The sequence below is a fragment of the Dromiciops gliroides genome, chromosome 5 (genome assembly GCF_019393635.1).
Source record: "Dromiciops gliroides isolate mDroGli1 chromosome 5, mDroGli1.pri, whole genome shotgun sequence".
In the NCBI taxonomy this organism is placed as follows: domain Eukaryota; kingdom Metazoa; phylum Chordata; class Mammalia; order Microbiotheria; family Microbiotheriidae; genus Dromiciops; species Dromiciops gliroides.
In genome coordinates this window covers 272914829-273018383 of record NC_057865.1, presented here as the reverse complement: position 1 = coordinate 273018383, position 103555 = coordinate 272914829, and the positions used below count along the sequence as shown (strand labels likewise).

At 43.3% G+C, this 103555-nt stretch overlaps 1 protein-coding gene across 2 annotated transcripts; it reads right to left on the bottom strand.

The window, feature by feature from the left end:
- Positions 1-998: 998 nt before the first annotated feature.
- ELK3 (ETS transcription factor ELK3) lies at positions 999-95469 on the bottom strand. Of its 2 annotated transcripts, XR_006353204.1 has the most exons (6): positions 95002-95469; positions 45191-45399; positions 25401-26207; positions 10583-10705; positions 3841-5272; positions 999-2840 (listed from the first exon to the last, which is right to left on the bottom strand). XR_006353204.1 is itself a non-coding variant. In XM_043965662.1 (5 exons), exons 2-5 carry the CDS (start codon positions 45395-45397, stop codon positions 5174-5176), a joined length of 1236 nt encoding a protein of 411 aa, XP_043821597.1. In that variant the 5' UTR covers positions 45398-45399; positions 95002-95469; the 3' UTR covers positions 999-5173. The 2 variants fall into 2 exon arrangements, 1 of the variants encoding a protein (XP_043821597.1); XM_043965662.1 differs by having other exon boundaries at positions 999-5272.
- Between the last annotated feature and the right edge of the window lie 8086 nt (positions 95470-103555).

Sequence of the window (103555 nt, the reverse complement as noted above, 5' to 3'; positions counted from 1 at the left end):
ATGAGACAATTTCTTATTTAACATTGGCAATGTGGTAGTTCCGAGATTTATAAGCACATTATGTTTAGAAAAGCACGTGACGCACAAGGTGATTGGAGCAAGTGAATGCCTGCCTGCCCACCTGCCCAGAGGGAAGGCGGAGGAAAGAAAGGAGGCAGGAAGGATTTCCTCTTAGAAGCCCAGGACTTGAGCCCGCGTGGATTATTTATTTGTCACCTCTAGTTTAGCAACGTTTGCATGCTCCTGAACGTTGGGATACACCCTTAATTTATATTGTGTTTTAATCCAGTAAGGACTGACTGACCCAAATCCATTCAGATGACCCTCTCGTCCTATTATTCTTCTGAAATATCCTCCTCATATTTGATGAGAAGCAGAATGATTTTCTTTATTGAGGAACAGATTTCATTTCCTACCTTCCCTCTCCCCACCCTCCACCCCCCACCCCATGATATTCACTTGGAGTCAGCTGGAAGCTGTGATAGATACGTAACATGAGCCATGATTAACGACGTCCTCTTCCCACATTGAGAACATGGAGGCTTTTAAAAGATTGTCGCCAGCCTCTGTTTACCAGAGACGACAGACACTACTCCGGCTGTGCCTGTGCATCTCACTGGGCGTCAGGGCACCTTGGTGGATGATGGGCACAGTGTTTTTAGGCATTTGTGTTCACCTTTAATAATTAGTTGTGTAGTGCATCTTACAGACTGTAAATCTTTATTGGGATATTTTGAAATGGTCATGTAAATCTCTGGCTGATATATCATGAAAATAGTCATAGACAACTTAAATTTTTTCCTGACATTCACTGTAAAACATTCAGGGGTCCTACCATTTCTGTTCAGGAAATCTTGTAGTTTATTGTTATTTAACAGTATTAAGTGAATTTTTGTATATTTCCTTTTAACTTTATTTGTGAATAATGATTGTGGCATGTTTGGGGGGGTGTTTTATTAATAGTTCATGATACTGGTAAATTTAATTATTTTGGGGGGTTTTTGTTTTTTTGTTTTTTAATTTTCTGGAAGAAACAGATTCATGTATACTGGTGAATATTGGACCACTACTGCTTTCCAGCATTTGTAAACTGGTTTTACGTAAAATCCTGTAGACCTAACAAACTGCTGTTATTTCTAACTGACAAACACGTATTAATATTGTACTTTTGAAAGTATAAATATTATGTGGAATTCCTTGGTTTTGTTTTGAAGTTTATAATAACAAAATCTCCATGTTGTTAAAATACCGTTTTGTTGAATTGTGATTCTTCCACAGAAAAGGGATCAATGGGGCACAGTAGAGTCACTTTCTGTTACCCCTTACATCTCATTCCCCTTGATGGGAGTAACAAGGGTCTGTCACCTTTGGAGAAGGTCCTTTCTGCTGCCAAGCTTGTGTTAGGGGCCAGTTTTCATTTTATATGGATCAGTGGGAGAGAAGTTGTGCTTTGTGGGGCAAATGGTCACAGCTTTCACCTGCTTAGCTTCATCCCCAAAGCCTGATTCTCGCAAGAAAGTTCAAAAAATGTTTCCAGTGATTGCCATCCAAACTCATGTTTGCTGGGGATACCTGGAGAGGCTCTCTATTTTGTTTCTCTGTCGGGGAAGCAAGTCTGCTGCTCCAGTTTCACCTGGCCGACACTCGGGACCGAAAACAAGTGAAGGACCCTGGACCTCGGTAATGGGTTACTGTTGAAAAGTTCTCTCTCATCCAAAACCAGCAAGGTTCTCAGAGGTAAGAAGGAAAGAACGTACATCTTTTCTACCCTTTTTTTTTAACCCTATTGTTTTTTTGTTTTTTTAAAGAGGGACAATACAAATGCCCCTGTGATGAAAAAAACAAAAACAAAAGTGGGGTGGGGGGGGAAGATGTCAGTGACTGGTGGTTTAGCATCCTGAACCACATTAGTAACCACAGCAAATTAAGAATTATTGGTACAGATGTTGCCCATTCATAAGGAAATGAAAACTTTGCCTGGCTGGCGCTGTAGCATCTCTCTACTGATCCTCACCCCTTATTCCATAGTTAATTCTTAGCTCTTACGCTTTTTGCCACATTTAGAATATTTCCAATTAGGAATGTCCCTGTACTGTGGGCAGACTGTAAACACACACTAGTCCCATCCCCCGTCCCCCCCAAAAAAGCATGAGACCATGGAAAGGGAAGACACTTTCCTTCCCACAGACTCATAGCTTTGACCCTTCTGTTTTTTACAAAAAGGTTAGGGGGGGATTAATTTCCCTCAAAAGAACTGGCCAGCTAGATTTATTTCTTTTTAATGTCTGCCTGCCACAGACATTATGTGATACAAAGTTGGACAAGTTAATGCTCTTACAGGTATGTGGAAGAGGAGACAGTATGTTTTCTAAATGAGGTGACTTCCTGAAGTCTGATTCATTTCCCAACTTAGAGTCAGTCCCCAGGTGTATGGCTTTGCTCATTCCTCATGCTGCTTTTCCCACCTAAGTTCTCAGGTGGGTTCTCCTCCAGCTTGAGGCAATCTGAAACTCACAACTGTTGGGTCGTGTTTCTTCTTTCAAGTGTCACTCTTCTGCTGACCAAAGTCTCTATTACAAAATGCTAGTGTAAGATTTTTTTTTTAAAAAAAATTGTTTATTGAACAAAAAAATGTAACAGTAAAAATGATACATACATAAATGCAAATGAATGAGGATTTTCAGTTCTGTCCATTTGGTGAGATGTGTATGTAAAGAATCCAACATACAGCTTAATGGTTGCGCAGCATTTTCACCATCGCATAGAATCCGCAGGCGTGGGGCTGAAGAACTCTTTAATAGGTGGTTGTTGTTTTTAAATGCTATTGCAAATGTCATCTTCTAAAGGGAAAAAATATGTCTGTGTGAAAAATAGAATGGGGCAGGGCCAGTGACAGCTTATCTCCAAATACTTCCAGCTATCATTCATTTTGCTCAATTAGCAGAGTTCTTAACCCAGCATAAGTATGGTATTTTTCCAACTGTAGCAACCCACTATAGATTTGGCTGATTTAGGAGACAATTGGGGGGGGGGGCAGCAGGGATGGGACCAAACCAAGTCAGATTTAGGTATTTGCCAACTATTGACAGAGGGTGCTTAGATCTGATTCAACACCTTGATCATTATTGTAGGAACTGTGTTGAGGGAATGACTTCTTATCATAGCTATGCAATTTTAGAGACTACTTTGGTTATATTTCAAGCCTCTTTTTTCTGTGTGACTCAAGCAATGAAAAAGGTTTCTACCCTTTCGTTTTTTTCCAACCGTGGGAATAGTGGCATGCGACAAGATGGCACAGTGGAAGACATACTCAATCGGGAGTCAGATCTTGACTCATTAACATGTGTGGGGCTTCAGATAAGTCACCTAACCTCCTTAGGTTTTTGTTACTCCATTCTTAAGGAAAAGGAAGAAATGGATGGAATCCCAGCGTCTGCCCATGTGCCACTTCTGGTCAGATACTTTGGAAAAAAATGAGATATGCCTATAATCTGGTAGCATAACAGTAATAAGACTGATGCCATAAGCTACCAAGGCTGGCCTTGCTACTTTGTAGTCGGCATCTGTATATTTGATTCCTTCTACCCTCCAATATCCCAAATGATCCAAAAATTTGGAATCCCTGAACATTTTTTAAAAAAGGGTATCTGAATATTTGACTTGAAAAATATTTAAGTACAAGTTGTCAGAACTTTATATATAGGTTAATATTTATGGTTGTCCCATAGTAGTGCATTTAATGGATGGTCCAGACCAATTAGCTGTACAGTAATCGTTCAAGATTGTTTTCATGATTAGTAAAGTAATTAGGGATTGTAATTAACAGAATCTTGAATTTACCGGTAACTAGACACTTTTCCTGGGGTCTTTTCTTCCATCCTGTATTAGGATGCCCATAATCTCTTCAAAGAACAGAAAATAGAATTAGAAGGAAAGTTCATTTATGCTTTGTCCCCCAGGACACATTGGTAATCACTGCTCTAAATTGCAAATGCACATTGACTATATAGCTTGTTCCACATTACTTGAAACGGTTAGAGTCAGCTCCACAAGAATAGTGCTTCCAGAAAATGATGAATTTGAACTCATATTAGGTTTGCTTCACCTCGACCATACATTTGAGATAAGTCAAGTAAGTAGAGCATTCCATCCAAATTTCCAAAACCGAGAACCCCCTTTCAAAACACTAAGTTTGAAATATTCTACCTATGATCCTAAGGGCTTCAAGACACCCTGAACACATATTGACAGAGTCAATCTATTCGGATGAGTCATTCTCTGTGGAAAATGGAAGCCCTAGTCATCCTCGTTTGTTAAGAGAACACGTAAGGACTGGAAGCAATCCAAGACAGGTCCCAAGGGGGAGGCGGACAGAGGGTCTCTTTCTGTAGCTTTTGCATCTTCAGTCCCTGTTTGCAAAGAATCGGAAAGGTCCTGTCAGCAGCTAGAAGGCTTGTCTTTTGAAATGATGCTTTTTAATATGCCCTCAAGAACATGTCAGTCTATGAATATTCATTGTCTAAATATGGCTTGGTTTATTCTTTAAAAAAAAAAAACAACGCATTACCTTGGACAGTAGATTTACTATTGTCTTTCAGTTCAAAACATTATAAGGCAACTTTGTATACAATTTGAAAGCACAAAGTAAAAAGTTATATGAATGTGCTTCCATATTGCCTACTTGTGAAAAATAATGCAACACTACCATAGCGCCGTTGGATACTAATTTTTTGTCTTTCAACCATTTTCTCTTAATGCTAGAAAATATATAAATCATTTTACATAACATTAAACATTATGCAAAGGAAGGCACAGCCGGTTATAGTGTACATAAGCACAGTGCAGAATTAAAGGGGGGAGGGGAAGCTTCACATCCTTATTAGATACAATGAAATCCATTAAGAAAAGTTCTTCACTGTCAACAGTGTTCAACACTTGAGAGCTAAGAGAATATAAAAACATGAAAAAAATCATTTAATGCAAAACAGGATTTTATATATGCTGAGACATATATATATAAAAAACTGTTTTAAAAAAATGCTAATGCAACAAACTAGACTATCCACGTAATGGAAAGTGCAAACCAAAGTAACAGGGTTTCACAATGTCTTTGTCACGACATAGGAAAACTAGCCCGTCGTCGGGGGAGTCCTTAATTCGGAGAGAGAGATCATCAGGATTTCTGAGCACTTGAAGAAAGCAGTCCTGGGGAAGAGGCTCTATCCAGGCTGGGGATTGGCACTGGTATGTGGCCGTTGAGCAGAGTTGGGAACTGGGCAGGGGAAGAAAAGCACAATGTCACCATCACAAGCCAGAAAGAAAGGCAGTCACAAGACAGAGGTCCCAAGCACAGCCCCTGAAGCCACTTTGATTGGCTTTTAAATATTGACAGGAAATTTCACATGGAGAGACCAACCCTATTGTAGGTGCTCTAAATGTACAAGTCAATAATTGGCCGTTAATACTGTACCAACGTTCCACAAAACTTGCTGCCAGCTTTCCAGAGAGTGTTCCAGGCAACCGTTGGCCACAATGGAGAAATATTTTATCTTCCTATGAGATTTCAAGAGCTACTGTCTCATCGTGAAAGATAGGTAACCTTGGGCTCTTGAGAGAAGGGTTTGTGTACTGGCACTAACCAGTTTTAGATCTAATGGTCTTGATTTAGCCATCGAGACTCCCAAATTACTTGAGAACAATTAGGGAGCAGGTAGGTGGTGCTAGGCCTGAAGTCAGGGAGTACCTGAGTTCATATCCAACCCCATATCCTCAGCTGTCAAAATGGAGATGATGCTATTGACCTCACCAGCTTGGTGTGAGATCAAACAAGGTAATGTTTGTAAAGAACCTTAGCACAGTGCCTGGCACATAGTAGGCACTTAAGGAATGCTTGTTCCCTTCCCCTTTAAGGCATCTTGGTCAGTCTAATCCAGGGGTTCGACATTTTGTTGTTGTTCTTGGCCCTTGGGCAGCATCCGGTGGAACCTACAGCTCCCTTCTCATCATAATGGTTTTAAATAATTGATGGAAATGCTAACTTCCCACCGGAGGTTGATGAAAATAATGGCGTCACTTCCTGCCCTTCCCCCATCCCACATCCTGGACTTGCATGGACACAATGTGTATTAATTAGCACCTGTGTGCCAGTGATGTGCCCGGCCTCCCTCCTGTCTACAGAGAGCTTATGTTCCACTGGGGAGAAACAAGATGTTTATGTCAGTTACGGGCATACTCTGTGTCAGACCCCAAAACTAGGATCGTAATCCTGGCTCAAGGAGCTGCCTTCCTCATGAAAGACAGAAGTGTAGATGGGTAGATAACACAAATGGAATATGAATAAAGGCAGGTATCGACTGGGTAGTTTGGGAGGGTGGGGACTAGCAGTGGGGGGAGAGAGCAGCAAAGGTGAGGCTGGATCTGCCACCTTCAAGTGCATTCCCACAGTCAGGTGCCCAGTCACAGATGGCAGATGAGGAAGAGGAATTATGTCCAAGGAGGCTTAAATAACAACAGGAGTAGAGAAAGCACGTGTCAGATCACTGCGTAAGGAAAATCCCTTTGTCAGCCATTGGAATGGAGATGTGGATACCAATTAGAATCATCCAGGGGAGTGGAGAGAAGTGGGGAAGGGATGGATGACAAGATTTGGGAAGTGGATACTTGGGCAAAGGCAGGGAGGAGCTGAGGATAATACTCTGCTTTAGGAACCTAGGATCTAACTGGGGGCAGGGGGGAGGATCAACCAAGGCATTTACAGTCCTAATGTTATAGGAGAGAAGCTGGACCAAGCCTGGGAAGCAACTGGTGTAGGGGCTTTCCAGGTGAGGAAGCTCCTTCTAATTCAGGCTGGCACTTCCTTGGCAAGCTATAGTCCATAGAGCGGTGTCAGACTTGGATAGAAACGGGCCACGAGGCCACACACAGAGGTGCCTGTACACGCCCTCTGTTTCCAAATGTGATATCACCCATGCTTTAGTGGCTGCATTTGGGAGTGTTGTGGATTGCATGTTTGGCACAGACAAGTGAGCTGCCCAAGGTCACAGCCTCCGTGCATCAAGGGCCTGATTGAAGACCCAATCCTCCATCCACACCAACAGAAAGAAATGTGGCTACAGGCAGGGTGTCTCAAGTCTTGAAGGCTCTGAATTCTAGAACGCCCTTGCATCTTATCTAAGGACCTATGGCTTTTCTGCAGCAGGAAAAGGGTAAGAAAAGTCTCAAATTTCCTTCTATGCTGGTTTTGGGGGATTTAGCTCTAGATTCTGATGAGCTTTTCAAGTTTAAAACAGCCCTAAGACTTTAGGGACAGAGAAGGAGGGTGTGCATGTGTGTGTCTGTGTTTCTGTCAGTGTCTGTGTGTGCACACGCACGCATACACACACCCCACACAGAGCGAATAGCAATTTTCAGTCCTCCATTGCCTACAGCCCGTCTGTCCCTAAGATTGTCTTAATTGCAAAGTGCTCTTGGGAAAGGATGATTTGTTCTTTTCATCTTTCCTCATGTCCTCTGATGTTCCCCACTAATTTGCCATAACTGTCTTCTCAGATTTCTTCCCCCCCCACCCCCACCCCCAACTCAGGCAACAGCTTTTTCACGATCTGGCTGCAGCATCTGAGATCTGTCAGCTTTAACCTTAAAGAATCAGAACCAGTTTTTTCTTCTAATTATCACCACAGGAAAGTTGCCAGTCTTGTTGAAAATTCATTACAGGCCAAGTTTGTGGGCTTGTTTTCTGATTCTAGGACATTTATGGCAGAGACAGAATCTATGGAAAAATAATTTGAAGGAAATCATTTTCAGACATGATGATTTTTTTAAAATGGCCTTCCCTGTACTGCCCATTTTGAAAATCTCCAAACTAACTTCCCTGCCCATTTCCTGCTGCATTTTTTCAGAACACTCACTTTTCTCTCCCCTTTCATAGGAAATACCCTTTTGCAAAAGGGGAGGAGGCGTGGCATTGCTTCTCCATTTCCCTGACTGGCTTAGCCCCCAAATATGCTTTTGTTTAACCCCATCCTCTTGGTAGGAGTTCTTTCCCACCTAGGGTCCATGAATTTAATATTTTGACAACTATATTTCATTAAAGTGGGCTTCCTTTGTAATCACCTAGATTTTCATTTATGTAGTTAAGAACATTATTCTAAGAAGGGGTCCGTGACCTACCTATCTACAGTTAGCTGGAGAATTTCTGTTAACTTACTGAAATACTAAATAAGAATCTTCCACATATACCTTCTGCCTACTTCCAAAAAATTTAAGTGGTAAGTTAAGAAATAAAGAATAAATAATGTATTAAACACCTACTGTGCACCAGACCCTGAGTGTACAAATAGAAAGCATGAGACAGTCTCTGCTTATATTCTATTACAATCAGCTCTGAGATGAGGCTAGGCTTAAGATTCAGCCAAGTCAAATTACCAGAGGTTTAGAATTAGATTGGTAAGTAAATTCACAGTCAGCCCCTCCCCCCCCCAAAAAAAACAGCAAAGAGAAATTTGACATGCTGCAATAAGCCCCCTTACCTTTTTTTTTTTTTAGTGAGGCATTTGGGGTTAAGTGACTTGCCCAGGGTCACACAGCTAGTAAATGTTAAGTGTCTGAGGCCGGATTTGAACTCAGGTACTCCTGACTCCAGGACTGGTACTCTGTCCACTGCGCCACCTAGCTTCCCCCCTTACCTTTATTTTTAAGGGGATGGGGCAAAAACATCCCAGATAGATATCTAAATGTCATAATGAATTACAGAAGGGACCCCAGAGGCCTGCTAGTCTGATCCCTTCATTTTACAGATAATGGTTTGCCTACCTTATGCATCAGAGGCAAGAGTTGAACCCAGTTCCTCCCTCCAACATATCGCTGCTGACTGGCTTACAGGCAAGATGCCAGTCTGCATAGTGATGAGACTACAGGTATAAGTAAAATTTTAAAATAAGTAAATAAAGGGGTCCTGGGGTCTCACTCCTGGGACCACTCTGTTGTGACTTGGAAAGACAGGCAGCCAGGAGCTGTGGGGGAGGACCCTTGTGCCCTCTTTAGGGAGTTCCACGGACAGCGCCCCAACATCACCCACCCCTAGTGATCACCGGTCTTTACCAAAGTGAAAAGTACTCTCCCGGGGCAGCTAGATGGCGCAGAGCACCAGCCCTGGATTCAGGAGGACCTGAGTTCAAATCTCACCGCAGACACTTAACACTTACTAGCTGTGTGACTCTGAGCAAGTCACTTAACCGCAATTGCCTCACCAGAAAAAAAATAATAAATAACCATAGAAAAGTACTCTCTCCCCATAAAGAATGTACACATCTTGCCTTTGCCTGAATAGGGACTAGACCTGCAATTGGCATCCAAGAGACTCTTTCCCAGTGCAGGTTAGTAACTTCTCAACAAGAGTTAGGGCCTAAATAAGATTCCTAGTTCTTAGACCTCCGCTGTGTCTCATGACAGGAGAGAGCAGATGGCAGATGCTCAATCCACCTGAGCCTAAGCACGCTGCTGAGAACACACAGCGACACCCCCACTTCTCCTGGCAAAGGTGGTCAGATCCCATCAGCCAGGATAGGATGGCTGGCTTCAGGCCATCTGGCACTTAAACAAAAGACCCTTAACCCTTCCTGGTTGTGGCCTTAAAACAGCCTTTCCGGGGCAGCTAGGTGGCACAGTGGATAGGACACCGGCCCTGGAGTCAGGAGTACCTGGGTTCAAATCCGGCCTCAGACACTTAACACTTACTAGCTGTGTGACCCTGGGCAAGTCACTTAACCAATTGCCTCATCCAAAAAAAAAAAAAATCAACAACAACAACAAAACAGCCTTTCCTCCAAACCTGGTCTTGAGAGCTACATGCAAGGAACGGCATCGTCCTGCAACTTAGGCAGGATCCAAAACAAATCCACAGTAACCCTGAATCCCCCACTATGGGGTGGTAATAGAGTTAGCACATCCATCACTGGAGACGCAGCCAAAGCAGATGCGATGGAATGTTTGAAAGCAGAATGCCATATGCCCATTAACATTCTAAAGAAATGACAAGTCCTACACAGGAGACATGGGGGATAAACAAGCCTGAGAAGCTAGGAGTTCAAATCTCACCTCTGAGACCTTGGAACTGGCATCTTGCCTGTAAGCCACAGTCCTAGAGGTTGAGATTTTATAGCAGGGATGTGTTAGAGGGAGAACTGGGTTCAAATCTTGCCTCTGATGCTTACGGTGGGCAAACCATTATCTGTAAAATGAAGGGATCAGACTAGCAGGCCTCTGGGGTCCCTTCTGTAATTCATTATGACATTTATCTAGGTAGAGCCCCAGACTTGGAGGCAGGACCTGGGTCCAACTGTCACCATCTAAAACCACACCCAAGATGAAATTCATTTTCTTTCCCCTTGAACCATCCTCTCACGCTCATTTTCTACCACTCCACCTCTCCTAGTCACCAAGGCTTGCAAACATTTTCTCATCCTCCACTTCTCAGCCTCACCTCCTGTCCTGATGTAGAGGGAAAAACCTCACTGTTCCTGAACTGCCCCTAGCAACAGGTACCCAGAGTGGCGGCGGCAGCACATTCATGTCGGAAACTCACCTGAAACAAAGTGTTGGGTCCTTGCAGCTGGGCTGAACTCAGCGGGGCCACCGGGCTCAGGCTGCTCCAGAAGTGAATGCTAGACAGCAGCGGGCTGGGCGTCAGCAGCAATCCACTTGGACTCTACAATGCAAACACAGCACATTCACCTATGTTGTTTTCTGCAGAAATGACCTCGTGTCATCTTTAAAGCAGAATACCAGGGTATCCCTTTCAATCCCATTGTGCCTGAGACAGAGAAGACATTTTATTTTATTCATTAGTTCATTTACGGCTTTTCCATTCATTCATAGAATGTGCTTAAATGCTCATTCGTTCATTCACTCAGAAGGCATTTAGGAAATCCTAGTTGGATTGAGTTGAATTGCCCCTGACTTCAAAAGGCTTCTATTCTTTGTTTTGTTTGGGAGGTATTTTTTGTTTTTGTTTTTGTCTTTTGCAGGGTAATGAGGGTTAAGTGACTGGCCCAGGGTCACACAGCTAATAAGTGTCAAGTGTCTGAATCTGGATTTGAACTCAGGTCCTCGTGAATCCAAGACCCATGCTGTATCCACTGTGCCACCCAGCTGCCCCCAAGGGCTTCCATTCTTTTAGGGAAACCAAACAGTTAACCTTCCTGAGAAACATTTTACCAAATTGATCTTTCCCAAAAGTGCAATAGTCCCTCTGTACAAGATTTTATATTCTATTGGAAGCAATAGAGCATGGGCCCAGATACTTAAATACAAAATAAAAACAATATAACTATGAAGTCATTTCAAAGGAATGGGGGGGGTAGAAGGGAAAGGTCTGTGGGTCACAACCTTGTACTTTTTCAAAGGAGGTATGCTCTAGGGGCAGCTAGGTGGCTCAGTGGATAGAGCACTGGCCCTGGAGTCAGGAGGACCTGAGTTCAAATCTGACCTCAGACACTTAACACTTACTAGCTGTGTGACCCTGGGCAAGTCACTTAACCTCAATTGCCTCACCCCCCCCCCAAAAAAAGTATGATCTGACTATTGAAACAAACATGTTCCTTTAGAAAAGGAAAATTTTAAATCCCTCATGCCTGACTCTTCATGACCCCAGTTGGGGGTTTTCTTGGCAAAGATCTTTGAGTGGTTTGCCACTTCCTTCTCCAGCTCAGCTTACAAATGAGGAAGCTGAGGCAAATGGTGAAATGACTTGCCCAGGGTCACCCAGCTAGTAAATGTCTGAGGCTACATTTGAACTCAAGTTCTCCTGACTCCAGGCCTGGGGCTCTATCCACTGTACCACCTACTTGCTTTTATACTGCCCCATTTTTAAGGCTCTTTTACATCTCTCTTCGGATCCTCATATCCACACAGTATGGAAAGGAAGGAAGGTTATTACAAGTCTGTTTTACAAATGAGGATACTGAGGTCCAGAGAAGTTACAGTGACTAACCCAAGGCCACAAAGAATAGTAAAGTAATGAAGTAGAGGCTTGAACCCAGCTTGAGAAATGGAAGGTACTTTTAGGGATTGCATATTTAGGCCAATATTGTCACTTCACAAATATGGAAAGTGATTCCCAACCCCGTGCAATTTCCACAGGTTCCCATCTGCTGCCCCTTCCCCCAAGCAAGAGGAGGTTCTAGGAAAGAGGTTTTTAACCTCAGGTCCACAGACAGCTTTCAGGAGGACAATGAACATGAACAGGAAAAAATTTTCACTAACATTGAACTGAATTGAACGTTTCCTTCAATTATTTAAAACCATGTTTCTGAGCAAGGGTCCGTAGACTTCATGAGACTGACAGAGGGGTCCATGACCCAGGAAAGACTGTTTCAAGTCCCTGCTCTAAGAAGATGCCTTGCCAGGCCTGTCTACCCTTTGGGAATTCACCTTGTTCCCAGATTGCCTCCTACCATGTTGGTCAACAAAGAAATCAAACACATGAACCAAACGAAATTAAAATTTTTAACCCCCATTATCATTATCAAGGTCTTTTCAGCAATGAGCCTTCAAATGCTAATGGGGGGGGGCAGAGCAATGAGGGTTAAGTGACTTGCCAAGGGTCACATAGCTAGTAAGTATCAAGTGTCTGAGGTCAAATTTGAACTCAGGTCCTCCTGTAACCAAGGCCGGTGCTTTATCCACTCTACCACCTAGCTGCGCCGTAAATTGTTTTTTTTTTAAGTGATGTCATCTTTTCTTTTGACATCACCTCCATGTTGAAGTCTAATGCCTTCCCACCACTTGCCAGAAAGCCCTCCCCAGGCTTTAATAAAAGGGAAGGGGGGATTCAGGTCAGCAAAACTGATCAGCCCATCAGTTGACAGTGTAAACAGTGCTCCACACTATAGTCAGCTACCTCTTTGGAAGCTTATTCTCTGGTTCCAGATTTCATCCCAGCCAGGCAGGGGGAGGGAAGAGACAACATAGATGATCATTTCTGGCCATGGCCAGCAATCCATCTCATGCCAGATTCTGTTTGAGGCCAAAACGCAGGATTTCCCAGGGGACTGAGCCCAGAGTGAATAAGAAATCCCTGATCTTTGAGCCAGCCAGAGGTTGGCTAGAAACACTGACCCGGGGCCTCTGGCAACATTCCTGTCCTCTGCAGGGAAAGCTCAGCTCTAGCAGCTCAGGAGCTGCTCCTGACAAGGCAGCCTCCCCTTGAGAGGCTCGTGATGTCAGCGGAGGCCTTTGTCTGAGAGGGATGGCAGCAGATGCCAAGAGTGTCCCAGACTGCAAAATGCTAGATGCTCCTTCAGTTGTGAGGGAAGTCTGCCTTGAGTTAAATCAGGACAAACATCCTGAGTTCTGTGGCTCTCTGGGAGTTGCCAGGAGGGAAGAAGGCTCACGCTCTTGCTTGGCTCAGCTCAGACATGGAGTCAAAAAGAAAGGAGTTTGAGGGACAGCTAGGCGGCACAGTGGATAAAGCACCGGCCCTGGATTCAGGAGGACCTGAGTTCAAATCCAACCTCAGACACCTGACACTTACTAGTTGTGTGACCCTGGGCAAGTAACTTAACCCTCATTGCCCTACCAAAATAAAATAAAATAAAATAAAAATATCAGAAAGAAAGGAGTTGAAGCCTGCCCCCATATCGCTACTAGCTGTGTGACCCCGGGCAATTCACTTAACCTGGCAAATGCTCCCTCATTCTCAGTTTCCTCATCTGCAAAATGGGAATAGCACCTCCTTCACCAGACTAGTGTGGATTAAATGCTTTGTAATCCTTAAAGTCCTAGCTGTTAATTAATAGATGTAATCACTAAAATGAGTTTATATTTCCTTGATAGATCTTTGTCATTCAATGAGCATTTATTAAGCATAAGTGCCAGGGACTAGGCTATTTTGTTTTGACCCATCAGACACACCGATCAATACCCCATCATGTATATCTCTCCCCCCTCCCCCAAAAGAGTTCGGCAAAAGTAGCTACAAGATGAATAGAGCACTGGCCCTGGAGCCATAAGGACCTGACACATAGTAGCTTTGTGACCCTGGGCAAGTCACTTAACCCTCATTGTCTCCAAACAACAACTAAAAAATTAAAGGATGAAAGGGGGAAAAAAATAGCCACAAAAGTGACAGTCCAAAGACCATATGTGAGACCTACCACTTCCATAGACCACCATTTTTTAAGGACGATGATGTGACTTTAGCTTTAATCATTTGGTCACAATTTGGCTCAACCTCAGCTTTGTTTATTAAACCTACAAATATGTGCCAGGCACAGGGCACATACTTAAGTTTATTTGTTGTGCCCAACACCAGGTATCTTGTTCTTTTGGCTTTGCTTCCTTCACTCTCCATGTCATTTCTCTAAAGTGCACTTTGACCCAACACTATGAAATTATAATGACCAAGCTCCACTCTCCCTTCCCTTCCCTTCTCCAGGGAACAAGAAAACATACATTCCCTTCCTTCTCTGGGGGGAGGGGAGGTGTTGGAATGTGCATACAATTAATCAGTCGATAAGCATTTATTTAAGTATCTACTACAATGCCAGACAGTGTGCAAGACCTTGGGGATAGAGATAGAAAAATGAATTATTAAAATGAATGCCTTATTCATCTTATATATTGCTGAGCCTCTATGTGGAGATAGTCCTGGGCTAAGAATGAGCAAGACCTGGTTATGGGGCAGCTAGGTGACACAGTGGATAAAGCACCAGCCCTGGATTAAGGAGGACCCGAGTTCAAATCCAGCCTCAGACACTTGACACTTACTAGCTGTGTGACCCTGGGTAAGTCACTTAACCCTTATTGCCCCACCCAAAAAAGAGAGAGAGAAATTAAGTGTGCATCACTGCCAGGGAGGCAGCGTAGTCCAGTGGAAGGAGAGGGAGGGCCTGGGTTCATGCCACTTCCTACCTGTGAGATCCTGAGTTTAACCACTTGGGGCCTCAGTTTACTCATCTGTAACAAGAGCAGGTTGGCCCGGATGCTCTCTAACATCAAACTCTGACCCTCTCCCAGGGTCTTGCACTATCTGTGTGTGAGGGAGAATGGACCATAATTCTTGACCATTACTGAGATCAGCATTGAAGGCATGGAAAAGACAGCTCATTCCGGGCAATCAATAACCTTAGGCGCCAATAGCCACACTCAGCTGAAGACTCCAGCCTTTACATGTTCCCATGTCCAACCACAAGAGGGCCCCTCATCAATTTTTCATGGAGGAAGTATTCCAAGGTCCCAGTGCCCATATGCATGAAGGGCTCCAACCCAGCTGGGGGGAGGACACTCCCTCCAGCCCCAGAGATGGCAGCTGCCCTTTCTAAGCCTGAACGGGTGGCCACGAAGGCCACTGCCCAGTGGCTGGCATTCCACTTAGAGAGCAAGGCTTCAAAAAACAGATGTGCCGGCTAAATAAAAAAGTCCCAAAAACCAAGCAAGACCATCTGGAGGAGACGACTAAAATGAGCTTGTGGATAGAAATTTGGCCTCAGGGTCAGAAAGACCTGGGTTCAAGTCCTACTTCTGACCCGTTCTGTCTGGGTGGCCCTGGGCAAGTCGCCTTACCTCTCAGTAACGGACAACTCTGCTAGGCTATGAACAGAAGAATGGGAGCCAATGGGCATTGGCAGCGGGAGGGTCTCCAGTAGGGATTTCCCTATATCAGGCAAACCAAAGGTCTAGCCCAAAAAAAGTAATTAATCCTTTGAATAATATATAGATAGATAATCAATTACCAAGTATTCATTAAGTGCTCATCTGTGTGCTAGCCTATAGGCATGTGAAAAGAAATGCTCCACTGGCTTGCCTTATGGGGCACATCCATGCAGCATCTTGGATAAAGCTTAGAGACAGGAAGGCTTGAATTCAAATGCTACTTCAACTTAAAAGCTATTAGTCGGGTGCAGCTAGGTGGCATAGTGGATAAAAGCTCTGGCCCTGAATTCTGGAGGACCTGAGCTCAAATCTGGCCTCAGGCATTTGACACTTACTAGCTGTGTGACCCTGAACAAGTCACTTAACCCTCAAAAACAAACAAACAATCAAAAAAAAAAAAACAGGAGAGTGCATTCTGGGCATGGTACAGGAGCAAAAGAGAGAATGCCCACCTCACCTATGGAGAATGGAGAACGGGCCAGTCTGACTGAACATCAGGCACATGAGGGGCACTCAGGCAGGCTGCGCCTGGCAGGGTATGGCCCTCAGGCAGAGTCGGCATTCCAAAATCTGCATCCATGGGGGGATTTGAGATTTTTGCACATTTCAATCACAAGGGAAGACACCAGATTGTACCCTAAAGATCCAGTAGCTTGAAGAGAATGTTTTGAATGCTTTTTAGCTTTAAAATGTTATCTGACATATATGCCAATAAATACAGTGATACCGACTCTTCTTCTCGCCTGCCCTTTCCATCCCTCTTCTCCGTGAAGATCATATCATCTTAAAGGAGAAAACATTTGGTGAGGGATGGTGATAGAGTCCCAAAGAACACAGCAATGGAGTCGGAGGACCTGGGTTCACATCTTCTCTCCGATGCTTAGTACCTTTAGCAAGTCACCTCCCTAAGTTTCGGTTTCCCTCATCTTGAAAATGAGGGAGTTGAATTGGATAACCACTGGGTCCCTTCCAGCTGTAAGATTATGATACCATGACCCCTTTACAAGTCGCTGGGCCTCAGTTTCCCCACCTGTAAAATAAGGGAATTAGAACAGATAACCCCTCATCATACACCAACTCTACATCAGCCTCAGTTTCCTCATCTCTCAAAACAAGGACGTTAGAATAGATGATCCCTGAAGCCCCAACTCTAAAACCTTCTGGTCTTAGAATTCTCTCAGCCTCAGTTTCCTCATGTGCAAAATGACAGCCGGCCCTAGATTTACAATCTTTTATCGCTTTGGGAAGGTTCAGGGGAAGCCTGATCTCAAGCTTCTGCTAACTCTGACTTCTGTCAGCTTTCCTTAGCCTTTTCCTCTAGTGAAGGACAACATCTTGGGGCCGGTGAGCGGGAAGGGGCCGCCTGTGAAAGAACTGAGGCCTCGGCCAGGACTGGTGAGAATGGTGGGTCGTTCAGAATGGAGGAGAGAAGGAAAAGGAGAATTCCCATCAGAGGGCTGCCACTGCACCAACCACTCCCTCCTACTTCTAGCAATCCCTAAGCCCCAGGACTACAGGCATTTGTTTTATCCAGGGGAAGGAGGGAGGTATGTGAGTGATCTTCTTCCCCCCATTGGGGGCTGCTCTCCCCTAGGGGAAACCTAATGAGAAAGGGGGAGGGAGGGTAAAGACAGCTGCTGCCTCCTCCTCCTCCCATGAGAGTGGGTGGGGTATGGTTTGGAAACCTGAGAATGGCAGGGCTGCAGACTTTAGATGCATCATGGGCCATATTCCCAATACAATCGACTGCCAATGATTTTTAATTTGCCGGGAAGTATGTTATCCTTATTACCAGAGCAGAATGTTACAGTGAAATGTTAGGAGACTTGAGCCTTCATTAGGGAAGGGAGCTGTCCAGCGAGCAACTGAGCACCCACCCTTCACCTTAGCAGTGATTAGGGCACCAGGTGACTCGCCCAGAGTCGCACAGCCAGCAGGTGTCAGAAGTGAGGCTTGGATCTCACCCACTTATAAAGACAGCTCACTATCCACCATGGCTCACTGCCTTTTCTCTAGTGACAGAATTAAGGAGTGAAAAAATAAAGCATATTCTAAGGAAGACTGAAGAACACTGGTGCAGCAGATAAAGCACTGGGCCTGAGTTCAAGGGCCAGTCACTTAACTTCACTGCCTCAGTTTCCTCAACTATAAAATGGGGGTCATAATAACATCTACCTCGGGACTGTCGCAAGGATCCAATGAGGTGACATTTGTAAAGGGCTCAGCACAGAGCCTGGCATAGAGGGGGCACCTAATAAGTGCTTGTTCTTTCCTCTTTCCTTCCCATCACTTCCAGGCATTTGCCTCTGACAGCGTACACAAGGTTTCCAATTAAGAGTGGAAAGAAATCAGTTGAAATATGGATGATTCCTAAATCAAGTCTTGGCCTCTTTCCTAAGACCCAATCCTGGATTCCTTCTGTCCTGTGGGCATGGATGGTCCTCCATCACTTTATTTTTTGTTTTTGTTTTGTTTTTTCAGGGCAATGAGGCTGAAGTAATTTGGCCAGGGTCACACAGCTAGTAAGTGTCAAGTGTCTGAGGCCGGATTTGAACTCAGGTCCTCCTGAATCCAGGGCCAGTGCTTATCCACTGCTCCACCTAGCTGCCCCTGACTGCCTCTCTTAAAGAGAGTGACTGCATGCCCCTTAAGTCTTCAATTCTCAAGGCCCATCATCCCCAAGTCCTTTAGCCAGTTCACAGATGGCATGAACTCAAGGCCGGCCACCATCTTGCCTTCCCTTCCTCTGACTACTCTCTAGCATATCAATGTCTTTCCTAAAATATCAGTCCCAGAACAAAACGCAGTACTCCCAGTGTTGTCTGAGGCAGGCAGAGGGCAGGAGAACTCCAGTGGGCAGCCAGTCTGATGAAGCCTATGGACCCCTTCTCAGAATCTGATTTTTAAATGCATAAAACAAAACACAAAAAACAACAAAAGAAACCAACTATGTTCAAGTTCTCAGACCCTAAGTTAAGAAATGATATGAAATGGGCTAAGGCTTGTAAAGCATTTAGCACAATACCAGGGGCACAATACTTATCCTTTCCCTCCCTCTTCCCATTCTGTCTAGTAATGACTTTTTTTTTTGGTTGCCATATCATACCACTGACTCATATCCGAATCTGCAGTCCATGAAAATCCCCAAATCTTTTTCAGAAGAACCACTGCTCAGCCATGTCTCTCCAGTTTCTAACTGTGTTGAACCCAAGCATGAGACACGCCATTAATCCCCATTAAAATTTCATCTTGCTCCTGTCCTCCCCATGTTCTAGCCTGTCTAAAATCTCTTCCAATCCTGTTTCTCCAGTCATTTGGCTCCAACAGGTTCGTTTTCTCTTTGCTTTATGTCATCTGCTGATTTGATAAGCATGACTTCCAGGCCTTTATCCAAGACACTGATAAAAATGTTAAACCATGTAAGGCCAGGAATAGCTCCCTGGAGCACTACTCACTCAGAGCAGGGATTTTCTTAACCTTTTCTGAGTCACGGAGCCCATTAGCCATCTGATGAAGCCTTCACAGAATGATGGTTTTAAATGTGTAAAATAAGATACATGGGATTACAGAGGAAATCAATTCCATTTACATAGTTATGGATTTTTTTTTTAGTTCATATAGTCCAAGTTAAGAACTCTTGCTCAAGAGATCTCCTTCCAAGTTAACATTTAACGATCAGTGACTACTCTTTGGGTTACAGCCACTCAACCTGTCCCAAATCCAAACGACTACGCTATTGTCTAGCCTGAATTGCTGCTTGTCCACAAGAAAGTATGAAGTTTTATTCAAATGCTGTACTAAAATCTAACTGTTGTTACAGCCCCCCCCCATCTACCAACTCTAGAAATTATGTCAGAGAAGAAAACAAGGTAAGTCTGGCATGACCTATCCTTACTGAAACCATGGTGGCTCTTTGCAATGGCTGCTTCCTTCTTTAGATGTGCACTAACCATCCCTTTAAATAATGTGTTGTGTTGCCCAGAGTTGAAGCCAAACTCACTGAGGCTACAGGGTGCGGCCATCCTCACCCCTACTTGGGAAATCATCATTTGCACCTCTGCAGTCATCCTCTTGAAGGCATTTTATAATGGCTCAGCCTTAAAGCAATACCATGATTCTAAGAAAAACAATGGCAGTGGGTGCAAGCAGGAGACCTCGAGGGGCAGTTGAAGGGCAAACCCAGCCTGCCTTGTGGGAGTTCTTCTGCCCCGGGGCCAAAAGGAAAATTAAGAGTACTGGGGGGGGGGGCAGCTAGGTGGTACAGTGGATAAAGCACCAGCCCTGGATTCAGGAGGACCTAAGTTCAAATCTGGATTCAGACTCTTGACACTAGCTGTGTGACCCTGGGCAAGTCACTTAACCCCCATTGCCCCACAAAAAAAAAATAAAAGTACTAGCAGGGCAGCTAGGTGGCACTGGGGATGGAGCACTAGCCCTGGAGCCAAGAGGATGTGAGTTCAAATCCAGCCTCAGATGGCTACGAGCTGAATGACTCTGGGTAAGTGACTTAAGTGGGAGTGCTGAGAGAGAAAGAGAGAGAGAGAGAGAGAGAGAGAGAGAGAGAGAGAGAGAGAGAGAGAGAGAGAGAGAGAGAGAGAGAGAGAGAGAGAGAGGGAGGAGGGAGGGGAGGTCACTTCATCTCAAAACCCCTGGGGAGCTCTCCAGTGTATGAGCAATTCTGGGTCTCCATTTGGTAGAGAGGGTCTTTGTACCAATACTTCCTCTGCACTGATAGAGACACAAGTCCAGTTCCTATCCCCTCCTTACACAGCCAGATGATAGAGAATGAGGGTAGTTACCACCACGTTTTCCATCCTTTTAAGGGAGGACAACTCAATAAGACAAAATCTAATTTCTACATTGGCCCTGAGCCAATCACTTAACCTCTAGATGCCCCAAGAGAGTCCCTGAGACTACAATTTGCAGAGTAGGCACCCATCTACATTGATAGAGGGAGTTTCCTCAGACATTCTCTACAGCAATGAGATCTCAGTTTGGGACCAAAACAATCTGAACTCAGAGGGCTGAACAGCTTCCTGCTCTGAATCTATATCGGACCGCACAAATGCCAGGTTCCAACTGGATGGTTTTGGCATTCTTGGGATGCATGAGTTAGGCTTGGGAAGGATCTGGAGACATCATTCAGTCTGGCCTCCTTGCCCTGATCAGCTGTGAATTAAACCCATCTGGGAGTCCTGCACTGGAGAAGTCACTGGCAGGTAAAGAGATGGAGGGCTGGGTGTGTTCTTTTGACAAGCCAAAGCCCTCCCATCTTGCCCCTACCTGGCAAACCGCCTCCCCCCCAACACACATCCACACCCAACTGTATCTCATACCTAGCATATGACTATAGCCTCAAGTCATCACATCAACTTAGGAAATGAAAGAAGGATGCCAACTTTAAGGTTACAAAGCCCAGTACAACGTCAGTGCTGAATCATCCATGTTTGCTTGTTGCTGCTTATAAAAAAAACATCTCGGGACTTGAATATCCCTACTCTGCTGGTGAATCTACCTGCTTTGTGACCAAGTTCAGGATTCTGAATATGGCGAATGAGACAGATGAATCACAGGGCTGCACCTGGGGAGGGACGTTCCTTAGCGGGAATGCTCTACCCTGATGATATAAATCCAGACCACCACCACCACCCCCCCAATCACAAAAAAAAAGACTAATTTCCAGCAGATGGACAGCACAAGGTATAGAGTCAGGATGTCTCCTGTCATAGATACTTGCTAATTATGGGACCCCAGTCAAGTCCCTTAACCCCCATCATCCTTGGTGTTCTCTGTGAAATGGGGATGACAGCCACCTGCTTCACAGTAGTGAGGATCAAATGACAACATAGAAGAATTTTTTAAAACCTTAAAGCCCCAAGTGAGTGCTAGCTATTATTTTTTCCAGTTCTGAAGAAAGCACGTTGTCAAATGTATCGTGCTATGCAGCTAACATTGTTTCAGGTGAGGGGAATGGAACCCGGAAACCTGAATTCTGGTCTTCGTTTACTCTGACCCTAAGCCATGATATGATCTTGGGCAAATCACTTCCCTCTCTGGGCCTCATCTGCCAAATAAGGGGGGTGGAGCTAAACGGCCTCTCATGTTCAATAACCCTTTTACTGAGATCATGAGTTCAGCCTTCTGCTCAACCCCCTCATTTTGCATAAAAGGAAATTGAGGCCCAGAGACACAGAGTGAGTTGTCCTCGGTCACACAGGAAGTAAGGGTCAGAAGTCAGATTTGAACCCAAGTCCCTGAGACTGGAACCTCAGTGCTCTTAATCCTCTCAGGCAGGACCCACAGGGCCACTGGCCTGATGATGACTGTTCTGTCCCTTTGCACAGGTTTTCCTCATTCCTAGTACACCCTCCCTCTTCACCTGCCCCGGAATTCTTTGGAGGCTTAACTTAAATGCCACTCCCACATCTCTCCTTAGAAATTATTTTGTATTTATTTCCTTATGTGACCATAGATATAGATTTCGGGGGGAGGTACTGACACCAATCCCCTCATTTCAGAGATGAGGAAACAGACCCCAAGATGTGATGCGATTTGCCCTGAGTCACTTACACCTGGTAAGTGTCTGAGGCAGGATTTGAACCCTGGTCTTTCTGCCTTCAAGTCTGGCACCCTACCCACTGAACCACACTGCCTCTCACTATACAACTGTGTATCTGTTCTTTCCCTCCAGTGGTAAGGCATCTCCTTGAAGACAGAAACAATCTTGTCCTTATTTCCCCTTCACCTAGCACATAGTAGGGACTCAAGAAATGCTTGTTGAATGACTAAATGAAGGGTGAGAAATCAGACTTCTTCTGAGGCTGCTGGGGTGTGGAAGGATGCAGTTATCAGGTCACATTCTTAGCCTGTTGGAACCAGGTCTCCAGAAACGGTGACGTACAAATACCCAACCAGGACCAGAACCCCATCCGCCCCAGCGTAGTTTCAGACCATTCCTGGACTCCTGACATTTTCACAGTGTTTTGTTTTTTCTATTCTAAGAGCAAAGGAATTTCATGGGAGAGCGTTCTGTGACCGTCCAAATTGGTCTGCAGTTTCCAAACAACTTTTATTCCAAGCCCTAGAGATCTGGACTGTCCCTGGAACATTTAGTTTCATGACATTTTTTGCTTAGTGCAAAAATTCCTGGTTTGAATGGGATAGAAACCCATTCTGACATTCTGTAATCTATCCCTAATTCTCATCCACCATGCCACCTATGTCACGGCCTGTATGTGGACTCGGGCAAGGCCAAAGCTGATCTTCCTCACACTCGCATAAGGTTCTTCTAAGCTCCTGCAGTCAAGTCCCCTTCCCTGCCTGAGCCTCAGTTTCCTTATCTGAAAAAATAACAGCACGCATTTATATGGTACGTTTAGGTCTGCAAAGAGCTTTACAAATAGCTCATTTTATCCTCACAACCGCCATACGTGGTAAATGCTATTATCATCACCCCCATTTTATGGATGAGGAAACTGAGGCAGGTTAGGGTCAAGTGACTTGCCCAAGGTCACAAGCTAGTATCTCAAACCAAATTTGAACCCTGGGCTCCCTGATTCCAGATCTATCTGCCACCTCCAAGGCTTCTTCTAGTTTTCTTGCCTCCAAGTCAAGCCAGAATAGGCATGAGAGAGCATCATTTCCCACATAAAGCAGACAGTAGAAAATGTACCAACTGCATCCCACTTTTCATGATTTCATTCACTTAACCTGTCTAGGCTCAGTTTCCTTGTCTGTAAAATGAGGAAGGTTGGCCACCCTCTGTGATCTGAAAACCCAGTGAGGGGTGGGAGAAAGAGAGAGCCTCTGCCCTGGGCCCCTGGGTCCTTCGCTCTGAAATCTAAGATCCCAACATCACCTCGGAGCCCCAGCCAGACAAGCGGAGGCTTCAGACTCGAGGAATGGTGGGTAAAGACCAACAAGCCGAGAGCCACTAAGGTCACTGGGTCACTTCTGTCCTTCAGCTTCCTCATTTTAAAAGCATAAGCCTCTCTCGGGCCCAGCCAGCTTTGACATGATATGAGTCTAACTGTGGCTGAGCTTATTTGCAGCCCCTCTGGCTGTCCTGACAAGCTCTCCCTGGGAGGAAAAGGCCATCTGGTTGAGACATCTGTCACCCTGATGACTGCCAGAGCTCTTGGAATCGATCTGGCTCACTGGCCCCGTGTCATCCTCCTCCCCCACCGCCTCACATGTACTGGAAAGAGGGTGCAAAGAAAACAGGACTAGACTCAGAAGGCCAAGGCCACGGGCTAGCCTTGTGGCTGGGCCATGCATGAACTGTGACACTTTGGGCAAATCCCTTCATCTCAGAGCCTCAGCTCCCTCATCTGTAAAATGGGAAGAGAAACATTTCCACTACCTGCCTCACAAGGCAGTACTGAGGACAACCCCTAGTAGACTGGGAAATGCTCTATAGTAATGTAATTGCTACCATTAAGATCGCACCTTAATGGCTTTTTTGGTTTGTTTTTGGTTTGTTTTGTGTTTTTGTTTTCTTTGTGGGGCAATGAGGGTTAACCGACTTGCCCAGGGTCACACAGCTAGTAAGTGTCAGATGTTTGAGGTCAGACTTGAACTCGGGTCCTCCTGCTTTATCCACTGCGCCACCTAGCTTTCCCTGATCTCACTTTAATGTTACAAAGTGCTCCATAGAGATGGGTGTATGCACATGTATAAAACCTCATTTGATATTATGGCAAAGATGCACGACCTATTGTTCTCACTCATGCTGAGGACTGGGTGGTAGGAGACAAGGTTCCCCAAAAGAGCCAATAACCAAGTGATTATTAAGTACCATCTTGTGCCATGCACTGTGCTAGGCCCTGGATAGACAAAACAAACACTAAACACTTCCTGTCCTCCAGGAAATAAGGAATTGCCAACCTTTATAAATCACTATAATTTTTCAAAGCACTTTTAAATATTCTTTTATCCACAACAACCTTGTGATGTAGGTAATGTTCTCTCCATTTTACAGATTTGGAAACTGAGGCAGGCACCAATTAAATGACTTGCCCAGGGTCACATAGTAAGTACCTGAGGCGGGGCCATCTCCAGTCGTCCTAATGTATTTCTTGCCATTGGACCCAGATGGCTCTGGAGGAGAGAGCCTCCTTCAAAGACTGTAGGCTCCCTGAGGGCAGGGACTGTCTTTGCCTTTCTTTGTACCCCAGTGCTTACAGTTTCTGGCACACAGTAGGTGCCACATAAATGCTTATTTTCTCCTCCTTCCTACCCCAGTGAGAGCTTGTTGACTTCCACCCTTCCCCTGCAGTTACCTTCAGTTTCCCCTGGTCTATAATACAGAGTTCATCATCCTGTAACCTTAAACTCATTTGCCTTTCTGAGCCTCATCTTCCTCCTGTCTGTGAATTGGGGATGATGACTTGATGCAGTCTAATTTAGAAGGACCCTAATGGGAATCAAAGAGCTGACAATGGTGTAAACAAGAACTTAGAGATCCAAGTTAATAGGGACACATCCCTGACCAACATCCAGACATTTCTCCTGTTAGTGTTCTCTGTGGAGGGAAGAAGAGTAACTATGCATGTTTCCATGGTGACACCGGTCCCATTTCATGGGTGTGTTTCCATGGTGACAGAGGTCCCATTTCACAGGGATGACTGTCCTCTGACCATGACTATGCAGAATGAGCCTGGCCTGCAAGCTCTGGGCCCTCTGTCCTGGCTCCCCAGAACCGGGCCCCACCATTGGGGCCCTGGACAGCCTCAGACGAGGGGCCTTACCTGTGCTGTGAAGAAGGCCGGAGTGAGAGATCCCGAGGGAAGGGCTGGGCTGTTGAGGGCAATGGAGCCGATGTCATTGCTGGACAGGACGAGCGGCGGGGCAGAGATCTCCAAACCTTTGGGTTTTTTAGCCTTTGGGGGAAGAGATGGCGATTTGGTCTTGGAGCCTGAGGATAGATTCAGAGGCTCCAGAGAGTCCGGATCCCGGCAGCTGGCCTCCAGGAAGAGACTTCTGGCTTCCGAGGGCAGCGGGGAGGCCGGGGACAGGGAAGGGGAGCGAGAGGAGGACGGGGAGGTGGAGGCCACGCTGGCCGCGCTGGGCAGCATTAAGGACGAGATGTGGGCCGAGACCGAGGAGGTGAGGAAGGCCTCCGAGGTGGAGGGCAGGGACACCGCGGGCCTCAGGAGCTGCTTGTCTGTCTTATTGGTCACAAACCTGATGACCGTCCTGACCTCGTCCGCCGGGGCCGCCCCGTCCAGCGGCTCGTCCAGCTTCTCCACCTTAATGGGCTGGCTCTGCAGGGAGTTGATGGTGAAGGACGAGTAGAGGCCCGAGTGGATGTACTCGTTGCGGCTGGTGCTCTTGAGGGCCGCCAGGCCGTGCTTGTGCGGCGGCGGCGGAGGCTGCTGGGGCTGCTCCCCGCGGCCCTCGCGGCCTTCCGTGGGAGCCGCCTGGCAATCGGCCGCCTCCTGCAGCAGCAGGCTCTCCCGGCTCAGCTCCACGGCGTGCGGGTCCATCTTCAGGATCTCCGGGAACGAGACGAACTTGTACACGAACTTCTGGCCGATCACCTTCTTGATGATGTTCTGTGGGGACAAGAGGACAGGGCGGAGGCGTCAGTACGTCTGTACAGGAAGGGAGGCCCAGCCTGGGCCGCAGGATTGGGGGTGGGGGGTGCAGAGGGTCCCCCGAGGCCCAAGTCGGGCCTAGACCAGGGTCCCGGGAAGGGAGAAGAGGGGAGGGGAAGGGAAGGGGAGAGGAAGGGCAGGGAAGAGAAAAGGAAGAGAAGAGGAGGAAGGAGATGGGAAGGGAAGATAAAGGGAGGGGAGGAGAAGGGAAGAGGAAGGAAATGGGGAGGGGAAGGGAAGGGAAAGGAAGGGAAGAGAAGGGGAAAGAAGGGAAAAGGAAGGGAAGAGAAGGGGAAGGAAGGGAAAGGAAGAGAAGAGAAGGAAGGAGATGGGAAAGGAAGAGAAAAGGAGGAAAGGGAAGAAAGGGGAAGGGGAAGAGAAAGGGAAGGGAAGAAAAGGGGAGGAGAAAAGAAGGGGAGGGGAAGGGAAAATAGGGGGAAGGAAAGAGAGGGGAAAGGAAGGGAAAGGGAAGGGAGAATCAAATCAAATTCTATTCTCTGGAACTTTTAAAGCAAGTATGTAAATCTCCAAAATTAATATCTTTTTAAAAAGTTCCTGCTAATTCTTAGAGCTGGAATTCAGAAGTCTTAGGACAGACTCCCAGGTATCAGCTTCCTCTGGGGGGGGGGGGAGGGAATACTTCTATTCACTGCCAGTATCTTGGACTCTAACCCACATTTCACCAACTGAATTCTGTTGGCTCCACCTGATCTCATTTTCACACTCATAGCTAAATTGATGCCAAAAACAACTTGCAAAATTTCACAGCCAGCATATTAAAAGTGCCCCTTAGGCCAAACGTTTGTAGCATACCTCATGGGAATTTAGAGTTCACTACCTTAGGGGCAGGGGCAGCTAGGTGGTAAAGTGAAGAGACTGCCAGCCCTGGAGTCAGGGAGACCTGAGTTCAAATGTGGCCCCAGATACTTTCTAGCTGTGTGATCCTAGACAAGTCTCTTAGCCCTGTTTGCCTCAGTTTCCTCAACTGTAAAAGAACTGGAGAAGGAAATGACAAACCACTTCAGTATCTTTGCCAAGAAAATCCCAAAAGGGGTCACAAAGAGTTGTATGTGACTGAACAGCAACTAAAGAACCACCACCAACTTGGGAGTATCCTTGGGTCTTTATAGGATCATAGGTTTCAAGCTGAAAGCAGGTAGTTTAATACTGAGGATCTTAAATCCAAGTTGAAAAGGGCATTTACAGATGAGCAAACTGAAACCCATAGGTTCAGACAGTTGGTCAGCAAACATCTATTAAGCACCTACTATGTTCCAGGCACCATGCTAAGTGCTGGAGGAAGGGAGGAAGGAAGGAAAGAAGGAAGGAAGGAAGGAAGGAAGGAAGGAAGGAAGGAAGGAAGGAAGGAAGGAAGGAAGGAAGGAAGGAAGGAAGGAAGGAAGGAAGGAAGGAAAAGGAGGAGGAGGACAAGGAGGAGGTCATTCCTGCCCTCAAGGAGCTCATAGTCTAACAGAGGTGAAATGACCCATGGGGGGCACAGGGCAGTAAGTGGCAGTGCTGGGATTTGAACACTGTCAATGTTGTGTCTATGCTGATGTCTAGGTGCTGGGCAGACCGAGTTTCTCTTCTAGCTTCATTTACAGATGGAAGCAGTCTTGTGGTGGATAGAGTTCTGGACCCAAATCCTGCTTCAGGTACTTGCCAGCTGGGCCAGTCACTCAACCAACCTGAACCTCAGTTTCCTCAACTATAAAATGAACAGGTTAAACTAGAGGGTCTCTGAGGTCCCTTCAAGCACTAAACCTATGAAGCTGTGACTTAGTGTTTTTGTTGTTTGGTAGTTTCAACTGTGTTTGACTCTTCGTTACCCCATTTAGCATGTTCTTGGCAAAGATACTGAAGTGGTTTGTCATTTCCTTCTCCAGCTCATTTTTTTGGGGGGGAGCAGAGCAATGGGGGTTAAGTGACTTGTCCAAGGTCACACAGTTAGTGAGTTTATGTAAAATGTCTGAATCCGGATTTGAACTCAGGTCCTCCTGAATCCAGGGCTGGTGCTTTATCCACTGCGCCACCTAGCTGCTCCCCCACCGTTTTTTCCCCAGCTCATTTGACAGAGGAGAAAACTAAGGCAAACAAAGGTTAAATGATTTGCCCAGGGGAACACAACTAGTAAGTTGAGGCCAAATTTGAACTCAGATGAGTCCTCCCAATTCCAGGTCTGGTGCAACTTAGCTGTTCGAACCACAATATTAAAAGAGGCAAAAGCATATGAAAAGATCAGAAATCAAAATAATATCAAATCCTGAATAAAGAGTCAGGATAACAGCTCATAATAATCTACTGAGAGAAGAAGGGACTAAGTACATGAAGATAACAGAGAAAACAGGATTTCTGGGAGAAGAGCCCCGAAGGATTTTGACCAAACTCCCAAAGGAGGTGACTGCTCAGATACCAGTGATGACCAGAAGCCAATAGGATCTAAACAGGACAGGGCTCTACCTGTGTGACCTTAGGCAAGTCACTTAATCACTCTGCCTCATTTTCCTCAACTGTAAAATGGGAATAATAGCATTTAGGAATGTTGTAAAGATTGATGAGATAATATTTGTAAAGGGCTTAGCACAGGGCCTTGCACATTAGGAACTTTAAAAATGCTTGCTTGTTTCCTTCTTTCCTTCCTTCCTAGAAACAAAAAAATAAATAAATAAAAAAGAGGGGGGAGGAAAAAGAGGGTTTTAGAAATGAAAGATACAATGGACTACTGGAGGAGGTAAAGATTGATAGATATATCTTAGCTCAGGAGTTCTGAGTTTCAGTGGGACTAAAGCCAATCAGGCACCTGTGCTAGATTCAGCATCAATATAGTGTCCTAGGGAGGAGCGAGGTTTGCCTCAAGAGGAGCAAAATAGCCTAGATTATAAATGGAGGTCAAAGCTTCCATGCTGATTATTGGTGGGACGATTCCATGAGCGGCCAGTGCATTTCTACCCTGAGTAACATAGGGAAATCCAGTCAAAAAATGTTTTTTAAAAAAGTTGATAAGAAATATGAAGAATTCAAAGAAACTTGAGAAGACTTTTATGAACTGATACAGAGTAAATGGAATGGAATCAGGGGAACAATTTACACACTGACCACAATCATATGAAGGAAAAAAATTAAGATTATGATGAGCCCAATCATGACTTCAGAAGCCCCTAATGAAGCATGCCTCCCCACTCCTAGAAGAGATCAGGGAGGAGATGTTCCCATTTTCAGACGAAGCCAAGAAATATCAACTCCTAGCTTGACTTTGCTTATTTATTATAAGAAAAGGTTTCTGTTTTAGAAAAGGTAGGCAAGTAGTAGATAAAGATAGAGATACCAAAAAAGAACATCAATGAAATGCACAGAAAAAAAAAAAAGGAAAGAGAAGCTTAAGTGATAGAAACAGGGCAATTTTGTTACTACCTTAAATGTATTATGTACTTAAAAAATAAAGTATAACAGGATTCATGGTTTTATATACTATCCCCTTTCTTCTGTTTCTTTTTATATTGCAATGTTGGTTTGTTGATAATTAGATTCATTAACAACAACAAAAAGAAATCAAAAAAGAAAAGGCTTTTGAATGGGAAAGTGAGGTAGATGGTGGAAGCTTCCACCATAAATAACCACAAGGTCAGGGCCTATCAGACGTGAAGTGGAGTCAGGAGACAGAGAAGCCCTCCAGTCGCCTGGAATATTTCATAACAATGAATAATGGGATTCATGCTTTTTGTTGCCTGGCAACCTAGCAAGGGGTCACCTATGGCGGACTCCACTAAATAGCTTGCCATGGTTTCAGGACAATCAAACCTATCTACTCTACCTAGTAGGCATTGAATCAATCAGCTCATTTTTAATTCCCCATTAAATTTTGATTCACAAGAAATGGCTGGCCTGTCTATATGGGTATTTGGAGAGAGAATAATGGAATTGGAGATGGGGTACAATTATGGTGCCAGAGGAAATGAAAATTCAACCCAAAGGGAATCTATTCCACTCTAGGGTGGGAAAGCTAATGATTTCTTCAGAATATCACTTCAACTAAAGGTTTTAGATTGAAACTCCCTAGTGAAAAGGACTTATACTTTGCATGATTATGCATGCAGGAAGATGCCAATAGAATCTTTCACACCATTAATAACAAGATAATCCTTTCCCCCTCCCCCCATTAAAGCCCATGTGTATTTATTTCTGTTGCCTTATAAGTGTGTTCTAAGATTATTGCATAGAATCGAAGAATTTTAAGGTTGTAAAAGACTCTATGGGTTGCCTCATGCAACTCCTATTTGTTAGAAGGACTTTGTCACCTCCTTGAGGGGTGGTTGTTGTACAGTTGTGTCCAACTCTCCGTGACCTTATTTTGGGGTTTTCTTAGCAAAGATACTGGAGTGGTTTGCCATTTCCTTCTCCATTTTACAGATGATGAAACTGAGGCAAACAGGGTCAAACACAGCTAGAAAGTCAGCGAGGCCAGATTTAATCTCATGAACATGAGTCTTCCTGATTCCAAGCCCAGTGCTCTATTCACTGCCCCATCTTGCCTTTTGCCTTTCTTTGTATCCCTAGGGCCTGGCTCATAACAGACACTTAATAAATGCTTATTGACTACTGACTCTTTTCTTCAGTGAGGGAAGGTGAGAGGGAGGACATGGGAAGTGAAAATAAATGCTAGTTAGAGGTAGCTAGGTGGCGCAGTGGATAAAGCACCAGACCTGGATTCAGGAAGACCTGAGTTCAAATCCAGCCTCAGACACTTGGCACTTACTAGCTGTGTGACCCTGGGCAAGTCACTTAACCCCAATTGCCTCACACACACAAAAAAAATTTTTAAAGAAAGAAAATAAATGCTAGTTAACTGGAAAAAAATAAAAGTTTAAAAGAAAAAAATGTTCTTTATTGAAAGCTGTGAACCAGCTCCACCATTTCAGAAAGCAATTTGCAATTATGCTAAGAAAATGGCCAAAATGTCAATACCCTGTAACCTAAAGATCTCACTGCTCAAAAATGATTCACTTAACCAAAATTAGACCCACCATCTCCTGCACAAGGCTACTACAGAGAATTTTCCCAAAGCTACCAATCCCTTTGGAGAATGAAAAAGCCCCAGGCCCTCTTTTCCCAAGGTTTCTTTCCTCCCAGTGTAGATGCCCTCTGAATTCCCAACTTTCTTACCCCAAGGTCCATGGAAGAAACAGATTAGTGAGATAACTGTGACAGCAGGTAGTTCTGTCCCCAAGGATTGTCATGGTCCCTGGACTTGCCCTTTCCTCCAGGATTAGCACTGAGATGGAGGTCAGCAACCAGAACTAAAAGAGAGACTTGGAGGTTGGTATTTTTCCAGGTTGTACCCTGGAAAAGAGAGAGTGTGATGTGGGAGGGGCACTGGACCTTGAGGTGGTGAGTCTTGGCACTAACAATAGTAATGTCATCAGCCTCAGGACATAGGCAGTTGCCCCATCTACAAAATGAGCATGATGGCAATGCTTAGCTACCTTCCTCCTCGAGCTGTTGGAAGAAGCATACTTAAGTTACTTGCCCATGAAATGGAAAAGGGCTAAACAAAGTAATGGAATATTACTGTACCAGAAAAAATGATGAATTCAGAGAACCATGGTGCTCAGTGAAGTAAACACAACCAATAAATCAACATACACAATGACTACAATGTAACTGAAAAGAACAGCAACACAAACTGGGCACTAGGTAGTTCTGATGAGCAACATGTTCCTAAAAAAAGAGATGGAAACAATGTACTTCCCTCCCTTTATTGAAAAGGCAGGGCACTATAGGGAAGGAACACTGCATATACCATCATGTTCAGCTAATATATTAGTTAATTTTGCAGAGAAAACTGAACTTCTTAATCCTTTTCTTTTTTTCTTTTTTCTTTTCTTTTTGCTACAGGGAAAAGCTGTCTGGGAGGGAAGGAGAGATCTATTTAAAAACAAAGGGGATGAGGGGCAGCTTGTAAAGACAAAAGACTAAAGACACATGAGCTAATGCTGTTCTTCCTATGAAAGTTCCCTATACAAACGATACCACCAGTCCAGTCCCTGTTACTAATATCGTTATTATTCCGTATTGTTCATATAGAGCTTTTTAAAGAATGCTCATTTGTCCTTTTTGATCATTTCAACAAAGAATTCTCAGAAAATGTTCTCAGGCATTTAGCAGGCAGATTGACATCTGCTTTAGGCATCTTTCACGAGCTGGGGCAACATGATCGATGTTTTATTCAGATTGAACTCAACAAGAAATAGATGCAAAGTCCCAAGCATATCATACCTACCATGGCCAACATTTGACACTTACTATGGAGAAATCCCCAAACCATCAATGACATTCATTGGGAGGGAGGAGGGCTTGGATCAGGTGTGAGCAATACTGGAGCCCTAACCCTGTCCCTTGGTTAGATTGCCATTATGGCTTACAACACAGGAGCCTCATAGCAGACCCTACAAAGTGATGCAAACGCTAGCCAGACGTACCTCCTGATCGTGTGTGTGTGTGTGTGTGTGTGTATGTGTGTGTGTGTGTGTGTGTATGTGTGTGTGTGTGTGTGTGTGTGTGTATAAGGGGAGGGAATTAACATTTAAAGCTGGTGCTTCAATACTCATATCTCCTCTGGGGCTGGGGCTGGTACAACAGATGCAGGGAACTAACATAATGTCCCGTGACCAAGATGCCCAAGGGAACCCAAAGAACAGCAAAAGAGGCAACAAAGCAGCTCCTGGTTCCTGTATTAACAGGAATCCAGTTAGCCAGAGTTCACCTGGAATGCTGGAATGGTGACATCACTAGGACAACAAATCAAAAGCTGGCTGTAAGTCAGCGCCTGCGCAGACCCTGCACCTTCAAAAATCCAATTGTAGGGATGTGTGGCCCGACTCAAGAACACTTTTCTCATTTAAAGCATGATCATAGTTGATATTCAGAAAGCTCAGGGCCTCTAAACCTGGGGTCCACATGCTAGGGGATTGTGGAGAGACTTCAGGGGGTCTTGGAGAAAGAAATACCTCTTAATTTCAATTTAATTGGTTTCTGTTGTAATACTCTGTACTTCATTCTAAACATTTAAAAATATTATGAATCCAAAGGCTTCTCCAGACTGCCAAAAGGGTCAGTGGCATATTAAAAAAAAAAAAAAAGACCAAATGGGGGCAGCTAGGTGGTGCAGTGGATAAAGGACCGGCCCTGGATTTGGGAGAACCTGAGTTCAAATCTGACCTCAGAAACGTGACATTTACTAGCTGTGTGACCCTGGGCAAGCCACTTAACCTTCATTGCCCCACAAAAAAGAAAAAGAAAGAAAGAAAAAGAAAAGACCAAATAGCTCTTCAGCATTTGCGAAGTACTTTATAAATATGTCATTTAATCCTCACAATAACCCAGTTGTGCTATTATTATCCTCATTTTGTAGATGAAGAAACCAAGGCAAACAGAGGTTAAGAGACTTGCCCAGGGTCACACAGCTGATAAGAGTCTGAGGCAAGATCCACACTCAGATACTGCTGCCCTCAAATCCAGTAGGACTTTGTGGGATCATGGGGTCACTGCCTCAGAGGCCAACCAGTCCAACCTCCTCATTTTATACAAGAGGAAAGAACAGCCCAGAGAGATTGGATGACTTGTCCAAAGCCACACCAGGGAGTTAAGACGTGGGCTTCAAACTCAGGTCAGTTGACTCCAAACATGGTAATCCTTCTGCTGCCCTATGTATACCAAACTCAGAAAGATTCATGATCCAATAGAGCTGAGGGATCATTTTGGTAGTTACCACTATAGTACCTCAATACCCATCCTTTTAAAACTTCTATTAAATATGAATACATAAAAAATAACAAGAGATGAGGAGGGGAAAGGGAGGAAGAGGAGAATGATGATGCTGATGCTGATGCCGACCACCACCAGGATTGAGTCTGTGATTTCCTTAGGACAGAGAACTCTCAGGTTAGGAAGCTCCCTCTACCAAGGCAGGTCGGTACTTTCTCTATCATTTATAAGTGGACAAAGCACCATCCTTTCTGATTATATCAACAAAAAAGGCCAAACAGAATCCAAGGAGTCCTTTTTCCCATCAGCCATCACCTGGCCCTACCTTTTGCACCCAAGGCCATATGTGTACATGCGCACGCACCCCCTTGCAAACACCAACCCTATTTCCAGCATCTAAGAATAATAGGCTGGCAGATAAAAGCCTGTATGTACTCTTGTCTCCAACTCTCTGCTCTCAGACGGAATTGGCTGACTCCCTCAGCTCCAAGGGGGCCCTTTCTTGTGGTCTGCAGTGGGATTCTGTTATTCCCTGGCACTGGGAAACTGTCGTATGGGAGAAGCCAAACCAAAATCAGCCAGCCAAAACCGGCTAAGCTTTGGACCCTCCTGTTGCCCATGGAAATGGAGTTGGTTGTGAGCAGGTCCGTGAGGAGGTCCTTCCCAGCCTTCCCTGGCCTGGTGCCCCGGCTACATTTTAATAGACCATATGCTGGGCCTGTGTGCTCTCACCATAACCAATAGTCTGACTTTTGGCATTCCTACTGCTTCTCACTGGGCTAAGAGCTCGGCCTGCCTCTGGCTCTCCATAAACACTCATGGTTCCTTTTCATTTAAAGTCTTCTGAAGTGTTAATAAAAATAAAATAAAAAATGGCTCCCCAACTAAAAAAAAATACTCCCCATATTTCTTCCTACTGGATAGAGGTGCTGTTAGCTAGGAGCTGAGTTATTTTAAAATAACCCCTGTGGCTTCCCGGTTACAGGGATGAGGCCTGTTTGGAGGCTAGACAGACTCAAAAGTCTAGTCAAATCTCTACTATTAACTACCTGGGTGATGCTGGGCAAGTCACTTAACCCCTCGGGGGTCTTTGTGTCTATTAAAAAACAAAGAAGAGGGTAGAGAATGTGATACTAAGTCACTTTCATTGCTAATCAGAGATTAAGATACAGGTACAAGCCTGGGAAGGGAACAAGCATTTAAGTAGTATTTAAGTGACTCTGAGTCAGGCCCTGTGCTAAGCACTTCACAAATAGCCACCACCACAGGAAAAAAGCAGGCATTATTATCATCCTTATTTCACAGTTGGGGAAACTGAGGCCCAGGGAGGGAAAGCTGTTTGCCCAAAGTTACATAGACAGGATTAGAATGATATGATCTGGGGACAGCTAGTTGGTGTAGTGGATAAAGCACCAGCTCTGGATTCAGGAGGACCTGAGTTCAAATCCAGCCTCAGACACTTGGCACTTACTAGCTGTGTGACCTTGGATGAGTCACTTAACCCTCAATGCCCCGCCCCCCCCCCCCATGATATGATCCAAGATTTGGAGCTGGAAGGCACTTTGAAGGCCACTGAGACCAACCCCTTCATTTTACAGATGGGGAAATCAAGGAAGGTGACCCTCTGTGCCCTTCACTTTCTCCCCCCTCTTAAAAAAAGGGTGGCTGGAAGGGAGGTGGATGTTGTATTTGGGTCACATCCATTGAAGGATCATAGGATTCTAGATTTAGAATTGGAAGGAATCTGAGGTGCCATGGAATCCATCCCCACACTTGCGCCAAGGTCCTCCCCAATTCTGATATGCCTTGTTCTAAGATCCCTTTCAGCTCCAAAATCCTAGGTTCTACTGTGAATGACTTAACTATTCTCAGCAATACAATGATCCAAGACAATCCCAAAGAACTAATGATGACGCATACTATACACCTCTAGAGAAAGAACTGATGTCGGTTGAACACAGGCTGAAGCATGCTATTTTTTACTTACTTTCATTTTTTTCTTTTATTCGAGTTTTCTTGTACAAAATGATTAATATGGTAATGTTTTACATAACTGCACATGTATAACTTGTATCTGATTGTTTACTGTCTCAGGGAGGGGGAGGGGAGGGAAGGAAGGAGGGATAGAATTTGGAACTCGAAACTTTAAATTAAAATGTTTGTTATTTTTTTTTAAATCCTAAGTTCTAGATTCTGAAGTTCTAAGATCCTCCCAGGTCTTGACATTCTGTATTCCAAGTCCCCTTCTCCAGTCCTGACATTCAATATTCTAGGACTTCTTCCATTTCTAACTTCTATGTTCTAAGGGTCCTGCTAGCCCTAACACTGTGTTCTAAGATCTAGCCTTGACATTCCATGTTCCAAGGTCTTGCCTAGTTCTGACAACCTGTATTCTAGGATCCTTTTTAGCCCTGACATCCCAAAGTCCTTTTTAACTGTGACATGCCATATGACAAAGTCTCTCCCAACTCTTATCTTCTTTGTTCTAAGGGCCCTGCCATTCTATGTTCTACTGTTTCCTTCAACCTTAATATTCTTTAGTTTCCCTGGTAGTCCAGATCCCCCAAACTAGTGCCATTGCTTAGAAATCATGAAGCAGCTGTACTGTGCTAGGTGCTAGGGCTGCATGTAGACATATATGTAAGGAAGATTTGAGTTCAAATCCAGCTTCAAACACTCATTAACTGTGTGACCCTGGGACAATCACTTCACCTCTGTCTCAATCTACTGGAGACAGAAATGGCAAAACACTCTAATATCTTTGCCAGGAAAACTCCATACAGGGGGGCAGCTAGGTGGTGCAATAGATAAAGCACCAGTCCTGGATTCAGGAGGACCTGGGTTCAAATCCAGTCTCAGACACTTGACACTTACTAGCTGTGTGACCCTGGGCAAGTCACTTAACCCTCACTGCCCCACAAAAAACAAACAAAAACAAAACTCCATACAGGGTTCACAGAGTCAGATGTGACTGAAAAACAATTGAAACAAGAACAACATAAACGTATACAAAATAAATACCAAAAATATTGGAATAAGAGAGCCCTAGGAGTTGGGGAGGGTAGGGATCCATAAAGAGTCAAGATTAGGGGCAGTTAGGTGGCCCACTGAATAGGGCACTGGCCCTGGAGTCAGGAAAATGCAAGTTCAAATCTGGCCTCAGACACTTATTAGCTGTGTGACTCTGGGCAAGTCACTTAACCCCAACTGATTCCAAAAAAATGAAAGAGTCAAGATTAATCAGTAAAGAGGAGGAATCGGTAAAAGTTTCACATAGGAGATGCTTAAGTTGATGGTTAAGGCTGTCTATAAGGCATAAGTAAGGAGGGAGTGCAGTCCAGGCATTGGAAACAGCAAAAGCAGAGCTGAGAGATTGAGTGCCACATGTGAAAAATCCCAAGGAGGCCACTTTGGCTGGACCTTAGTGTGGAACAAGACTGGGAAGAGGGATGAGGGAGGATTGTGGATCAAAGCTCGGGAGCTGGCAGGGCCCCTAGGGGCCATCCATTCTAATTCCCCTTATTTTGCAGGGGTGGGGCAGTGTTTTCCCAGGGTCACCCAGCTGGTGAGTGATAGAAGCGGGATTCTAACCCACATCTTCTTGGTTCCAAGTCTAGCCAGGCTGCCCCCTTCATATCCCCTGGTTAGGTCTCAGAGCTAAGATACAGCACAGAACCAGGATTCCACGCCTAGTGCTCTTACCATCAACCCCAATTGAGAACAATAATTTTAAAAAAACATTATTATTGGATCAAAGGATTTGGAGGCAGAAAGGCCCATTCAGATCATCTCGGCCAAAATTTATTTTACAGGTGAGAAAATGAATTCTGACCTTCTGCAGGTTACAGAACACCTATCGTTGTCCTCTGTGACTTTTCATCTTGAATGTTCTTGTGGTTCCATTACATGTCCCATGGAACTCTCTGAGTTCTAAATATATCCCTCTCCTCCCCACCTCAGAATGAAAATGTTTCAACGAAAGAGAAATAGCAATTGAACAAAACCAACCCAACTAACCCAACAGAACTAAAAGTCCATGGATTCCTCTGGGCCCCAGCAGGGAGGAGTTGCTTCCTGCTCCAACCAGGGAGAGGCTCCCTCCTGGGAGGTAATGGTATCTGGAAGGAATCCTACTTTTTAATGGAAAATCCTGGTTTACGAGGTGGTTTCCATGCAGTAACCCTGAGAGGCAAGCAGTACAAATATTATCATTCCCACTGTACAGATGAGGAAACAAAAGGTCTGGGTGGGGGACTGACTGCCACATTACTAACAGGTATCGGACTCAGGGTTAGAACCTGGATCTTCTGATTTCAAATTCAGAATGTTCTACACAGCATAGCCTGGCTCAGAAGAGTCTGCTACCCAATGCAAAACAGAGAGAGAGAGAGAGAGAGAGAGAGAGAATAGATAGATGGATGAATAGACAGGTAGACAGATAGACAATAAAAATTACAAAGTGTATTACGTTATAGGCAACTTAGGGGAGTAGATCCAGTGACAAGCTGGGAGCCAGAAGACTTGAGTTCAAATCCTACTTCTTTTTTCTTTCTTTCTTTCTTTCTTTTTTTTTGCAGGGCAATGGGGGTTAAGTGACTTGCCCAGGGTCATGCAGCTAGTAAGTGTCAAGTGTCTGAAGCTGGATTTGAACTCAGGTCCTCCTCAATGCAGGGCCGGTGCTTTATCCACTGTGCCATCTAGCTGCCCCCAAATCCTGCTTCTGAGACATGCTGGCCATGTTACCCTGGGCAAGTCACTTAACTCGCCAGTACTCTGGGCAATTGTCTAAGATCAGAAGTTGCGATCAAAGTACCAAAATGCATTGCTAGGGAGTTTCCTTCCATGCTAGGCCTTGAGGATACAAAGCAGTTTTGCCATCAAGGAGCTCTGAATCCTCTACTGAACCAAAAGCTTGTGATGTAAAAGGTCTTGTCCATGGTTCTTTCAATGCATAAATGAGGCATTAGGACCTTTTGTCTCTGCTGGCCTCATCATTCCTTAGTTAACTTTAACACTACAAATAATACTTTACATAGGATGCACATTTTAGTCAGTGATATATGTTAACTATCTACCTAATCCCTGGGCAGGGCTCATACAAGTTTTAAATTCTGGATGGAAAATACATCTTGAGCATAAGGTGGGGGAAGGGTGAATATGACCAATTGGGATGTTGGGAGGAAGAAAGATGGGAGGGGCTGGAGTGGGATTGGAGGGAATGGGGTAATATTGGAGGGGATGGGGTGGGATTGGAGAGGAGGATATAGGAGATGAGGTGGGATTGGAGGAGACAAAGTGGGATTGGACGAGACAAAGTGGGATTGGAGGAGACAAAGTGGGATTGGAGGGGACGGGGTGGGAGGGGAGGGGATGGGGTGGGAGGGGACAGTAGGTGGCAAAATGAGACAGTTAAGAGATCTGTCAGTTTGCCTTCATGGCCAACAGCAAACTTCAACAAATGAACCTCTCCATTTTTCCTGCCAATAAAAGCCCAGAAGCAAGAAAAATCCATCTTGGCAAAACATGCATCTGCTGCACTGCAGGCAGTGGGATGATGTAAGCGTTCATTTGGCAAGCTGGTTCAGGCTTTGGCAGCTGAGTATATAATATGGAGCTATCCTCATAAACACAGGTTTTATGGTTGATGCTAAGTCTCCAGGCCCCATTTTGGTTTCTAAGCAACAAGCCTAGTTGGGGGGACGTGGGATGCCAGAAAATGAAAAATCACCAACTGTTAGGGGTAAAAGAGACCTTACAAAATAGGACTCTGGAGCTCAGAGAGACCTTAGAAAACAGAATATCAGGGCCAGCAACCATGGAACATGGAATAGCAAGGCTGGGAAGGACCTTGGAATTGTTGTTGTTCAGCTGTGTCGGACTCTCCATGACCCCATTTGGGGTTTTCTTGACAAAGATACTGAAGTGGTTTGCCATTTCCTTCTCCAGCTCATTTGACAGATGAGGGAACTGAGGCAGATAGGGTTAAGTGACTTGCCCAGGGTCACACAAATTTCTTTGAGATCAAATTTGAACTCAAGTCTGACGCCAGGCTGAACACTCTATCCACTGTGCCACCCTGCTGCCAGGGAACACTGGAATATAGATTGTTCTATCTGGGAGGAACCTTAGAACACAGAATCTTAGAACCTGAAAAAGACCTTGGAGAACACAATTTGTAAAGGGCCTATTAACATTGTTCCTGGTACATAGGAGGCATTTAATAAATACTTGTTCCCTCCCCACTCCCCCACAATGTAAAATGTCAGAGCTAGAAAGCTCTGGTGGCAGCTAGGTGGTACAGTGAATAAAGCACTGGCCTTAGATTCAGGAGGACCTGAGTTCAAATCCAGCCTCAGACACTTGACACTTAACTAGCTGTGTGACCCTGGGCAAGTCACTTAACCCTCATTGCCCTGCAAAAAAACAAACAAACAAAAACCAAACACTGAATGAATGAATGAATGAACGAACAAACAAACAAACAAACGAACAAACAATTCCTGTTCTCAAGGAACTCATTCTAACTGGGAGAGACAAGATACATTGGAGGGTTCAGTCGTGGCAATGTTCTGGAGGGTGTAGCAGCAGCAAGGCAAATGGCAAGGCCTCCATCTTCCTGGAAGCACTGTAGTAAGATGCTATAATCCATTTAATTTATTACATCAACTCATCACAGCAGTGTCACCCATCACATCCTCTCTGCAACTGGAGAGGCCCAGGCCCAGAGCTGTTGGGAAGAGCAACTTAGAGCCCAAAGATCATAGTGAAATAGGGGTTCCAGGCTCCCTTCTAGGAGGGTGGGAATGGGAAAGGGTTTCGACATCCAGCCAGGAGGGTGAAAGGAAATTGGCAGGAGTGTTGATGAGAAGAGGAAATCCCAGTGACATCTGCCCCCCTCACTTCTCTGGGCCTCAGTTTCCTTTCCTGTAAAATGATCATGTTGTGCTTGATGACATGTAAGAGATCTTTTAGCCTACAGCAATTCTGATGGGTCCTGAACCTTTTGGCATTTTGGTGAATTCTATGACCCCTTCTCAGAATAATGTTTTAAAATGCATACAACAAAACCCCCATGGGGTTGTAAAGGAAGCCAATTATATTGCAGGACAGTTATAATTTTTTCTCAAATCCAAGTTTATATACCCCAGGTCAGGAACAGACTTGAAGGTCTCTGAGGACTCCTGCTTCTCTTGATCAGCACTGGATGGCTTTCATAAAACTGATCAGGACAATCAACACGTCAGGCCCTTGGGCATTTTCTAGGGTCAGCTGAGACCAAGCTCTTTGCCTACCCTCCATTAATTAATACCAGCAAGAAGTTTGGGTCACTGGGCAACTTTCCAAACGCCCCTCCCTCCATTACTGTCCAAAACCCTGTAGCTGCTGCAATGGGAACAGAAATTCTTGAGTTTACTGGGTGTGGATCAGGCAGGCCTGGGGATGGCCAATGAGTAGTTAGTTACTTCAACCCCTTAGATGAGGCCCAGGCCAGTTCTCTGCCTTGGAATTTTATGGCGAATCGCACTATTCCCTGATCACGATGGTGCCTCTGTGTTCCTTCCTTCTCCGCTATCACAATAAATTATGTTGTTGGTTAAAAATTTATTTTTCAGAGTTAAATAATTACACCCAGGCCAGGCTTCATGACACAAGCACTCCATCAGACGTATGTATTATTAATACTAACGTTCTCCTGTCACAATTGCCCACTTAATTTTAAATGAATTATCCAATTAAGTTAGCAAGGGAAGCTTTCTCCTTTCCAGGAAAATGCTCAGTCAGTGACTTTACCTTGACCATTCTCCCCAGGCCTCACTAATTAACTTAAAAATTGTTTCATGAGGCCTTTGCTTGGTGGGAACGAGTGAGGTTTTTGTTCTGAACATAACGAGGGAGGGCTTTTGTCCCACCTTTAATTCTTGGTGGGGAAAGAAGCGGCAAAACCTCTCAGCAGGAGCTTGTACTTAACATGTCACTGCAGAAAAGGAAGGACAGTGGTCCCAGATGTGAGGAAATACATTCCCTGTCTTTCCTTAGAGAGGTGGAAGACCAGAGGCACAGAATGTTGCATACACTATTAGATAAGGTCACTATGGTTTTTCTTAACTACTTAATTGCTAGGGGTGATGGATCTATCTACAAATGATTTTGATGTGGAAAAAATGGGAGAGAGGGAAGAAAGAAAGAAAGAAGGAAAGGTAAAGGAAGGGGAAAAAGAAGAGAGGAAAGGAGGGAGAGGGAAAGGAAAAAGGAAGGAAGGAGGGAAAGAGAAGGGGAGGGAAAGAAGAAAGGAAGGAGGAGGGAAGGAGGAAGGAAGGAAAGAAGGAAGGAAGAAGGGAGGAAAGGGAGGAGGGAGAGAAAGAAGAAAGGAAGGGGGAGGAAAGGAAAAAAGGAGGGAGTGAAGAAAGGAGAAAGGAAAGGAGGGAAGAAGGGAGGGAAGGAAAGAGAAGACAGAAAGAGGGAAGGAAGTAGGAAGGGAGGGAAGGAAAAAATTTGGTATTCTCTCTGTTCCTCACACCTAAAGCACTCAATCTCCCATCTCTAAGCCTGTGCACTGCCTTTCCTGCATGCCTGGAACATATTGTCTCCTCATCTCTACCTCAAAAAATCCCTCTTTTCATTCAAGAGGCAATACAATTAGCACCTTTTATACTGAGCCTTTCTTGATTCCCCAACCACTAATGCCTTCCCTTATCGACCCCACCCCCAGTATATATTTGTATTTATTCTTTCCTTCTTTCTCTCCTCTTTCCTTCTCTCTCTCCATCTCTCCTTCTCTCTCCTTCCTTCCTTCCTTCCTTCCTTCTTTCTTTCTTGGTATGGCAATGAGGGCTAAGTACTTACCCAGGGTCACATAGCTAGTAAGCATCAAGTGTCTGAGGCCACATTTGAACTCGGGTCCTCCTGACTCCAGGGCCAGTGCTTTATCCACTGAGCAACCTAACTGCCCCGTATTTCTTCTTTCTATTCTTATATATGCACATATCATCTCCCCTGTCATAATATAAGCTTATTACTGGTAGAGACCATTTCACTATTGCCTTAGCATCCCCAGTGATGGCACATGGTAGACACTTTAAAAACACTTGCATATACACTGATTCCATTTGTGTCATTTCATAAAGGCCTTTCCAGATTCCTTTTGTATTTTTCATACTTGACAGCTAGATGCTCTAAGAGTCCCCTCCTCCACACCAATGAGGCATAACCAGAGAGAAGCACAAACTTCCGGAAAGTGCAGGAGGAACAGAGGTATGTTAGGAAAGCACCCATATGACCTCAACCCAAACAGAAACATCACTTGGTACCTCCACTGAAAACCAAGTTATTCTTTTCTGATCAGACAGTCACCATTTCATAGTGGAAGTTCCAATTACAGAATCATAGGATCTCAAAGTAGAAGACAGCTCAGGCCCCAGCTAGTGCAACCAAACCTTGAATGTGAAAGAGTTGAAGGCTTGGCTGAATTAATGAAATTTCAATTTGGGGCTAATACTTAAATCAATTTCTTTAATCTTCTTTCAAAATTCATCTTATGATTACTGATTTCAGTCTTTGAGCATGAGTCTTTAAAAATGCAATTGGGAGGGGAAGCTAGGTAGAGCAGTTGATAGAGGACCAGCCCTGCAGTCAGGAGGACCTGAGTTCAAATCCGGCCTCAGACACTTGACACTTACTAGCTGTGTGACCCTGGGCAAGTCACTTAACCCCAATTGCCTCACCAAAAAAAACAAAAACCAAAACAAAACCCAGATGGGGTCATGAAGAATCAGACACTACTGAACAACAAATAATTAACATTTATGTGTTGTTTTCAGGTTTGCAAAACTCTTTACATACAGTATCTCATCTAAGTTGTCAATCTCTCCCATCTCAAAACACACCCTCCCATTGCTGCCAAAATTGTTTTCATGTTATGAGGCTTCTAAGTGGCATTGTGGCTAGAGCACTGGGTGTGGAGTCTGGAAAACCTGAGTTTAAATTTCACCTTTAGACACTGACTAGCAATGTGATCCAGGGCAAGTCGCTTAACATCTGTCTGCCTCAGTTTACCCATATGTACAATGTAGATAATGACACTTGCCTCCTATTGTTGTAGGGAGGATAAAACGAGATCTTTCTAAAGAACTCTGCAAACCTTAAGTGCTATATAAATTCTTTTTCTAAAGGCTAACTCTATGTGAGCTCCCTGCTCAAAAGCTCCAGTGACTCCCTCTTAGCTCTAGGATCAAAGGCAAAGCCTTCTGCTTGGCACTTAAAGCCCTTGGTAATCTGGTTCCAGGCTTATTATACATGAATCCCCTTAACTCACTGGCCGACTCAGACACAACATTCTTTAGCCAGGTTGTGAAGAATGCCCTCCCTCGTTTTCACCTCTCAAAATCCATAATTCCTTTCAAAAATCACTTCAAATCTTACTTCCAAGAGGCCCTTACAGAAGTGCCCTGTCAATGTCTCCCCCTACCACAAGGTGACTTTGTGTTATTCTGTGTATTTCATCTATATTTCTCCAGTGCTTGGCATAGTGACTGGCACACAGTAGGCACTTAATGAATACTTTTTTATTTTGTAATAATTATATGTATACATGTCGTCTCCTCCTATCAAATATAGGCCCCTAGAAGAAAAGGGACTTTTTTATTTTTGTCTTCACAATAGAATGCCTGGCACATAGTAGGTGCTTGCTAAATGCCTAGGAATTGGTGAGTTGATTGGAAACTTCTCTCTATCAATACAGTCAAAGAAACCAGCAACTCCTTGGTAATTTATAGTATTAGAGAATTGCATGGAACTCTTAGAGGTTAAGTGGCTTGCCCAGAGACACACAACTAGTATGTGTCAGAGGCAGGACTAGAACCCTTAAAGATTCCCTTCAATTCTCTTCAACCAGGGCCATCTCCAGTCATCCTGACCTATGTCTTGCCGCTGCACTCAGATAGATGGCTCTGGAAGAGAGAGTGAGGCTGATAGCATTTCACAGCCTCACTCAAATCCAATTCACTTGCAGGTCAAGACACCACCCTCCTGATGTCATTGGTCCTCTTCTAGGAGGAAGGACCAACAGCAACAATCTTAAATAACAAGCTCAGTCCCAATAAAGTTCAGAGAATTTTGGCTGTGAGAAAATAGTCGTTTCTCCCCTCTGTCCCGGCCGGTCTCTGTCCAAGCCAAGGGTTTACCTTATCGTAGTAGTATCGCAGGGCTCGGCTCAGCTTGTCGTAGTTCATATTCGTCTTGTTCTTGCGCAATCCCCACAGCTTGGCCACCTCTTCCGCCTTAAGAAGCTTGAATTCACCATCGTTGGACGTCCAACAGATTAAATGCTCATGCTTCTGGTCCAGCAGCAACTGCAACAGGAACTGCCACAGTGTGATTGCACTCTCCATACCTGAAGGGACAGCAAAGAGGCAAAGGTCAAGGGTAGCCAGCCAGCACATGTATCCAGCTCCAATCAAGGGAACTTCAAAAGCAACTATTGCTAGCACTTCCCCTGGGAAGACCAATGGAGAATTGGGTGCTGGGTTATAGGATTTTTTGTTTTGTTTTGGTTTTTTGGTGAGGCAATTGGGGTTAAGTGACTTGCCCAAGGTCACACAGCTAGTAAGTGTCAAGTGTCTGAGGCCAGATTTGAACTCAGGTCCTCCTGATTCCAGGGCCGGTGCTCTATCCACTGCACCACCTAGCTGCTCCCAGGTGTTTTTGTTTTTGTTTGTTTGTTTTTTTTAATTGCAATCTTAAGCTAGGGAGAAACAGTAACTAGAGTGCTGGATCTGGAGTCAGAAAGACCCAAGTTCAAATCCAACCTCAGATGCTTATGAGCTATTCAAAACTGGGCAAGTCACTTTAACTGAGAAATCAGGATATTAAAAGTGCCTATGCCCAAGGTTGTTGAGAGGATCAAATGATATAACGTGCAAACCTCAAGGTGCTACATACATGTTACTTATTATTATTAGTTATTGTTGTTACATTTTATTGTATTTTTATTGTTACATAATAAATCCCCTAGCCTTCAGCTGCCAGTGTTTCCCTGATGGAATTAACTTGCATTACACACACATACATATGCATACATGTTTCTGTGAACGTTTCCCCTCCCCTCATCACATACACACGTCTACTCTGCCTACCCAGTCCTACCACATAGCTTTCTTGAGATTAAGTGTTCTTTCATTTGTTTTTTTGATACCCCTCTCTCCTCCATCCCAGAGCCTGACACATAGTGAGTGAGTGAGTGAGTGAGTGAGTGAGTGAGTGAGTGAGTGAGTGAGTGAGTGAGTGAGTGAGTGAGTGTGAGTGAGTGCTTAAAAAGTACTCACTGATTGTAGCCAGCTAATCCACAAATATTTATTAAGCACCCACGATGTGCCAGGCACTGTGCTAATAGCTGGTGATAAAAATAACAAGGAATGAATTGATTGGTGACTTGTGAAGAGGTAGCTGAGTGGTACCGTGGCTAGAGAGTTGGACCTGGACTTGGGAAGACCTGAGTTCAAATCACAACTTGGAGATTTACTAGCTATATGACCCCGGACAAATCATTTAACTTCTGCCTCAATTTCTTTCTCTACAAAATGGGGATAATAATAGCTCCTACAGGGGCAGCTAGGTGGCACAGTAGATAGAGCACCGGCCCTGGAGTCAGGAGTACCTGAGTTCAAATCCGGCCTCAGACACTTAACACTTACTAGCTGTGTGACCCTGGGCAAGTCACTTAACCCCAATTGCCTCACTAAAATAATAATAATAACAATAATAATAATAATAATAATAGCTCCTACCTCCCATGTTTGGGGCAAGGATTAAATATTAATTAATTAATGAGTCATTTAGAGGCTATTAATATTATAACCTACAGAAAATAAAGACATAACAGATTAAAGAATTTAGAGCTGGAAGAGACCTTAGACTGTCTATTTAATAGACCTTAGGCAAGTCATTTAACCCTCATAGCCCAGCAAAAAAAAAAATTTAAATTAAAAAAAAAGAGAGACTTTAGAGATGAGCTTCCAAGACTCCTCATTGCTTCTGCTATGTTCAGGAAGTCTTTCTTCCCTCATTAATTCTAGCACCTTCCCTCTGTTCATTATTTCAAAGTTATCCTATATATTTCTGATTTGTATGTAGTCTGTATATTGTTTCCCCCATTAGACTGGGAGCTCCTAGAGGGCAGAGACTGACTGACTGACTTATTTTATCTATCTATCTATCTATTTATTTATTTATTTTTGCGGGGCAATTGGGGTCAAGTGACTTGCCCAGGGTCACACAGCTAGTAAGTGTTAAGTGTCTGAGACTGGATTTGAACTCAAGTGCTTCTGAATCCAAGGCCAGTGCTCTATCCACTGCACCACCCAGCTGCCCCTGCAGGGACTGTCTTTTACCTTTCTTTGTATCCCAATGCTTAGCACAGTGCCTAGCACATAGTAGTCACTTAATAAATGTTAATTCACTGACCCTTATTTTTTAGATTGGGAAACTGAGGCCCAAGGAGGTAAAGTGGCTTATAAGGATTCTAGCTCTATAGCTGGAAGGGACATGGAGGTGGGCATCTATGGTCCAGCCCCGTCATTTTACAAATGAGGAAACCAAGGTCCAGAGAGGTTGAGTGACTTGTAAACTATTAAGTGACAAAGCTAGTGAATGGAAGAACTGACTCTGGAGCCCTCTCCACTACAAATGTCAGAGAGTAATTAACCATGTGGTCTTAGTTCTTTCTTTCTTTTTTTTTTTTTTTTTGCAGGGCAATGAGGGTTAAGTGACTTGCCCAGGGTCACACAGCTAGTAAGTGTCAAGTGTCTGAGGCCAGATTTGAACTCAGGTCCTCCTGAATCCAGGACCAGTGCCTTATCCAATGGTTTTAGTTCCAACCCAGTGCCACACCATTAGTGTGCCCAGCCTTGACAGAGAAGGATCAGAGGGGACAGAGCTGACAGCAGTGACATGCAGGCTTGGACTCAACATAGCCTCCCCTCCCCCCCACTAGCCAGCTTCCATCCACACCTAGATCTGAATATGATGACTAACATCCTCTCCACCTGTTATGACTCACCATCTCTGGCTTCCTTCTAAGGCAGATAGGTAAGGCCCACAAGTTGCTGGAGTCATTTTTTCCTTTCCTTGAGATTACACAACCTAATCCTTGACTCAGAATCCATTCGTGGGGGCCCATTGGGATCCTCCAACCACACACGTCTTCACTGCCTGAGATCCCTCTCACACATATGATACATGAGCCTGACCACATAATTACTGATTCATAGAGGTAGTGAGAAATCTGGCCAGGGAGACCTCAGATTCCCAAGTTCCCATGCTGTGTGACCCAAAGCAAATCAGTTAATTTCCCTGAATCTTTCTTCTCTCTCTCTCTCTCTCTCTCCCCCTTCTCTCTCTCTCTCTCTCTCTCTCTCTCTCTCTCTCTCTCTCTCTCTCTCTCTCTCTCGGCAGTTGGGGTTAAGTGACTTGCCCAGGATCACACAGGTAGTAAGTGTCAAGTGTCTGAGGCCGGATTTGAATTCAGGTCTTCCTGAATCCAAAGCCTCCAGAGTCAGTGCTTTATGACTGTCCCACCTACCTGCCCCAGAATCTCACTTTCTTCATCTGTAAATTAAGTTTAATATTAATTCTAGTGCCAACCTTTTGAGACCATTATGAAAATCAAATGAGATAGGGGCAAAGGTGGTTGTTTTTGTTGAGGTACTTAGGGGAAGTGACTTGTCCAAGGTCACTCAGCTAGTATCTGGGGCAAGATTTGAACTCAGGTCCTCCTGACTTTAGGGCTGGAGCTCTATCTACTGTACCACCTAGCTGCCCTGGCCCAGAGCTTTTTGAAAGCCTTAAATCTCTGTGGAAATGCCAATTATGTTACTTCCCAATGAGTTTACAAAATGAACTATGGGAATCTAATGACATCTTCCTGACCCTTTATCTGACACAGAAGTACTGAATGTGGTAGCGGGGCTAAGGTGTGAGCAGCAATGTGACATCATGGAAAGGGTGATGGGACTGGACTCCTGAGGGCCTGGGTTCCAGTCTTCCCCCTGCCACCCACCACCCACGTGACTTCTTCATCTATAAAATAAGAGACTTAGAATCAATAGCAAATACATTGCAAAATTCAATTTATAGAGAAGGGCTCTGAGGCCCAGAATGTTTACACAGTTCGCCCAGGTCACACAGGGAATAAATGACAGAAGCAGCATTTGAACCCAGGTTTCCTGACCCCAGTGCAAATATATTTTCCACTATATTATGCTTAGTTTAAAAGTAGTTTTTAGGAAAATATTTAAATTTTTTTAAATGCTAGAAGACAGATGGCAAGGAATTGAAATAGCAGGAAAGATAGTGAAATTTTCCAACTCCTCAAAATCCTCTTTCTGTATAAAGGGAAGAAATACAAATCTACTTCTCTTAGAGGGTCTCTGATCCCCCATCATCCATAGCGGACCCTACGTGTATGTCCTGGCAGTTTTCTGAGCAAGGTCTACTGGGTAATCCGAGACATTTAGGGCAGAGTCAAATGGATTTGGCCTAACAGGCCTCTGGCTAGTGGAAACTGTCTCTCCAGTGTCCCCATTCTCTAGCCTCACTGACCTCGACTCTGCTACTGTAGGTAGAGTGTAAATAATTCAAAATGTTTCACCCAGAGTCTTTACACTGGGGTCATCAGTTACCCAGCAAACCTCTCTTTCTGCTAAGTCTCCCTCTAGACTATCACTTCCTTATTTGCCATGCACCTCAAGTGTAGATGTGGGTCAGTGATAGCAGTTGGAGAGAAAAGGACAGAAAAGGAAATATGTTTGAAACAAGAGCCCAATGGGTGCTTTTAACAACATCCTAACTTTAAAACTACTGGGGAAACAGAATAGCCGCGTTTATGGAGGGGTATGCAAAGTGTACTTTGAGGAGCATCTGGGGAATGCAATGAATGGAGTGCTGGCCTTGGAGTCAGAAGGACCTGAGTTCAAATCTGACCTCAGATACTTATCAGCAGTGTGACCCTAAGCAAGTCACTTTACCCTGTTTGCCTCAGTTTCCTCATCTGTAAAATGAGCTGGAGAAGAAAATGGGAAACCACTCCAGGATCTTTGCCAAGAAAACCTCAAATGCAGACAAAAAGTCAGACACGACTAATCAGCTAAACGACATGGTTGAACAGGAAAGATATCAGGAAATGACTGGTGTAAACAACCAAGAAGCAACAATAAAATCTGAAAATAGAATTATATGGTTCAATTAATTTACTTCTGAGGCCCCTTCCAGCTCCAATATATGACCTATGAGGGCCCATTACGGCTCAGCTCCCCACCACCACCACCACCACTTCAAAGCACACTCAGGGGTCCTTAACATTTCCAAGTAAAACTCTAGATTCTCTCCTTTGTGATCAAGCAAGTACTAGCTACCTATGCTGTTCTGGGCACAACAAAGGCTAACACCTGGATTTGGAGGCAAGAGGACATACATTCAAATCCTGTCTCTGACACTACCTGTGTGACTTTGGACAAATCATTTGCCCTCTCTGAGCCTCAGTCTCCTCACCTGTAAAATGAGCAGGTGGGACTTTCAGAGAGTTTTAAGATGAAGCCCCTAGCCTTTTAAAAATTATCAAATCCGGGGACAGCTAGGTGGCACAGTGGATAAAGCACTAGCCCTGGAGTCAGGAGGACCTGAGTTCAAATCTGGCCTCAGACACTTAACACTAGCTGTATGACTTTGGGCAAGTGAATTAACCCCAATTGCCTCACCAAAAAAAATATATATATATATATATATATATATATATATATATATATATATATATATATATATATATATAAAATACAATTTTTAAAAAATTATCAAATCCAGGGGATAGCTAGGTGGCACAGTGGATAAAGCACTAGCCCTGGATTCAGGAGTATCTGAGTCCAAATCCAGCTTCAGACACTTGACACTTACTAGCTGTGTGACCCTAGGCAAGTCACTTAACCTTCATTTTCCCACCAAAAAAAAATTATCAAATCTTTTGAGAACTGTGTTTTAATATAATTGTTTCCCAGTATAATCCTATGCCTTTTGTTCTTTTAAAAACATAATCCTGGGACAGCTAGGTGGTGCAGTGGATAGAGCACCGACCCTGGAATCAGGAGGACCTGAGTTCAAATCTGGCCTCAGACACTTGACAGTTACTAGCTGTGTGACCCTCGGCAAGTCACTTAACCCCAATTGCCCCACAAAAACAAACAATCCTGAAAAGGTGTCCTTAGGGTTCCCCAGACAGCTAAGGGGGCCAGTGCCTCACAAAAAGGTGAAGAATCCTCAGACTAAGAAAACCCCTCCAGCTCCCCAGCCTATGAGTGCCAGTCATTCAACAAACTATTCACTGTGTGCCAAGTGCAAATAATCAAAGGAAGAGCAAAAGCAGACCCTGTCCCTGTGGAAATGACATTCTAACAGGGAGATGATATGCGCCTGAGAGAGATGGAAGGTAGCTGGAGTGAAGAAGCAGCCACTTGGATCAACAGATTCCAGGCTCACAGTGGGTAAGACCATGGTCATAGATCCTCTGTCTTGCCTTGCGTCTGCCAAGGGCCAGAGTGCTAGCCAGGTCTCTCCTTTCCCCCCTTCTGTCTCCCTGTCTCTGCTTCTCTCTGTCTCTCCTTCCCTCCTCTGTGCCTCTCTTCTCTTCTCTCCTCTTCCTTTCCCTCTTCCTCTCCTCTCCTCTCCCCCCTCTTCCTTCCCCTCCCTTCCCCTCCTCTCCTCTCCCCGCCTCTATTTCTCACACACACATACACACACACACACACACACACACACACACACACACATCCTCCCTCTCTGTCTCCCTCTGGCTCTCTCCCCTCTCTTCCCCTCTCCCCCTCTTCTTTTCTCCCTCCCTCCAGTGGAAGGAGAAGAGATCAGAAAATAGCGGAGGGAGAACATGAAGGTGCCTGCCCCAAAGCTGGCGTTCTCTCTTCGGCCTGTGCTGTGCTTGGCCTACCACAAGATGGCACAAAGTGGCTTACTATACAGGGAGGGTAAGCCTGGACGCCAATCTCTAGTCTAGACTGAATTGTCTCAGTTTTTCCCTTCTGTGGAAGCAGTTCCAGACTTGGGAAAGATCAGAAGATCATAGATTTGGAACAGGAAAGGTCCTGGGAGGTCATCTAGTCCACCCCAATCATTTTACAGATGAAGAAACTGAGGTCCACAGTGACCTGCCTGATTTCACACAGGGAATAAAGAGCAGATCTGGGATTTGGATGAGGTCCTCCTCATGTAGACACAATGTCCTTTTCATTTGATCATGCTACCTCCTTTTTTTTCTTTCATTTGATTCATGGCACACTGGAAAAAGAGTCGTATTAGAAGACAGAAGAGCCAGGTTCAAATCCTGCCTATGATGCTTTCCATCTCTGTGACCTTAGGCAAATTACTCTCCTCTTTGGACCTCAGTTTTTTCACCCAAAAAATAAGGAGTTCAGACTGGACCCTTAAGATACCTTCCACCTTTAAATCTATTGATACTGGGGGAAGCTAGGTGGTGCAAAGGATAAAGCACCGGCCCTGGATTCAGGAGGACCTGAGTTCAAGTCTGGCCTTGGACACTTGACACTTACTAGCTGTGTGACCCTGGGCAAGTCACACAGGTTAACCCTCATTGCCCCGCAAAAAAAAAAAAATCTATTGACACCATTTAGGTGATTGACAACATTTTTGGTCCTCTATTTCCTCATCCGTAAATGGAGGAAATCGGACTAGATGGTCTTTGAAGTCCCAGCTCTAAATCTCATAGAAAAAGATACAGAATCGGGCTCTTCAGTCAAAGGAGCTGGGTTCAAATCCCACTTCATCCTGGGCAGGGTGACCTTCACCTTTGTAAATCTCAATCTTCTTATCTGTAAAATGGGGGAGTGAACTAGATGACCCTCTGAAGTTCCTTCCAGCTCTAAATTTTGACTTGCTTAGAACTGAATGCAGCTTTAGAATGACAATCTGGTCCAAGCCCGTCATTTTACAGATAGGGAAACTGAGGTCCAGAGAAGGGAAATGATTTGCCCAAATTCATATTCTGTCATTAACTTTTCTCTTTGATCTGTATGTGCATATAAACATGCACATATATGTACATGTGTGTTGCCTCCCTTATTAAAATGTCAGAATAGGGATTCCATTCACTCACTACATTTGTATCCCTAAGACAATGCCTGATCCATAGTAGGTGCTTAACCCAAGCCTGTTGACTGAGTGATCGCTCACATAAGAAAGGGATACTCATGGCAGAAGATAACCTCTTTCCTTAAGTTTTTGTGCTGCAAAAATGAAAGAAACCAACCGGCCTAGAGCATTACTGAATGAGCAGGGAAGAGAGAAACATTTTTTTCTCTAGTCCTCCAAAATACAAAGACAATCCAAAGTGGGTACCCCATGAAGTATTTCTTCTGTTTGTGAAAGCCCACACGATATTTTCTTTTTTTGTTGTTTGTTTGTTTGGGTTTTTTTGGTTTTTTGCTGGGCAATGAGGGTTAAGTGACTTGCCCAGGGTCACACAGCTAGTAAGTGTCCAGTGTCTGAGGATGGATTTGAACTCAGGTCCTCCTGAATCCAGGGCTGGTGCTTTATCCACTGTGCCACCTAGCTGCCCCACACACGATATTTTCTTATGCCATCTTGTCACTAGGAATGTGGGGCTGATTTTCTACATTCCCTGCTGCAAACTTCAAAATCAGACAATGGCTCTTGTGAACAGAAATCTACCATAGACACCCGCCCCCCCCCCCCCCCGCCCCACACACTCAGATTAAAGTTCAACCAAATCACAAAGCATTTATTAAGTTCCTGATATGTGTAAGGCACAGGAGAAAATTAGAAATCAATGCATGGAGCAGGGGTAGAGTTACCTAATAAAAAGCATTCAAGGAAAATCCAAAACTCCATGCTGTGTAATAATTATAAGAACCAAGAGTGGACCCAAAGAAGAGATGAGAAAATGCACATCCCTCCCTTCTTTGCAGAGGTGGAAGACTACAGGTGTGTAACATTGCATATAATGTGAGACCCCATTGATATGTTGGTTTTGAAGTGGCTTGCTTTCTTTCTACAAAGGATGGCTTGCTGGGGAGGAATATATTTGAAAAATAAGGTGATATAGAAATGAAAGATATCAATAAAAACAGGAAGAAAGGAAAGAAGGAAGAGGGAAAGGAAAGAGAAATAGAGAGTAAAAGAGAAAAGAGAAAGAAAAAGAGGAGAGATGGAAAGAAAGAGAGAAAAAGAAAGAATGAGGAAGAGAGGGAGGGGAGGAAGAAAGGAAGAGAGGAAAAGAGAAAAAGAAAGAAAAATGAGGGAGGGAAGGAAGAAAAGAGAGAAAAAGGGTTAGGAAGGAAGGAAGGAAGGCCGGCAGGCATTTCAGCAAATCAAAGAAACCCAAAGGGATGTGTATTTGAAGCTGAGAATGACCTTCAGAGTGATCTAGGCCAGGACCTTCATTATACAGATGGGCTGACCATCTGGAGACCCAGAGGGTGGAAGAGACTAGCCCCAAATCACACAAACTGTAAAAAGCAGACCAGGCTTTCATACCCCAGTGTGTTCTCTGGCTTCAGACCCAGCACTTCCCCCTACCATTCCATGCCTCCTGCTGCCTCTCTTCAAGTCATGACAATCTAGAATTAGCCAAAAACACTGAAATATTTTGAAAGGTACTTTAGTAACTCAGAAGAGAATATTTTTTTTTAAAAGCTAGTGATAAGACATGTATAAGCTCACTTGAAAAATGAATACTATGGATTCTTCTTTTTCAATGTTGTTTTAAATGATTCCTTTAGTGGAGGAACCAAGATTATGCAAAAACATTTTCAAAACAGGTTATAATCACTGTTACTGATTATATTCCTAAATATTGCTCAGCTGAGATGCTTATACTCATAATTGTTCCTGTTCTTTTATTCCAAATGATTTAGAGGCACTGATATCTATCCCATATTTAAAAAGAAAAGTGATTTTTTATGGGAAATGAAGTAGGACTGTGAAAAAGACAAAGAACTCCAACATCTCCTAGCTGGGGGCTACTGGGCAGATGGACTCTTCTCTGGGCCTCAATTTCTTTCTTTACAAAATGAGAAGGCCAAGTCAGACTAACATTCTGTTCAAAGGGAGTACTGGAGACTGCTAAGCTTATCAGTCTTAAAGTTTTGTTTGAAACAGCCACCCCTCCCACTCACACACACACACACACACACACACACACACACACACACACACACACACACACACACACACTGCTCAAAGTCCAAGGTCCAACTAGGCAAAATTAACAATAATAATGAGTCTTTGGAGCAAAATATCAATAACTTCTTGAATAATACCACATTGTTTCAATTATAAGCCTAAACCAGATCTCTTTCTTTTTGAAAATCTATATTCTCTCCAGGTCTATTAGAAGATAATCCACTTGGGCAAGTGACTTAAACCCCATTGCCCCACCAAAAAAAAAAAAGGGAGGAGGAGGAGGAGCAGGAGAAGGAGAAGATCCATTGGGATATCAGGGGTAACTTTTCTCAGATCAAAGTTTTGTGGAGAAAGGGGGAAAGAATAATATAAGATCATGTTAATATTAGACTAGAGCACCTCTTGGGTTTCATCCAACACTGAGATCTTGTGTTCTCCCCCTGAGAAAATGTAAGCTCCCTGAGGGCAGGCACTGTTTCTTTTTCATCCCTGTACCTGGCACAGAGTAGGAGGTTAATAAATACTTGTTAATGATTCTCTGTCAGAGTCACCCTGTCCTTAACTCCAAGCCTACAGGGATCACAATCTTAGACCAGGGAGTCTTCAAGTTTTGTATCCTATTTGATAACCCTGTTTCTACATAATTGCTTTTCTTTGTAATCTTATGTATTTTATTTTACTCATTTAAAGACACGATTTTTTTTAAAAAAGAAAGGGGTTCCAGATGTCACCAGGCTGCCAAAAGGGGTCCAGGCCACAAAAAGGGTTAAGAACTCCTGTCTTAGGGGCAGCTAGGTGGCGCAGTGGATAAAGCACTGATCCTGGATTCAGGAGGACCTGAGTTCAAATACGACCTCAGACACTTGACACTTACTGGCTATGTGACCCTGGGCAAGTCACTTAACTCCAATTGTCCTGCAGAAAAACAAACAAACAAAAAAGAACTCCTGCCTTTAGACCAGAAAGGTCCTTTTGTTGTTGATCAGTCATTTCAGCCATGGACAACTCTTCATGACCCCAACTGGGGTTTTCTTGGCAGAGATACTGGAGTGGTTTGCCATTTCTTTCTCCAGCTCATTTTACAGATGAGGAAACTGAGGCAAACAGTAAAGTGACTTGCTCAGGGTCACACAGCTAGTGAGATCTGTGAACTCAGGGCTTCCTGACTCCAGGTCCAGTACTCTACCTACTGTGCCTCTTCTTCTCCATTCAGTCATGCCCGACTCTTCAAAGTGTGCATTGTGGTTTTCTTGGCAAAGCTACTGGAGTGATTTGCCATTTCCTTCTTCAGTGGAACTCTCCACTGACCTTGGATAACCCTGGACAACATAGCCCCTCCCCCATGAAAAGGCCATGATAGAGGAGGAGAGCTGCCTCCAGGACCACCTTTTTATCTTCTACACTACCAAGCACAGCGACATGCACATAGCATTCAACAAATGGTTTCAGAATGAATTTTTTTTTAAAGAGCGGAGAGTCTTTCAGTTCTAAATCTATGATTATAGATAGGGATCCTCCAATAGGGGTGAGGGACCGTGGATGCAAAATGCAAACACACTGTTAGACATAGTTACTTTGTTATTGCTTTAACTGTTTTTTTCTTTGTTCAAAGTGATCATTTGGTGGAGATGAGGTTTATCAGGAAATAAGTATGGTATCAAAATCATCAATAAAACATTAAAAAAAAAACTTCATACACAAACCTCCAACTCCTTTCAAAACCATGACTGACCTCTAAAACATCTTCTCTTTCTCTTACCAGCAGTAGAGGAGAATTACATCCTAGGTAACCATAATAATAGAGGCAACACAGCATAGATGACAAAGAACCAGCTTCAAAGACAGGGAGATGTGTTCAAATCCTACCGCTGACGCATTCTGGCTATGTAATCTTAGGTAGACCAATTAATTTCTCCAGGTCTCAATTTCCTCATCTGTAAAATGAGGGGTTAGAACTTTGAAAATTTAAGAGCTTTGATCAGTGCAATGACCAACAACCCTGATTCCAGGGTAACAATGATGAACAGTTACCCACCCCCACCCCAGACAAAAATGCGACAGACTCCAAGACGCAGAATGAGACAGATATTTTTAGACATGGCCAATGTGGGATATTTTTACCCCTTCACTATGTATTTCTTTTTTTGTTTTGTTTTTGTGGGTAAATGAGGATTAAGTGACTTTCCCAGGGTCACACAGCTAGTAAATGTCAAGTGTCTGAGGTCGTACTTGAACTTAGGTCCTCCTGAATCCAGAGCCGGTGCTTTATCCACTGTGCCACCTAGCTGCCCCCGTTGATTATGTATTTCTTACAATTTCTTACCTTCTCTCTTACCTCCCAATTTTTTGGGAGGGGCAGAAGGGAAGGAGCTATGAGGGGAAAAAATATGCTTGTTAATTGAAAAAATATATGTGTATGCATATATGTGTGCATATGTATATGTATATGTGTATGCATATGTATATGTATATGTGTATGCGTATGCGTATGTGTATGCATATGCGTATGTGTGTATGTATATGTATATGTATATGTATATGTATATGTATACATATGGATGTGTGTATATATGGATATGGATATGTGTTATGTATATGTGTGTATACGCACACATATTCCAATTCAGTGACTTCCAAGGCCCCTTCCGGATTTTAATCTAGGATTCTATGCTCTATTATTCCCCAAGGGATTAACACTCTATTTCAGAGAAGAGGCCAATTTGCTTTGGTAGAGAAAGCTCCCTACATTGATGAAATCACAGGTCCACTTTTGGGGGAGGGAGGGGAATCTCACACCACAAGAATACTGTAGTCTATTTGTAATCATAAACATATTCATTTCTACATAATCCATTCTTTGAAAATCTCAGAGCAGAGTTTTATTGGGGAGGTTAAGGGAACAAGAGCAAGAGAGATCAAAGCCTCAGAGTGGTCACCAAGCATCCCAGCACCAAGTCTGTAACTCATTATCGTCACACGGGTTAACCACATCCACCTCCCTCATATATCACTATGCCCATGAAAGAGATTTCGAAGGCCTGGCCAGGGAAAACTCTCGGTTAACTAACTGTCATAAGACGGGAACCATTTCTTGCGTGACCAGGGCAGCTATAAAAGCTTCAGGCTGCCTCTGTCTCCCTTACCTCCCCCCCAACCAGGGCCTCCGGACTTAAAGGGAAGCCCGAGCTTTGCAGACCCTTGAAACAGATGGGTTGCCCCTTTCCGGACACCCTAGGGCTACAGAGCTGACTGGATCGTTCTCTCTTATTGTTTTTGTTCATTTGTGCCTCCAGCATCCACATGCAGGGCCCTGGAGAGTGACGATGGACATTGTTAGCATCGGTCTCCTTCTTGTTAATTTCTGGCTTCCTCTGTTTCTGCAGGTTGCAGATTCAGGAAACTGGAAAATGGGCCACAGGAAACCTGGCCTCTTACATCTGTCCCAGTTTGTAATCACTGCTCTGGTTTGATTTTGCCTGGTGTCTCGGGTTTGGCTTAACCCCCAAACCCGACAACGGAATGTTGCTAGTCTGGCTTCCTGGGCAGAATCATTTGGACTTTTTCTACTCCCTAATCCCCTCCAGAATAATATTCTTTACTTCATACAACAAAACGATCTCCTAAAGATAGTGTCTGTGAACTTGGGGTTTTTTTCTTAATATTTTGATCATTGAATTTCAATATAATTGGTTTCCTTTGGAATCTTATGTATTTTATTTTATGCATATAAAAATATTTTTTCTGAGATGGTATCCATAGACTTTACCAGATAGCCAAGGGGGTCCACAATACAAAAGAAAAAGGAAAAAAAAAAAGAAAGGTTAGGAACTCCTGTCCTATGGTCTTTTTGAGCAAAACCAGAAGGAAAAAAAAAATCTACACAGTGATTACAGCATTAAGCACATATACATGAATGAAACAGAACACTGTTTAGTACTAACTAAAATTCTACCTTCTAAAGGAAGCCTTTCCCAAAACCTTTAATGCAAGTGCATTCACTCTGTTGACTGTCTTCCACTAAAGGCAGAAACTGTCTTTTGCCTTGTTTTGTATATACTGAGCTTATCATAGTACCTGGCACATAGTAGGCACCTAAGAAAGTTTATCAATTGAATGATTTACCCAATATATCTATTGTCCATGTTCTTTGCATACTATTTTCCCCATTATACTGAAGGCTGGAACTATCTTTTGCCTTTCTTTGTGTCGTTAGTGCCTGGCACATAGTAGGTGCTCAATAAATGTTTCTTGATCTGCTACTAATTGATTTATTCTACATATATCTTGTTTGTTCATAGTTGTTTGCGTGTTGTCTCCCCTGTTAGGCTATAAGCTTCCTGAGGGCAAGAACTATCTTTTGCCTTTATCCCTAGCACTTAGCACAGTGCTTGGCACATAGTAGTTGCTTCAATTTTATTCATCTTTCATTTCCAAAGAGAACCAATGACATCGCAAGGTGATACCTTGACTCGTGTGTATGAATTGGATTTAAGTGAGGCAGAGCTGTACACAGCTGTCAGCCTCACTTTCTCCTACAGAGTCATTGAAGTCCAGTGGCAAGACAAAAGTCAAGACAACTGGGGATGGTCTGGGATATGTGGGGGGGAGAGGGGAGGACCTCATAGATTTAAAGCTTTCCACTAGGAAAGTCTTCACATGCTTGAGGTAGACATCCCTCTAATTCACCAGTGGGTTTGAGGTCTGTTGGTTACCCTCAACCTGGTTTAGCCCATCTGTTGAGGTAGTTTTACCACAGTTTTGTTTGCCTCAGGTGTTTAATAAATGTTTATTGACTGACTAACTATAATTATAACTACTAACCTTGGTGCAGAGAAGAAATAAGAATTCACTTCCCTTCTTTCTATTCAGAGGTGGGAGAGTATGGGTGTAGCACATGGCATACACTATCATAATGGGTAGAGGGATTGGTTTGTTTTACAGAACTGCTCTGCTTTCCTTCTCTTGATTTTTTTTTATTCTTTTGTTAAAAGGTAGGGATGGGGCAGCTAGATGGCACAGTGGATAGAGCACCAGCCCTGGAATCAGGAGGACCTGAGTTCAAATCCAACCACAGACACTTCACACTTACTAGCTGTGTGACCCTAGGCAAGTCACTTAACCCTAATTCCTCATACACATGCAAAAAAAAGGTAGATATGGCTAGATAAGGAAGGGGAGAAAGCAAAATATATTCAGAAACAAAAAATAAGAGATATCAACAAAAATGTAAAACAAAATAATATCTTAACACCAGGAAAAAGATGATCGATTTGTAGCTGGAAGGGTAACATAGAGGTAATGTAACCGATCCCCTTCATTTTACAGATGAGGAATCTATAGCTCGGGGATCCCAAGTGAGTTGCCCAAAGTCACCCTGATAGTTATGTTTCAGAGGTGAGATGTGAACCCATGTCTTCCTGGCTCCCAGTCCAGAACTCTGTCCCCTAAACCACACGGGCTTGCTATATGGTTTTCTTCCAATTCCATGTGTTCTCTTCACAGTAGAATGAGAACTACTTGAAAGCAGATACTATCAGGGTTTTGTCCAAAGAAAACAATAAATGCTCCATTCATTCCAAATACTAGAGTCAATAAATATTTCTTAAAGGGGGTGGGCAGCTAGGTGGTGCAGTGGATTCAGGGAGACCTGAGTTCAAATCTGACCTCAGACATTTGACACTTACTGGCTGTGTGACCCTGAGCAAGTCACTTAACTCTCATTGCCCCACACAAAAAACCCAACAACAACAACAAAATATTTCTTAAGGACCTACTATGTTTTTAGCACTGGGGAAACAAAAGGAAGCAATAAGCTTCTACAGGGCAAGAAATGCTTCATGTTCATCTTTTTTTTTTTTTAGTGAGGCAATTGGGGTTAAGTGACTTGCCCAGGGTCACACAGCTAGTAAGTGTTAAGTGTCTGAGGCCAGATTTGAACTCAGGTCCTCCTGACTCCAGGGCTGGTGCTCTATCCACTGCACCACCTAGCTGCCCCTTATGTTCATCTTTTTAACCCCAGAACTAATCACTAGAAGGAAGTCAAATTTTGAGGAACTAAAACACCAATAAGGTCCAGGAATAGACAAATATAATATACTTCTCTCCTCTTGGCAGAGAGGTGGGGAACTACCAGGACAGAAAACTGCATACATCATCAGACTCAATCACTGTGTCCATCATTTTGGTTTTGTTTTTAGCTCAATTGTTTGAATAAAGAAGGGTTCAATCCCAGCTGAGGGGCAGAGAGGGAAGGGAAAGTAATCTAGAAATAATAATGATTTACATCAATATAAATTTTTGTCATTACAGACAAAAGACACAAATAAAACTTATTTATAAAAAAATTAAATGCAGTTTTGCTTCAGAGAATATGAAACTTAAAATGTAATTCCTTAGACATGATAGAACAACGGATAAATTCCCAGTAAATGAAAATTCATGACTAAACAGAATAACATTGAACACTTGAGTATTTGTGGGGGAGGGGGCTGAATTGATGATTTCCTCAGTGCAGGGAAAATCCTTGGTTTGGAAACTCCCTCCATGACTATTCAGTTCTCCAGTTGCCTCTGGGGTACAGAGAGCTTAATGATTTGCACAGGTTCACATAGCCATGATGTGAGAACTTGAATTCAGGCCTTCTCAACTCTAACAATGGCCTTCTATCAACTATTTTATTTGGGCTTAAATGAATTGGCTAGGAAAAGCATATGGAGCAATTATTTTAACTTCTTTTAAGCACCAGATAGAATAGAGGTCCAGAGGTCCAGCTCAGTCCCTTAGTGTCTCACACCTTGGCGAAGTCACCTTTCCTGAGGCTCGATTTCTTTGACTCTTAAACCATGAAGTTTGACTCATGGGCCCTAAGGCCACCTCCCACTCTAAAGCCAAAGACCCTACATTATGTGTGATGGTGACTTGTCCATGGAAAACAACAACCATGAGCACACCGCTGTAACATATCGATTGATACAGACCATGGATCAAATAAGGGCCCCAGAAACGGCCCAACTATTTTTAAAAATGGCTCCCATCAAAGGGGCAGTGTAGTACAGTGGGAGGAGGGGGTAGATTTGGAGTCAGAAGACCTGGGTTCCAATCCTACCTCACCCAGCAGAGCTTAATAGGGAAGTCATGTAACAGTGACAGAACATAGGCGGTGGAGTAAAAAATCTGGGTTCCAATCCCATCTCAAATACTTGTTTGCTGTTTGACCCTGAACAAGTCACTTCACTCCTCTCATATGGGATTTCTCATCAATAAAATGGAAAGAGCAGGGTTCTTGTGAAGGTCAAATGAGATGATGCATGTAATGTGTTTCATAAATTTTAATACAAATATTAGCTAGGATTATTACCTGAGTAACCAACCCTGGACAAATTAATTCACCTCTCTGGGCAAGATGGCTTCTAACACCTTCCAGGTGTGAATTCATTTTCCTTTGAAGCATTTTCTATTTTTAGTGAGGTTATTTTTGGGGTTAAGTGACTTGCCCAGGGTCGCACAGCTAGTAAAGTGTCAAGTGTCAGGCCAGATTTGAACTCAGGTCCTCCTGACTCCAGGGCCAGGGCTCTATCCACTGGGTCACCTAGCTGCCCCTTGAAGCACTTTCTATAAATTTATCTGATACTCACAAAAACTCTGTGACTTAAGTGCTGTTATTGTACCCATTGTATAAATCAAGGCTTCTTAAAATTTTCCATTTGTGACCCCTTTTCAACAGAGAAATTTTTACTCTACCAAGGGTATATAGGTAAATAAAACAGGTCCACATAACCTTTTACTGTTGCCAGATTTTTTGAGACACCCCTACATTCAGTTATGAGACCCCATATGGGGTTGTGGCCCACACTTTAAAAAGCTAGGGTATAAATGAGGAAACTGAGGCCCAGAGCTATTCAGTGACTTGCCCAAGGTCACTTAGATTTTGTTGTTGTTCGGTCATTTCAGTCCTGTCTGACCCCATTTGGGGTTTTCTTGGCAAAGATACTGGAGTGGTTTGCCATTTCCTTCTCCAGCTCATTTGATAGATAAGGAAACTGAGGGTCAAATGACTTGCTAGTAAGTGTCTGAGGCCAGATTTGAACTCAGGAGATGAGTCTTCCTGACTCCAACCCTGTTGTTTTCTCCACTGCACCACCTACTCACCTAGGTAGTAAACCCCTAAAGTCCCATTTTAACTCGGGTCCTCTGACTCCCAATTTTAAAGTTCACAGACTTCAATTTGGAAGTGACCTCAGAGGCCACTGAGTCCCATTAAAAAAAAAATGAGTAGGGGCACCTAGGTGGCACAATGGATAAAGCACCGGCCCTGGATTCAGGAGTACCTGAGTTCAAATCCGGCTTCAGACACTTGACACTTACTAGCTGTGTGACCCTGGGCAAGTCACTTAACCCTCATTGCCCTGTTCCCCCCCACACACACACACACACAAAAGACAAAACTAAGAGCACTAAAGAATAAACAAGTAGGGGTAGCTAGGTGGCGCAGTGGATAGAGAACCCGCCCTGGATTCAGGAGGACCTAAATTCAAATCTGACCTCAGACACTTAACAATTACTAGCTCTGTGACCCTGGGCAAGTCACTTAACCCTAATTGCCTCACCAAAAAAAAAAAAAAAAAGAATAAACAAGTAGGGGGCAGCTGAGTGGCGCAGTGGATGGAGCACCGGGCCCTGGATTCAGGAGGACCTGAGTTCAAATCCAACCTCAGGCACTTAACACTTGCTGGCTGTGTGACCCTAGATGGGTCGTTTGACCCCAATTGCCTCACCAGAAAAAAAAAAAAAGAATAAACAAGTAGCCTAAGGTACCCCAGCTGATCTCTAGGGTAGGATTCAAATGCAGGCTTTGGAAGCATCTAGGCATCCCAGAGTAGAACAGCTGGACTTGTCTCAGCCACTTACTAGCTATTCGACCCTGGGCAAATCATTTAACCTCTCTGTGCCTCAGTTTCCTCATCTGTAAAATAAGGTTAGCACCTACCCGCCCCCAAATGTTGTTGTGAGGCTAAAGTGAGTCAATATTTGTAAAGTGCTTCACAAACATTAAAATGCTATTATCTCGGCTGCCAAATGCGACACTCCGGCTCTTACACCAGGATGCCTCTCAAGCTGCAAACGCCGAAAGCCAAATATAATAGGGAAACCCAGAAAGCCAGATGTTCGCTCTTTCCTCCAACACTCCAGTTCTAAATGGGTCCTGCCAAATCCTCAAGCATCTTACTCATCCCCAAGAAGGATTTTCTGTTGTAACAGTGGCTTCATTCTTCACTCCTCGAAAAGGGGGAAGCCGGCTCTGAGAAAAGCCTTGTCTTCAATTCTGATGGGAATGAAGGCTCCCTGCCCCCCACCCCTCCTCAGGGGAGTCAGAGCAGGAAATTTCCTTGTTCGTTTCTGGTCCTAAGCTGCTATTCTGGTTCTTCCAGTTTGTGTCTGGCTTAGGATAGCAAAGAAGACCCTAGTGCTTGGAGAAATAGCTCTGTGCTGGTTTCCATATTTTCCATGCTCAACTAATATTCTACAGGAATGAGTCAGGGGATGAGAAAGGGCACCTCCCCATCTCTTTTCTGCAGAAGTAAGGGACTATGGGTGTGGAACACTCTATACACTGTATACGGTGTCAGACTTGGCCGATGGGTTAGTTTTGCTGAAAATTTTTTATTCTTTTTTAATTTCTTTTTTATTCTTTCAGATGTATGCAAAGGTAAGGGGGAAGGTCATATTTGGAAAAGAAGAAATTAAAAAGTAATATGAGAACATTTTAAAGAGAAAGAAAAACAGGGGGCAGCTAGGTGGCACAGTGGATAAAGCACCAGCCCTGGATTCAGGAGGACCTGAGTTCAAATTTGTTGACCTCAGTCACTTGACACTTATTAGCCGTGTGACCCTGGGCAAGTCATTTAACCCTCATTGCCCTGCCCCCCAGCCCCAAAAAAGCAAACAAACAAAAAAAACCCCACCAGATATAATTTTGGCTCAAGAAACAAAACTTTGGTCAAGGAGATGGTAGAGGTGGTGGTGGCCACCATGGTAGCAGAAAGCAGTTTGGCAAAATGGTTAGAGAGCTAGAACTGGTCTCAGACTTAGAAAGACCTGTGTTCAAGCCCTTCCCCTGACACATACTAGCTGTGTGACCCTGGGCAAGTGACCTAACTTCTCTGTTCCCACAACTTTCCAAGAGCATAAGCTATATGTAAGTTACCCATCTATCGGAAAAGGGAATTGCTACATTGGAGATCTCTCATATTTGTGAAATAATAGTCCCAGGAAAAAGAGTTTATCATTGTTATCATCAATGTTATTCTCATCTTTTTCCATAAAGTTCAGATAGGAACATCCTTAGGCTAAATTGCTGTCCTGCCATAATTCCTTTATATTTAATGTTGGAGGCACTAGATGGGCAGTGGATAGAGCACCAGGCCTGGAGTCAGGAAGATGTGAATTCAAATCCAGCCTCAGACACTTCCAATCTGTGTGAACTTGGGCAAGTCACTTCACTGCTTTAAGTCTCAGTTTCTTCATCTGTCAAAAGGAGATAATAGGGGCAGCTAGGTGGCGCAGTGGATAGAGCACCGGCCCTGGAGTCAGGAGTACCTGAGTTCAAATCCGGCCTCAGATACTTAACACGTACTATCTGTGTGACCCTGGGCAAGTCACTTAACCCCAATTGCCTCACTTTAAAAAAAAAAAAAAGGAAAAAAAAAAGGAGATAATAGCGCCTACCTCCTGGGGGTTGTTGTGAAGATCAAATGAGATAATATGTGTAAAGCTTTGCAAACCTTAAAGCACTATATAAATGTTATTATATTAACATTATCATAATATGTTATTATGTATAACACATACCATTACATATAATATAGAATGTCAAAATAAATTATATAATGAGTACCTAGTATTTAAAATGATAAATTATAATATAATAAAATATTAATAATAATATCCTATGGAATGTTAGGCAGGTAGATAAAATAACTGATTTTTTGGTAACTGGATAAAACTACTGATGTTGTTGTTATCAGCAACAGAGAATAGAAAGCCATCTAGAGATCCAAGGCAACCTGTCCTCTAGTCCCCCTTCCAAGTAGGGAAGATGCTGGAATCAGGGAGACCCAAGTTCAAATTCAGTTTTGGTCATGTTCTAGCTATATGACCCTGCTCCAGTCATTTAACCTCTGTCTGCCTCAGTTTCCTCATCTGTGAAATGGGGATAATAATAGCACACACCTCCCAGGGTTGCTATGAGGATCAAATCCTGTAAGATTCCTAAGGCACTTTGTAAATCTTAAAGCACTGTATAAACACTAGTCATCATCATTGTTGAGATGACAAGAATGGTCATGGTGTTATTACTGCTGTTACCCAATAACTATGTGACCCTGGGCAAGTCACAGCCTTGGCCAAAAATAAGTGAGCTTGCAAACTCTTTGGGATCAAATAGGAATCAAGTCGGTAAAAGTCAGAGGGGGTCCTTCCCCCAACACATATTAAGAACACACTTGGTCTGACAGAAAACAATGACGGCTTTTCTACCTCCCCGAACTCCACTATTTCCTGACAGAGCATCCTCCAGCTTCTTTCCTATTGTGTTGAAACTGTAAAAACGTTCTAAATCGGGACTTCCTCCTATTATACTGGAGAGGCGTCTTTCTGGGAAGTGCCCCTCAGAGGCAGAAGGTAGGAATTCCTGCAGCACCACCCAGTGGAAATATAAGAAGGGGGGAAAAAACCTAAAAGGAAGATGTGGCTTTTGTTTTCAGGAAAGGAAAAGAAGCCTCCAGCTCTCCAAAGTAAACTTCCAAACGTTCCAGTTTTTCCACTGATGGCCACTAATAACATCATTTGCTTCAGAGTCCTAAGATCTAGACCCGGAAGGGACGTCTAGTCTAACCCCTTCCTTTTACAGCGGGGGAAACTGAGGCTGAGAGGGGAAGTGACTTGGAAAGGGGGTCAGAAGATCCAAATTTGGAGCTGGAAGGGACCTCAGAAGCCATCTAGCCTCTGGCCCCCTCATTTTTCAAATGAAACCAAAGTGCAAAAGAGTGAAATTATTTCAGAGGTCATTTAGTTCAGCCTCCAGTGGTCACCTAACCCCTAGCTTCTTAGATTGTGTGTCTGAACACAGGAGTGAAGAAAAAAATTGGCCACAGTGAAAGGTTATGTATACCTATTTTATTTAGGAAGACCCCAAGCCTTCCAGGTCTGAGCCCAGCACACTAGCCACTAGCAACCAAGCCACGTCACCTTCATAAATGACCTCTCCCCCAATAGAATTTAAACTTCTGGAGGGCAAGAACCATTTCATTTTTGTCTTTTTCCAGTGCCTAGCACAACAGTACCTGACATGTAGCAGATATTTAATAAATGGTTGATGTGTGACCCTGGGCAAGTCACTTAACCCTATATGCCTCAGTTTCCCCATCTGCCAAATACCCTAGAGAAGGGAATGGCAAACTACTCCAGTATCTTTGCCTAGAAAACCTCAAAAAGATTCGCAAAGAGTCAGACAGGGCTGAAAAATAATTAATCAAACAAAAAGATGAACTGACTGATCGACTGAGGTTGCAAGTGGGAAGGGCTGTACTTCTAATCCAGATCCTCTGAGTCCACATTCTCCACCCTACTTGGATTAGCCTTCAGTAGAAAGCCATTTCCTCCTCTTCTTTTCTCCAGCTCAACCACACCCACCCACACATTCCTGCTCTCACACCTTCCTCGGGTGTCTCCCTGACATGTATACACACACACACGCACACGTACACACACACTCATGCTCACATATTCAGAGAAATTCACCTTCCAGTGGACCCAACTTGGGGATCAGGGCAGGTGTAAGGCGCTGTACCCTCTGATCTGCCAGCAATTCTTACTAAGAGCCCTGGGGGACCAGGAAGTGTCCAAAGCTATAAATCAATATTTTGAGGCTGAGGACAAAATTCCCTGGTTCCTGATAGACAAATGGCATATTTCCCTTCCCTTCCCCCTCCCCCCCACCCCCATCCCCTTGGCTCCTTCGTGGGTCCTTGGGGAGAAAAACACACCCAGAGGCACCTCGGACACATCTGTCCAACCCAAAGAAAGAGCCACCTTGCACTGGTGGCTAGCTGCCAACCTCAGATGTGCCCACCCTTCTCCTGTGACAAATGTCTCGTTCCTGAGGCTTTTGCAAAGAGCCTTTCGGCTCCGCTCAGGAACAAAAAGGTTCGTCTTTGTCAGTAATTGAATTACCCACAAGACACATCACCCCATTAAGGGTTGTTGGGGATTAGAGAGGGTGAGAATACCTCCTCTCCTGTATTCATGCTTTCCTCCAGGGGAAAGATCGTGGGGGGCATGAAGTCAGGTTCAAAACATGAAAACTTGACTTCTCTCTGTTCTCTCTAATCTATGAAGGATGGCAATAACAACAACAACTAGTAACATTTACATAGAACCTACTTTGTGCCAGGCATTATACTAAGCACCTTACAATTCTTATCCCATTTGATCCTCGCAATATCCCTGGGAGGTAGATGCAACCATCACCTCCATTTTAATAATAATAATAACTGACATTTTCTACCACCTACTTACTATGTGTCAGCCACAATGCTAAGAACTTTTCAATCATTATCTGTTGTGATCCTCACAACAACCCTGGGAGGTGGATGCTACCATTAACCCCATTTTAATAATAATAATAATAATAATAGAAATTTATATGGTACCTACTATATGCCAGGCACTATACTAAGTACCTTACAATTATTATCCCATTTGATCCTCACTATAACCCTGGTGCTATTACAAATGGGGAAACTGAGGCAAATCAACAGGTTAGGTGACTTGCCCAGGGTCACACAACTAGCAAGTTTCTGAAGGTATATTTGGACTCAGGTTTTCCTGAATTCAGATCTGGTCCTCTATCTACTGCATCACTTAGGTTCAGTTGTTTTCTCTATTTGAAAATCCATAATCTTAGCATGCTTTTTTCTACTTTTCTTTTTCTAGATTTGTATGTGTGTGTGTGTGTTTCTTTTGCAACATGGCTAATATAGAAATCTGTTTTGTATGATTTTACGTGTATAATCAACATAATATTGCATGCCTTTTCAAAAGGTGGGGAAGGCGGGGCAGCTAGATGACACAATGGTTAAGCACCGGCCCTGGATTCAGGAGTACCTGAGTTCAAATCCGGCCTCAGACACTTGACACTTACTAGCTGTGTGACCCTGGGCAAGTCACTTAACCCCCATTGCCTGCCCCCCCCCCAAAAAAAAGGTGGGGAAGGAGCAGGAGAATTTGTAACTCAAATAAAAAAAAGAATGTTAAAAAATTGTAAATGCAATTGGGAATATTTAATGAAATAAATAATAATGTATTGAAAAACCCACAACCTAAATGTGCCACCAAATTACTAAAATGCTTGAATCCAATGCTACGAATAATTGGGAGAGGGGGAGAAGGAGTGCTAACTGCCCCTTCCCTGCATTAACAACATTAATAAATTGCTAATATTTATACAGCACTTTAATGTTTGCAAAGCAAACATCATTTGATCATCACAACAACCCTGGAAAGTAGATGTCCTTTTTATTCCCATTCAACAGAGAAAAATTAGGCAGAAAGTCACTGTGCTAGTCATTTGTCCAGGGCCCACAGCTAGTCAATGTCTTAGGTAGGATTTGAACTTAAGACTTCCTGACTGATTTCTACCCTCTCCCCACTGGGCCACTTTTTGCTGTTCTTCAGTATTGTTCGACTCTCTGTGACCCCATTTGGAGTTTTCTTGGCAAAGATACTAGAGTGGTTTGCCATTTCCTTCTCCAGATCATTTTACATATGAGGAGACAGAGACAAACTGGGTGAAATGACTTGTCCAGGATCACACAACTAGTAAGTATCTGAGATATCCTGACTCCAAGCCCTGCATCAATTTCACCACCTAGCTGGGCCAAAAACGCATTTGAAAAGGTTTTTTTGAGAACTTATACATATAAAAATATTTATAGCAGCCTTTTTTTTTGTCCTGGCAAAGAATTGAAAACTATGGGGGTGCCCATCAATTGGAGAATGGCTAAACAAATTAGATTATATGAATGTAATAGAATACTACTTGCTGTAAAAATGATAAATGGCATGATTTCAGAAAAACCTGGGGAGACCTATATAAAGTTAAGTGGAGTGAAATGAAAATAAAATAAATGTTGGAAAAACTTAACAACCCTGATCAACACAGGTGATGAATAAGACTCTCTACTTCCTGGAAGAAGAATGATAGACTCAGGTACGGATTGAGACACCTATTGTTTTGGACATGGCCAATGCAGGAATTGATTTTGCTTGACTTTTCATATTTGTTTAAATGGTATGGGTTTTTTTTCCTAATGGAGAGGAGATAGGAGGAAAAGAAAATAGGTTTTTATTAACTTAATTAATTGAATGTTTTTTAAAGGAAGCATTCCTTTTTGGTTATACACACCCATGTTAACATTAGTTGGCTAATCTTAACATTAACTAGAAGCACTTTAACCACACTAAAACCTAATCATGCACACAAAACATCCATGAATCATGGTTTTAATATTGAAAAAGAGTGTAGTAGTGGGAAAGAGGGTTAGCTCTATGAGAAGAGGACCCGAGTTGAAATCCCAAATTATATGCATACTATATGATGGATCTTGGAAAAGTCACAACCTCCCATGTTATCAGTTTACTTATCTGTAAAATGAGGGATTAGACCATATGGCCTCTGGGGTCCCTTCCAACATTATGTGAATGAAAATTTGAAACCGTCAGGATTTGTCCAAGAATGGCTTAGAGAGATATGGAACTAGTAAAATTAAGAACTTTGTAAATTTCTATTTTTTGTTCTAAGACTGAAAATTGGCCAGACCTTCCTAATGCCCAATTTGAAGATTTACATGAAATCAGCTTTTGGCTTTAATCCTAATATATAAAGCATATTATCCTTGGAGGAGAGACAGACCGTATGAAATAGTGGTTATGGAGAAAGAGCCAAATTTTTAGTCAGGAAGACTTGGGTTCAAGTCCTGTCTTGACCACATACTGGCAGTGTGGCCCTACAAGTCACTTAACCTTTTAGCACCTCAGTTAGATGACCACTGGTCAAGGATATTGTAGAGGCAATTCCTCTACATGAGTATATTGAGTTAGAGATCCCTTCTAAGTTCCCTTCCTACTGAGATTCCAAGATTCTAGACTTCATTAAAGCAACTACATGGCTCAGGGATAGAGGACTGGAGCTGGGGTCATGAAGACCCGAGTTCAAATTCTGCCTCAGACATTTACTAGCCGTATGACCCTGGTCAAGTCACTTAACACCTTAAACACTTAAACCCTTAGTTTTTTTCATCAGCAAAACTGAGATAATAATCAGACCCACCTCCCAAAGTTGTCAAGAGGATCAAATGAGATCATATTTATAAAGTCCTGTGCAAACCTTAAAGCCTTATATGGATGCTAGCTAAACTAATTCCACCCACTCCTGAAGGCAAGGTGGGATCTTTTGACCCCTCAGACAACTTTCTAAAGCATGAATTAGGGGCAAATTACTGACATGTACAAGTGCAGGAAGTTTCTTTACACTGAAGAAAGCATAAACCCCACAAGAAATTATGGTTGCAGGCAGCTAGGTGGCGTAGTGGATAGAGCAGTAGCCCTGGAGTCAGGAGGACCTGAGTTCAAATTTGGCCTCAGACACTTAACACTTACTAGCTGTGGGACCCTGGCCAAATCACTTAACCCCAATTGCCTCACCAAAAAAAGAAAAAAGAAAAAGAAAGAAAGAAAGAAAGAAAGAAAGAAAGAAAGAAAGAAAGAAAGAAAGAAAGAAAGAAAGAAAGAAAGAAAGAAAGAAAGAAAGAAAGAAAGGAAGGAAGGAAGGAAGGAAGGAAGGAAGGAAGGAAGGAAGGAAGGAAGGAAGGAAGGAAGGAAGGAAGGAAGGAAGGAAGGAAGGAAGGAAGGAAGGAAGGAAGGAAGGAAGGAAGGAAGGAAGGAAGGAAGAAAGGAAGAAAGGAAGAAAGAAAGAAAGAAAGAAAGAAAGAAAGAAAGAAAGAAAGAAAGAAAGAAAGAAAGAAAGAAAGAAAGAAAGAAAGAAAGAAAGAAAGAAAGAAAGAAAGAAAGAAAGAAAGAAAGAAAGAAAGAAAAAAGAAATTACTGTTGCAAGTAAATAGGGAAGATAGTGAGGCACTAGGCTACCAAGAGAGTGTGACCAATGAGATCCCATTCTTTGAAGACTTTCCTTCCTTTTTTAATTTTAAATACCTTAAAATTTTTTAGTAGTATTTTACTTTTTCCAATTACATGTAAAGATGAATTTTAACATTCATTTTAAAATAACTGTTTTGAGTTCCAAATTTTCTCCCCCCTCCCTAAGATGGTGAGCAACTTGATATACATTATAAATGTGTAGTCTTGTAAAAACATATTTCCATATTAGTCATGTTGTGAAAAAAGAAACAGACCAAAGGAAAAAAAAATCTGGAAACTTTTCAAAGCACAAGCAGCCATCCCTCCAAGAGTGGTCCTCCCACTGTGTAGTACTGTCGGTATCCACCAGCCCTTGTGATTCTGCAGTCCTTTAAATTCCAGTGCTATTATGTTATTATAGTATGTCATGTTATTATTAGATTATAATATATGTTGTATTTGGGGCAGCTAGGTGGTGCAGTGGATAAAGCAACTGGCCCTGGATTTAGGAGGACCTGAGTTCAAATCTGGCCTCAAACACTTGACACTTACTAGCTGTGTGACCCTGGACAAGTCACTTAACCCTCATTGCCCCACAAAATAAAATTTTAAATATATATATATATATATATAGCACTATAATTATATTGTATTGTAATACACTATGTATGTTATTGTATATATCACGTATTATTTTGCATCCTTTTTTGGTTAAGATATTTCATGGCTTAGATAATTTAAGATAAAGTTAAACAACTGAGTATATAAATCTGGGGTGTTAATATATTCACCTCAGAAGGGATATATAATAAGTAGCGAATGTTCATTCTCCCAAACAGCTTCATCTGGTGTACATCTGTAGCAAATTTTAACTGTATGTAGTTCAAACTGTGAAGGACTCTAGGTTTATCCATCCTATATCTTTATTTTCTCAACATAAATATAATTCACATATAACTAGGAAACTGAACTGCTATATTTATGACCATGTGAAAAGCAAATTCCCTAAAGCAGGGGTGTAGATTTTTTTTAAAAAATCTGATTTTGTGGAAAGTTAGACTGTCAACATGAAGAATGCATGTGAAAAGAAACAGATTGTTAATAATCACTTTAAAAATGCCCATTCTCACTAAATATCAAAAAATGAAAATGACTCAGGTTCTCTCAGCCATAAAACTAGCAAAAGTAACATAATGTGAATGAATGAATGAATGAAAAGGCATTTTTTAAGTGTTTGATAAGGGACAAGCCACACACTAAGCACTGAGGATACAAACAAAAGTAAGATAATCTCTTCTCATGGAGCTCATACTGTAACTGAGGTAGTAATAATGTAAGAAGCTCAGTGTTCAGGGAGTCCTAGGGAAACAGATACACTCATTCATTGCTGGTAGAATTGCAAATTTGTAAAATCTTTAAGGAGAGCAGTTAAAGTTACCAAAATAACCACAATCCTTGACTTGATAAATCCACTGATGAAAATGCAACAAAAATAAACATCAAAAACCAGATCTCTGTTCAGTGATTTTCCTAGTGGCTGAATTTGTAATTATATTAAAAAATGAAGTAAATTAATTGTCCAAAACTAAGAGCATAAATAAACTGTGGTACATTAATGTATTGGAAGACAAAAGGGAGAGATAAAAATGATATTAAACTGAATTTTAAATTGGCTTTTAAAATTGTAACCTAATTAATTTATATGTAAATGGTTTCTAACCATATTTAATTAGTTATGTCAATGTTCAGTGTTATTTTTTTTTAGAGTATGAAGTAAAAGAATGCCAGAAAAATCACCTTCATTCCCTTTTTTAAAAAATCACCTCAAGGGGGCAGCTAAGTGGCGTATTGAATAAAGCATCAGCCTTGGATTCAGGAGTACCTGCGTTCAAATCCAGCCTCAGACACTTGACAATTACTAGCTGTGTGACCCTGGGCAAGTCACTTAATCCCCATTACCCCGCCCCCCCCCCCCCAAATCACCTTAAGTCACACTTCCTTGAAGTTTTCAAATATTAAAATTTCCTTTTACTTGTCCAGGCAACTGTTAGTCATTTCTAAGAAGTGTGTTTTAATTCTTGTCAGCAAATAATTTCAAAACAAATGGATTCTTTCTTAGTGTTAGATTTTATCTCTCACCCTTGAGATGTACTTTTCTGGGGCAGCTAGGTGGTGCAGTGGATAGAGCACTGGCCCTGGAGTCAGGAGTACCTGAGTTCAAATTTGGCCTCAGACACTTAACACTTACTAGCTGTGTGACCCTGGGTAAGTCACTTAACCCCAATTGCCTCACCAAAAAAAAAAAAAAAAGTACTTTTCTGATAAGCAAACAAAACTTATTGAACATACAGGCTAAAGAACTGCTAAGAATTGCTCCCTGATACATCTGTTCAACCCAGGAGTATGTCTCCAACAACAGCTCATATATATATAGCTATGTGGCAGGTAATGTGCTAAGTGCTTTACAAGTCTTATCTCATTTGATCCTCACAACACCCCTGGGATGGAGGTACTATTATTATCCCTATTTTACAGTTGAGAAAACTAAGGCAGACATCTGTTAAATAACTTGCCCAGGGTCACAAAGCTGGTAAGTGTCTGAGGTCAGATTGGAACTCAGGTCTTCTTGACTCCAGGTCCAACAAGAATATCCCCAAGCTTTGTTGAAAGCCATGATAGTCTTTCATGGACAAGATGAGAGAGAAACCAGGCCTTCTCCACTTGTCCTCCCTACAAATGCCCAAGATTCCTTTACTAGTCTGTTAATCTGTTGAGACCACTCCTGGAACAAGAGGTAAAACCTAGCACGACAATTGTCCACTGCATATATATATATGAAATCTATATACTGATTAGCAGATCAGTTAATTCTTTCATTCCACCTCAGATATTTAGCTTCTGTGTAACTTTGGGCAAATCACCTAATTTCTTTCTGCCTCCCTCTCCTCAACTGTAAAAATGAGAGGGTGGGACAGAGGGCTTCTAAGATCCCTTCGAGCTCAAATCCAAGGATGAGCCTCCCATGTTTAGGTACAGAGACCAAAATGAAACCACAGATTCTGCTAAAAAAAACCCACTCTCTTTTGTTTCCATCCTCTTTCACAAGATGATGTAAGAAATGCCATACAGAAGAGGCCAAGACATGGGTTCAAATCCTACAAACACTTACCAGGATCATAGATTAAGAAATGAAAGGGCCCTCTAAGGCCATGGCATCCAACCCCCTCAGCTTACTAGGGAAGAAAGAGAGGGCCAAAGAACTTTAATGACTTGCCCAAGGTCATCCAGGTAAATAAGACAAGAAAGACAGGATTTGAACCCAGGGCATCTGACTTCAAGTCCATTGTTCTTTCTCTTATTAATGACACTAAGGAGCAAGTCACTTCAGAGCCTCAGTTTCCTTATCTATAAAAAGAAGATAAAAATATTTCTCTTTTCCTCCTACCACATTGTTGTGTCCAATTCTTCATGACCCCATTTGGAGTTTTCTTGGTAAAGAAACTGGAAGGGTTCACCATTTTCTTCTCCAGCTCATTTTGTAGATGAGAAAACTGAGGCAGAGTTAAGTGACTCACTCAAGGTCACACAGCTAGTAAGTATAAGGCCATACCTGAACACACAAAGATGAATCATTCTGACACCAGGCCCGGCACTCTAACCACTGTACAACTTAGCTGACACTTTATTACAGGATTGTCATAAGGAAATAATAACAACGGTTATTATTACAGCCAGTATTTATATAGTACATAGTATGTGCCAGGCACTGTGCTAAGTACTATACAATATCTCATTTGATCCTCACAACAACCCTAGAAAGTAGGTGCTATTATTAACCCCATTTTACAGATAAGGAAACTGAGGCAAAGAGAAGTTAAGTTACTTGCCCTGGGTCACACAGCTAGCAAGTGTCTAAAACCAGATTTGAACTCAGGTTTTCCTGGCACCAAATCTAACGCTCTCTCCACTATGCCACCAAGGTTAATTCCTACCTTAGAACAACATCGCAGATCATGATGTTATTGATATTAAATTTAAAAGTTTTCTTTCAAAAGAATAGCATCACACAGTACGAATATAACAAATGTAAGTAATCCCGACGAACACAGGGTGATTTGCAGTACCTAATGCACAATAGTCTGTACAATGATGCTAATGAAAAGGTCACTTAAGAAAAGGAAGGGGAACATGAATTGAAAGATCAATAACAGTCCTTGAGAACAGATAACAAAACAAATCTCCACTATACCCCACCTCCCCTTGGCAGAGGAATTGTGCTGGGCACTGGGGATACCACAATTCTTCAGTTGTTTTTTGTTTTTTGCTTAACTGTTTATTTGTTACAAGGGTTCAGTTCATAAGAAGGAAGAGTAGGTGAAGAGAGGGCAAGACGATACCCCAAAAAAGCAACGATGGCGGGGGAGGACATCGATAAAAAGTCCTGTACTTTTTCAGTCTTTCGTTCCTACCTCTTATTTCCTCTTGGTGTAAAAACCAGATTACATATGGGGTTTTCATATTTCAGGGTTAAAAAAAAAAAAAGGAAAGAAAAAAGGATGTGGCAAAGAGGAAAGCAGATGGGGTTGTTGTGGCTCAGTTATGATTTAAATCACAGTCAGCCGACAGCTCTCCAGAGAAGTGACAAGCAGTCAACTGGGGTTGCAACACCCTATGGTGTCACTTGTTCAATCCGTTATGTCCCACACTCTCCCTTCCAGAAGATCTACGCAGCAGTCTTTGTCCACTCAAAATTCTTCTGTGGACCAATAAAATTCCTTCTCTGTACCTCTATAGTATCAACCAATCAGCAAGCCTACTGCCACATAGCCCCTATGATGTGCTAGGCACCACAGCCAACCATAATGATGATAATGATGAAAATAAACAATTCCTGCCTTCAATGAGTTTACATTCCATTCTTTTTTTTTTCAGGGCAATAAGGTTTAAGTGACTTGCCCAGGGTCACACAGCTAATAAGTGTAAAGTGTCTGAGGTTGGATTTGAACTCAGGTCCTCCTGACTCCAGGACTGGTGCTTTATCCACTGTGCCACTTAGATGGCCCTACATTCTACTCTTAATGGAGAAGAGGGAAGGGACTGGAAAGCAGTGAGGGGAGAGCTGTGGGGTGAAAGAAACAGGAAGTAGAGGGAAGGAAGTAGAAGGCTTAAAATTATATGGATTTTTAAAAGGGCTATTGGTAGGGTGAAGGCTAAGGGCATAAGCATTTATAAAGAGCCTACTATGTGCCAGGCACTATGCTAAGCACTTAGTAGAAGCTTTTACAAATAGTTTAAAACCACACACACATATTCTGCAAACTAATACCAGTAGTTGAGAAGAACAGCTATGTAGTGGTTTGTTTTTTTAATTTAAGTGATTTTTCTTGGTTTAAGAATTTTTTTTAACATCTCTTAAGATTACAAGAAATACCCTACATCTCACTAAAACAAGGTGGAAAGTTGCTTCTATGGAGTCTGGGAAAAAGTTCCTCCCATAGACTCTAAGGTTCTTGAAGACAAGGATATAGATAGACAGATCAATCTATGTTCTGCCATGTAGTTTTATACACATACACCCAGAGAGCTGGTTGTTAAACATTTACCAGCACACCTCTGGATAACAGTAAAGTGATTTATCAATCTAAAAGTACTAGGTGTGTTGCAGGTATTTTTTCTTAGAAGACACTTGATAGATATGTATTCAGTTATTGAAAAGACTTGCTGAAACCCAACCAATTGCGTGGAACATGTGAATAATTTGTGCTCAGTTGTGATCAGATGCCAAGCATATACCAAATACTAAGGGAAGAATCTGAAGCAGTTATAATGAAGGCTATTTGCAGATATGTCTCGTACAAATCTTATCTGATCCACCCTGCCCCTTTTGGGACTTCAGAAAGAATAACTGAAGAGGGGGCAGCTAGGTGTCAAAGTGGATAAAGCACTGGCCCTGCATTCAGGAAGACTTGAGTTCAAATCTGGCCTCAGACACTTGACACTTACTAGCTGTGTGACCCTGGGCAAGTCACTTAACCGCCATTGCCCCGCCAAAAAAAAAAAAGAATAATTGAAGAGATCATCTCACTATCAGCTCTGGTGGATTATGGATAGCATATCATCTCCAAATGAATGATGATAACGATAGCTAAGATTTATATAGCACTTACTTTGTGCTAGACTAAGCGCTTTACAAATATTATTTCATTTGATTCTCACAACAACCCTGGGAGGTAGGTGCTATTATTACCTTCATTTTACAGATTAAGAAACTAAGGGAAACAAAGATTAAGTGACTTGCCCAAGGTCACACAGGTAGCAAGTGTCTAAAATCATATTTGAACTCAGGACTTCCTGACTCTAAGCTAAATGCTCTAATCACTGTGCTACCAAGCAGCTGAATATACAATAAGGACTGGAAAAGTCCGAGATGTGATTAGCTTAACTACAGTCTTTTCCAATTGGATGAGTAGACCTTGAATAACCAATGAAAGAAATAGCCCTTCTTGCTATAAAGTTGACATTTCTATATTATTATATTCTGTAAATCAATCAACAAGTATTTATTAAGCACTTGCTATGTAGCAGGGGCAGCTAGGTGGTGCAGTGAAGAGAGCAGCAGGCTTGAATCAGGAAGATCTGAGTTCAAATCCAACCTCAGGCATTAATTAGCTGTGTGACCCTGGGCAAATCACTTAACCTTTATTTACCACACACTAGAGAAGGAAATGACAAACTGCTTCAGTATCTTTGCCAAGATACAAAGATTCACAAAGAGTCTAAGAGTTGGCCATGACTGAATGACCAAACAACTTTGTAGGCTAGCACTAGGGATACAAAGAAAAATGTGAAATGAACCCTGCCCTCAAGAAGTTACATTCTAACACAGAAGAAAACGTATACTTATGTGTACACGGAACATATCCAGAAAGAATACAAAGTAATTTAGTGAGGAGATACATTAGCAGAGGGTGGGATTTTGTGACTGTGAGTCATAGAACTCTACAATCTTGAAAAAAGAGAAAATAAATATTACTTAAAAGACAATGGAGAGGGGAGCACAGTGGATAAAGCACGGGCCCTGGATTCAGGAGGACCTGAGTTCAAATACGGCCTCAGACATGTAACACTTACTAGCTGTGTGACCCTGGGCAAGTCACTTAACCCCCACTGCCCCACCAAAAAACAAACAAAAAAGGCAATGGAGAGACATATGGTAGGTGAAGGTAAGCTACCATACAGTAGGAACACACACACACACACACAGAGAGAGAAAACAGGACCAACAAGATGTCAAAAAACATGATGGACGACAAAAGATTGTCAACAAAATGAGAGGTGAGACCATTTGATGTTAGGGAAAGAGGAGGAAGGTACTCAGCACTCTCTGTGGACAAGTTATGGGACAACATGAACAACTGTCCCATGGAATGAGAATGCATGAGTGGATTTCAATCAAGGGTGTGCTGGAGACGGCTCTACCAGTTGTTCCATTTTCATTGTGAGCATGTATATCTCAGAAATCATCTAATGCTATAAATCATAGCTTGATTTTGTTTATGGATGGTTTGGACTTAAGAAAGTGAGAGAAACTGCCAATAATGCAAATTATTGTGGGAACACTGTTTTATTCCAGAGAGCTGGTTATTAAACATTTCCCAGCACACCACTGGTTTCAATGTACCTTACTGTTGGGTGCATCTTCATCTTATTTGGGCCTCACAACAACCCTCATTTCATAGATGAGATATCGGAGGCCCAGAAAAGTAAAGAAACCTGCCCAGGGTCACACAGCTAGTAAGTGTGAGATGGACTCCAAACCCAGGTCCTCCCACCTCCAAGTCCATTTTGTGAATAGGCTAGAGATTTGATGGGTCAACAAGCATTTATTAAACACCTACTAGGTCTCAGACACTGCCCTGGGTCCTGGAGATACAAGAATGAAAAGGCCCCTGCATTCAAGGAGCTAACATTGTACCAATACCAAGAGAGAGAATATGAACATATATACAAAAGAAATATAAGGTGAATTGTTTTCATAAAGCATTTGGCCAGATTCACTCCTTCTGATTCTAAAGGGAAATCACCCTGGGACCCCTGATAGTGGTGAAAGCAAGAAGATAACTCTTCCTTTTCCAATCTCAGCTCTTTGACTTACTCAGCTGTGTGACCTTGGGAAAATCACTTAACTTCTCTGTTCCTTAACTTGAGCCAATCACTTAACCTCTAGTTTCCACACATGCAAAACAAGGGGGCTGCATGATATGATCTATTAGGGCCTCCTCAAAGAAAGAGCAGGAGGCCAGTGAGTCTATAGGAATATGCCCTTTGGGGGAAGGAGGGGAGTTGTTTTTCCCCTTGTAACCCTGCAAAATCCCCAGAAGACCTTGCAGCCCCCAGCAGGAGGGAAAAGTAACAGGGTAGCTCTATGTCTGCTCCCAATAAAACCCACCTCACACCTGGATGGCTATTCCTGTTTACCCAGACTGCATCAGGCTATCTCAATTCCTCCCACAGTGCAGGCAAGGTTTTCTTTGCTATTGAAGCTCAGATAATGAAAATCCATTTATATTTCATTCTTTGAGGAAACCTCCAACCATAGTCATAGATAGCTTGAGAATTCAAAGAGACCTCAGAGAAAAGATTACACAACCCCTCATGTTCAAGGGGAAGGAAGAAACTGAGGCTGGAAGTTCTGATGTCACAGGATCACACATGGAAGGAGCTGGGTGCTTAGAGATGATCTAACACAACCCATTCATTTTACAGGGAAAGAAACTGAGGTAAAGGGAGTCATAACACCATAGTATGATGGATTTAGAGGTGAGATTAGCGGTCATCTAATCCAGCTGTTTTATTTTTTTAATGAACTTGAAATCTTATCTTCTGTAAGAAGTTTTCCCCAATCCTCTTTTTTTTAAATTATAAAAGTATTTTAGTATTTTCCAGTTATATGTAGAGACAGTTTTCAACATTGGTTTTCATAAGATTTCTAATTTCAAATTTTTCTCCCTCCCTCCCCTCTCTCCCCACCCTTCCCCAAGACAGCAGGTAATCTGATATAGGTTATAGATGTACAATAACATTAAACATATTTCTGCATTAGTCATGTTATAAGAGAAGAATCAAAGCAAAAAGGAAAAACCTCAAAAAAGAAAAACAACAGCACCAAAACCAAAAGAAATAGTATGGTTCAATCTTCATCCAGGGGCAGCTAGGTGGCGCAGTGGATGAAGTACGGGCCTGAATTCAGGAGGACCTGAGTTCAAATGTGGCCTCAGACACTTGACACTTACTAGCTGTGTGACCCTGGGAAAGTCACTTAACCCCAACTGCCTCACCGAAAAGAAAAAAAAAATCTGCATCCATATTCCATCCCCAATCCTCTTAATGCTAGTGCTGTCCCTCAGATTATCTCTGATCTATCTTCTCTGTCCTGTATGTTCATAATTGTGCATATGTTGCCATCCCCACTAGACTCTGAGCTCCAATCACATTTATTGCTGAATACTGGGGATGGCCTCCAACTGGGGCTATAAGATCTTTTATTGGCATCAATGAATCAATCATTAAACAGTGCAAGGGAGCTGGAAAGACAAAAATGAAACAGTCCCTGCCTTCAAGGAGATTACAGTCCCCAGGAGGAAACAACTCACATAGAAATAAGTATTCAAATTAATACAAAATAGGGAGGAGGGGAAGGAAATAAGCATTTATTAAGGACCTACTGTGTCCTCACAACAACCCTAAAAGGTAGGAGCTGTTATTATCCCTATTTCACAGTTTAGAAAACTAAGGCAAAGGTTAAGTGACTTGGCCAATCATACATCTAGTAAGTATGTGAAGCAAGGTTTCAAGTCAGGTCTTCCTGACTCCTTTTGGCTTCAGACATTTAGTAGCTGTGTGATCCTAGGCAAGTCATTTAACCCCTTTTGCCTCAGTTTCCTCACCTGTAAAATGAGCTGGAGAAGGAAATAACAAACTAGTATCTTTGCCACAAAAAACGCGATATGGGGCAACAGAGTCAAACACAACTGAAATGGATAAACAACTTCCTGATTCCAGGCCCAGTGTTCAACACCTAGCTGCCACAACTAGACAGAATAGACACAAGATAAATACAAGGTTTTCAAAAATGGACAGGTATTTATTATTACCTAGAGGACAGCTGAAATGGAGTCTTGTCTTGGAAAGATCACACAGAAAGATCCTTTCAAGTCCACTGTTCTATGGATTATTTATTTATCTATCTATCTATCTATCTATCTATCTATCTATCTATCTATCTATCTATCTATCTATTTATTTATTTTTGCGGGGCAATGAGGGTTAAGTGACTTGCCCAGGGTTACACAGCTAATAAGTGTCAAGTGTCTGAGGCTGGATTTGAACTCAGGTCCTCCTGAATCCAGAGTGGGTGCTTTATCCATTGTGCCACCTCGCTGCCCCCCTGTTCTATGGCTTCTTTTGTGATTTGCCAATTCTACTCAACATTTGGACACTCACAGAACCAATGGCTACCATCCACTCAGCCTTCTCTTCCTTCATTGTCAACACCACAATATTAGAGTTCATCTGATGAGATCACATAGCCAGTAAAGAAGCACATTTATTAGGCCCTCAATATGAGGCAACTGGGTGAGTACATCTAGAGAATTCCTGGATGGGGTGAGGCAGGCACATGCAAAATACTCAAAGAAAGAGCAGGAGGCCAGTGAGCCTACAGGGATATGACCTTTGGGGGAGGGGAAGTAGTTGTTTTTCCCCTTGTACCCATGCAAAACCTACAGAAGACCTTGCAGCACTTGCCCACTCCCCACCCCCACCCCCAGGAGGGAAGGGTAACAGGACAGCTCATCTTCCTGAGTTCAAATCTGGCCTCAGGCACTTACTTGCTCTGTGATCCTGGGCAAGTCATAAAACTCTTACTTGCCTCAGTTTCTCATCTGTAAAACGGGAACACACTGGAGAAGGAAATGGCCGACCACTCCAAAAAAGTCAGACACACCTGAACAACAACAAACTCGACAGATCCCATGCTAAGCACTTCTAGGGTTAGGGTTAGAGTTGACAAAGAAAGTGGGGTGGGAGGGAGAAGTCCTTGCCTTCAAGAAGCTTACAGTCTAATGGAGAATGCAACATGTAAGGCATCAATGTGTATTATTTTAAGATATATATATATAGAATGGAGGCAGCTAGGTGGCACAGTGGATAGAGCACTGGCCCTGGATTCAGGAGGACCTGAGTTCAAATCCAGCCTCAGACACTTGACACTTACTAGCTGTGTGACCCTGGGCAAGTCACTTAACCCTCATTGCCCACCCCCCCCCCAAAAAGATCTATATAGAATTGGTGGAAGATAAACTTGGGGAAGGCCCTAGAGACAGGGTTCTTAACTCAGAGGCTGTACAACTTTAAAAAATTGATCATTGTATTTCAATATAATTGGCTTCCTTTGTAATCCTTTGTATTTTATTTCATCAATTTAAAAGCATCATTCTGAGATGGGTTTCATAAGACTGTCAAAGGGGTCTATGAAACAAAAAAAGGTTAAGAATCCCTGTACTAGTCCCCGAGGGGAAGCAGGAAAGGGTTATAGAGGGAGTTAAAAGAGGAGAAAGAAGGATGTAAGCCAAGTCTTGAAGGAAACCAGTAAAATGAAGAGTTGGAAGTGAGGAGGCAGAGAATTTCAACCAGAGAGAAGGAATGGAAAGTCTAGTCTGAGGAATTGCCATGATCAATGGAGCCAGAGGGTCAATAAAATGAGCATTTATTAAGCACCTAATATTTGCCATGCCTTATGCTGAGTACTGGCACCACAAAGATAGGTAAAAGATAGTCTCTGCCCTCAAGAATCTTACAGTCTAATGAAGGAGACAGCCATTCAAACAACTATGTATAAGCAAGATACAGACAGGACAAATTAGAGAATCCCAGAGAGGAGGCATGAAAATCAAAGACAGGAAGGGGCATAAGGTATAAGAAACTGTAAAAGTAGGAAGGGACAAAGTTATGAAGGACTTTAAATGCCAAACAGTCTTGAACTGAAAAGGACCCTGGAAGCTGTAAAGTCCTACTCTCTCTTTTTTTTTTGGGGGGGGGGGGCGTGGAACAGGGCGATGAGGGTTGTGACTTGCCCAGGGTTACACAGCTAGTAAGTGTCTGAGACTGAATTTGAACTCAGGTCCTCCTGAATGCAGGGCCGATGCTTTATCCACTGTGCCACCTAGCTACCCCCCAGTCCAACTCTCTTGTTTTATAGGCGAGGATCATGACAACTGAGGAGATTAAGCGATCTGTCATCCAATGAACCTGGTCGCCATGTTTTCCTCCCAAGGAACAACTATAAAGAAAAGAGAGGGAGGGAGGTTCTTATGGTTTGTAAGCTTTGACCTTAGAGGTCATCTAGCTCAACTCCTGTTTTACAGATGAGAATATTCAGGCTCAGGTAGATTGAACAAATGGCCCAGGCTCACACAGTCAGTAAGTGTTTTTTCTGAAACAGCAGCAGAGCTGATTGTTATTAAGCACTGACAAATCTAATGCAATTAATCTATTATCTCAGAAAGTTCAATTATGCAGAACACCAAAGTTTTGGGTGGGTGGTTGTTTTGGTTTGGGTTTTTTTTTTTTAGGCTACTAGGGGAAAAAAAAGGATTACTGACAAAAAGCTGAGTTTATTTCTTCCACAATCTAAATTTTCCTCAAAGAACTGGCTAGTCTGGTACAGTTGAAATCTGGTCTCAAAAAGGAGGTGGGAAACACACTGCACTCCCCTCTTTGAAGAGATTATAGGTGTACAATGGTACACATACTGTCAGATTTGGTTGACATATTTAATTCTATATGAATTGCTTTTCAGATCTGGTGCCATCACCATTACCACCATCACCATCACTACCATTGTCACCACTACCACCACCATCATCATTATTATTATTTACAAGGGATGACTGGCTGGGTAGGAAAAAGGGGACAACACTGCACTTGGGATCAGAAGCCTTAGGTTCATTCAAGTCCAGTTCTATCACACATTAGTCACATAACTATGGGCCAGTCACTTATTTCACAATAACCTTGAGAGGAAAGTGCCATTTTTATTTACATTTTAGAGATGAGAAAATTTTGTCATAAGGAATGGCTCTCTGGAAGGGAGGGAGGAAAAGAGATATGGTGGAATATAGGCAATACAACAACAAATCAATGAAAATCTATTACAAAACATATGAAGCTTAAGACTACATTTTTAATTTGGCTGGGGGGGGGCAGGGATCTTGGTCAGAGATGCCAAATTTACCTGTAGGCACTTACCAAGTGTGTGTTTGCTGTATCAAGCATAGTAAAGACCAGCCCAATTTTAAACAAGCACTTAAGAGACCTGACTGGAGACAGGATGATTTCCGTGGGCTTGCAGAAAGCTCTTTTTGATGAAAAATGAGAAAACTGGGTAATTTAACTCCTTGGGGTGGGGTGGGGGGCTGCCTGACCACTCAAAACACCCAGAGTCAACACCTTCTAAATTTTCATTGTGTCCATTTAACTACATAAATGAGCAACCCTCAATCAAATGAGCTCTGAACGTAGAATAAAACAAAATCTCTCAAAATCTAAATGTCTGGGGGCAGCTAGGTGATACAGTGGATAAAGCACCAGCCCTGGATTCAGGAGGACCTGAGTTCAAATCAGGCCTCAGACGCTTGACACTTACTAGCTGTGTGACCCTGGGCAAATCACTTAACCCTCATTGCCCCCAACAACAACAAAAAAAAATCCAAATGTCTGGTTCACCAGTAAGTAACAAGTGGTGATGATGGACTAATTCTGATCATAGAAGAACTACCCTCCCCACTTCCTTTTTTTTCTCCCAAGGCAAACGTGTTTGCAAAAGATGAGCCATATTTCAGATTTCATCTGGCTTGCTTCCTGCCATCATCTAGCCCACATTTTCAATTTGTAGTGGAGTGGACTTCCTGTTACTATACCTTCATGTTAGGCTGACAATCGTGACTCATCCTTAAGTCACTGAGACAGCAATGAGCCATCTCATCATCCCTGCAGCTCGGCTCTTCAAGAGCCCTCTACATTCCAGGAAGAGGACCCAGGCTAGTCAACCAAGCTGTAAACACACCTGCTGTCCCTCTAGAAAAATGGTATTTCAATGCATTAGGTCATGACAACTGGTATGACAGGAAAAGCAACAGCTCTGCTGGTGTCAGAGGACGGGGGTTCAAATTCTGATGGTGGGGCTTATTGCCTGTGTGACACTGGACAAATCATTTCCTACAGTAAGCCTCAGTTTCCTTGTCTGTAAAAAAGAGTGGACTGAACAGTCCCCTTCTAACTCTGGAACTATGGATCAACATGCCATGGCCAACCAATGGACTCACAGGACAATAACTCTGGGTGAAATACCTATTCATTTTCCTAGTACCAGGTTAGCTGGCATGGCAAAATGGAAATATCCTGAATTTTGTAGTCAGAGAACCTGGGTTCAAGCATTCAATCAACCTCTAAAGTTGCTTCCAAGTCTACATTTATGATCCTTGAGTCTAACTCGGGACCACTGATACCCAAACCAGAGAGCTGGGACGATTTTAAGAGCCGGTTTAAGACATACACAATCACTCCTGCCTAAAAAAGCCACAAAACCCAGACAAATCCTCTCCCTTGACTGGCCAAGTGACACTGCGGACTCTTCATTCTGTGTATGGGCAACTAGGCCTTCAGCAATCACCCTGCCAACTTCCTCATCTGGGAACAAAGCAGATGGCATGCCACCCTCAAAAACCACAGCAAGGGAAGGATTCACCACCTCTCAGGGAGCTTTGATGGTGAGGGCTGAGTCACTCCAAGGGACTGGAAGAAAGCAGAGCTGCAAATTAGCAAGCAGTAAATCATTTTCAGTGAAAACAAAGCTCTTCCTTCACTCCAGGAAGTAAAAGCATGCCTGTGGAGAGTTTTTAATTAATTTCTTTAATGAGCCCATTGTTTTGAAACATTCTGTGGGAAGGTGCTTCTGGAAACAGTAATGTGTGCAAGTTATAGGACTTGGACCTTGGAAGACCTGGAGGGGATGGCAGAGGCTGGTTTTTCAGTCCAAATCCCTCATTGCACTGATGAAGAAACTGAGGCGGAAGAGCTTAAAAAAAAAACCCACAACACCTATAAATATAGAGTATCTGACCTAGAATTGGCCTCCAGCCATAAGCCCAGTGGCACGTGAATATAGGTCAAGTCAATTCACCCCAATTCACCCCTGGGAATCTCAGTATGCTCATTTATAAAATGGGAATAATAAGCTAATTCACAGTACTTGTTTTCAGTTACCAACCCCCCCCCAAATCACGTCCACTCATGCAATAATCCACGTCATTAAATATGAAAGCAGAATAGCAGGATAATGACTTGTCCCAGGAATGTTTCTGTCTAAACTCTCTCAATGAAGATCATTTTTGGTTTTGTTCAGTCATTTCAGTTGTGTCTTATTTATTTTTTTTAGTGAGGTAATTGGGGTTAAGTGACTTGCCCAGGGTCACACAGCTAGTAAGTGTTAAGTGTCTGAGGCCAGATTTGAACTCAGGTACTCCTGACTTCAGGGCCAGTGCTCTATCCACTGTGCCACCTAGCTGCCCCAGTTGTGTCTTATTCTTCATCACTCCATCTGGGGTTTTCTTGGCAAAGATACTGGAGTGGTTTATCATTTCATTTTCCAGCTCATTTTACAGATGAGGAAACTGAGGCAAAGAGGGTGAAGTGACTCACCCCTAGTCACACAGCTACTAAGTGTCTGAAGTCACGTTTGAATTCAGGCCTTCCTGACTCCAGGCTTAGAGTTCTATCCACTGCACCACCTAGCTGCCCCAACAAGGATCAAAGGATCACAGATTCAGAACGAGAAAGGCCTTAAGAAGCCCATTGAATTCAATCCTCTCATTTTATACTTGAGGAACCGAGGCCCAGAGAAGTTAAGAGACTTGGCCAAGGTCACAGAGTCAGTCAACAAACATTTATTAAATCCCTTCTATGTGCTGGGCACTATGCTGTCGTTGATAAACATTTATTAAGTGCCTATTAAGGCAAAAGGTACTGTGCTAAGCACTGGACCTGTGGAGGAAAAAAAAGCAAATGAAACCAACAACAGTTCTTGCCTTCAAGGAGCTCATAGTCTAATGAGGAAAATAGCATGAAAGCAACTCTATAAACAAGATGTGTGTGTGTGTGTGTGTGTGTGTCTTGGTTTTGTGTGTGTGATAAACTGGAGGTTATATATCTATATTGGAGATTTTTTATGTATGATAAATTAGAGATTTCATATATATGTACAGGAGAATATAGTATATATGATAAATTGGAGGTTTCATATGTATAGAATACATATAAGATAAATTAGAGATCTCATGTATGTATATAATATATATGATAAATTGGAGCTTTCATATATGTATAGGAGAATATATATATAACATATATGATAAATTGGAGATTATCAACAGAGGGAAGGCGCTAGGGAAAGCACTAAGATAAAGAGTACTGGAAACGGTTTCCTGGAGAAGTTGGGATTTTGGCTGGGGTTTGAAGAAAACCTGGGAAGCCAGGAAGCAGTAATGAGGAAGAAGAGAATTCCAGCCAAGCCTGGGGGACAGCCAGTGAAAATAGATGGAGTCAGGAGCTGGAGCGTCCTCTTTGAGGAACTTGAGGGGGCCAGTGTTGCTGGGTTACAGAGCCCACAATGGGTAATCAGGTATGGGAAGACTAGAGAGGTAGGAGGGGGCCCAGGTTATGAGATTTTGAATGCCAGAGGATTTTTTTTTTGGTGGGGCAACGAGGGTTAAGTGACTTGCCCAGGGTCACACGGCTAGTAAGTGTCAAGTGTCTGAGGCTGGATTTGAACTCAGGTCCTCCTGAATCCAGGGTTGGTGCTCTATCTACTGTGCCACCTAGCTGCCCCTGCCAGAGGATTTTATATGTAAACCTGGAGGTGTTAATGAGCCTCCTTCAAAATTCAACTCAAGTCCTATCTCCAACATGTGGTCTTTCCTCATCCCCCTCCCCCCACTTGTTGGGGATCTCCATCCAAAACCAAAAATTACTTTGTATTTATTTTGTTTATATTTCACACTGAATTACATATGGATATGTTGTTTTCTCCCAATTAGAGTGTAGGGTCTTCAAGGGCAGGAGCTGCTTCCTTTTGTCTGTGCTCCCAGGACATGGCACAGGTGGGCACTTGGTAATTGTTTGTTGATTTATTACACAATTTTTATAATACAATTCTTATTTTACTAATGGTGAAGTATCTTATTGACACGAGTTATTAAGATGCCTGAAAAGCATCTTGCTTCCGAGTACATTTAGGAAGAGAATGAAGTCATATTTCTAAACCCCTTAATGTTTTTATAAATACAGTTGACCAGACATCATCTTGAGGATATATCCATGCATCCATTTTAAGATTTTAACTTATAATGAATTGCTTTCGTTCTTGGAGGGGGGAGGGAGGGAGGAAGAGAATTTGGAACACAAAGGTTTAAGAACGGATGTTAAAATTGTTTTTACGTGCAATTGGGGGGAAATTAAATTCTAAATAAATGGAAAAGAAAAGATTTTATTTCTGAGGAAAAGGAAGAAAGGGCAGCCAGGTGGTGCATGGGATAGAGGCAGGAAAACCAGAGTTCAAATTCGGTCTCAGATACTAGCTGTGTGACCCTAATCGAGTCACATAATCTCCATTTGCCTCAGTTTCCTCCATTGTAAAATGAGGCTCATTGTGAGGATCAAATGAAATAGCATTTGCAAAGTGCTTAGCATAGAATCTAGTGAATGCTTACTAAATGCATATTCTCTTCCCCTTTCAATTTGGGAAACCATGACATTCAAGTGGGTCTGCAAATAATCTACATTTTCTCTCCCACTTCAGTTAATGTCTGTCATTCCAAGAAAAATGGAGGGGAGGCCCTGTTTCTAGGTTTGTTCACTAGTATCCCCAGGAACTGAGTTATTGTAGTTCAGAGGACTGTCCTGAGAGGTGAAAGGGTCCTTAGGACAGAGAGTCCAATCCCCCTATTTTATAGATAAGGAAAGTGAGGCACAGAGAATTTAAGTGATATGGTCTGAGGGAGGATTTGAAATCAAGTCTTTCTGTCTACTAGTCTTCCATTCTACCCACTATGTAGCCTCTGCCTAACAAATCTTTCCTGAATCTAATACATTCTAACAGTGTAGTACAGTGGAAGGAATACCAAAGACCTGGATTTGACTCTCAGTGATGACACTTACTACCTGTGTTAACTTGGGCAAGTCACTTTTCTTCTCTGGACCTCAGTTTTCCCATGTGTAAACTGATAAAATGGGACAATAGACAAAAGAGCTTTGCAGACCTAAACTGCTATATAAATGCTAGCTGCTACGTATGAGTTGGAATAGATCAGGGGTTCTTAACCTGGGGTTCTGTGAACTTTAAAAAAATTTTTTCATCCCTATTTCAATAGAATTGGTTTCCTTTGTGATCTTATGCATTTCATTTTATGCAGTTTAAAAACATGATTGGGGGTGGGGGTCAGCTAGGTGGCACAGTGGATTAAGCACTGGCCTTGGATTCAGGAGTACCTGAGTTCAAATCCAGCCTCAGACACTTGACACTTAACTAGCTGTGTGACCCTCGGCAAGTCACTTAACCCTCATTGCCCTACAAAAAAAAGAAAAACCAAACATGATTCCAAGAAAGGATTCACAGGCTTCACCCAAATGGGTCCAAGACACAGAAATGATAACGATCGCCACCCCCCCACACACACACACCCATGAATTCAGAGGACTCTTCCAGTTCTAAAAGCCTGCTCCTATAAGCAGCTTTACTCAAGGGCCCAGAAGCCTACAAACCTTCTCTGATGTGGCCGAAAATCTATGTCACTGGGATAGAATTGATGCGATGTATTACGTTTTTCAAGAAATAAGTATAATCTATCTGTGCATTTACAGCATCGAAGATTACAACTTTCAGTGTCCAGTCCAGTAGTGAAATATGAAATTGTGTACAAACCCAATGCATTCCAAGTCATAGTCTGCCTGTCATAAAAAAAAAAATCTTAGAATTCAATCTCTAAAAAGAGGAATGCTCTAAATCTCCATGCTTTAAGAAATCTCATGGAGACTTGACCACTTAATCTAAAAGCTTTTTCTTAGAATAATCCTTCTGTTAACAGCTTCAGGAACAGGAACAAATATGCATATCTGGCTATCTGATGAAAAGGAAGAAGGGGCAGGTAGGTGGATCAGTGGATCAAAGCAGGAAGACTCAGTTACTTGCTAGCTATGGGACCTCAGTCAAGTCACATAACCTCTGTTTGCCTCAGTTTCCTCTACTGCACCTGGTCAAAGAGGCAAGACCAACACACACTGGCCAGATAGCTTCACCATATTTTAATGATAGGATAGAGACTGAACTTGTTTTAATAGAGACTCAATTCAAAACTTGAGGATGAGGGAATTCCTTCTACCACTTCGGGTTAGAACCTTCGAAGAAACTTGGAGTCATAATTGGCTGGAATACTGACAGAATAAGGGACTTGTTTGCTTCCAGTCACAGAACGGCATGGATCACAATCTGGTCTAGAACCCAGGGCTTCCTGGCCCTGAGGCCAGATCTCTAATTAATTTTCCTCAACAGTGTGTCTGTAACAATTGACATATATGATCCATTAAAGTTTACAAAGGACCTTCTTCCCAATATCCAAGAGAGAGAGGTGGTACCAAGTATTCCTATCCTATACCAATTTTATAAACAAAGAAAATGGGGCTCAGTTACTTACCCACTCCCACCATGAACAAGTGACATGCCAAGCATTTGAACCACAGTTCAATTCCACTCAGTTCAACAAGTTTCTAAGTCTGATACTTCCCACTACACCAAGATGCCCCCTGAAATGGGACACTGGGTTTTCCTAAAGGTAGCCAGCAACTACAAAGTCTCATTAACACTCTAAGACAGAATCACACGGGCACTTTTCAAGTGTCTCCCAAGCTTGCTCTCTCATTCCCCCCCCCAATTTAACACCCCTTTATCTTTTTTATGGAATAACTACATTTCTCAGCAATCATGAATGGTTTAAAAAAACCCACACAAACATCTGCTAAAGCCCTCACCCTTTACATAACTACCATATAAATGCCATAGTCTTTCACACACACACAATTTCAACTTGCAAGTTTATACTGGCACCTCTAAAAAAAAGGTTAGAGAAAGTTGCCTATATGGACAGACCCAGGAACCTTCTAAGACAATCTTTAACTTTATAATCCCTATAAATTGAAACTCCTAACTGACCTTTTCCCAAATAAACTTGGAGAACAGAGGGGGGGATATCAGAGGGTTATTTTGCTTGGCAACCGGGATCTGAAATTGATTTAGGGTCATTAATAGATGTCTGGAACATGTTTCAGCTTCTCTCCCTCCCCAACCCTCTCCCTCCTCACCCCAACGAAAACTACAATAAATATTTGAGAAGATGGGTCTGCGAGAACCTCTGGAAGCCAAAAGGCTCAAAGCACATGCAAAACAAATTAGGGAGGGGGAAAGGCAAGCTGGCTGACCAGAAAAGAAAGAGAAGAGTAACAAAGACAAAGGGAGAGACGAGACTCTGCAAAAGTTTCAAGGCTTGTGTGTTCCTTGCAAGGATGCCGAGCCCCTAAATAAATAAAGATGTAACTTGTCTCCCTTTCAGTTGCTGGGCTCTGTCTGAGGTCTGAGAAAGGCAGGACAGGGGTTGGCTTCACAAAAACCCTCCTGTGTTAAAAGAACGGAAACTCCTAATGAGATTAGTTGGGGTGTGTGTGAGTGAGTGAGTGAGTGTGCGTGTGTGCGTGCGTGTGCGTGTGTGCGTGCGTGTGTGTGTGTGTGTGTGTGTGTGTGTGTGTGTGTGTGTGTGTGTGTGTGTGCAGACATTACTTAGCGGTGACTGAAGGGGCTCTCTTCCTGCAAAAGCCAGTGGAAAATTCAGGGAACTTTTTTCCCCCTGCAGCATCAGAATCTCGCTAACCTTCTCCAGCAAAGTCAAATCCAAAAACAACTCTCTCCTTTCTCTTTTCCCCACACCCCCCCCCTTTTTTTCTTCAGGAGGGTGGAAAGTGGCAAAGTGGGCCAGGGGGCTTTAAAAAGCTGGAGGTCGGGGTGGGGAGAGTGGGGGGAGGCACGGCGGGAATAGGGAACAGGGGGCTGGAGAGACTTGAAGATTACAAAGGAAACTGTAAAAAGCGCAAATATATAAACCTGAGCAGGAGAAAAACCACAGAGTTTCTTTGTGAGCTGCTGAAGTGACTCATTTTCAAGATGTTGTCTGGTGCCAGTTTCAAAGCGGAAGCGCATGGCAATTAGTCCTCCTGTTTCCAGACAAGCCAGAAATTCTCCCGACACTCTCCTCTTTTTTTTTTTAAAGCCCCTTTTGCAGTTTCTGAAATCATAGCGATTGCTCCCACCCCCGGCCCCAGAAATGACTCCTCCTCCTCCTCCTCCTCCTCCTCCTCCTCCTCCTCCTCCTCCTCCTCCTCCTCCTCCTCCTCCTCCTCCCTGCACACACTTTGATCAGCTGGGGAAGCCTAGCCAACAAACCCAGAACTCCTTTTTTGACTTGAAAAAGAAAAAAGAAAGAATATGCACAAGCAACTCTCCACACAATGTCACGCCCACCCACCCCTTGCACTTTATTGACAAACATTTGCAATCTTTGAAACTGGCCTGGCTGAAGCTTAGATCTCCCCTGCTCTTGGTCCTGGCTCCAACTCCTGCCAGCTTCAGGGACCTTTAAATGTCCCACATGGGGTGGGAAGGGGAGGTCAGGGCCCAGAGTGCTCCATATTCTCTTCCCCACCCTACCTACACCTTTTCTTCCCCAAGAAAGTGACTTCATCTTTTTCCCCACTCCAGATCCCTTCACTTCTCCAGAGGAGTCTTTGCCCTCCTTCCACCCCAGGGGTCCACCTAGAACCGCTGCAGCCTCTTCTAAACTCAAGGCTGAAATAAGCACATCCTCCAAGGCTCAACAAACAGCTGTCCTCTCTGCCCCCTTTCCTTCCAGACACTCTCCCTAAAAGACTGGGGGGAGGAGTCTCCAATCTTCCCTGTCCATTCCTCCTCACCCACCCCCCTTACCCTTCAGGGGTGCGCCTCACTCCCCACTGCAAGCGCTCTCTGGACAGGAGAAAGGGAGAGCGTCCCAAAGATGTAAAAGCATCCTCACTGCTTTTGTCTGCCCTACTCCAGGACAAGGAGGCTCAGAAAGCAGTCCTGCAATCCGCTGGTCATGGGAGCAGACAAAGTGGGGCAGACGGGCCAGAGGCTCAGGGCGAGTATCTGCCCCGGGGAGTGGCTGCCAGAGAGCTAGATCAGCATCGTCCGTCTGTCCCGCTGTAGACACATACACCCATACACATGCACACAGTCTTCTATAACAAAAACAGTCATCCACCGGGGAGGGCCCCCCTAGAGATCCCCACCCGAAACCCCTAGCTCCGGCCCCCCGAGAGCACTCAAACTTTGCAGCAGCTCTCACTCTGCAACCGCACGAGCGAGGGAGCGAAGCCCCCCTCTACTTACCCAGATGTAGGATGAGCTTTAACCAATTCTTCTGCTGGTTAATATTTTAAGATGAACTGGGTAAAACCCCCTGATTTTCCATGCTGACAGGCGTCTGCGAACGGTCTGTTTCTCTTGTAATGAGATCCTGATTTTTCCCCCTTTTTTTTTCTTTCGCTCTCTCTCCCTCTCCCTCTCTCTCTCTCTCTCCCTCTCTCTTTTTTTTCTGCTGTGTGTGTGTGAGAGAGAGCAGGAAGTTGGAGCAGTCAGACAGAGAGCCGGCTCACTTCCTTTACTGCACTTATTCCCCAGGCGGTTTGCAGTCTGTGTAAACAGGCTTTTCCTCCCTTCTCCTCTCTCTCTGGCCGCTGATGTTCAGCATGGCTGTAATATAAGACACACACATAATAAAATGGTAACGGTAACTACACACACACACACACACACACACATACACACACGCACACGCACACGCACACGCAGACACACACTCTCTCTCGAACAGACACAGCGGAGCTCCTGACCCCCCACCTCTTCCTGTTCCACCACCCCAGGGGAGGAGCTTCTAACCAGCTCCAACTTGGTACAACAGCAGCTTTTTCCTAACATAGTACAAGGTGGCTGAGCTGGAGAAAGATAGACATTTTCCCCTCGTCCTCCATCCTTCCCTCCCCAATCTCCCCCCCCTCCTCTCCCACTCCATACTCTCTGTCCTCACCCTATAGGGCAGCCCCAGAGAGTCAATGACACGATGGGCATTAATTTCATATATGTGTGTGTGTGTGTGTGTGTGTGTATATATACACATATACACATATAACATATCATATATCCATTTCATCTTTTCCCAATGTAAATCCAACTCAGAATCATTGCTGAGGTCCTCTATGCTAGAAGAACAGGATGCCGCTGGTCATGTTGAAATGTTAAAGCTGGAGAAGGGATCTTGGGCATCCTGGGATTATAGATCTGGAGCTGGAAGGGACCTCAGAAGTCATTTAACCCTAATTTACAGATGGGCAAACTGAGGCTCCAGGGACAGTTAGGTGGAGCAGGTGGATATAGCTGTGCCTGGGATCATGAAGACCTGGGTTCAAACCCAACCTCAGACATTTACTAGCTGTGTGACCCTGGTCAAGTCACTTTTCCTCCCTTCTCCTCTCTCTTTGGTCGCTGATGTTCAGCATGGCTGTAATATAAGACACACACGTAATAAAATGGTAGCAGTAACTACACACACGCATGCACGCACACGCATGCACGCCCAGACACACACCCTCTCTTGAACAGACACAACGGAGCTCCTGACCCCCCTCCTCTTCCTATTCCACCACCCCAGGGGAGGAGCTTCTAACCCATTTGCCTCAGTTTCCTCATCTGTAAAATGAAGTGGAGAAAGAAATGGCAGACTACTACAGTATCTTCTCCAAGAAAACGCCAGATGGGTCACAAAGAATAGGACTCGGCTGAAATGACTGACCAACAACGGAGGTTGCAAGTGTTGAAGTGATTTTCCTAAGGTCACCCGTTGGTAACTAAAGATGCTGAGCTTAGGTAGGTCCTCTTTTCCCAAGTTTCTATTCTCTTTATATAGCCTTGAGGGTTCATTGATCCAAAGCTGAAAGAGAGCTGAGAGGTCATGGAACCTAACCACCTCCTTTTACATTTAAGGAAACCGAGGCCCAGAGCATTCATTTGAGTCCGAGCGTCTTGATTTTAGCAAGGAGACCACTGCTTATTCTACCTGCCCCCACTCTAGTCGATCTCCCACTCAGCAGTCACAGTGATTGTCCTAAAGTAAAAGTCTGACCATGTCACACCCCTAATTCACAACAAAAACAATAAAACTCCAGGAGTTCCCGATTAGCTTCAGGATTAAATCTAAAAACCTCTGTTTGGCTACTAAAGCCCTTCACAACCTGCCCCCTTCCTGCCTTTCCACACTTCTTCCACCTGGGTACTCTGTGATTCAGTGACACTGACTTTCTCATTGTATATCACCAGATGAAATGTCTTCTCCCAATTGTGTTTTTGCTGGCTGGTCCACAAGCCTGGAATTCACTCTCTCCTTGCTTCTTTCAAACCCCAACTTCTGCAAGAAGCCCTACCCAATCCCCCTTAATCTTAGTGCCTTCCCTCCAAGACTACCCCCCCCAAGTCATCTTCTATATGACTGTTTGTACAGTTGTTTGCATGCTGTCTCCCTCTTTAGACTGGGAGCTCCTTGAGGGCAGGGAGTGGTTTTACCTTTCTTTGTGTCCCTAGTGCCTGGCACATAACAGGCACTTAATATTTGTTGACTTGACTTAACACACAGCCTCTGCCTGGTCAACCCAGAAGTCAGGAAAGATTTTTTTTTTAATGTGTGCGAGAAAAGAAGAGAATCCAATTTCAAGTAGAATATTCATAGCTGAAAGTCAAGATCCCATTGGAAAAGTCTTTTCTGAGAGCTCCGAAGGACTTAAAAGTGGAATTCCATATGGCTTTCTGTATGCCACAGAGCTGATTTCCTGACTGCCGGAGAGGGTTACATGAAACCAGCAGCAACCAGGAAGCAGCCTCAAGAAGATGCAGTGTCCAGGGCCATGGCCCCCGCACCTGAGACAGGCATAGGGCTTCCTGGTCCAGAATATCCTCACACCCCAAAGATCCCCATCACTAGCTCCTTTCCCAGGGTGGCTCAGTGCCACCCTGGTTGGGGAGTGGGTATCTCCTGCCTTAATTCTGCCCAAGGTAGAAGCTGTCTGTGGAACAGGACCAACCTGGCAGCTTGTTTCCACTCTGTGGGAACTTATAGGGGTCGGACAAAGGAGCAAAGTCGGGGGAATGGAATTGGGGGGAAAACAAGAGGGGCTTGACTAACCGTCCAACTCTTGGTTATCCATGGCGAATTTTCCACTTTGTGGATTGTCCAAAGCAAATTTTGGAGGTGGGGTGGGGCAATGAGGGTTAAGTGACTTGCCCAGGGTCACACGGCTAGTATGTGTCAAGTGTCTGAGGCCGGATTTGAACTCAGGTCCTCTTGAATCCAAGGCCAGGGCCTTATCCACTGCGCCACCTAGCTGCCCCCCAAAGTAAATGTTTAATCTCTACCAAGTAACAAGAAGCCAGGCTCCTCTCTTATGTCACAACTGAGTCACACAGATGTTAAATGACTTGCCCAGGATCATTGGATTTACCTGGGTCCCACAGCTACGGAGTGTCTGAGGCCAGATTTGAACTTGGGAAATTAAGTTTTTCTGACTCCAGGTCCAGCGCTCCATCCACTGTACCACCTAGCTGCCCTAGGAGACTAATTAATATATATATATATATATACACACACACACACACCTATAAAGATTTAAAAAATAAATACAAGGCAATTGGGTTGGGGGGAGGTGCAGAATACTTACTTGTTCCGTCATTTTAGTCATGTCTGACTCTTTGTGACCCCCTTTAGAGTTTTCTTAGCTAAGATTCTGGAATGGTTTGCCATTTCCTTCTCCAACTTATTTTACAGATAAAGAAACTGAGGCAAACAAGGTGAAATGACTTACCCAGAGTCACACAGCTAGGAAATGTGTGAAGCCAGATTTGAATTCATGAAGAGTCTTTCTGATTACAAGCCCAGTGCTCGATCCACTTTGCCACCTCAGGAGACTTCACATAGAAAGGAGTGATTTAACTGAATTTTGAAGAAAACTAAGAATTCTATAAGGAGAAGATGAGGAAAGGGTCCATGGTGGGTAAGAGAGGGAGGTGAAGGGTACAGCCCCCTATGAGGGGGCTCAGCTGGACCTTAGTGTGTGTGAAAGAGAATTGTGTGTAAACAAGCTAGAAAGGCAGGCTGGCGTCAGGCCAAGAAGGCGTTTAAATGTCAAACAGAAGAGTTTGTGTTTTTCCAAGCAATAAGGAGCAACGGTAATATTATTATTGTTGTCCTCCATACTCGGAGGACCAACATGACATCACCATGTTGGAGTCAAGGTACGGTGCCCAACAGTGGCTGATCAGACCGCTGTGAGCTGGAAGGCTCCACCACAAGTCCAGCACAAATAGTCCACATGAACATTTGTAGTGGAGAGGGTTCTAAATTTGCACATCTTCCCTTTCCTTTGAGCTATTGTGATTCTGCTTTGTTCATAGAGCACAGTGCCCTCTTTGCTTTGGGCGCGCCATGCTGGATGGTTCGGTGCCAGTGTCTTAGGGATAGGCTGAGCAGGAGACAGATCAGACTTAGCAAAATCACTTGGGCAGCTTGGGGGACAATAGAAGGAACAGACTTGAGTGAGGCAGACCAATTAGAAAGCTATTGCAATAATCCAGTGAGAGCCGATTTGTGCCTGAACACTGTAGGTGGAGAGAAAGCTGAAAGCTGTTGAAGAAGCAGACTATTTGGCAAATGACTGTTATGGGAGCTAAGGGAAAGTGAACAATCCAGGTGATACCAGGGTCATGAGCTGGGGAGACTGGAAGAATGGCTATGCTCTTAACAGAAATGGAGAAGGGAGGGCTGGGTTGGAGAGGAAAGATAAGGAATTTTGTTTTAGGCTTGTGAACTTTAAGACATCCAGTCTGAAATCTCCACTAGGCAGTTGGTGATGCGGCAATGGAGCTCAGGAAAAAGACTAGGGCTGAAAGTGAGCCATCTGTATGGAGATGAATGAACCCTTGGGGAGGTGATGGGGTCACTGAGAGAGAGGATAGAGAGAAGACAAAGAGGGACCAGGGCAGGTTCGTTATAGACCCAAAGTTATGGGCTAGGGCAGAGATGATGGTACAGTGAAGGAGACCAAGGAGCGACTGAACAGAATAAGCTGGCCAGACTTAAGAGACGGCATCACAGGTAACATACCTCGACTACCTTTCATTTTTCTGAGACCATTATGTGGACACATGATTTCATTATGTGGCCAAATCATTTAAACTTCTCAGGATCTCAGGCAACTCCCTAAGACACAGCTACTAAATCACAAATGTGTGCTGCTCTAGTGCGGGAAGTTCCTCCACCAGGAACCTCTTGTTCCTAGATCAAAAAAAAAAAATCAGAAAGCTTTCTTATATTTACATGTATGTATGTGTATATATGTATGTGTGTATAGACATACGCACACATGTGTGTGGGCCAGGTGGCTCAGTAGATAGAACACTGAGCCTGGAATCAAGAAGACCTAAGTCCAAATCCAGCCTCAGACACTTGCTAGCTGTATGACCCTGGGCAAGTCACTTAACCCTGTTTGCCCCAGTTTCCTCATCTACAAAATGAGCTGGAGAAGGAAATGGCAAACTACTCCAGTTTCTTTACCAAGAAAACTCCAAACAGGGGCAGCTAGGTGGCACAGAAGATAAAGCACTGGCCCTGGATTTGGGAGGACCTGAGTTCAAATCCAGCCTCAGAAAGTTGACACTTACTAGCTCTGTGACCCTGGGCAAGTCACTTAATCCTCATTGCCCCGCAGCAAAAAAAAAAAAAAGAAAGAAAGAAAGAAAGAAAAAAGAAAAAGAAAAAGAAAGAAAGAAAACCCCAAATAGGGTCATGAAGAGTAAGATATAACTGAAACAACTCAACAATAACAACAACATGCATATATGACATGTTGAAGCCCACACCTAAGAAATAATAAAACAACTTGGGGGCAGCTAGGTGGTGCAGTGAATAAAGCACCGGCCCTGGATTCAGGAGTACCTGAGTTCAAATCCGGCCTCAGATACTTGACACTTACTAGCTGTGTGACCCTGGGCAAGTCACTTAACCCCCATTGCCCCACAAAAATAATAATAATAAAACTAGCTTTTGTATAATTAAGGTTTATAAAGTGCTTTATATATGTTATTTCATTTGAGCCTTACAATAACCATGGAAGGTAGGTGCCATAATTATCCCCTTTTGACATCTAAGGAAATTGAGGTGGAGAGACAAAATTCACTGACCAGCCTAGGGTCTTCCACAACTATTGGGTGTCTAAAGTGGAATTTGAACACAGTTCTTCCTGATTCCAAGTCCAGCACAGTGGATTTTAGTTCATCTTTATTCAAAGTATTTCTGAAGCACCTACTGTGTGAAGGGTGCTGAGGATGAATTCTTTTAAATCTAAAAGTTACCCATCTTTGGACTTGATAATGAGAGGGATGGATGAAAAAATTTCTAAGAATCCTTCCAGCTGTCATACTTTAAGAACCTCAATCCTGTCTGGAAGTTGAAAGAGGAATAAGGAAAAAAATAGAAATGAGGTAGAAATGGTAGAGAGAAAGGAAAAAACAAAAGGAGAAACTAAGGAAGGAGTAGAAGGGGATGAGGAGCAAATAGAGGAAGGAAAATAAGCATTAAAGAGATGAAATAGAATGGAATAAGAAGTATTCTGACTTATTGGGAATTGGGGGCAAGGATTTTTTTTTTTGGCAGGGCAATGGGGGTTAAGTGACTTGCCCAGGGTCACACAGCTAGAAAGTGTCAAGTGTCCAAGTCCGAATTTGAACTCAGGTCCTCCTGAATCCAGGGCTGGTGCTTCATCCACTGTGCCACCTAGCTGCCCCCGGCAAGGATTTTTAAATGGTTTGTGTTTACTCTTTAAAAATCACTTCTAAACTCAAGGAGGCAAAGGCAAGTGTGATGGACAGCGGAGAGCACTCTGCCACTGCAAATAGGCTAGAGGGTCCATTCAGTCAGGATTTCTTAAGCACCCAAGGCAAGCTGATAAACCCCTAAATCGTCAAACCAGTGTGGCTCTGCTTGGGTGGGAGGATTTTGCTCAGTAGGAGTTCCCTATACCAATGAATCACAGGTTGAGATGAAAACAACAAAAGATACGCCAATAACTAGAGCTACAAAGGCAAAAAGAAAATAATCCCTACCCTCATGGAGCTCACATCCTACTGGGGGAGGTGGATGGACCACAAATACAAATATAACCAGGGGGCAGCTAGGTGGTGCAGTGGATAAAGCACCGGCTCTGGATTGAGGAGGACCTGAGTTCAAATCCGGCCTCGGACACTTGACACTTACTAGCTGTGTGACCCTGGGCAAGTCACTTAACCCTCATTGCCCTGAAAAAAAAAAAGAATATAACCAAGTCTAAATGACAGGGATAGGAAGTGGACTGTGATTTCATTAGCATAGGTAACTCCCAGATGAAGAACTTCCCTGTTTCTAACACAGAAGGGCTCCTGCTCTACATCAATTAGAGTAGTAGAGCATTGCCTAGGATGCTAAAAATCTAGATGACTTGCCCAGGGTCACACAGTTTGTTTGAGAGGGAGCTGATGAACCCAGGTGATCTGGGCTCTGAGGCCACCTCTTTATTCTCAATATAATGCTGCTTCTATGAAATGAACACCTTACAAAATGTAATAAAACTAAATACAAAGTAATTTGTGGAAGGCACAAGTGGCTGGGGGAATCAGGATAAACTTTCCATAGGAGACAACACATGTTTTTGATTCATACTATAAATGGGCTAGTAATAGCTTCCTTTTATATAATAACTGAAGGTTTGCAAAAGCACTTATATATGCTATCCAACAAGCATTTATTAAACTCTTACTATATGTTGGGCAGCAGCTAGATGGTATGGTAGACTGCCAGGCCTAGAGTCAGGAAGACATCTTCCTGAGTTCAAATTTGGCCTCAGACACAGTAACTGTGTGATGCTGGGCAAGTCACTTAATCCTATTTGCCTCCATTTCCTCATCTGTAAAATGAACTGGAGAAGGAAGGGCAAACCACTCCAGGATCTTTGCCAAGAAAATCCCTAATGGGGTCATGAGGTGTCAGACAACTGAAACACTACTGGAACAAATCAAATAATGTGGCAAGTCCCATGGAGAAATGAAGAAAAGCAAAAGCAGATTAATGGAACTATATCCCAAAGGATAGGGGGTAGAGCCCCCTCTCTGAAGTGGTTGTTCTTCCAATGCCCATCACCTGTAATTTGGGAGTTGCAGAAGAATAGAGGAATGAGATAATGCATGTAAAATCCTTTGCAAACATCAAAGGGAAGAAAAGAGATAGGGTAGAGAGAGGAGGTCATATGTGCTTTGCAGACAGGGATCTTGATATGTGGACTTAGCTTTAGAGCCGAGTGGATCTTCCATGAGAAAACCAAGACCCCAGAGATGTTAAGTGACTTGCTCAGAGTCATGTAGGATGTCAATAAGTACCAGAAGTAGGATCTGAATCCAAGTCTATGATCCTCTAACCCCTTCTTACCAGGAAATTCTCGTTCAGACCATTTAATCCTTTATTACAGCAGGGTCAAACTCATTTGGTCTTATTTTGTCCTCAATCAATAAACATTTATTAAGCACCTACTATGTACCAAGCACTGTGTTTATGAAGATACAAAAAGCACAAAACAATCCCTGCCCTCAAGGAGCCCACAATCTAATGAAGGAGAGCATGGATATTGTCCTTTTTATCCAAGATTATCCAAGTGAAGATTATGTGACAGTCTCTCCTGCCAGAAAAAGTGTCTACTTCAGACTCAAGAAGATCTGAGCTCCAGCTTCAGAAACCTATTTTTTTTTAATGGGGGCAGCTAGATAAAGCACCAGCCCTGGATTCAGGAGGACCTGAGTTCAAATCTGGCTTCAAGAC

Bases quoted from the DNA above. Each gene is read 5' to 3' on its own strand.
- ELK3 (XM_043965662.1), bottom strand. From the start codon at position 45,397: ATGGAGAGTGCAATCACACTGTGGCAGTTCCTGTTGCAGTTGCTGCTG. The intron at 26,208-45,190 runs GTAAACCCTTGG...TTGTCCCCACAG, and splicing joins TGCGATACTACTACGATAAG to AACATCATCAAGAAGGTGAT. The intron at 10,706-25,400 runs GTAAGGCCCCTC...TTTGCATTGTAG, and splicing joins CGGCCTTCTTCACAGCACAG to AGTCCAAGTGGATTGCTGCT.